The 120,131-nt window shown below is 43.3% G+C and overlaps 1 long non-coding RNA gene across 1 annotated transcript; it reads left to right on the top strand.

Annotated features, from left to right (window-relative positions):
* The first annotated feature begins 26,766 nt into the window (after positions 1–26,766).
* Positions 26,767–91,343, top strand: Gm31698. The gene is made up of 6 exons (XR_379356.3): positions 26,767–26,911; positions 28,180–28,348; positions 71,681–71,770; positions 73,802–73,870; positions 80,832–80,922; positions 90,913–91,343. It is a non-coding gene; the product is annotated as a predicted gene, 31698 (long non-coding RNA).
* Positions 91,344–120,131: the final 28,788 nt, after the last annotated feature.

Here is a 120,131-nt window from a genome sequence, read left to right as displayed (position 1 = left end):
ATGTATTTCCTTACTGCCATCAATAAATATTTATTTCTCTGAGGAGAGCACACCTGTAGGGGGAGTTTGTACTTCTTAAGCTCAGAAATAAATGGTAATAGGCTCAATGGGCTCCTGGGGAAGTCCTGACTTTATCCAGAATCTCTTTCTGTTCCTAGAGGGTCTCTGGGAATAGGAGACAGGAGGAGCTGGCAAATTACCACAGGCTCCCAGCTCTTCCAGGTGAGGCACTCAAGAATTGCTTAAGAAGGTGTCCTTTGTGCTGGCTGCTTGTCCTTCAGCTCCAAGATGTTACTCGTGGTCATAGTCCTGTTCTCATCCCTACAATATCCAAGGGTTCTCCATGGGGAGTATTGAGGGAGTTGGAGATGTGTGTGTGTTTATGTGTATGTGTGTACATGTGTATGTATATGTGTGTGTCTGTGTATGTATGTCTCTGTGTTTATGTCTCTGTATATATGTGTGTATACATGTGTCTGTGTGTGTTGTATATATGTGTATATGTTTGTATATATGTGTATGTATATGTATGTGTGTATATGCATGTGTATATGTGTGTTTGTGTGTGTGTGTGTATATTTCTTGCTCACTCACTCACTGAGAGTTTGGCAAGTCCAGGAGAGAGGCAGCTGATTATTTTTAGCCCCTTGTGCATAACAAAAGAATGCTAATGCTCGGTGTCTTTATGAAAGCTCTCGAGTTCATCAGCTTTGCAAAGAAGTGAAATTAAATCAAGATTTAATTGGGATATGCATGTTTTATTCATGCTACTAACCACAGGAGAAGCCAGCAAGCTGAAGGTAAAAAAGAGGGGAAAAAATCTTTTGAAAAGTTGTTTCTCTCTGATTAAATAGAGATAGTTTCCAACTTCAAAGGGAGCAGGCCTTTAATGTATTTTAAATGCTCAACTAGGCTTAGCCTGGCCAGCTCTGCTATGGCTGGGCAACATAAACCAAGGATGCCCTGTCCCTAATGTCATGTCCTAGGTTCTAAGACCAGGTCTGGCTCCTGATCCTAGCTTCTGTACTTCAATACAAAGCCTTGAAACAATGTTCTGGGATCTGAGGAGGAATGGGCACAGGCTGGAATACCTGTTGACACTCTGTGAATCTGAGTTCATCTCCTATCATAAGCTGAAGGAACAATAGCTCCAAGGAACAATGCCTCCCCTGGAAAGGGTCTCTTATGGAGTATCCAGCAAACTACATCCTGCCTGAGCTTCATGCTCCTGACATGTTAGGACAAGAAACCAAAGACCCAGATGACATGGGAAATAGAGAATGAGAAGCCAAGGTTACAGGAAAGGCTTAAGATACTCTGAGCGACCAAAAGAAGTAATATACTGGGAGACAGAGGAAGCCTAGGAGAGAAGATGGGAGAGTGTCTAGAATTTCTGCATATGTAAATTCCTGCAAGTGTTCCAGGCACAGGAGCCAGAGTCCAGCTGCTGGAGAAGGGATGTGAAGGAGGCTGTTTGGTTGGCCATGTCTGTGGTTATGGGAGAGCATGGAATAGTTATTGGAACAAGGGCACAGAGCTTTAGACTTGGGTTGAACATGGTATAAGTTTTGGAGGTTAAATAAAGATACAATTTGAAAGTGTGCTGGTTAGTTCAACTCGGCACACCACCCTGAACCACCTAGGGAGAGAGTCTTCATGAGGAAGTGTCTATCAAGTTTGCCTGTGGGCATGTCTGTAAGGGATTGTTTTGAATGTTAACTGATAGAGGAAGACAACCTCATGTAGGTAGCATCCTTCCTTAGGCTGGGGGTCTTGAACCTGCCTAGGGGAGGGGCAACCTGTCTGAAATCAAGCAAGCAAGCAAGCAAGCAAGCAAGCAAGCAAGCAAGCAAGCAAGCAAGCTAGCAGACCCACAGACACGTATTTCTCTTTTGTCTTGACTGTGGATGTGATGAGGCTGCCAGGGTTTCTGCCTTGACTTCCCTGGAATGGTGGACTGTATAACATGACATTGCCAATTGAATAAACTCTTTCTCTACTAAGTCGCTTTTGGTCAGAATATATTATCACAGCACCAGAAACAAAACTATAAAATGAGGAGAAGTGACTGTGGTTATAAATTTAGAATCCCTTAGAATTGGAAGAGATTGTCAACTATTTGGTTCAGAAATTGCTTGCCCACGGTACAGCCTTTCTTATGGCGATGGTGCACCCTGTTTACGCCCTGGCACTCTGTTCTGAGCCGTAGGGAAGACTTTAGTGCTTGAGCAAGTGAAAACCCCACACACTACCAGATTTGAGCGATCTGGATCCCTTTTTCTGTTATTCTTAAATAATTGAGACCTCAGAGGTATTCCTATGAGGCGAGTGGAACAGGAGCACATAGCTTTATAAACTCAGTTTCCAAGGGAGAGGGAGAAGACAGCCACCATCTAGGTTTAATTTACCAACTAGAATTTGGCAATTTTGGAGAGTTGGAATGATGTAGATCCAGAGCCGCAATTATTCTGAGATGTGCCAAAAAAAAAAAAAAAGAAAAAAAATCAAATCTGTTTTTCCTTCCCCATCCTCTGCTCCAGGAATGATGACTATGAGACAAATTATTTATTATTATATGCATTGGCCACAAGCTTTGGCTCATTCCCTGACTAGCTCGTAACATAATTAACCCACTCAGACTACTCTTTCTCTACCACTTAGTCTCCTCTCCTTCAGTCCTAGCCTGCTTCTTCCTTCAGGTGTCTTCAGCGTCTCACTTGAATCTCTCTCCCTCTCCCTCTCCCTCTCCCTCTCCCTCTCCCTCTCCCTCTCCCTCTCCCTCTCCCTCTCCCTCTCCCTCTCCCTCTCCCTCTCCCTCTCCCTCTCCCTCTCCCTCTCCCTCTCCCTCTCCCTCTCCCTCTCTCACCCTCCCCACCCCCCGCCCCCATCTGTGTGTGTGCTCGTGCATGCATGTCCTTTTATTCTCTCACTATTTCCCAGAATCCTCTCTCTTCCTGCTAGGGTCTCACCTTCTATTTCCTGCCTCAGCTTATTGGCCATCAGCTTTTTTATTGACAGACGATGCTTACAAGAGAGTCTCTCTACAGAGATGTGTCTAGTCCTCTAAAGCAACTATTTACTGCCCAAACTCTGTGTCTGACCTAACATTCTTTCACCAACCTAAAGCTAAGAATGTCATCAGATAGCATCTGAGACTTACAGCAGAGTTTCCTTGGCTTTATGGTAGCCTGCCTACCTGCTGTCCCTAGCAATGCTTGTACTGAATGCATTGATTTATGACTGACATTCGTTCTGTGGCTACATAAATTCATATAACCATTTGCAGCATGGGATATATGTGTCTTCAGATCAAGCCTGATTGTGTGTTTCCAGGCCATGGTCACTTAACATTTGGCTCAGTGGTTAAGAGCACTGGCTGTCTTCCAGAAGAGCTAAGTTCAAGTCCCAGCCCCCACATGGTATATCATAAATATATCCAATTATCCTATCACCATTTGTTGAAATGACTGTTCTCTCTTTATTCTTTCTTCCTTGAATTTTATTTGTACCTTTATGAACTCCCTCCCTACACTATTGTGTGTATATGTGTGTGTGTGGTGTGTGTTTGAGTATCTGTGTGTGTGAGAGTGTGTGTGGTATATGTGTGTGGTGTGTATGTGTGTTTGTGGTATGTGTGTGTGTACGTGTGTGTTTATATGTGAGTGTGTGTGTGTGGTGTATGTGGGGGATTAGTGTAATGTGTGTGTTCATGTGTATGTATGTGTGTGATCTGTGAGTGAGTGTTTGCATGTGGGGTGTGTGTGTGTGTATGAGTGTATGTGTGAGTGTGTGTGGTTTATGTAAGTGAGTGTATATGTGTTGTGTGTTTTTGTATGTGTGTGTTTGTGTATGTGTGGTGTGTAAGTGAGTGTGTATGTCTGTTTGAGTGTGTGTGTGTGTGTGTATGGTTTTAGAGTCCTTATTATTTCCTATTGGTCAAGCCAATCTAATGCTTATTCTATGTATTCTATGCGATATTTACAGTCAGCTTCTTTGTATCTACAACAAAAAGCCTTTGAGGTTTTAAAATATGGAATATGTTGAATCTACTTGAATATAATTTTAAACATTGGTCTTGGATAGTGCAGCACTCCAAATCTTACTGATTAGTTACATGTTCATAGATTCCAGTTACCTGCATAGATAAGCACACCGTGTGTAAATGAAGGTCATTGTAATTTTTCTGTAGGAACCCAGATGCTGTATCTCCTCTCCCTTTTCTTGCTTTATCCATCAGGCTAGAAAGCCTTCGATGGAAGAGTGAGATGTGCACATACAATCTCACTGGGGAAGCCTTTCACTATTATGAAAAAATACTTAAAGATGTCCTTTATCCACTGTTGGGGGCATCATACAAAGGTCCTTGTGCCCAGAAATCTCCAGAGAAAACAACAGTGTCAAGCACACAGGATTGTCTTTCCAGTAGGAAAGGTGAAAAACCTGTTCTTCCCTTCAGCAAACTGAGAACTCAAGGTAATTAACAGCCTGGTGGTCTGTGTATCTGGAGGACCAGCCACATCAAGTTTCTATAACCAGGACCAGAGGTGGCTAGTAATCTAAATGACCCGTACAGCCAGAGGCCCCCCCCAACCAGGACCAGAGGTGGATAATAACCCAAATGGTCTCTATGCTATTTGTATGACTGAGACCAGGCCAGACCCTTAGGCCCTTAAGCTAGCACAGGTAGCTATCTCTAGAACCCATCTTCTCAGAAGAAATGACATTTACCCTGAGTTGAGTTTCAATGTAATTATGCTTCCTTATGCAATGGGGATTGTATTACACCAGGAAACCTTTTTTCCAATTATACTGGGCTTAAATGCATTGGGAATAAACCACCTGTTATTAGACTCCCTGAAGTCTGATCCAGGTTGGCAAAGTCCCCCTGCACTGGGTTTTCATCTTACCTCTTTGAAGAGTTTGCATCCCTGCCTGGATACCTACAGGGACCCCCCTCAATCCACTTGAAGAATTTACTTTTAACTAACTGTTTTCTAAGAGTTTTTTTTTTTAAGTAGAAATAAAAATTACATTAGTGAAATGCTTCTTTTTGAACCTAGTTAAAGAAACAGATGGTTTTTATTTATATAACATTATTCAGTTTATTTATTTTTGTATATTTATTTACTATCATATATGCCATGTATGATAATAAATATACCATATATAATATTGCATATTATATAAAATAAACATGTTTTATACTATACATATATTAAAGTAAATATATAATATACAAAATATATTTTATATTTATTTAATATCATATATGTCAGCATGGATGAAGAGGTCAGAGCTCAACCTGCAGGAGTCAGTTCCCTCCACCACGTGGGTATTAGGAATTGAACTCAGGATATCAGACTTGGCAGCAAGTACCCTCACCAGCTAAGCCATCTTGCCAGCCATTTAAATTTTTTAATTATATTTTTAACAGATGGGTTTTCTGTTTTAGTTTGTTGATACAGTGAATTATCTTGATTCTTTTAAAAATATTAAATTAACTGCACTTATGAGATAAATCTTCTTTGGCTGGGGTAAATTATTGATTTGACTGCCTAACTGTTGTTGATAATTATGACTTGTATGCTTATGAAAGAAATCATTCTGTGGTTTTCATTTCTTGTGGTATTTTTGCCTTGTTTTTGTATCATCCTATTGTGCTTTCTAGGATGAGTTAGGAAGGATGCCTTCCTTCGCATTTCTCTGAACCTTTGGATAGAATCCATCTGCATCTCTGCCACTTTTTGCCAGAACACACACATGCAGACGTTAAGGCTGGAGTTTGCTTTGTTGGAAGAATCTTATTTACAAATTCAATTTATTTTGCAGATAAAAGGTTATTCAGGTTATTTCTTCTTGAGTAAGGTTTGAGTGTCTGTAACTTTTGAAAGAGATTGTTTTTTTTTTTTTTTGTCATCAAATTTATTGCCACAAACCTTTTACCAATAACCCCCTGTTGTCTTGTAATGTCTATACACTGTGCAGTGATGTCATGGGATGTGAAGTTTTTCATGTGCACATTGGTAACTTACATCTTCTATCATAAGTCTGATTTATCGGTTTAATTATTACTACCTGTTATATGAAATTAATAAGAATAACCATTATTAATTACTAGTGATAATTAATAAAAATATTAAGAATAAGTATCACCAGTTACATAGAAATGAAAGAAGATGTTGTTTCATTGATTTAAAAATATTTTGTATTTCATTGATTTTGACAGTCTTGATTTTTTTCCTTGTCTTCCACTTTCTCTTTCTGAAAGTTTCTTAAAATTGATACTGTGGTGATGGAGTTGAGAATTCTCTTCTTTTCTGACATGGGCATTTAGTGGTATTAATTTGCCTGTAGGTAATTCTGCAGCCCTGTATCTCAGTTTTATCTTAATTTAGCTCAGAATGTTTTGGCTTTCTTTTTTGTCTCTTCTTTGACTCACAGGCTATTAAGAAGTATGCTTTCTAGCGTCTTGATATTTTATAATTTCCTAAATATTTTTCTTTTTTTGATTTCAAATTTGCTTCCAGTTTATTCCAAGAACATACATGGCATAACTTTAATTCTTTAAAATCTTCCAAAGATGTGGTTTGAAAGATATATCCTATTTGATTTATGACTGACATTCATTCTGTGGCTACATAAATTCATATAACCATGAATTTATGTGTATGCTATGTGCATTTGGGAAAATTTTTTTTTCCTGTTGGATAGAATAACCTACTTACATCAGGCCAAATTTCTGGTTACTCTTAATCAAGTCTTCTGTATCATTTCTGATTTTCTGTTATTTGTTTTAGCAAGTGTTAAGAGGAGGCTATTGAAACATACAAGCATTCTTGTGGATATGGCTATTTCTCATTTCAATTCTATCCATCTTTGCCTCATGGATTTTTACATTCTATTATTGCGTGCATAAATATTTAGCATTGTTATATCCTATTGATAAATTGACCCCTTAATCTTTATGACATAAAGGTCTTTAACCATGGCAATTGTCTCTACTATGAAGTATGTTTTGTCTGGTACTGATATAAGCACTTTAATTTTCTTATGACTAGTTTTGGCACAATATAGTTCTTTATTATTTTTAAAGTAAAATTTGCTATTCATTCATAATGGAAAATGTTAAGGGGGATAGGAATAGAAACTCTTTTTTTTTTTGTTATGGTTTTTAATCTAATGAATCAAATAGGCCAAATTGTTCTCTTTTTTTCCTGGGTAACAATGTATTTATTTACTTATATGTACTGAGTACTAATCTTTTTTTCCCCCATTTTTTATTAGGTATTTAGCTCATTTACATTTCCAATGCTATACCAAAAGTCCCCCATACCCACCCCCCCCACTCCCCTACCCACCCATTCCCCATTTTTGGCCCTGGTGTTCCCCTGTACTGGGGCATATAAAGTTTGCAAGTTCAATGGATCTCTCTTTCAAGTGATGGCCTATTAGGCCATCTTTTGATACATATGCAGCTAGAGACAAGAGCTCTGGGGTACTGCTTAGTTCATATTGTTGTTCCACTTATAGGGTTGCAGTTCCCTTTAGTTCCTTGGGTGCTTTCTCTAGTTCCTCCATTGGGGGCCCTGTGGTCCATTCAATAGCTGACTGTGAGCATCCACTTCTGTGTTTGCTAGGCCCTGGCATAGTCTCACAAGAGACAGCTATATCTGGGTCCTTTCAGCAAAATCTTGCTAGTGTATGCAATGGTGTCAGCATTTGGAAGCTGATCATGGCATGGATCTCTGGATATGGCAATCACTAGATGATCCATCCTTTCGTCACACTTCCAAATTTTGTCTCTGTAACTCCTTCCATGGGTGTTTTGTTTCCTATTCTAAGAAGGGGCAAAGTGTCCACACTTTTTCTTCATTCTCTTGAGTTTAATGTGTTTAGCAAATTGTATCTTATATCTTGGGTATCCTAAGTTTCTGGGCTAATATCCACTTATCAGTGAGACACTGATAAGTGGATATTAGCCCAGAAACTCTTTCTTTAACACTATGAAGTGCATCTACCCAAATCTAGATTAACCATCATGTCCCACGTTCAAGCTCTGAGAGCTGTCCTTTTCTTTTATGGTGCTGGGAATCAAACCTAGAGCTGCATGTGTGCTGCAGAAGCGCTTTCCCACCAAGTTACACCCCAGCTCTTTGGGTGTGTGGTGGTTTAGGCTTTGTTTCATTACAGGGTCCCATGTGTTCCAGGCTGGATGCAAAATCAGTCTGTAGCCCAGGATGATCCCGAACTCCTGGTTCTCCTGTCTCTGCGTCTCGATCACAGACTGTACCATTGTCCATGGCCCAAAGCTTCCTTTGTAGCAGAAGGACTATGACTCAGAGTTGTACAGCTCACTGTCGTGTCATGTCACCACTATCCTGGAGATTTGGCCGACGCAGAAAGGACTCTTTCTTCTCATTCAAAAAAAAAAAAAATCAAACATGGGAAAAAATGTGATGACTTAAAAGTGATATATATCTGTATGTATGGAAAATTCAAAATGACTCTACAGATACATTTTTAAACTTAATAAGAGATTTTAAACAGGTTTGCTGGATAAGAAAAACAAATATAAAAAGTGTGAATATTTGTATCATCATATAAACATTTACTATAAAACTGTGATAAATCAGTATTATATTGGTGCAGGGATAATATCATAGAACACCTGTAATAGAATAGCGAGCCAAGCAATAGACTCTTGATACAATACAGAGGTGAGCCCCACAGAGCATTGGAGAAAAGGCAGACTTTTCAAAAACTGTGCCAAGACAATTTGATATCCATATGGGAAAAAAAGAAATTAGATTTCTGTCTCACATCATACAGCAGAATCAATTTCAGATGGATTAAAGACCTGATTGTGAAGTCAAAATTATATTGCTTTCTGGAATTTCAGTTCCAGAGCACGCTGGTGGAGATTCAGTTTCCACTGCTCCTGGTCTCTTAAATATAACTAAACACTCAATAGTTGTTAAAGAGATAGTGATGAGAAGACCCCGAAAGCTGAGAGGAAAGAGGCAAACTAGATAGAGACCTCAGGAATTGAGAAATGAGGATATGAAGGTGGATCAGATCTTCTTTTGTGTCATATGCTACCACACAGGGCACTGGAGAGCCTTTTCAAGAACAATCACACAATTAACAGCAAGGACAAAGGAGAGCCTTCATTCTAGCCAACAGATTAGGGGAAAGGGACCAACAACAGGGACCTAGTGGGAAAACGCAGTCCGTCTCTAGACTTGGGGATTATGGTAGTAATAATTACAGTCCTTAGCAGTGATGGTTACAATCCAGCCACACCAACTCCTGATCTATGACCTTCTGATGGAAAAAGATGAATTGCTTGTGATATTGTTGTGATTCTCATCATCACCATCACCATCACCATCACCATCACCATCAGCATCAGCATCAGCAGCCGCAAGAAAGCTCTAGGGAAGAACACTTCCCAGATGTATGGTTAACTTCTGGATATTTGCCAACAGGGCTCTAATTTAGTGGCTCACAGAAACACTTGAGCATTAATGTTTCTTCTCACAAGCTCACAATAGCAAGACACCACCCTAGATGTCCAACAATAGAGAAATGAATAAAGAAACTGTAGTTTACATACACTCTGGGGTTTTTCATCCATAAAGAAGTTATAGCATTTTTGTGAGAATGGGTGAAACTGGAGACAGTCATATGAACTAAATTAAGCCAGTTTCAGAAAAACAAATATCATTACTTTTTCATTTGTGCTGTCCATATTTTATAGAGGTTTTTAAAGTTGTATGAATATGATCTGGAAGTAGAAGCATAGCTACTTAGAGGAACAAAGGGGACTAAGGGAAAGGAGAGGTGGGACAGAGGAAGAAAGGGGACAAGGGAAAGGAGAGGTGGGACAGAGGAATAAAGGGGACAAGGGAAAGGAGAGATGGAACGGGGGGGGGGTGCACAGGGTTGAAGATGCTCAACATATAATATCTACTTATATAAGAAAGTTTAAAAAAAGCAGTCTCCCAAGAAACCACAGTAAAGATTGAAAAGAAAAGAAAGCCCCAGACCCTCCACTCTCTGCTTCATAAAACAGACTCAGATGGTCACCCATGGACTACATAAATCCCTTAGTTATTTAAGCTCCAACTGTGCTGCAGGGCCACTGCTGGGCTGTCCCATGCATCTGCAAGCAGAAACAATAGATCTTCTTCCACTCAACAGCTAAAAGAGTCCCAGGCCAAGTGTCTCTCCTCAACTCTTCACCAATGCTCTACACCACTGAGAGCTCCAGAGAGCACTGTACAAATGCACTGAAGTCCAGAATAGGTCAAATCACACTATGCAGGCTCAGAACACTCAAGTTCCATAGAATTAGAGACACAGAAGTAGGGCAGAGCTGACATGCTAACCTGAAAGAGGAGACTTCCTGCTCAAGTAGATGTAGGTGGAACCAAGAACTCTCCCAATACCCAAAAAGTCCAGCCCCACCCCAAAGACATAACCCTCCCTACTCAGACTCAGAAATTCACCATTGGAAAGAGAAAAAGATGCTTATGGTGAGAGGAACTAGATGCTGGAAATATCTGACTGGAATTTTAAAGTATCTCGTATGAAATGCTCCAATAATCAATTATAAATTCTCTTGAAATAATGAAAAGATAAAAAGCCTCAGAAAAGAGATAGAAGTTACAAAAAAGAACCAAGCAGAAATTATAGAGCTCAAAAATACAATAACTTAAATAATAATAATAAAAAATCTCGCTGGATAGAATTAACAGTACAGCAGAGACGGAGCTGCCTAGAATCCATGAGGTTGAAGAGAAATCAATGAAATGTATTCAGTCTGAACAACAGACAGAAAATAGACTGTGAAAATGAATAGTTCCCGAATTTATAGAACAAATATCTGGCATTCGCACTGGAGGCTTGGAATGGAGAACAGTTGAAAACTTTATAAATTAGCGAAAGACAGATCTATAGATCTGCAAACCAATGAGCCACAAATAGAATAAACTAAAAGAAATCCACACCAAGAGACGTAATTAAATGTCTGAAAACCAATGTAAAAGGGGGAAAAACTTAAAAAAAAAAAACACCCAGAGAGGAATAAAATATTCTCTATTTTTTTAAAATGAGTGACAGGTGATTTCTCATCTGAAATCACAAGCCTAAAATGAAAAACACTCTTCCCAGTTCTGAAAAGAATACAAGTGCCAACCCTGAATACTGGTGAAAGACATGGAAAATTTTTAAAAATCACTTTAGATATTATGGGAGCATTAAGACACTGTCATATAAAAGAAGACCAAAAGTTTGCTTGTCAGTGACCTGTCTGTAAGGAAGAAAGGAGACTCTCAAACATAAGAAAATAATAACGAAAGGCTTGGGTCTTCAGGAAAAATGATTATGATCGGTGAAAATGGAAGTGAACACAATATACCATCACCCATGTTGCCTCTAGCCATACTTTATGGATGGATCAATCACAAAACTTAGTATCACTTACTGTGGGACCCAGTGAACATAGTAAGTAAGAAGACTGTATTTTTAAAATCGAAGAGGGCTAACCAATTTACATTGACTTGAGACTTCTCTATGTGAACTAGACACCAGTAGATCATGGTATCTACTTATCTGTCTGTCTGTCATTTATTTATCTAACCCATCTATCCACCATCTCTAGAGTAATACCGACAGCAACCCCTACAAATTACCGATACAGATTGCTGCACCTAACACACTTAAAATGTTCAATTAACTCACGTGAGGGTAGAGGAATGGAAATAGAGGAGAGATAGAAACAGAGGGAACAGGTCAAAAACAAACAGCAGAATAGTAGGCCTAACCCTCAATGCATTAGTAATTGTGCTTTGTTCATTTTAAACTTCTCTCTCCCCCTCTCCTTCTCCTCCCACTACTCTCTCCGCATGTAGATGTGGGCACATGCATACTCTGGCACACGTGCAAGGAGGCCAGCCTTGGCTGTAGTTCCCAGGATTGACCTCAGCTCATTAAGCATGTGTGGCAAGTGCTTTAAAAACAACAACAACAACAACAACCACCTCACAATCAGAAAAACAAACAAACAAACCAGCACCAACAAACAAACCTGCTGAGCCATCTCTCTAGTTTTGTCTCAATAAATTGTTTTAAGTGTAAATGTCCTAAATATGCCAATTAAAAGACAGGTATTGGTAGAGTGAGCTAGGCATTATGTGAATAAGAGTTTAAAAACCTATGAGTTTAAAAACACAAACAAAACCCACAGCATAACTTAATGCTGCCCATATAAGCTTCAAAGTGCTGACATCAATTGTTGAAAATGCTGTCTTTCTTCCACTGGATGGTTTTAGCTCCCTTGTCGAAGATCAAGTGACCATAGGTGTGTGGGTTCATTTCTGGATCTTCAATTCTATTCCATTGGTCTACTTGTCTGTCTCTATACCAGTACCATGCAGTTTTTATCACAATTGCTCTGTAGTAAAGCTTTAGGTCTGGCATGGTGATTCCGCCAGAAGTTCTTTTATCCTTGAGAAGACTTTTTGCTATCCTAGGTTTTTTGTTATTCCAGACAAATTTGCAAATTGCTCCTTCCAATTCGTTGAAGAATTGAGTTGGAATTTTGATGGGGATTGCATTGAATCTGTAGATTGCTTTTGGCAAGATAGCCATTTTTACAATGTTGATCCTGCCAATCCATGAGCATGGGAGATCTTTCCATCTTCTGAGATCTTCTTTAATTTCTTTCTTCAGAGATTTGAAGTTTTTATCATACAGATCTTTCACCTCCTTAGTTAGAGTCACGCCAAGATATTTTATATTATTTGTGACTATTGAGAAGGGTGTTGTTTCCCTAATTTCTTTCTCAGCCTGTTTATTCTTTGTATAGAGAAAGGCCATTGACTTGTTTGAGTTTATTTTATATCCAGCTACTTCACCGAAGCTGTTTATCAGGTTTAGGAGTTCTCTGGTAGAATTTTTAGGGTCACTTATATATACTATCATATTGGTGCTGGCACAACTGGTTGTTATCGTGTAGAAGAATGCGAATCGATCCATACTTATCTCCTTGTACTAAGGTCAAATCTAAGTGGATCAAGGAACTTCACATAAAACCAGAGACACTGAAACTTATAGAGGAGAAAGTGGGGAAAAGCCTTGAAGATATGGGCACAGGGGAAAAATTCCTGAACAGAACAGCAATGGCTTGTGCTGTAAGATCGAGAATCGACAAATGGGACCTAATGAAACTCCAAAGTTTCTGCAAGGCAAAAGACACCGTCAATAAGACAAAAAGACCACCAACAGATTGGGAAAGGATCTTTACCTATCCTAAATCAGATAGGGGACTAATATCCAACATATATAAAGAACTCAAGAAGGTGGACTTCAGAAAATCAAATAACCCCATTAAAAAATGGGGCTCAGAACTGAACAAAGAATTCTCACCTGAGGAATACCGAATGGCAGAGAAGCACTTGAAAAAATGTTCAACATCCTTAATCATCAGGGAAATGCAAATCAAAACAACCCTGAGATTCCACCTCACACCAGTCAGAATGGCTAAGATCAAAAATTCAGGTCACAGCAGATGCTGGCGAGGATGTGGAGAAAGAGGAACACTCCTCCATTGTTGGTGGGAGTGCAGGCTTGTACAACCACTCTGGAAATCAGTCTGGCGGTTCCTCAGAAAACTGGACATAGTACTACCGGAGGATCCAGCAATACCTCTCCTGGGCATATATCCAGAAGATGCCCCAACAGGTAAGAAGGACACATGCTCCACTATGTTCATAGCAGCCTTATTTATAATATCCAGAAGCTGGAAAGAACCTAGATGCCCCTCAACAGAGGAATGGATACAGAAAATGTGGTACATCTACACAATGGAGTACTACTCAGCTATTAAAAAGAATGAATTTATGAAATTCCTAGCCAAATGGATGGACCTGGAGGGCATCATCCTGAGTGAGGTAACACATTCACAAAGAAACTCACACAATATGTATTCACTGATAAGTGGATATTAGCCCCAAACCTAGGATACCCAAGATATAAGATATAATTTGCTAAACACATGAAACTCAAGGAGAATGAAGACTGAAGTGTGGACACTATGCCCCTCCTTAGATTTGGGAACAAAACACCCATGGAAGGAGTTACAGAGACGGAGTTTGGAGCTGAGATGAAAGGATGGACCATGTAGAGACTGCCATAGCCAGGGATCCACCCCATAATCAGCATCCAAACGCTGACACCATTGCATACACTAGCAAGATTTTATTGAAAGGACGCAGATGTAGCTGTCTCTTGTGAGACTATGCCGGGGCCCAGCAAACACAGAAGTGGATGCTCACAGTCAGCTAATGGATGGATCATAGGGCTCCCAATGGAGGAGCTAGAGAAAGTAGCCAAGGAGCTAAAGGGATCTGCAACCCTATAGGTGGAACAACATTATGAGCTAACCTGTACCCCGGAGCTCTTGACTCTAGCTGCATATATATCAAAAGATGGCCTAGTCGGCCATCACTGGAAAGAGAGGCCCATTGGACTTGCAAACTTTATATGCCCCAGTACAGGGGAATACCAGGGCCAAAAAGGGGGAGTGGGTGGGCAGGGGAGTGGGGGTGGGTGGATATGGGGGACTTTTGGTATAGCATTGGAAATGTAAATGAGTTAAATACCTAATAAAAAATGGAAAAAAAAAAAAAAAAAAACAAAGTGCTGACATCACTTAGATGAAAGTCAAAGAGATTACCAAAGGTTATTGAGGCCACACTGTATATTCTCCAGCAGCAAGGGAGTCCACATAGGAATCAATAATGAAAAGATGATAATAAAATATTCAAACAGTAGGAAATTAAACAACACACTTAGAAATAATCCCTGCATCAAAGAAAAAATATAAATTAATTGGATTGGATGAAGAAGAAAAATGGAATATAATAAACATAAGTGTAGCATTTTAAAAGTGTGAATAGACTGGATAAATCCAATGTGAAATATACACATGCCTAGTCACATAAAACAGTATTCATATGCATGCTACAACATGGAAGAAACTTCAGGGTACTCTGCCAAGGAAACTACTCACAGAAGAAGACCTACCTCATCATTTCATGTGCATGAAGTACCCAGAACCTTCAAGTTTGTGGTGACATAGAGTAGACTGGTGGTTTCCAGGGGCTGGAAATGGGGGTATGGGTGTGGGGGGAGATGGGAAGATGGCATCATTGTGCTGATGGAGCCACAGCAGTGTGTGCTTGTGTATCTATGTGAGTGTGTATGTGTTTGTGTGTATGTACTCCACACCACAGAATCACACATTGTAAAATAGTTAAAAATGGCAAATTTTATATTACTCAAACAAAAATAAGAATATAAATTAGTAAGATCACATGTAAGGGAATGATAGAGAAAACCAATATATAAAAAGTAGATTCCTCAAAACAATAAACAAAATTGAAACTCAACCAAGAGTGACCAAGATAAAAACAAAACAAAACAAAACAAAAAAACCCAAAAACAAAAATCCAAAACACAGTACTGGGGCTGAGAGGATGGCCCAGTGATTAAGAGCTTGCACTTACTGTTTTTGTAGAGGATCTGAGTTCAGTTCCCAGCACGGACACTGGGCAGCACTCACACCATAACTTCAGTTTCATGGGATCCATTGACCTCTGGCTTCCATTGGTCCATTTATGAGCAGTATCAGTACAGGGAAACTCATGCAGGCACATCCACATAAAGAAAAATATAAAATACAGCTTTCAAAGTGTCACCAGCATTATGAACTGACAGTGAATCGATTCAGGATCCCCTATCCGTTCAAATATCAAAGTGGCCTGAGGAGATGGCTCATTCAGGGAAGTGCCTGTGGCGTGAACATGTGGCTTTGCATTGCTAGCACCCACATAAAGCTGTATGAGACCATGGGTTTGCTGTATGCATGTTTATACCCCAGCATGGGATGGGGGAAGAGACAGGTGGGTTCCTGGAGTTCCTTTATCAGCCAGCCTAGCCAAGTTCATGAGCTTTAGGGTCAGTAAGAGAACTTGTCTCAAAACATAAAGCCAAGAGTGTTTGAAGAAGGCACCAAGCACTGACCTCTGATCTCTGCACAGTCATGAATACACAAACAGATGTGCATAGTCCAAACACATGTGTACATACAACGCATGTGTACATACAAACAACACATGCGCACATACAAACGACACGTGTACATACAACACACACATAAATAAGTAAATGAATATTGCAAACAGCTTGACATTCAGAAAGTTAACAGCCTGGAAGAAAGAGACCAGTTTCTCAAAAATCAAATATTACCAAAATCAGCCAAGTTTAAAAAAAAAATAACACTACTAACCTGAATGGGAAATAAGAAAAAAACCGAACTAGTAATTTACATACTGTTCAAGAAGGAATTTCTAGTCCAGATGGTTTTTATTGGAGAACTTTATGAATATTAATAAAGATTAATACCAGTTTTACATAAAATCTTCCCAAAACTAAATGAGAAAGAACCATTTTCAACTGAATTTTACGAATGTGGTATTACTGTGACACCAGAGCCACATTAAGATTGCTCAAAAAATTATACATTGATATTCTGTGATAGCTCCTCAAACTACTCTTGAACAAAGACTGTCCATGAAATTCTAATAACTTAAATATGACAACATATAAAAAAGACATTTATTTTAGGTGTGGAACCCTAGTTGACACTTGAAAATCAATGGAACCCCCATATCAACAGGGTAGAGAGGCAACAGCATATAATTGGGTCAATTGGTGCAAACTTTTTTTTACAAAATTCAACATCATTTACAACACTTTTCAGTACACTCAGGATAGAAAGCCATGACCTCGGTGATGCAGAAAACATCAAAGAAGAATGTACCCTCAATGACAAGGAACATCTATGAGGGGACCATCTTCAGTGGCTGAGAACTTCTCTGAAAAGTCTACCCTTACAATTATAGTCACAGTCAAAAGACTGAATCTGTTCCTCTTCCCAGAACAGGGAACGATTTCCACTTTTTCCTTGTTAGGTAACAAAGTACTGAAAGTTCTAGCTGTGATAGACATAAAAGAGCTGAAATGAATTCAGGTCAGAAAAGAAGCCATGATTACAGATGCATAAAACTCCCAAGCAACCTAACAATGCTAATAAAAAAAGAAACGAAAACCCTCATAAAATCCCAAAACTAGTGGGTGTTTTTCAGTGTCACAGGATGTAAGCTTAACAAAAAGAATTTCATTTCTTCCTGCTGGCAATTAACAAGCAGAAACTATAACACAAAAGTAAATTCATTTCTAATAGCTCTAAAGCAAATGAAATACCTAGATCCAGTTCTCACAGAAGTTGTACATAGTGAAAGATAAAAATTACAAAATGTTGATGAAAAAAATCTTAAAGCTCTAAGGACTTTAAAAGGCATACCATATTCATGAACTAAATGACTCAACACGGTAAAAGCAACAGCTTTACTAACCTCATCTACAAGTTTAATAGAACTCCTGTCAAAACCTAAGCAAGAAGTTCTACATAAACACAGATAAGCTTACTTAAAATTATTCATGGAAAGGGAAAGATTTTAGAGTAGTCAAAATAATTTTGAAGAAAAACAGAATGAAGTAGGAAATAATCACTCTTCCAGTGTTAAGTGGTTTAATGGTTGGTGTTAATTGTCAACATGACAAAATCTAGGATCACCTTGGGGATGGGGCTTTGAGCAGGCCTGTAGGGTATTAGCTTATGTGAATTGATATAGGAAGAATATCCCACTGTGGGTGGCATCATTCCCTAGGCAGAGGATTCTGGACATAAGAGTGGAGAAAGAGAGCTCAGCATTAATGTGCATGCATGCATTGTCTTTTATTTTTCTGACTGCAGATGAAATATGACCAACTAGTTACTTCAAGGTCCTCATACCTGCCAGGAAGGACTGAAACTTGGAACTGTGAGTTAAAATAACCTCCTTTCCCTTTAAGTCTCCTTTGTCAGAGTTTTTATTACAGCAACAATTAAAGAAACTAAGATAAATGGCTATTTACTCAATGGATATAAGCAATGCTAATATGACTAGAGTATTTGAAAAATGAGAGATATAACATGAAATCAAGAACAGATCCTCATAGATACAACCAAAGAACAAAAGAAGTCCATACACAGAGGCAGTCTTTTCAATAAATGGTGCCAGACTGGCTATAGACATAAATTACATCTCTTCCTAGGCCATACACATTTTCAGTCAAAATGGGCCATGGGTCAAATTCTAGACAAAAGCATAAAAAAATACTTCTAGGTTTAAAGGAGTAAAATGAAAGAGTTCTTGGATTTGACACCATCATCATGATCCATAGAAGGAAAAATAATGAATTGGATTTTATTTAAATTGGAAACTTTTTACAAAATATTCTGTTCAGTAGACAGGAAGACACCACTTGAAAACCATGTGCCTAACAAAGGACTTGTATTTAGAACTCATGAAGAACTAGAGCAGGTTTACCCTGGAAACACGTTTAGGGCTGGCATGGTGGTGCGTGCCTTTCATTTTAGCATTTGGGAGGTAAAGGAAGCTCTGTGAGTTTGGGGCTAGCCTAGTCTACATAGTGAGTTCCAGGCTAGCCAAGGGGAGACTGTTGAGAAACTGTTGGCAGTTGATAGCTGCTGGGAGGGAAGTGAGTTTTGTCTAATTTAAGAATCCCACTGGCTGGTTGACAGTGCTCCAGTGCAAGGCCACATATCTTAGACTATGTGGGCAACACAAATCAACAGGTTTACAATCAACACATAAAGAAAGCCATGGGGAATGGGTAGGAAAAAGGGTATGGATCTCGGGGCGGGGGGTGGGGCGGTGAGAAAGGAGGAAAAAAATAAAATTAGAAAGCAGATAAAAGACATCAATAGAGATTTCATTACAGGTCATATGCAGATTATTGCTAAGCACTGAGGCTGAGCATTCTTAGCTGTCCCAGAGACACGTTAGAAACTACAAGGCGGTAACACTGCACAGCTCTCCTACTTAGATATCTACTGATGTGGCAAGCACTATTTCCAAAAGCAACTTGAGGAGGAAAGAGTTTCTTTCAGCTTCTATATCCTGAGCCACCATCAGCTGAAGGAAGCCAAGGCAGGAACTCAAAGAAGGAACTGGAGTCAGGAGCTGACGAAGAGACCACACCCATGATTTGTTCAGCCAAATATATATATATATACACACACACACACACACACACACACACACACACACACACACACACACATATATATATATATATATATATATATACACATATATATATAATATATAATATATTCCAATTAAGGATCTCCCTTTCCAGATGACCTTGGCTTGTATCAAGTTGACAAAAATAAATAAATGGATAGACAGACAGACAGACAGACAGACAGACAGACAGATAGATAGATAGATAGATAGATGAATAAATAGATAAATAAATAAAAAAACCTAACAAGCACTATGGTCATCAGAATGACTAAAAAGGTTTTTTAAAAAGTGATAACACTAAATGTTGGAAAGGATGTGAAAGAACTGGAAATTTATATAATTCTGGTGGGACTATCAGACACTCTGGAAAGTAACTTGGCATTTCTTGTAAAAAGTACAATAGACTTATTCACCTGAACCAACACATATGTGCTTACATACTCATCTTAAAGAAATGAACTTTTGTTTGTTTGTTTGACACAGGGTTTCTCTGTGTAGCCCTGGCTGTCCTAGAACTCACTTTGTAGACCAGACTGGCCTCAGACTCAGAAATCTGCCTGTTTCTGCCTCCCAAGTGCTGGAATTAAAGGTGTGTGCCACCACTGCCCAGCATGAACTTATTTTTGATACTAAAGTTTATGTGAGAAGATTCATAGCAGTTTTGTTTGTAATAGTTTCAAACTAGAAACAACTTTAATGCCACTCAAAGGCTGGAAGACTAAGTGAACTATTGTCCAGTCACAGCAAGGTTTACTGCTTAGCAACACAATGGAGGAAGGCAGCAACGAGGAAGTTACACTGAGCTAAAAGTCACTGCTGGAACAATGCATGCCATATGCTTCCATTCATGTAGCCTTGATAAAATATAGCCAGCATGGAGATGGAGGACAAATTAGTAGTTGTCTAGAGATAAAGGTTGGAGTAGGAGGCAGCTTTAATGGGGAGCACGACAGAGACCTGGGATGACGGTGCATGCTTATTGGTAGTGGTAGCTTCATGAAGTCCTATAGGAGACCAGACTGAATAAGGTTAGTTAAAGGAACGCTTGCATATGTGCCAATGCATGTGTATGAGAACACATAGAACTGGTAAAATCTGACACTGTTCTGCATTTTGTTGTGATGTCAACTTCTGATCCAATATTGTACCAATGTAACGTTATAACGGGGTAGCTTGGGTGAAGGATATAGGGGTACTTCCTTGCACATGTTTTCCCAGATGGGATCTCATAGAGCCCAGGCTCATCTCCAGCTTACTTTGTAGCTGGGGCGGACTTTGGACTTCTGATCCTCCTGACTCTACCTCCTGCTGGCATTACAGGCAGGCACTGTCATACCTGCCCTAGGTAGCACCAGGGATTGAGCCCAGGGTTGCCTGTGTGCTAGGCAGGCACTTTACTGCACCACATTCCTAGCCCCTCCTTGTATATTTTAGAAGTGTCTGTAATTGTAACATTGTCTTAAGCTTAAAACATTCTTCAAATATTGCTTTTAGACAATAAAATACATTATTCTGATGCTAAGGGAACAAAAAAACTTAAGATACAGAAAATGGTAGATATTAAAACATTTCTTCAGGCGTCAGTCCTACTCAAACTTCCTATAAGACTTAGGATTCATCCCCAACACTCATTTTGAAATTCAAGTGTGGCTTCTCTAGCACCTACATATATTATCTCCCCTTCCTTCACTCCTCTCTTCTATCAGTGCTCATTAAGTAAGGAAATGCTATTGAGCGCCTGTGTAGAAGCCCAGAGAGCTCCGAGGTAGTGGCTTAAGGTTCATTATAGTGAAAAAGATTTTTAAAAATGAGTAGTTATGTAACACGCAGTGTGACAGCAGCAGTTAGTTTGATGGTAAATATTAAAGGAAAAATAAGACATAAAGGAAGCATAAAGATGCTGGGGTGGAGTGCAGTGGTAAGGGGAACCCCTCATGACAAATCTGAGCAAAGGATTGAAGGAAGTCAAGAGTACGACATGAAGCTCTCAGAGAAGCAGCTATCAGAAAGGAGAGATGAGCAAGAGGAAGGCTGAATGGTAGGTATATGCTTGGCCTGTTCGAGACAGGCAAGGAGCCAATGTGTCTGAAATTAAGCAAAGGGGTTAATAATCAATGTGATCAATGGCCGTGAGGTCTCTGTGGTTCGTAAAGACTTGAGGACCATTGTTAAACTGTCTTTATACAACAATGGTCTCAAAGTGTTGATTTCTGGCTCTCAGCATCTCCATACCTTGGATGCAGATAGGTCATATATGTCATCAGGCCCTGCCTCTGGGTCACTTGGACATACTAAGTTTACAACATACTGCTTTAAATAGCATGGGGACCACCTGAAAACATCTTCCCATTAGTAGTGGAAAGCTCTACCTTCTGACCAACCAGAGCTCTACAGGGAGCAGCCCTGCTGAGGAGAAGTTGGAGAGGGAGTCGGTTTTCTTTAAGGGAGTATCTTCCTAGTAGATTGGCCGTGCTCTAGTGGGAGACCATACATCTCAGTCATGATGTCTCATCACAGTAACGGAAAAGCCACCAAGACAACACTCTCTATTCAACTTATCCTTTGATATTTTGTAGAGCAATATCACCATGGCTTTACTTAGTGAGAATGTATACCTAGTTCGGTACTTACCACCTATAATGTGTGACCACCTGCTGAGTTTCTGAAGAAGTTTAAAATACCTGTTTCTGGATTCCATCACCTCATGACCCATCAACTTTTTATACCCAGGGCCAGGTATGCCTGACTCCAAACGCCACTTTGAAATATTTTATTGAGCTTGGAAGATAGTTCAGTCATCAAGGTGCTTGCCTTGCAAGTGCAAACATCTGAATTTGATTCCAGAACCCATGTGAAAACGTTGGTTCTGGTGGTATGCAAATGTAATTCCAGTGCTAGGGGAACAGAAATAGGAAGCTCCCTGTGACTCATTTCCCAGGCAGCCAAGCCTTCATGGTGACTTCCAGGTCAGTAAGAGAACCTGTCTCAAAGAAAACGAAAACCACAAACAACCAAAATCAAACACACACACACACACACACACACACACACACACACACACACACACACACACTCGCACATGCACATGCACACGCACGCACACACACACACACACACACACACACACCAAACCCAAAAACCAAAAACCAAAACCAACCAACAAAAACCAAGGTGAATGGCAGCTGTGTATGAACACTGAGGCTGTCCATTGACCTCCACATTCCATTCTGTACACATTTTTATACACATACATGAAACTTCACCCACACAAGCATGTACACACTATGAACGTGGGTGCACACCCTTCAGTGTGAGCACACACGCACACAAACACAATTTTATCATTTATTATCTCCAGATTAGATGGTTCAGCTAGAATGACAGGTCTGTCACTTTGCAATGGTGATGTGTGGTTCTCTCAACTTCCTGTGGGGCTGAGTTTTGTGGGATCTGTACAGCCAGTGAATTTGTGAGCCTCTAGCTGCTTCATTTGTTAATGTTGACAGTGACAGGTGATGAGAGCGGAATGAATGTTTGTAAGAATTGCATGCATCTCCGTTTATTCGATTTGTTTGAAATTAATCTTAGAGTTTCTACAACATGGAATGCTAAACACATGTCACTTATTTTGAACTTAATCCAGCACATGGAAATATTTATAAGAATTAGAGCACTCCAGACTTGGTCACAAAGATAGACTATTGACACAATATGCCTATGCCTTCTGAAACCCATGTTCATCACGGACAAGTGGTTGCTGTTCTTTGAAGAGTTCAATGGCTAAAATCATTATTGTTGTGTCTGAAAAGAATGAGATTGTTAATTGTGTTTACAATAAAACTGTGAATAAATAAATAAAGAACATTAATATTTTATCCTAAGTGTTAGGATTTGCTGGGACAGCATCCATCACATTGTACCACATTGTAACCATGTGCTATTGATTGTCAATGGCTGCCTGTAGCTGTGGCTGAGGCTGAGGATAAATTCTGAGACAAAAGGGGTCATGCTTGGCAGGAGCTGCCTAGCACAGAAATGGGATTGGTAGGGAGTCTGGGTTCACTAATGTCTGAGTCTTCTATAGAAACAAGAGAGAATGAGCTTCATCAAGCTTTCCAGTAACCATTCAAATTTCCAAGACCAGTGGCTTTGCTTAGTTTCCATCTGAAGGTGCTAGCCTGTATCTCCTTGGGACTTTTCTCAGAGCTCCATTGCCTTCTGGTTGCCATTCCGTGTAGCATAATTCTCTGATTTTTGGTCCATAGCCTCATGACACGTTATATCCATGCTTCCCAGAGCATCTCCTTCTTCCAGGTTAGTCATGTTTCCTTATCCTACCTGGAAACGGTGATCATTTTTGTCTCTGAACATTTCCTTACATCTGGCACTCCAATTCAAACCATGCATGCTCCTCGCCTGTGTCTGTCTCTTCAGTCACTATCCCACTTTTAAGAGATTGTTCAGCCTTTTCTAGGCTACTGAGTCCTTTTGGGTTTCATTGACATTTCTCCTCAGACTTGCCTGTCCTTGATTTCCTACAAATCTGGGCTAGTTTCACATAAAGAGAAGCATATCGCTTCCCCACTGCAAACAAGACAAAACCCAAACCAGATGAGATGTAGAGAATTGAGCACTAATGGAAAAATCTCAGGGAGCTTGCTCCAGGCTGCCCTTCTAGAAAAATTTGTACAACCCCATGAACTAAAGTCTGGGAGGCAGAAGAAGTAGAGAGAGGAGGACTTGAGAGGGAAAAACACCCTAGACTACTTGGTTTTAGGGATATACCATTTTAGGTAAAGCCCAGGGAGAAAGGGACCCTTTCTCAAGAACTACCTTGTTTCTGCTGGATCACAGTTGAGGGAAAACATGGACGTCTTTTGTCTCTTGGCACACAAGAAGCCTAGCAAGTAGATCCTAGAGAGCACTGCATACCCTCATGGTTCGAGGTTGCGTTGGTCAACTGAACACAGCAGATGCCTAAAAGAGTGCCCTGTTTCTCTTCTAAGTCTTGCACAAGTGGCTTGACTATCTAAACCTAAACCTTAACACCCAGCCTAACACAGCTTGAGAAAAGTGGTATTTTTCATGTTCCTAAGCAGCCCGTGCCATGGGCAAACACACTCTACCATGTGCACGGTAGCCATCACATCTTGCCATATCTCAGGATATGTGCGTTCGTTCCTCCTAGTACCCTGTCAGACTCATTGACACCCTCTTTCTTTGCCCCCTGCTACAAGGGTCTCTAACCCTGTGGCATGTCATACAAGGTTTCGTCCTGTGCAAGTGTGGCATGGATGTGTAGACACTTGAAACAGTTTATTGGGGGAGGGGCCAGCCTGGCATTGCTTTTCTCATTTGTAAGCACTGAAGTACCCTCATCTGCTTTATAATGGGACTAACCCTTTGACTTTTTCGTTGTTAATGTCCTGGTTTGGAATATCCCTTTGCTTTCATCTGAAGTTTTTCCTGTATGAACCACCCCTTGTTTTTGTCCTATCAAAGCTTAGTTGCTTCTCCCCACGGTTTATCTTATAAATAAGATTTAGCTGGTGCATTTTAAAAGGTTGCAGGGTTTGGATTGGTTAAGAACGTTCTGTCATTACAGCCCCATTATTCTCTTGTTCTCAGTCACTAACTGGACCCTACTGAATCCCTTCCCATTTGAAGGAACTGTTCTCAGATTGGGCTTCCACATTCCTATTGGCATTTTGGGGATTCCCATACTCTTGGGGACCTCCTTTCTCATACATATGGTGGTTTGTGCCTATGTGTCTGGGTGTTAATTAAGATACCAGGGCTTCTACTTTTGTTGTGTTTCATGCAGCCTTGATTCTGACATACCAGTTGGCTACACCATTTTTGATAAAATGGGAATGTCATCTTCTGATGTGTAAAAATCATATGAATAGGGTGAGGGAGATGGCTCAGCAAGTAGAGGACTTGCTTTGCAAGTATAAAGATATGGGCTTGGTCCCCAAAGTTCCATAAAAAGCTCACTGTAATCGTTCACACTTGTGATCTCTGCATTCAGATGAGACAAGAAGATCCTTGGAGCTTTTTAGCCAATCAGCTTAACAGGAGGAATGGGTCCCAGACCAATGAGAGAGCTTGTCTCAAGACAAAGATGGATAGTGACAGAGGAATGACAGTGAAGCAATCAACTAGCCTTGACATGCACACACACACACACACACACACACACACACACACACACATGCATACACATATGCACACACTTCCAATACATGCACATGCCATAAAAAAACACACACACACACAGACACACAGACACACAGACACACAGACACACAGACACACACACACACACATCATATGAGTAAATAAGAAATCACTTATGACTTGGAATTTATCCCTACTCTTGTTAGGAAAAAGAATGTTGATAGAGTCTTAATGTCAGAACAGGTCCCCTCCAACAACAACCCAACACCCTCACTACACTGGCATTTTTGACTGTGCTTCACTCCTCCCAAGATCTCTAAATTAGACAAAATACAGCCTCTGGCCACCCACTGCCCTTTTGCTGAGGAAATAAATGTCACTTCAATTCTGTAGAGAAAAGAATAAGAGAATCTGCAGGTTGCAATGTACAGGCCACTTTCTGGACAGTGACATCAGTGATGCAAATGAGCTCTAAGCATCCTTCATTCTGTGCTACCTACTCCAGTCTTCTGTTCTGAGGAGGAGTGAGTCAGCCAACCTAGGGTTGTTCCTATGAGCTGTTTGCTTGGAAACAAGATGAAAGAAGCATAGGATGTAATACTAGAAGTCAGATTATAATGGGCACATCTGCAATAATCAAAAGAGGAGTCTGATGTTGGAAAGGGTGAGGGAAAGAAATGTTTCCACTGCAATAGATTCTTTGGCTTGGCCCAAATCCAGATCTAATCTCTTAAGTATATATATAAAAAAATTCTAATCACTAGGAAGGAAGGAAGAAAAGAAGAAAGGAAGAAAGGAGAAATGGAAGAATAGAAGCTTTCAGCCAAAGTAATTGTCATTCACAGACCCATAACCACATCCACTCTGTCCCAGAGGTAGACAGCCTGAGATCTTGCTATTCTGAACTTCCCCCAGAGGACATCTGGTGAGAATGTTTTACTGTTACATACGATCTACGTTGGAAGCTAGGTAGCACCCCAGTGCATCATATACAATCATGACGAAAATGAAAAGAAGATAGAAGAGAGATTCATGACTCCATAAAGAGAGAAATACAGAGATATCACAGCCACCCCCACAGACATCCCCAAGACATCCCCAATGGGTGACATGGCACCACAGTTGGTTTTTATGCAGATTCTTTCATTTTATGTTTCTTTTGGCTTTATGTAGCATATCAACCAGTTGGGTTCCTACCATGCCATGCCCCCCCCCCGCCAAGGCCAGGGGTGCCCACAGCTGCAGTTTCACTTCTGAGCTGTTGATGCTGCTGCCTAGGTATTCATGCACATTCACCACTGTGAATGATGTCAAGAGATTCCTTCAATTTATTCCCTTCTCTTCTCTCCTTTCACAGCAACAATCCTACCTCTCATCTAATACACTACAAAGTCACCTTTTGGTATCTTTGTCCAGTTATGAGAAGCCCCAGCCATCCGGGAAGCCATCGTTATGGTGCAGTGGAATGCTTGCTATATTTCCTCATGGAGATGCACCTCTGGTGACAGGTAGGAGAGAACAGTGGTTATGGATGTAGGTACTAAGCTTACACTGGGTGATTGTTGGGAATTACCACTTCTCTGAGCTCAGCAAAATATGGTCAGTGAAGTGCTTTCTAAAAATTGACTGTGTTTGCTGTTGTGGTGACTAAGTGAATTATTACATGTAATTCATCCAGAACCGCCTCTGACATCCCAGTGTTGGCTAAATATTAGCTATTAAAGTCAAGGGATAAATAAGCTGAATACAGTGACAAAGACAGGAGACCAAATACAACCAGGAGAGTCACCAGTTACAACTATGAGCCTTGAAGGGCCCCCTCAGTCCACCACATGTGTGCACACAAACCCACACACCACTTTCATGCCTTCATTTCTGAACCTGAAAATTATATCAGTGGGTGCAAGAACACCCTATATTTGTTGTTCACTCAACGCATACAGTATTCCCTACAAAATATACTCAAATCTCACAAGATTTACCTCACACCAGCACTGACTTTTACAAAGGTCATATCCATGTTCTGTAAGTTCATGAAGAATGATGGGTGCATGATGGGGCCAGTGAATCCTGTGGGTATTGGTCCACCCACTGTCTTACCTTCTGCAAAATGAATTATTTAATAGGAGATTATGTATGTGTTTTCAGGACAGTGCCAGAGGCATCTGTTTAGACCATGGATGACATGTGACAAAAAGATGTTAGAGAGGGAGAAAAATTCTAATCTAGAATATACTTGTGCCTACTGATGGCCAGGGAGCAGGAGGGGACACCATTGCCCCTGTGTAGAAGTCCTATGTAATCAGCCCTACCAGAGGCTAGGGGGTCACCTGAAAAGTGGAACTGCAGCAGAGACAGGTGTTAGCCACCACTCCTACAACTTGATGGGGAAAGGTTTTATTCTTTATTACTTGACTTCTGTGTTCCATTTCTAAATTACAGTTAGATTTTTTTTTCACTTATTTGAACATATGCCATATTCTGAATAATGGGATCTGGTCACTAATTTAGCTTTGGTTGTAGGAACTTTAAGTAATGTTATGGGTTTTTAACTGCTTAAACACACATTCACACACACACATGTACATGAACACATGCATATGAATACATATGAATATATATATATATATATATATATATATATATATATATATACTCATATGCACATGCACCAAAAATTTGCTGTGCAAAAAGAAAAGGAATTGATTGTCTCACATATCTGAACAGTAGAACTTGACCCAGGTATCCGACAGGGTTTTTGTTTTGCTTTGTCAAGGTGCTGACAGAATTTCCATCTTTGAGAGTGGCGGTACAGAGAACATAGCTTCTATGATGCATTGTCAGCTGACGGCTTAAAGTTCCCTCCTGTGTTTTCAAAGCCAGCAATTGCAGGCTGCATTGCTCTCACACTGTGAATCTTCCTGTCCACTCCCACCTTGTACCAGGTAAGAGTCTCCTCTTTTCAGGACACGTGTGTTCATACCAGGCTTGCCAAGATAATCTTCTCGTCTTAAGATCCATTCATTTCATCACGTGGATAAAGGAGCTTTTGACAAGTAACATAACATTCACAGGTCTAGGATTAGGATTGGGATTAAATAAATCTAGACATAAGAAGGCTGTGGGAACGCTCAAGGCAAGGGGAGTGGTAGGTATGGTGTTTCCTGATTTCTCAGTGGCTTTCAGGAAGATTCCACTGGTGAACAGAGTCCTTCATGATGTCCAGTGACTAGATGGGTTGTCACCAAACTGTGGGGATGAGGAATGACATTCAGTAAGACAGATTGGCCATGAAGTGGAAATAGAATTCTAGAGACACTTGTTGGCATGGATGGTGCTATGTTCACCTAGTGGTGGTTTGCAATGCAGTGTGCCTGGGCTCCTGTTTCCAGTTCACCAGCCAGTGGCTAACTCACTGCACTGGGTACAGCTCTGGAAGTCATTCTGTGTGTCGCAAGTAAGCCCTGTGTACATTGGAGAAGATTAATTCACAGCCCCAATTCTCAGCAATAGGAAACGTTCACTCTCACAGACCTCAGAGCCTGCTCCTTCCAACTGCCTAACCATTTCAGCTTAACCGTTAGCTGAAATCTTTAGCCCAGTCCATCATGCTTTGTGATACAGAGGGAAGAGAGGGGTAAGAGTAAAAGGAGAGTTATGACATCTCTGAGAAAGCCTTAAGGGTGTCTTTCACTTGCCCCACCAAGTGAGAAAAGCATCTGCTGGGTTGAGGCCTCCATACCCAATAGCAAGACTCTGCTGATTTGTTCTAATAATGAGACAAGAGAGGGGAACACTTACCATTGGCAACATACTCACTCAGCTCTCCTAACCCATTTGCATCTTCCAGGACTCATTTCTCCGTGGCAGTGGCTAAACCAAAGAAGAGAATAGCCCCAGGATGGGTATTGCAAGCCCTGCATTTTCCTAGGTGTTTGATGGTGGCGCTCATTTCCATGATATTCCTAGGCTGTAGCTTCTGTATTATTATGACAATGAAATCATAAATTGGTCCTGTCCTTCGTCACTATGTTCTCCCCATTTCTGTTGAAGGTTTTCATGAGAATACTTAATCTATTAATTAAGACACTGGCCTAGGGGCAGTAAGTGATAGGAATGAAAAATTTGTTTATCCATTCCTGCCATCAGAGTCCACATGAGTGCTCTATCATTCCAGTGGTCTGGGTATCCTGGATTTGGCATCACTTTAGCCCTTATGTCCAATATGCATTTATATTTAGTCATGGACCTTTGCCAGAAAGTGGATGCCAGAGGTCCCGTAGGTTCTTTTTAGAAGGAAAAATGTTCTCATGGTTTCATACATACATGTAATGTACTTTGGTCATACCTCTCCCATCCCCATTCAGCTCACCCCCTCATCCTTCGTAACAAGTCTCCATCTTATGCCTATTTTCATATCTTCTCTTGGTGGCCCACTGCATTTAATTGGGTTGCTTGCACAGCATAAATCGGGGTTCTTTACTCAGAGAAGAACAACGTCAGTGATTCCACCACTGAAGAATATGACTCCCCCTCCTCAGTGACTAGCAACCGAGGGAAAGATGGCTTAGGGCCCTTCCTTCATTTTCATTCAAAATGGAATGTGGATGGACCCAGCCTTGTTCAAATAGCCACTGCTGCTCTTTATGAGTTCATGGACACACCAGCCATGACACATGCAGAAAGCTGATTTTCACTTCTTTGCATTCTCTAGTTCTTGCACTCTCTCCTGTCTTCCATGCTGTTCTTCGAGCCTTGAGGGGGAAGACATAGATTTCCTGTTTAGGGCGTAGCACTCAGCAGTCCCTTATTTTCAGCTTGAGCAGCTGTGAGTCTCTGTGTTAACTGTTACCCACTACAGCTCTTCTAACCAAGGCTGAGAGAAGCACGAGTCTCTGCATATAAACATCATGTGCATCAAGCAAAATGACATACAGTCCCTCTCCCCTGATGACCTATGGAGATAACTTCAATTCTGATGGGTACTTGGGTACTTTGTGTGGGCTTTCTGCCAGTGTATGCATCTTTTCTTCATTAAGTTTCTGGGTTTGTACTTGGGTCCAGAAGTTGAATGTGGTACTATGATCTAGAACACTAGAACAGGGTGACACTGGAGGTCAGATTTCTGCTCATTCCCTCATGCGAGTCAAGTGAGACCTTCCTAGACACTGCAGGAAAAGTTATATTTACAGGGGCCCATGTGACGCAGCCTTTTCTCGAGCCCCCTTTAGTTAAACCATGCCAGATGACAAGCTCTGCTCAGTGGGATATGGGGGGGTGGATAATGTGTCATTTCTAGAATGAAACCTCAGTCTTCAAGTCACAGTATCATGGATATCCCCTAGAGAGTCTCTCAATCCAAGACAGACTGGGTGATAAGAAGTAAAGTTTCAAGTGAGAAGTCTCTGAGACCCAGGAATCATTTTATTAGCACAACGTGAAACAGATGTTCCTGACTAATTCAGTGAGTAAAAACATCCTTACAGCTAAGGGGCCTCAGGAGCTGTCTACTACCAACGCTGATGTCATGGGTCCAGCCACCTATCTGTCACTGTCAGATGTCTTTCCATAAGTGTAACCAAACTTGCTCTGCCTTGGCTACTTTATCTCCTTATTTTCCCCCAGCCTAGAATCCTCTAACCCATGACATCATTGTTTGTAGTTGATGGTTCCTGGGGTCCTTTGGCTGTAAAGATGGTTATTCACTGAATTAGTCAGGATAGGCTAGTTTATGTTATCTAATAAAATGATTCCCAAGTCTCAGACACTTCTCACTTAAAGGAGCTTGCTCATACTTTTTTTTAAAGTGGCAAGATCTAGCTGCAGTACCTTATAGCTACAGCTCTGGACCACACTGGGCATTCATCAAAGTGTTTTTCAAAGATGCTCCCACCTCCTATACCACTGTCTGCCTTGAGGGTTTCCTGAACGGAGATGTTTATGGCCTTTCCTCAGGGTCTTATGGAGTAGGTTAGTATGTAGCCAGAAGAGCTTGTTTGTACTGGGCAACAGTTAATGTGGACACTTGGAGCTTCTCAACAAGCTGAGAAGAGTGCTACACCCTAAACAGGAAATCTATGTCTCTCCCCTCAAGGCTCAAAGAACTGCATGGAAGACAGGAGAGAGAATGCAAGAATTAGAGAATGCAAAGAAGTGAAAATCTCTTTCTGCATGTGCCGTGGTGGGTGTGCCCATGAACTCATAAACAGCAGCAGTGGCTATTTGAATAAGACTGGGTTCATCTATATTCCATTTTGAATGAAAATGAAAGAGGGACCCATAGCTCATTTTCCCCTTGGTTAGTGGACACTGGGGAAGGGGAGTCATATTCTTTATTGGCAGAGTCACCAATAAGTTGTTCTTGCCTGAGTGAGGAACCTTCATCCATGCTGTGCAAGCAACCTAATTAAATGCAGTGGGCCACCAAGAAAAGATGCGAAAGTGAGACCTAACATGGGGTCTTGTTGTGAAGGATGAGGGGGTTAGATGGATGGGGATGTGAGAAACATAGTCAAAATGTGTGTGTGTGTGTGTGTATACACATACATACATACATATACATGTATATTTCATCTCCAATTAAAACTCCTGTATTTGCATTATACTGAAATGTTTTTGATATTATCGCTTTGTTTAGTGAGGACCAGAACTGAACACAGAACATCATATAGCCACTGAAGCTTCTGTAGATGTTAAGTATGCCTGAACTGGGACCTCAGGCAAGCCTGCCTCCATTGATAAGCTCATCCCAGACTAAAGCTATATTTTGGCTGACTGGTAGGGCCCTCTAAGTTACTTCTCACATATATTCCAGGGGCTTCTGCCTAAATATATTTAAAGTTTTGCAAACATTTTGTGATAATGTCCCCTCCTTTTATGAGTTGACTTTTTGTCTATTCCTTGGAGTGTAATGGGATCTAATTAAATTATGGGTTTCCAGAAAAGAAGGAACTGGGATAGAGGGTATGTGGGTAGGGAAATTGAGTTGTTATGTGGTACCCCCCCCCCCCCCTTAGACACTGATGCTGAAAGGTTGTTTCCAAGAGTATGAGTGGGTCAATGAAAGGTGCCTGGAAGTCCTGTTCTACAGCTAATCTAGGCTTTCATGTTCTTTTCATTCCTGAATGGAAGCCCACTGAAAAGACATCGCACATTGATTATTTTGACAGATGTCATGATTTGGCAATCTTCAGGAGAAGAGAATCTGGTAAATTTTGTTCTCAGTTATTTCAGTCCTAAAGATCAGCGATTATTTCAGAGTTCATAAAAAAAAAGTCTGAGCATCAGTTTATCAGTGTTCTTCCAAAAGTCCTCCATTCTAAGCTAAGCTACCTTACACGTCCACCTTAAAGCAGTAGCAGCAGCAGGGCTCTGAGCTTTGTTTCAATGAACACTTTAGCCCATTGGACAAAGGTAACAATCTGATCAACTACTTCATTACTGCTCTCCACAAAATAGAATTCTAAATTAGACTAATAATGGGGTGTGTGTTGACTCCTGCCTTGTCAAGTCTGTCAGATTTTCCATAACCCACCAGAATTCTGCTCATTTCTTAAGCTTACTGCATGCCATGAATGGCAATGAATGGCAAATATCTCCCTCTCCTCTCCTCTCCTCTCCTCTCCTCTCCTCTCCTCTCCTCTCCTCTCCTCTCCTCTCCTCTCCTCTCCTCTCCTCTCCTCTCCTCTCCTCTCCTCTCCTCTCCTCTCTTCTCCCCTCCTCTCTTCTCCCCTCCTCTCCCCTCTCCTCCCTTCCTCTTCCCCCTACCCCTCCTCTTCCCTCATCCCCTCCCCTCTTCTCCTCTCCTCTCCCCACCCCTCCTCTGCTCTCCACTCCACTCCTCTCCCCACCCCTCCTCTGCTCTCCATTCCTCTCCTCTTCCCTCATCGCCCCTCTTCCCCTCCTTCTTCTTCTCATCTCCTTCCATCCCTCTTCCCCTCCCTCTCTATCTCCTCCCTCATCTCTCTCTGCAGTTAAATGACCCCACGAGAATGAAACCATTATTTCCCACACTTGAAAACGTGAATTGATGCACACAGAAACTAGCTCATACTTCTTTAAGTGGCAAAGCTAGAGATCCAATCCCTGCCAATCTGGCTCCTGAGCCCATGTTTTCAAATACTGTGTTATACAACCTCTCACTCTGGAATAGAATCTCAGTCAATTGGTATGTTTTTGTTTGTTGCTCTCTTTGATAAAGTGAGTGTTGTGTCAGAATGCTGTTGGAGTGGCAGAAGCAGGCAGAAGCAGCCTTGGAGAACAAACAGGGGCTGAGGTCTCTGTAGTGGGCCAAGGAGAAGGAAGGCCAGTGAACTTTGTACAGGGTGTACTGTGTCTCATCACTTTATGGTGAGTTTCCTACCCCTCCATCCTCACACTGCCACTCAAATGTCAAGTTGCAAGCTGGGAGTGAGCCTCTGGTTTGCTGGGCCCATTCTCTTGCCTATACTGGGTGCCTGCCTTGGAAGACAGATGGAGGAGGGTTCAGCATTTTTGTTTCACTGCTTGGAGGGAAGTGAATTCCAGCTTCCTGCGAGAATAAATACAATGAAGCGGTGTTGTAAAATAGCTCACAAGAACCTATAAAAACCTAAAAGAACTATGACCCTAGAATCTCATTTGAGTCCACTAGGAAGGGAGTAAAAAATGAATATAATCCAGACTCCTCACCCTCTGTAGTTCCCCAGCACCACAACCTTGTCCCACCCCTGACGAGGGCTCCATGTAAATTCTAGGCTATCCATCTGGTGAACCTACATCTCATAATGCTTGTACACTTGAGACACACCCTATACTATTCTAAGCATATACTTATTTCTCACTCCCTTTTGTGGCCTTGGCTACCCACAGTCACAGCAGTCTTAGCCCACGGCTAAAACCACGGAACTCAGCCCATAGCTTTGAGATAAAATGTGATGTGTCCTAGTCAGTGACTGGCTCTTAAGAGATTCTGAGCTGTCGAAAAGGTCAAACTAGGCCAAGTGGCTATAATCCATGAACTCTCTTCCCGTCACCCTAGGAGTTACTATAAAAGCGGACATTAAGACAGAGTCACGTGAGCCTGGAGAACATAAAAACAAGAAAGCAGCCCAGGACCAGGACGCTCTGCGCATGTTTTTCCATGATTGCTTTAAACAGCTCACACCCAAGCCCTATGGATGCACACAGTCCTGGGCCAGCTGTCTTCAGAAGATGACCGAAATTTCACTTGTGAAAAATGGAGACAGACAAGTATAGACTCAAACTTTGCATTTTTGCTTATAATTTCTGGCGACGGCGTTTAAACTGGAATAGAAACCAGTCAGGGGTCAAACAAAAGAAAGGTAACGCCACCCCTGCATATTTCTAGAGTAAACTCCTCCAAACCCCACGTCTCTCTGTTCCACTCTCCAGCCCTTCCTTCCTCCCCCATCGCCTGGAAACTCTGTTTTCTCCAGCATACCCACTTGTCTCTCCTTTATCCACACACTGTGAAGGAGCCCGAATGCACATCTAGTAGACTGGTTTTACTGACCTACTGTAGGTATGAGGACTGAGTTAGTGATACCTGGACTAATGTAGTATATTGAATGGAGAAACTTTCCATTGATAATTATTACAGTAATTAAGCACATGAGGAAAACCCACCAGTAGGAAGTGAAGGTGTCACGTCAACTAGCAGAGCTGACCATGGATGAAATGGAGATGATACAATGAGTGGATCAGACTTATAAACACAGATGCAATCAGACCCTGGGGAGATGGTTTGGAGGTTAAAAGCATCTACTGTTTTCCCAGAAGATCCAAGTTCCATTCCCAGTTCCTGGCACCCAAGTTAGGTAGGTCAGAACTGCCTGCTACTGCAGCCCATGGGATCTAATTCTCTCTTCCGGTCTCTATGGGTATTTTATGAACATATGACATAAATTTACATAGGTACAGATCTACTCCAGTGTATGTTGCCCATATGAGTCCATATGTAGGGTTATCCACTGGAGCATGGACAACCTACAACTGGCTATATTTCCAAAGGAAAATGATTCTGCTAAGGGTTCAATCACAAGTGTCAGAATCTTGACTGACTTGGTCTCATGTGCCATAACCTCATGAGTGCAGTGGACATGTCACGTCTAGAAGACAGCATTTTGTAACACCTCTCCCTATCTTCTAGGTCTTTCTACTCTTCCTTTGGAATGGCCATTGAGCCTTGTTGTGGGTTCAATACAGATATCTCAGTTAGGGCTGAGCACTCACTGTTATTTGTTCTTGGTACCTTAACCAGTTTTAAGTCTCTGCAAAAACCTCTGCTCATTGCAGAACAAAAGTGTCTCTGAGAAGGTTTAAGAGTAGCCACGCAGCTATGGATGTACATATAGACATGTAAAAGGCAGTTTAACAACATGGCCATTTAGAGAGCAATAGCATCTTCTCTCCTAGGGTTTGTGGCCTCCTCAGCCATGGGGTTTCGATTAAGTTTGCAGTACCAGACATAAATTGGAACCTGTGGAGCAGGCTTCAAAACCAATCAGAAAGTGGTTGGGTACTCTGTAACAGCTGTGACACTATTGCACTAGTGGTTATATCTTGCCCAACAGGTTAATTATAACATTCAGCATCCAGTGCTGGATATGACCATTGATTTTTTTTTTCCTCCAGAAGTCTACGTAGCACTTCCTGGCTGAGAAAGCTAGATAGCAGGAACTTGGTCCTTTTCTTTCTTTTTTATTATTTGTGCTTGTTTTTAAGACAGGGTCTCACTATATAACTTGGGCAGCCTTAAACGGATGCACCGCTTGCCTCCCATTTCAGCCTCCTGAATACTGCAGTTACAGACACTCACGGTCACAGCTGACTTTTTTAACTTTTTATTTCTCTGATATGACTTATTTTTGCTCTTCTGTTTTCTAATCTATGTTCCATCTGTGGTCCGTTCTGTTTCTTCCCTAAATAAGAGCAAAAATATATTTTAAAAACCCATGCTTCCTAAGGAGGCCGACTTACATTCCTGCCATAAACATATATAAAATCTAGACGGAAGATTGTAAATTAGAGTGTGGGGGTGGGGGAGATGGCTAAGTGGGTAAAGCACTTGCTGGGCTTGTGTGACAATTGAGCTTAAATCCCCAGAACCTACGTGCGGTGTACGTGTCTGTAATCCCAGTGCCCCTATGCTGAAGGGAGAGGCAGGAACAGAGAGACCCCAGACGCTTGTATAGCTGGATAGTTGCTGGGGTGGAGCTGAGGTGAAGCTTGGGAACAGGTAGAATTTTTCTGCCTGTCAGTCTCTTGGTGCACATATCGGTTGGTTGGATAAGTTGGGTGGAAGCTTCACAGTATTAGCCGTATTTCTTAGTATAGTGTTTGATAAGCCCTCAAGCCCGGCTTTTCAGACATGGTTTTAATACATTCATTTGTTAATATATTGATAATCTAATAACTTTGCCAGTGGTTCCCTTTGTTTTATTCATGGACAAATAATTATTCATCTGTGACACATGGGTGGCACTGGACTGGTTCTGGACAAATGGTGTTGTCTATGGGCATAGTAAGGTGTTGTCTATGGGCATAGTAAGATACAGAGTCCTCCTGTATCTCATTTGAACTCAAAATGGAGCCAAGTGCTGTTTGTTAAATAAACTCACACATGGGTCATCCTGAAGGCCACTGATGCATGCAATATAGACTAATTTAGAGCAGGGCACAGACTTGTTTCAACTCTTTAAATATTTGCTTATGTTATAAATACTGGGAATAATTTTTTATCCAAATTAATAGTCATTCCAACAAAAAAGGGCATCTATAGTAACAAAATCCATGGGTTTTAAGAAGTGTTTTGAATTGTCTGCTAGCCTCATCATTTTTGTTATTTCTGAGCTATCCTGCTAACTAGATTGTTCTCCTGATTGTAGATTGTATTATCGGGATTCCGGGTGTTAGATTTTGATTGGATGCTAGACACTGTGATTGCCACGCTGCTGAATGCTGGTGTGTTATTATTGTCCTTGGAGAGTAGCAGCCAAACAATGTGTTGATCTGCTTGAGCCCTCTGAAGGCCCTTAAAAGATTTTGCATGTCTATGTCTACCATAGACTCTAATGCACGATATAGCAAGACGAGGCTCAACACTGGCTGTTCACAAACATCGCTCCATTCTAAACAGGAACAGAGTGAGTGTCTCCCAGCCCTCTGTGATTTCTAGAAGCTTTTTAAGCTTGCATTAACCTACTTGTCATTTTCCAGTCTCATTGAATTTCATGTGATATGTGTGCAATTAGTATTCAGCTAAGAAATAAAGAACACCCCTTAGTAGATTTTTGAATCTCTTCTTCGGCTTTATCTCTCCTCTCCCACATTATGACCTAGAAATCTGCTATGTTAGTCTCCTGGAAACCCAGTTTGTGTCATCCCAACTCTACAAAGACATCTTTATCTGTCCGAGTTTCTTTTCTTAGCTCATATGTCTGGAAGTTTCCTCCTGGTAGAAGCTTGAGCTAAGCAGAGTACGTGGCATGGTCATGGTATAAAAGTGTATGTCTGACCTTGATGTTCCAGAATGAGGGCATAATGGAACAGATGCTAAGTCTGAAAAAAATCACAAGGGGAAGCTTTTCTAAATCTAATAAAAAATATCACCTTATGAATTAAAAAAATCAGTAAAAGGATATGCATCACAGGAATGGTGAGTCGAGATGAAAGTGTTTCCATATCATAGAACTGCAACTAATATAAAATAAAAATGTAAACTAAAATTTTAAACTTTAAATTCAGTTTAGCAATACGAAGGATATTTCAATAAAACATAAAAATAGTAAGAATAAAACTTTAAAAAACCATCCACATCTCAGAACATACCACAGCACTGAAAATTAAGGACAAGGAAAACATCATAAGACATATGGGAAAGAATACATACCATCTTGAAGGAACACTAATATGGCTGCTGATATCTCAACGTATACTATAGAAGATGATGGAATGACTTGCAAGCAGTGCCAAGACAAATAACTATGACATTACTCAGATAACTATGGGGCATTTAATGAAATAGCCTACATCCTGAGACTCATGTAAATCTTATTGAGCATCCAAATATTTATCCTCTGCAAGTTGGAATACTCAGCCAGAATCAATAATGGGGAGAGAAACCTGTAAGAGCAGGGGATGTTTTAGAACTGGGCAATACAGTTGAAATCCCACTTAACTCGAAGAATCATATGGAAATTGGAAAATTTGCAACTTTCAGGCCATCATGCCTTCATAGGTGAATTCTAATAGCAGTTACAGAACAAATTGACCAAGATTACACAACATTTTCCAGAAACAAAGAATGAACAGTTTCCAACCTATTTCATGTATAATCTTTATATAAAAAAACTAGGAGGATTATTGTCAGGATGATCAAGAATAGATGGATATCTCTGAAAAACAGAGACAAACACCCAAAGAAAGAGCTAATGCAACCCAAAACTAGATGAAATGAAAATATATCCTGAGTAAGTAAACTGTATTTCAGGAATGCAAGGTTGGTTTAACAGTGCAAATTAATAAGTGTAATGAACCTTATTTCATGGAAAGTATTCAGGTGATTCTGTCAGTGCCAGAGGAATAAATTAATAGAATTCAGTGTTTGACCATTGCATAGACACATTCTCAACAAACTAGTGATAGGCTTACAAAAGAAGTTATCACCACGCTAAAATAATACTTTAAATTGAATCCTTTTCCCCGAAATAAGGAACAGGAGAATTGTACTCAAGCCCCAGCTTCCTGACAGTGAAGTTAGAGTCCTAGCTATTTCAATGGCCATAACTATTTCTGAATAGTCCTTTGGGTCAAAGAATAGGCAGTATATTATTAAACACCCAAAGAAGATTGACATTTATTAAAATTAAGACTTATTAAAAGAGAGCCACCTCACCAGCACCATGTCTCATAAGAATGTTAACAGTAAGCATAATCTTCATTGTAAATCGGCTTCAGTACTTTTTTCTGTCTTGAGAGTGGGTCTTCTGATCTCTTCAAGGGCAATTGATACATCATCCCTTTTTCCTGATGAGCATCAGCTGGGGACCAACAGCCAAACAGTTCCTTTTTTTTGTCAGCCTGGCTGCTTTGGACACCTCTTGATAGCCCTACAAACACTCCAGGAGCTCCACCGGACCACCACATCACTGTTCTTTTTCAGAAGGCCTTGCTTCAGTTACAGCCACTCCAGATAACCCATCTCCTTCTGGGAAGACATCTTTCTAAGGCGGGCTCCATGAACCCTAGCTGAGTCTGTTCATCTGCAACTGTTTTCTCAGGCCAAAGGGAGGGTGTTTTCTTTAATGAGTCAGCAGAAGGGCTGTAACTGGGGCAAGGTGAGGTCCTGATTTGTCCTTGTGATTGATGGAACTGTAATCTGTTAAGCTATTGATACAAATTACAATTCCTCCTTCGCATGTCACAGGCATGCCAGGCCCTTTTCTGGCTACATGGTTAGTCTACTTAGCTCACTCTAAAACTACTACATTTTTTAAAATTTGAGTGATAATGTCTGGAAGCCCCCAGGATTAGACTCGGTTTGTCAGGGCCCATGGCAAGTATTTCCACCCATTGAGCCATCTTGCCAGCTCCTCTTCTTGCTTTCTGAGTCACTCACCTATTCTATCCCCTTGTGCTGTTACACTGGCTACACTGATAGGCTTCTCCTAAATGGGCTTTTCTTGCCTGCTTATGATCTTTATTGTGGGTCAAGTAGGCCGAGCTGGCAACACAGGAGGAAATAGCAGTTACCACATCAGCAGCAGCATAACAGCAGCAAATACAGAGAATGTGCAGGAGTACAATCCCAGAGACAAGAGGTACCTGAAACCATGAAGGTCAGCAGGAGAGGGGAAGAGATGGTGGAAATCCAAGACTGGGGAAGGCTGTAAAGAGTTGAGGATGAGAGACTGTAGGCCCAGACCCCTGGAAGAGTTCTGGGAAGCTGTCATATGTTGAGGTCAAGGGTCCTGACATGTGTGGTCAAGGCACCTCCGGTTAAGAAATAAAGGTCTCTGGAGGGCTTGAGAGCATAGCATTGGCACAGAGTGCTGCTGCTTCTCATCACATGGATCGCCAGTCACTCAGAGCAAAGCCACTGGCAGTGAAGGCCCTGACCAATGAACCACCAACCCGAGTCTCAAGACCTCTAATAGTGGCATCATAAACCAGACCCAAATCCAGACCTGTCTGCCTCTGGGCTTTAGTCTCATCAAGCCTGCCAGCGCCCAAGGCAATATTCTTGGTCTAGTCATGATTTCTATCTGAAGGGAATCCTAGGCAGCTCATTGTCAGTAAGTGTTTACAGGAAAGCTCAGGGTGACTCAAGATGGAGGTAGCTTGCCAAATTCAGGGGGGGGGGGGGAAGCTAGCTGAGACAGCAGGGCCAGTTAGACAGACAGCAGGACTGTGCCAGGCCTTGGAGTGGGGTCATGGATATAGTAGGCTGGGACATCCCCAAAGGATAGAAACTGGCAGACTGTCGATACTGTCTTCCCTGAGGGGAAAGGACATGGCGACCATGCTCAGAAAGATGAGGCTCATCCACAGGGTATGGAGTCAGGGCCAGCCACAACCAAAGGTTCCGTGATAACAGTGATGTCATGGGAGCCCCAGAGTGCAGATGATGCTCTGAGAAATGGCCTCCAAAGGAAGAAGCTCCAGCTAACCGTACCAATAGCCTAAAGTAAGCCTAAAGTAAGCACTAGCCACTAGTGCTCGACAAGATTATGGTTTCTGCTATTAAACCAAATGGAAAATTGAAGTAACAGGTACACATGAGTCAGAAGAGAAAGAATCACTATTTATTTTGCATCATCTTGACCATGGCTATGGAATCTGGACCACGACTACAAATAATAAGTAATGATGAATTGATTCAACAAAAGAGTATACACTAGTCAATAGACTGAAATAGACGTGTAGGTGCTGTTACAGAATGATGTTGACAGCAACAACTCCTTTTGACAGAACGTGTTTCCATGCTCACTTTGGTTTTGCAGTCTTCCTTCCTCTGTTTTCCAAGCGCTAGGATTACGGAGCTCAACTACCTTAGCCAGATGGACATCAAGTTTTGGAGATGTCACAGAGTGGTGTCTAGATATCAATGACCATGAAACATGTATGCACATAAATAGACATAGATGGGTTTACAATGTGTACTTATACACACAGACATATGCACGCAGTTAAATGATTACATGGAATCTATGCTAGCATTGTGCTACATGATATATTTCTGCATTGCTAAAAGCATTCATATAGGGAAATATTCTTTCTTTCTTTCTTTCTTTCTTTCTTTCTCTTTCTTTCTTTCTTTCTTTCTTTCTTTCTTTCTTTCTTTCTTTCTTTCTTTCTTTCTTTCTTTCTTTCTTTCTTTTTTAAGGCAGTATCTCATGAAACTGCTCAGACTGGCCTTGAACTCACTCTATTCTGTAGCTCAATCTTGCCTTGAAGTTGTGATCCCTCTGCCTCAGCCTCCCTAAGTATCTGGGATTGCAATCCTGGCTTTGTGACTTTGTTTATTAGTGTAGATTTCTTTCCTATCAGATGACAGGGTAACAGAGCCTCTGAGTGAGCCCCCTTTGTGCTGAATGAGAATTTGAGCCAGTTTGGAGGGGAGAAAAAGGGAAAGAAAAGAGAATGGAGCTGACATAGAGAAATGATGAGCTTCAGGGATAATTCCAGAATGAGTGACTCTGACCCACTCCGCCCATTTCATAAGAAACAGCCACTCCCTCCAACAGTACTTAAACTTGTTTAGCCAGTAAGAAACGTGTGTAGCAGAGCAGGCAGTGAGTAAATAAAAATTGCTTTTCGAAGAGCGTGGCACTGGGAAGTGTTACTATACATTAGGGGTCTACAGGCAGACTTCCTCCTCTAACTGGCTCTCGGTGCTAAGGAGAGAGACCATCCGAGGACCACTCTCTCGCCATTTGGCAGAGTCCTCTTCCTGTCACACTGGTTCTACCACCCTCTTTGCCCCACGCCTGGGGCTGTTCCGTACTCAGCTCCAACTCTGCTCCAACAGAAAGAGCAGCTTTGGCTGAGGTTGGCTCCACGCAGGAGCAGAAACCACGGAACTCAGAGGGCAGAGGTGTGCCGGCGGTGTGCCCAGCGCAATTAGAGGCGGATTAAGACCGACACAGTGTGCGGCCCGGGCGTGATGTGTTTTTGCTGTCTTGTCTGGGATTAGTAGCAATATATCCGCTGGCATGATGGACACATCTGCTTTCGTTTATCCTGAGCCCTGTCAAGCTCACAGGCCTGGATTAAAGCAAAACCACGCTGAGTGAGCATTGCTAATTTAGCTACTTCCCTCTCTCCACTCTCTTTTTCTTTTCCATATTCAAATTTTAATATGAATGTGCAAGAGGCCATTTGCTTCCAGCATGATGACTTGGGAACAGAGCCTTTTGTTCGTTCTCTGTCCTGAGTGAGAATTTGGGTCAGTGTATCAGGCGTACATTTGGAGAGTACGGGGCAAAGAGAAGGGAGAGGAGATGGGTGTGTAGTAGATACAATGTGAACCTCCAGGGACAATTCTAGGCTGAGTGACTCTGGCCCACCTTCCAATTACACACGAAAGTGTCACTACCACTAACAGCCCACACACCTGACCACACTCCAAAGTCCGGTCTCCATCCAGTCCCAGAGGATCCTGCTTTCCTGTCTTCTATCCCCGGCTCAGAGGACAGGCTCCAGACCTCGTCAGGTCTGGCCGTGCTAAGCCAGTCACGTCTATTACAAAATGACTGCCTGTTGCTCGGGTGGGTTTGGCCTCTCTATTACGCACCCTCGAACCGTTGGTTTATTGCTTGGGTCTGGTTAACTAGGTTCTGGTTAGCTGTCAGAGTTCTGCCTCAACGCAGAGCCCAGCCATTCCGCTCTGCTGCTCTTTGAATCCCATCTCAGAGAGCCTGCTTTCTCTTGGTTATAAGGCAGAGCAGCCTGTTTATCAAAATCATGCCTTCAGGCAGGAGGAACTGGGCTCGGCAAGATCTGGGGAGCTCTGCTCTCCTCCTCCCTGTTCGTTCTTCCCTGTTGGGTTTTCTACTCAATTTGCTCTTTGAGCTGTCATGTATTTAATAATTTGCATCAGTTCGTTCTGTTTCTTACATGTCTCTCCATTTCCCATTTCTTCAAACATTTCAGGCCTGCAATGTCTGTGTTAACCCAGAACACTACTAAAGCGTATTTTGATTTTTTTTTTTTTTTGGAAACACTGTAGCTAGATAGACAACTAATAAGTAACTCTAGAGAGGATGGTTAGGGTGGCAGGTGAGGGGAATTAAGAGATGAACTTTTTTTTTTTCTCAGAATGGAGCCGCTCTGAAAAGTCCTCCTGACTTGCAGTGGGGAGGGTGGGGAGGGTGGTAGGGTTCAGGTGAAGGCCAGGGGTGAAGGAGACTGCAGAGTAGAGATCAGAGCACAATAGGTGACAGTGGACACCACAGGGCAGGAATGGGATGGACCTCCTTGTCAGGTTGACTTCTTTGGGTCCCCCAAATAACTGTGAATGGATCATCTTCCTTTCACTGTTTCTACGGCTTTGATTTTTACCAGCCTGCCTTCTCGTGTCTATCCAGGACTCAGGATCCGACAGTCAGCGCCATCTCTCTCCCTACACTCCGTCTCCAGCACAACAAAAGGAACTTGAAAAGGGCAAACTCAAATTCACCTTCAGAACCAGCAGAATCTGGTTAATGTGATTCCAGGCTTACCTCCCCCCTCTCCCCCCCCCAAAAGCCCCCTCCCACCCCACCCCACCCAGCCTTCCACCTACTTGCTGATGTCTCAAATTCTTTTAACAAGGGAAAAAGTCTTTCATGCCACAATTAGGGATAAAAGGCATAAAATGCAAACGCCTGGCTGAGCTCCAGTCGGAGAATAATCAATCAATCCTTGGAATATAAATTACTGATATCAGATTCCTTCCTGGTGTGATGGAGGGGGGAGGTGAAGGGAGCAGGCTGATACTGACACCTGCAATGGGTGTTTCCTAGGAGATGGGGACAAAGGAGGGCACAGTCTCTCTCAGGTGCAGAGCACCTTAAGGTGTGTGTGTGTGTGTGTGTGTGTGTGTGTGTGTGTGTGTGTGTGTGTGTGTGTTTGCTCTGTGCTGTAGCACGTACTCCAGGAGCCAAGCATTTGTGTTCAGCCTGTTGTATGTAGGGGGAAGCTGAGGCTCAGCAATGTCAAGTAACCGTTCCCAGGACTGGACGGTCTGACTACAAGCCTGGTGAGTGTTAAATAACAAGAGGAGCCACAGAGAAGAATTGAAGCCAGGAGGAGCAGTTTGAGAACTGTCACACGCTCTTGCTCGCTTGTTTACCTTGCGGTGGCAGAGGGTGGTGTGGAGTAATTTCAGTGCAGAAACTGGCAAGGCAGGCAGCCTGCCTCTCAGGTCTAAACGGATTTGAAAAAGAAAGAGAGGAGAAGAAAGGAAGTTGAGTGTTGACTTTAGGGGGTGGGGAGGGAGTTTCATTTTCTGTGAATTTGCTATTTGAACAACTCTCATATTTTTGTTAATTTTCCTCTGCTCACAAAGTCCCGCTGACCTTTTCTTCTCAATCTACTTGGTTGTCCAGGGCTTACACTGTTTCTAATGGGCTGTGGGTGCCTATGCTTTATAGTTCTTTAGAAACATTTTTTTTCCTGAAGCCCAACATTCACACAGAAAGATGTGCAAAATACTACACATGTAGAGCTTCATATATTACCATAAAAAAATACCCATGAAACCGTTACCTAGACTGGAAATCAAATATCCCTGGCACCTACAAGTCCCTTCTGTTCATCATTTCTGTCTCTGTCTCTGTCTCTGTCTGTCTCTGTCTGTCTGTCTGTCTGTCTCTCTCTCTCTCTCTCTCTCTCTCTCTCTCTCTCTCACACACACACACACACACACACACACACACACACATTCACATATGTATACTGTTCTAGTTTCATTTCTGTTGCTGTGATAAAACACTCTGACCAAAGTGGTTTATTTTGCTCACAATTCCAGGTCCCAGTCCATTATTGACAGGAACTCTGGGCAGCAGCTCGAATCAGCTGATCACACTATATCTGAAACCAAGAGCTGAGGGGAAAATAAATAAATGCGCCTCTGATGTCTATTTCTTTGCTTCCAGCTAGGTTTCTTTCTTTTTTTTCTTTTTCTTTTCCTTTTCCTTTTCCTTTCCTTTCCTTTTTTTAAATCCAGTTCAAAACCCCCTAATTTGAGAATGGTGCCACCCACAGTGGGCTATTCCTGTCAATTAGCTAAACTAAGACAGCTTTCCACAGACATACCTACAAGCCAACCCAATACAGATAACCCTAATGAGTCTCTCTTATCAAGTGAGTCTAGTCTACATTGTGTGACGTTAACAATTAAAGCTATCACAACTAATAAGGCTGATCATTTTCATAGTCACTGGCCACTGAAAATTTCCCTTTTCTCAAGTACCTTTCTCACTAATTTCTATTAAATTGAACCATCCATCTTTTATAGGTATGTAAGCGCTCTTTCAAAAGTTGAACAGAGCCCCCTGTCATTCCCACAGAATCTGATTAACTCTCTGATTATCTGATTCTCTTCCTTTCTTCTTAGTTATATCTTTGGTGAGTAGACATCCTTAATCTTTGGGTAGCCTAATTTATCAGCCTTTGTTTCTTTGAGGTCAGTGATTTTGTGTCCTTTTAAAGAATTCATCTCCCCCCCCCCCATGGCCATAGAACCAGCATATCACATTGCCTAATGGAAGCTTTATAGAACCACACATCATTTTCAGACATGAAAAAACATTTGAAATGGGTTTTAATACAAGGTGCTGTACCACAAAGGCAGACAGATGAAGGCTGTAACACCCTGTCCCCTCCCCTCGTCTGTGACACTTGCATTTAAATGTTCCAGGTCCACTTACAGGGAAGGCTTTCTGCTCCCTCTGACCCTCAGTGCTGTTGTTGGATCTGATGGCCGGGCTGCTCTCATGTGTACTGTCTTGCAGTTTAACGGCATGTTCTTCCATCTTTTGCTGTTCTTTAACAATATTTTACTTTCTTGACCCATTGAACATCTATAATAAATCTTCACAATAATGTTTTCAATTTCACAAGGAAAAAGCAAGGAAAATGCCCAGACAGATGGAGACCAGAGTGAATATGTAGCTGAGATTAAGCGTAGATTATTCACAGGAGTGTCAACAAACATGAAATACTGAGGAAGAATTTACATTTGCTGACACTGTTGAACATGACCATAACCTAAAAATAATTCATATTTGAACTCTGCCAACATTATACAAACATGCACTTGACTTGTTGTATATTATCCTTCTATCCAGCAACTTTGATAAATTTTTTTTTTTTAAATTCTGATCATCTTAAATATTCTCCTGGAATTTCTGTCAACAAAACAATAGCACATGCAAACACGGGCAGTTTTAGCTTTTTCTGTGTGTCCTCTTTCTTTTCTCTTCTTGTTGCCATGGCTCTACATCTTCTGTTCATGCATTTGAACAGAAGCCCATTCCTTGTTTATTTTCTTCCTCGAGGGATTAAAGGGGAATCTTTTAGTATTTTTCATTAAGTCCCAATGTTACTGTACTTTAAAAAATATTTATTATATTGTTTATGTGAATATATGTGCGTTTTATGCAGTGTTTGTGGTGGCCAGAAGAGAGCATCAGATTCCCTCAAGCCAGAGTTACAGGCAGTTGGGAGCCTCCCAACATGGGTGCTAGGAATCAAACTCAAGTCTTCTGTATGGGCAATGCATGCTCTGACTGCCGAGCCTTCTCTCCAGCCCTGTTTCTGCTTTAAAAAAAAAAAAAAACTTTTTCTCATAAAATAATCTCCTACCAGTAATTACTTAATTAATATTTTGACTTCTTTCTTAGGCAAGTCTATTTAACTTTTCTCTTTCTTGTGTCTATTTCCCTTGTTTAGTTATGTGGCCTTAGAACAATGCTTATTACATCTTCATTACATCAGTGTTATGAAGTTGGTTGTAACAGTTGTAATCACTCCAAATCTGTAGGGCCTATAGTGTTACATCTTTTTATTCCTGGTACTGTATACTTGCTCCTATGTAACATCACAGGTACTTTTTCAGGTCTTGGGGTTTAGTGACTATAAAAAGCACATATCTCTTTCTTGTCTATATCTATACTACTGTTCCTAATAATTATTTTCTGCTTCTTACCATGTAGACCCCACCTCCAGGTGGGAGGAACAGAAGGGTTGTCACCAAGTGTCACCTCTGACTGTATCAGCAATTTTTCTTGTTTTTATGTTAAAATGACAGGCCACAGCAGCTTTGGGTAGGGAAGGGTTAGTTTTAGCTCACAGTCCATCGTGAAGGAAAGACATGGGGGCTGGGGAGCCGGCAGGCAGGAGCATGTGGTGGCTGCTCTCATTGTGTGGACTGTCAGGAGACAGACTGAGCAAAGCTGGCGTTCATGCCTCCTTATATTTATTCTCCTGGGAACTCTAGCCCATGCAACAGTAATGCCCCTATTTAGGCTGGCTTCCTTCCCTTCAAACTTTCCTGCAAATACCCTCATGGACATATTTGTCTCCTAGATGCTTCTCAGTCCTCTGAAGTTGAAAAATAAAAACTACTATCACAATCACCAATCTCTTATTTCTCTACCATCAGCTTAGTTTGTTTTCAGGCTAATATTTATGAATAGTAACTTTTCAATTGAGGTGGAATATACATCTAACGTAACATAGAACTCAGTAAATCTTCAGAATGGCCAATGCAAACATAAATATTTAAAAATGAGGTAATGGCAGGTCCCCACCTGTCCTCTCATTCTCCCTTCTTGTTATGTCCCCACCCCATGAGAGCAACCATCATGTAGCTTTCAAATAGAATGGATTGGCTTTGTCTTCATAAGTCTCTGTCTTCCTCATGTAAAGCTATGTCTTTGAGAATTCTTCCCACTGTTGAATACAGTTGTGAAATTCTCGTTTTCATTGCTCTGTAGTATGACATTGTGTATTAATGTTATCATCTCTGTATTCTATTTCTGAAGGGGACTGAGTGATTTTAGATCATGTGATTGCAAATTGCTTACTGTGATCACTGCCCTAGGCCTATGTGTGCATTGATCCTGACCACACACTCAGGAGTGGCACTTCTGTCATAGTGTTGGCATTCATACGAAGCACAGTGTTTTTACACTAAAAGTCTCTTGTACTAAATTTTTACAAAAATGAATATACGAATTTAAACTACTTATCAGCCATGTATGGGAGCTGTTAAACAATTTTACAGTTTAAAGTTTTCTTACATGTGTATTGTATACACTGAACATATTCCCCCAAGATCCATATATGATTTTGTGAATATATAAAATATAGAAACCACAAATTTATTATAGAAAAGACTAGTAACCATACTTAATTAAAATCATTAACTCCAGTTGTGTTACTATTTCACAAAAAATGTATCTCCATTCTTCTTTCTGAATGAAAAAGCTCCAGTGTGTGTATGGCACACTTGTCCTTATCTAGTCCTCTGCTGTTGGACACCTGGATGGTTCCAGAACTTAACTATTATATAAAAAATGCTCAGTTAACACTGATACTCAAGTGTGGCTGCAGTGGGCTGACTTGAGAGTCCAGTGGGTGAAAATTCAATAGTGGTGTAGCTGGGTCACATTGTGGATAGATTTATTCATTTATTTATTTATTCATTTATTTATTTATTATTTAATTTATTTACATTTCAAGTGTTATCCTCTTATCCAGTTTCCCCCTTGCAGGAAACGCCCTATCCCATCTCTCCTCCCCCTGCTTCTATGAGGGTGTTCCTCCACCTACCCACCCACTCCCACCTCCCTACCTTCGATTTCCCTACACTGGGGCATCGAGCCTTCATAGGACCAAGGACCTCTCCTCCCATTGATGCCTGACAAGGCCATTCACTGCTACATATGCGGCTGGAGTCATGTGTACTCCTTGGTTGGTGGCTTAGTCCCTGGGAACTCTGGGGGATCTGGTTGATTGATATTGTTGTTCTTCCTATGGGGTTGCAAATCCCTTCAGCTCCTTCAGTCCTTTCTCTAACTCCTCCACTGGGGACCCCACACTCAGTGCAAAGATTGGCTGCGAGTATCTGACTCTATATTTGTAAGGCTCTGGCAGGGCCTCTCTGGAGACAGCTATATCAGGCTCCTTTCAGCACCAATCCTACATCTGATTGATGGCTAATATCCAATATATACAAAGAACTCAAGAAGTTAGACTCCAGAGAACCAAATAACCCTATTAAAAATGGGGAACAGAGCTAAACAGAGAATTCTCAACTGATGAAACTCTAAGGGCTGAGAAGCATCTAAAGAAATGCTAACATCCTTAGTCACAAGGGGAATGAAAATCAAAACAAACCTGAAATTCCACCTCACACCGGTCAGAATGGCTAAGATAAAAAACTCAGGTGACAGCAGATGCTGATAAGGGTGTGGAGAAAGAGAAACACTTCTTTATTGTTGGTGGGGTAGCAAGCTGGTACAACCACTCTGGAAATCAATCTGATTGTTCCTCAGAAAAGGACCCAGCTACACCACTCCTGGGCATATACCCAAAAGATTCTCCAACATATAACAAGGACACATACTCTGCTATGTTCATAGCAGCCTTATTTATAATAGCCAGAAGCTGGAAAGAACCCAGATGCCCCTCAGCAGAGGAATGGATACAGAAAATGTGGTACATTTACACAATGAAGTACTACTCAGCTATGAAAAATGATGAATTCATGAAATTTTTAGGCAAGTGGATGGAACTAGAAAATATCATTCTGAGTGAGGTAACCCAATCACAAAAGAACACACATGGTATGCACTCACTGATAAGTGGATATTAGCCCAAAAGCTGGAAATACCTAAGGGACAATAATTAATAGACCAATGAAGCTCAAGAAGAAGGAAGACCAAAGTGTGGATGCTTCAGTCCTTCTTAGAAAGGGGAACAAAATACTCATGGGAGCAAATATGGAGACAAAGTGTAGAGCAGAGACTGAAGGAAAGGCCATCCAGAGACTGTCTCATCTGGGGGTTCATCTCAGATATAGTCACCAAACTCTGACATTATTGTGGATGTATTTCTAATGATGAGAGTCTATACTGGTTTACACAGAGGCTGTACTAGTTTTCAGCATAAATTTGTTTATTTTCTACACTCATGCCAGCATTTGTTTTTAAATCATATTTTTTACATTTGAAATTAATTATCCTAGCAAAAGGATGCCTTTCTGTATAAATATAAAATTTGGGTTTCATATAATGTACTTTGACCATATGCATCCCTACTTTTTCCCCCCAACTCCTCCTAAATCCTTACCTCATCATTGCATCCCTCCCAACTTTTGTCTTTTTAAAATAACCCATCAAGTCCAACATGTTGGGCTTTTAATGGGCGCCATTTTGAGGGGGTAGATAGAATCTCAATGTAGATTTGCATTTTTCTGCTGGTAATTAAGATTGAACATTTTTCCTCCTATATTTTCTTATATATTTCCATTTATATTTATTTAATCTTTCATGAACTGTTATTCTCACTAGCCCATTTACTGACAACACAGTTTGTTTCCCTATTGTTTAGCTTTCTGAGTTCTCTGTATATACTGTAGCTATCAGATGTTTTTCATTTTCTATTTGGCTGCATATGTAGCGACCTCACAATTGTGATTTTACAGAACATTTTCTCTATGTTTACTGATAACTTGGACATTCTCTTCTGTGTTTATTCAGATCTTTTCCCTGTTTTATTCCATTGAGCTAATGTTCATTTTTGTTATTACAAAATAATGTGTTTTCATGATAGAAGACTTGAAAAACCTACAAGAGCATAACAACAAAATCTAAATTACCTATGGATCTATGTATAATGGACTGTTCTACTGGGGCCACTTCATATATTTTATATAGTAGTTAGAACTATAAGGCGTTACAAAGTAATGTTGTAACCATGTTTGTACAAAAAGATCACATGGGTCCTTGTTTTACTTATGGGCCTCCTAAACACACAAACACACAGAAAGATTCATTAGAAAGGAAAACCTCCCTTTCTTCCTTATTGGAGGGAAATTGGGTCTTAATCTTGGCTACCTATGGTGACTTTTATAAATGTACCTCTTTTCAATAAAAATTTGAAGTTATATAAGTGCTACAAAAAAATCTTACTGATCATTGGTCCTTCTTGGAGTCCTTCTAAGGTTGACCCTCTGTTGATTTTTCTACGTTCTCAAGAAGGTTCTTCTCAAGACAGATCATTCGTGCCAACGCGTTTCCTCTCTGATTAACGACATTCACTCCCTCCCACATTTCTGACCCAGATACCCAAGTCAACACTTAGTCCTGATTTTACACGGCTGAGCACTTACCACATTTAGAAACATTTCTTTCCGACTATCTACTATAGGTCTCATCTGTCTTCTGAACTATTTCCATCCCTCTCAGTTGGCTCTCCGGCCTCTGTTCCTTCTACAGTGTTCCTCCCACTCCAGTCTTGTCTGTCCTTCATAGCACAATAGCCTTTCTACAATGCACATCTAACCATGCCTTTTCCTTGATAGATTATCTGAGAGGCTCTCAAATTAGGTCTGACCCTTTGACAGAATGAGTTTGTATGTGTGGGAGTGTGTCTCCTCATCAGCCCCCTGTGTCCTCCAGCCTTATCTCTTACCTGCAGAACCACTGTCTTTTCTTGATCACCTTAGCTGTACAATAGGTCTCTCAAGTCTTTAGCACTTGCATTCTGAGTGTTTGGCATAAGCACTGTTATGTAAGTAGGAGTTTAATGACATTGCAGGGATGCCTACAAGAAGTAGTCCAAAGTGGAAAGGAAAGAGAAGTGATACTCTTTAAGACCTTGCCACACAACAGGAGCTTTGCCCATGTTGTTTCTTTAAACCTCCTGACAGTCTTTACTATTCCTGTGCTTGCCATAAGGAAACTCAGGCCCAGAAGCTTAACGATTAGCTTAGGCTCACACAGCTAAGACAGTCTGGAAATAGACCTGGCCATCGACCATCGTGCAAATGACCCATAGGTTATTCTAATAATGATAAGGACAGCAGCGGTTAGATTGATTGTAGTCATAGCTCTTGGCATTTGTCTTTAATGAAGGGTCTAGTTTCTCATTCATCATTATTCTCCCGATATAAAATTAGTGGAATTATCCACCAACTCTAACTGATTAAGAAGGGGACGCTTAAGGATTAAAGACTTGCCAAAGGTCACAGTCTAAGGTAGGCACACAGCTGGGACCCAAATCCAGGTCTTCTACCCTCAAGTCCAGCAGGCAGTGGTGGGGAGGACGTCGCCCCACAGGTAGGAGAGCTTCCAGATAAAACATCAGTTCAGTGATGCTGGCTATTCTGGCAAGAATCCTCTCCATTCCCCTTGTGAGTCCACAGGCACCATAGCAGCTTCCAGGAGGTAGAAATAAAAATGAGAGGATGAAGGTTTCCACTGTTTCTGGATGGTAGGGAATTCTGTGCATAAAAATAGTTTTCCTTATCAGGAAAAAAAATTCAAAAAGCAGAAGGAAAGAAGAGTCCAGTATATACAAACATTTTTTTTAAAAGCCCCAAGGAGGCCAGACCAATGTCATACAAAAGGCTCTGTTGGGCTACTGCCCACTGTGAGCTCCTGGTAACCCCCTGTAGGCGCTGCCCACCTGGCCTGCCTGGGGAATCTCCAGTCTCCAGGAAGGACCCTCATTATTCAAACAGTTCCAGAAGGTGCAGGAGGACAGCGGTGACTTTGGGAGAATCACAATCTTATCTCCAGGGTGAAAGGGACCATTTGTTGTTTATGTCCAGGGGAGCAGGAGGCACAAAGAGAGGAGAAGGGCGCCAGGAGCTCAGAGCTGATCTAAAATCCCTTGGAAGAAACAATGCCTACTCCCAGAATGAGCTGCAGCCCTTCTGCAGACAAAAGCTCGCACGGATGAAATTGGTCTTTTGTGGTTCTGGCAAGAAGGACGCCTGATAAAGCTAGCCTAGCCTGACCCTCTCCTCTCCTAGAAAAGGAGACTGGAACTTATCTGCAAGTGGAAAAAGTTTGATCATATGTCCAGAACTCCTATCTGATCTCCTTGTCCCTCAGACTTCCCACAGAGGCCACCATACTACTTCAGAGGCTCCAGGACATCCTGGTGACCTGCCTCTGAGTCCACTCTTAGGAGCCTGTGGCAGGCATCTTTTTTGTATCAACCTAGACCAAAAACTGCTGTTGACCCAGAGGGCTCTTTTTTTTTTTTTTTTTTTTTTTTTTTAACCAATTTTGAACTAGAACTAAAAATAAAAATGAACCAGTAACTTTGAAGTGGGCCCAAGCCTGACTCTTGCTTGAACTGGTTTGGGCCTTTCTCACCCTGCCAGCAAAAGCCCTCAAATTTCAAAGAGTGTCTGGCTGGACCAGAGCAAGATGCCAGAGAGCTGTTGCTTCTCCATCCAGATCGCCACATGTCCCTCCCATAGCCTGCTTTACCTCCTTTGTACTCCCTGGGGTCTGTGCTGGGGTCCAATATAAGCTGACTTTGCAGAGAGTTGCTTTTCTAGGCAGCCCTCAAATGCACATTTAAGAGGTATTGTGGTTGTAATGGGGTCCTGGAGACAACATCTCCAGAAAGTTTTATTTAGAATGTAGGCTGACTTGAGGAGGTCTGGACGGGAGAGCAATGGGAGCTAGGATCGGGTCACTGGAGCCTTCCCAAACCATCCCTCTGTGGTTGTTTCCACAAATATCAGGGGCAGGGAGGAAGGACCACACCTAAAGCAGGGCACATTTCATTCCACCCAAGTCTGGCAGAAGGAAACAGGCTCTTCTCAAACCTTCCTTTTCAAAGGGTTCAGGCTGCGGTAGTGTGAGGTGCCTGTGACTTCCAAGCTTAGGAGAAGGAAATCAAGTCATTTCTTTGAAGAGAACCTAGGCTGTGTCTCATTGGTGATTACAGAAGCCATTAGAGGGATGACAGCTGTGCATATGTAAGATGATGCCCAGGCCACATTAGTCAGTGTTTGTTAGAGATAATGGTATTATCTCATAACATTGCCCATAATAAGATTATCTTATAACATTACCCATAATATTATTATCTTATAACATTACTGATAATAATATTATCTCGATAATAGCATGCATCTTATTCTTTGAACTAACCAAGTGATTCCGTATATGAGACAAGACTTCTCAACTAGAGGTGAAATGTTGAATATACCTCCATATGTGAGAATGGATGTGTGTATGGGTGCCTATGTGTGTGTGCACATGTGTGCATGTGTGTATGTGTTAGTGAAAACACAAGTATGCATGCATATGTATTGGTGGAGTGTTCTGAGACAGGGTCTCCTTATATAGCCCAGACTGGCATGAAACCCTTAGCAATCCTCCTGTCTGTGTCATCCTCCAAGACTGCTAGGTTACCATGATCAGATTTGAAAATATTATTTAAAAGTAATTCTTATTGAGTAGCAAGAACAATGCAAGGGCTAATCAGTATAGACCTCTGCAGAGGCCTGTGGGGATGGAATGGTCTTGAGATTCTCTTTGGGCTGTGGAAGTTCCAGAAACAAGTTTGGACATGTACAGTGAGCTTGCTCTCATATTGAAAGATCATGACTTTCATCCAGCTCAAAGATGTATGTATGTGAGCACACTGTAGCTGTCTTCAGACACACCAGAAGAAGGAATCGGATCCCATTATAGATGGTTGTGAGCCACCATGTGGTTACTGGGAATTGAACTCAGGACCCCTGGAAGAGCAGTTGGTGCTCTTAACTCCAGCCCCTCACCCAGCTCTTAAAAACCTTTAAGGACCACTTAAGAAGTATGGTGTCAGGTTTTGATTTTGAAACTTTAAAAAAATCTAATCACTAATTAATCATTGAGGGAGGGAAGGAGGGAGGGAGGGAGGGAGAGAGAGAGAGAGAGAGAGAGAGAGAGAGAGAGAGAGAGAGAGAGAGAGAGAGAGAGATCACGTGCATGTAGCAACAGCAGAAATCAAAAGGAAGAGGGCATCAGATGCCCTGAAACTGGAGTTGCAGGGGTTTGTGAGCCACTTTGTGGACACTGGGAACACTGGCTCTTCTGCAATAGTAAGTGCTCTTCCCTGAGAGCCTCCATTCTATCCAGGGGTTCTGAACCCTCCATTCTAGCAGCTTCACTCCTTTCCCCCTGTGCCCCATGGGTTCTGCAGCAAGCAGAAGCTTCTATCATGCTATAAATGACTCTTTTAGACGTTGTCCCTTTATTTAGTAGTTTATAGTATCTTTCATGATTTATCGCATTTCATTCATTTGTTTGTATGTTTATGTGTGGATATGGGTGGGTGATCAGTGATTCGGGAGTCAGTTTTCACCTTTGATCATGTAGGTCCTGAGGATTGAACTCAGATCTTTGTGGCAAGCACCTTTCCCCACTTTGCCATCTTGCTGACCCTATATTCTCTTTGAAGACTGATTTTGTACCTTTTAAAAAAAGTTACATTTTATTTTACATATAATAATTAATTATATATTTATGTTATCCTTTCTTTGTGGTAACTCTTGAAATGTCTTCATTTAGCCATGTAAATATACAATGTATTGTTACCTGGAGTGTCTTAGCTGTGTAGTTGAATGACAGAATTATTCATGTCTGACTGTAACTTATACCCAGGGACTGATACCTGCTTTCCCACTCACCCTTGTCTCCATGGTAGCCATCTTTCTCTCCTGTACTCCTGGGCTCAACAATTTCCATACACTGAAAAGGGAAAATAAACCCATCCTTTCTACCACCGTAGTGAACATGAATTACAGACATAAACACAAGACCCCAAAACTCTAAAGCTACTAGGAGGTAGTAGGGATTCCATGACATTGGTCTGGGTAAGTTTTCTAGATATGATCACAAAAACATAGGCAGAAAGTAAAAACAAACTAATGGGACTGTAACATCACAGCTCCCACACAGGCAGGGTACGGTATCATATTCATAATCTTATCCATGGTTTCTAGAGTAAGCCCTAGTACTTAGTACATGCTTAATGAAATATTGTTGAACTAATAATGAAACAAATCCTTTGTAAGTAAAGAGAAACACTCTGTGTGTGTGTGTGTGTGTGTGTGTGTGTGTCTGTGTGTGTGTGTATGTGTGTAAGCTCGGGAGTAAGTTTTCTGGAAGGCAGAGGCAGCACTGTTGGGCACAGAGCCAAAGGAAGCCATGTTCTCGTGTCCTGGTGATCCTTCGATTTGGCTCTGAACCGGTACGTCTCCTGTACGCCTGTCCCTGCCAGCACCCCTGTGCATTCACTTTCTATGGCATCTATTAATGATAAAAGTCCCTGCGGTTTATAATTACCAGTTTGACAAGTTCAGGAGTTCTCTGTTAATTATTATAATTAGCTTTCCACTCAGTGAGGCATCAGGAGTTTAACAACAATATTAACAACGGGAGGACAGTGATCAAGAATTGACTACAAAGAATTGACTGGAAAGACTTCCTTCTGCTGTCAGGAAAACTTATTAATGATGGGGAAATCTGCACAGTGGTTCCCCTCTGTCTCCTTAACTCAACTGTTGGCTCTTCATTCCCCTTAGGAAGTGAGAAGCAACTTTCATGGCTAGTACTCAAAAACTGAAAGTTTAGAAACAATCAAGGAAGAAAGAAACCACTAACCTGATGGCTGTTTGTCCTCTTGAGCAGAAACCAAGTAGAGGCAGCAGCCAAGGAAAAAAGCATCTACTGAAGGAAGCTGCCAGCTCCAGCCCGGAGTGCAGGTACATAGCAGGGTACTAGGAGCAGGGAGACTGAGGCTCATGGGAGAAGGTGTCTCGCTTACTAAAATTGCCAAGCAGATTGGGACACTTTCCTGGTCATCTCTTAGTATGATTTGTTCCCATAGTCTACTCTCAGCATCTCTCATTCAGTTCCTACCACACTCAGACCTGCTGTGCTACTTCTCCTGAAAGACAGTCCTTCTGCCAGTGATCACACTCTACATCTCAATGACCACACCCTTCATCCCAATGACCCACACTTCATGCCAGTGAACCTATCCTTCTTTCCAGTGATCCCACCCTTCATTCTAATGGCCTAGCCTTAATACCAGCGATTCCACCCTTCATACCAATGACCCATTCTTCAGCCCAATTACCCCAACCTTCATCCTAATGATCCTATTCTTTGTCCAGTGATCTCACCCTTCATCTTAGTGACCCCCATCCTTTATACTAATAACCTCAGTCTTCATCCTAATAGCCCCACTGCAACCCCAGACTTCAACCCTATGATCCCACCCTTATCCAAAATGACTCTGGAGGCTCCTGGTTGCTTTGGTACAAAACACAGTCCAGAACCCTCATTTTGCCACTTGGGCATGAGTTTGCATCGTGGGCATGAGTTGTCTTCCTATTACTGATTGTAATCACTCACTGAGTCATTCAGGTGATACACTCGCGCCGTCTTCCAATTATTAGGTATTGATTCAAAGGATGCCACATCAGGAGTCCATAAGACCAAAACATTCTCTAGCATTATTTCTAATGACGGGCAAAGAAAATAAAACTCAAGAGATTAATAACAGTATCATCAAAGAGGATGAATTTTTGTGGCATAAAACTATAGACAAAGAGAAGCCTGGGTTCACCTTTCCAAGAGGTGACTTGAGGTATCTAAGTCCAGTACCCAAACATCTTTTCTCAGCGGGATCACTGAAAGAGAAAAAAAACTTGTGTTATCTTAGCACAGAGGTGAGACTCAAGGCCAAGCACTTAATTTTCTGGACTCCATTCTATTTGCATTTTGGCATCATTGTCTGAAGTGGATTTTTGGTGGGAACTCTGGAACTCATAAGGGGTACTCTGGGTCTCAGGGAAGGATACTCCATCTTTCAAATAACCCATGGGTAGTTACAGATACAGAGAGCAACACAACTTGGCAGGGTAAAGAAAGGTTTGAAGGCAAAAAGAGACTAACATTTACCTGGTGCCTGCAATGTACCAGGTGTCATGGTGGACTTGGAGACAGTACTAATCACATTATTCTAGATGGGGTGGCCTATCTGCTGCCTTCTGACCCCCTTCTCACCAAACTCTAATAGCCATTAAGGAGTAAATCTGTGAGGTCACAGGGAGTGGAGCAATAAACAGTAAAGCATGGGAACTATCAAGAGTTCTTTAGAGGATGGAGAGAAGATCAGAGTGTTCATGATGCAAGGGAATTAAATGGTGGAAAGTGAGAGACTGCAGGAGGCAAGAGGAGCAGACCCTGGAAGGCTTCAGGAGCTGAGAGTACTGGGACATTCAGTGGCTAGTTAGTTAGTTAGTTAGTTAGTTAGTTAGTTAGTCTTGGTGGTACACACCTTTAATCTCAGCACAGGGGCATTAGGATCTTTAAATTTGAGGCCAGCTTGGCTTACATATCAAATTCTAGGTCAGTCAAGGCTATAAATTGGGGCTACAATACAAAGACCAGTAGAAAATCTATTGATCTCTATCTTCTTTTCTATTCTGAATGATCAAATAGCTACACCTTTCCTAACCTGGGAGGAAGGTTTGTTTCTCTGGAGACTTTAAGTGAGGTAAGGCCTATATTCTGGGAGATCAGACTCGGGCAATGGTGAAGGTGAGGACATCCATTAGCAAAAAGACATCTTCATTCTTCATTTGGCAGTAGCCCTGCCAAAGGCTCTATGTTATGCTGTCTTGAAGTTTTCTCAACTCATTACTTTTGAATTCAGCTTCCCACGATTTTTAGGACATGGACAGAGAAAAGTCAGATCCATTGCCAAAATATAACACAGAATGTAGCCCAGTTCCCTATAGAATCCTTGTTCTCTTTTGAAGTGTTCTGAAGGCAGGCCTGTACTCTCCATATTTCTCTTGGCATTCTGGTCTTCTGAACTTCCATCAGAATGCCCATTAAGCTTTGATGGTCTTATCCTAGGCATCTCTAGCCTACAGGCCTGCAAATGCCCCCCCCCCCAAAATGAGTTACAAATGCCTACAAACTGTGTGGTCAGATAGTGACAACAACACGGACTCTACTACTAATGCTGATTTTCTGAATTAATTACTTTTCCTCTTGCTAGGACCAAATACCTGACAAAAAAAACAACTGAAGAAAAGAAGTTTTATTTTGTCTCATAGTTCAGAGTCACTCAGCCCACCAAGGCAAAGGCGGCATGGCAGAGAGAGTCTGAGGTCACAGGTCACATTGCATCCATGATCAGGAAGCATATACAAATGAATGCTGATGCTTACTGAAAGACCCCGAGACCCATAGGATGCTAGTGAGCACATTCAAATGGGATCTCCCCTCCTTAGTTAAACCTCTCTGGAAACAGCCTCAAAAATGTGAGCACAGGTGTGTCTCTTAAGTGACTCAAACTTCCTTATATTAACCATAGAGATGTACTATACCAAGCACTGGAAAACTCTACAGGGACTCACTCCTAGTTTTTGCTATGAGTAGAGAAGAAGCTTGTAGTCTGAAGATGTCACAGCATCATCCCCAGCAATATAGCTAATCATCCTGGGCCCCAGCTGGTGTGTCTGAGTCAGGCAGAGATCCAACTGCTTTATTCACTTTCTAGGGTCTCTATGGGAATCAAAATGCATCACTGTATGAAATAAAATCTCAGCCACTAAATAAGGGGGCATTCTAGTGCATTCTAGTGATGCTAAAATGGCAACTATTCAATCTTGGGGAACATCTCTCCTGAAGGACCTTCTATTTATCTCTCTCTCTCTCTCTCTCTCTCTCTCTCTCTCTCTCTCTCTCTCTCTCTCTCTCTGTCTCTGTCTCTCACCCACAGAGATGTTCAGGATAGAACCCTTCTTGACCACAAGCCACAAGCCACAAGCCTTCTCTTCTCTCTTTTCTCTTTTCTCTCTTCTCTCTTCTCTCTTCTCTCTTCTCTCTTCTCCTCTTCTCTCTTCTCCCTTCTCTCTTTTCTCTTTTCTCTCTTCTCTCTTCTCTCTTCTCTCTTCTCTCTTCTCCTCTTCTCTCTTCTCTCTTCTCCTCTTCTCTCTCCTCCTCTCCTCTCTCCTCTCTCCTCTCTCCTCTCTCCTCTCTCCTCTCTCCTCTCTCCTCTATCCTCTCTCCTCCTCTCTCCTCTCTCCTCTCTCCTCTCCTCTCCTCTCCTCTCCTCTCCTCTCCTCTTCTCTTCTCTTCTCTTCTCTTCTCTTCTCTTCTCTTCTCTTCTCTTCTCTTCTCTTCTCTTTTCCATTTTCTACCCATACCTAATCTATACCTCTTGCTCAGAAATGGCACACACAAAGAGGTCTTAAGACAAAGTGATTATAACTTCCTCAAAAGCCATGGTACCTGGCAGTACACACCAAGACAATAGGCTGAACAAATATTACACCAATATCACTATTTTGCACTGCCCACTTTGCTGGAGCTGAGTGGGTTGCCTTTTCAAACACTGCAAGAGTGAAGCAGTCAGTCTGGATTCAAGATGAACATCACACATCTTTCTTTCCTTTCCATCATCCTCTCTTCTTCCAATTTCCAGATATGTATGCAAAGTAATTCTCAAAAATGGAGGTACTCAGAAAACTGTCAACATAATAAACAAACTACAGTCATTGTATGTCTGTGTGGGTGACTTTGGTCTTTCTTTTTCTGTCTCCTGGACCCCATGTTATTCAAAATGTGGGTTGTACCCCAGACACACATAGGGGAGGTATGGCCTGGTTCACTGGATCAATGATGTGTACAGCTCTTGTTTCTTTCCCACCAACAATGAGCAGAAAAAGGTGGACAAGGCATGGGAGACTAAGGCCACCAGAAGGTGCAGAGTTGTTCCCTTTCTTAAGCAACACTCCAGCATCTGTGAGTGGACATAGATTAGACATGGGATGCCATTGGATAGCATGTTCCATCAGAACCTGAAAGTAGCCCATAGTATTGCCTACTGAAAAGGAAGAACACAGTGTGGAATGCTGTAAGTTAGGCTGGGTTCTCCAAATGAAGGAAAGATTGCCCCGAGAGAGGAATGTGCTCAAAGTATTCATTCAGTACTACCTGGGATTAGAACCCAGTGGTCCATAGTGCCTTTGGGAAGCAACAGTTGAGGGAATAATGATGGAGCTTTCCAGATGTCACAGAAAGACAGGACTAAGTTAGCACTGCCAGCTTGTCCCAAATCCTCACTTGTCCTGTTAGCCTCCATCTCCTGGGCCTTCTAAACTCCTCAGCTCATTCTCTGAGTTTCTATTCCATCCCTAGAGCAAATGGACTCCTAGGTCAAGAGCTTTACAACTTCCCTTGGAATGCCAATGTGTCTGACATGTCTGATATTGTATATACTAGTGTGATACCATACTATGTGCACACATGTCCTTGTGCCTTAAGCTGTTAATGTCACCTGGTACTCTCCATCTTGGCTACCACCTCTTTTCCCATTGCCTAAAGCAAAGACTTCAACATGTCTTTCTGATGAGTCTGTTCATATCAGGATGAAATGGGTTCGAGGTAGGATTTTTCTCATTGCTCCAGGCCCCATCTGATGGTGGTCACCAGGATCTGACATTTTCATTTTTCCTGTTGCGGGGAAGAAGGAGTTTTCTCTCGTCTCTGGAAGAGGGAGTGACAGGCAAGTCACAGCAGCCAGGGTTGGAAGACAGACTGTGGTTTCTCATCATTAGAAAAATTAAAGTATACAGACAGAAATGTGGTTTTGCTTCCTAACTGTATCCTGTCAACTAAATATTTCATTTAGGCCTAATGCCTGAGCCAAATGAGAATCCCGAGCAAAACTGCGCTATTAGAATACACTTAATTATTGATTCATCCAGGCAAAAAATAAAAAATAAAGAAACCGGGTGGTACTCTAATTCCTCTTATCAAGCAGCTCGAGTTTAATGTGCACTTGAACAGCTGCTATTATCCTGGGGAGCCCACTGTCTTCAGATGCAAAATGTACAACTTCACACCAGCCACATGGAGAAGACGGACTGAAGGCAATGGCAGAGACACATCCTCTTCCTCTAGCTCAGAGAAGGCTGAGCAGAAGGCCCCAGGCTGGTGACAAGAGTAGGGCAGGCCCCTCAGTCCTCCTTCTAACTTTCCTCCTGCTTATAGGAGGGAAAGAGCCTTCAAGCCTGTGATTGGTACATTGGAGTCAGGTCTGAAAATTGTGGATACTCGAAAAACATCACTCTTGTGCTCTTTTGCATATCTGCACTTGTTTTTTTTTTTTCCATTTCTTTAATATTTTTATTAGGTATTTTCCTCATTTACATTTTCAATGCTATCCCAAAAGTCCCCCATACCCCCTCACTCCCCTACCTCCCCACTCCCACTTTTTGGCCCTGGCGTTCCCCTGTACTGGGGCATATAAAGTTTGTATGTCCAATTGGCCTCTCTTTCCAGTGATGGCCGACTAGGCCATTTTTGATACATATGCAGCTAGAGTCAAGAGCTCCAGGGTACTAGAGCATTTGACTGCACTTGTTTTTTTAATAATAAAGATGATGACTGTGAGTGATATCATCGAGGCCTCTAGAGGTTCCCTTGGGCATCTACCTCTCACTCACACAGTTACTAAGCCTGTAAAGACCGAAGAGACATGGTGAGGGCCATGTAACATTAGTGGGACTTATAGAATTAAAACTTGAATCTCATCTCTAAATTATTTTGGGGTGGAAAGAAAGAGTATAGGAGTCCAGAGAAAGGGGAGGGTTGGCTTCCCCTACGTGTGTAGTAGAGAGATGTATAATTATATGATAGGTCTATAGCAAGACAACATTGGAATTCCAGTCTCGAAAGTGCCAGGAGCGGAATACCTCCCCATGAACTGTTGAGCAGGGGTGTTCCAGAGTTCTTCCTAACAATACAAGCTATTACGATTGCTCTTGATGATCCGTCCAGAACTTGATGCTAAGACTTATTGTTGAAGACAGCACACACGTTGGCCAGAAGACTTGGAGAAACATGCTGGTACTGACTGGGAATCTTCTTCCCTGCTGGCTAGATTTCAGAGTACTGGACATTGCACAATAACAGCCACCCTGGAAGATATGCTCATGAATGTACTAGTAGTATATTTGGGGGCAACCATCTGCTTTCTTATTGAATTTAAGGCCTATTATACACCTGGTGCTGTAAATCTGACCAAGAACCCATAGTAGCCTGTGAGTTCACAGTCCTGCTACTATTATTTTGCTAAATAATATCAAACTGCCCTCTAAACACATATCTCTGTATCCTAGATTAGCACAGCCCCCAGTCTTTGTGAGAGAAGTGCCTGTATGCTGTGGATGTTGGTTAATGGTAGAGACTCAGAACTGGTAAAGTGTAGAGATGTCTATGGAGTGTTCAGCCATCAGTAGAACATTTATATCACCCTCTCCCAGGGCTCAAGGAATACGCACACGAGAGAGACAGAAGAATGTTAAGAGTCAGAGGCTGGGAGTGACCAGCATGAAACCCTGCAATCATGAATTCACAGCAGATGGGGTTGTTTTCAGAATACCTGCACAAGAAAAAACCAGAAAGCATGGAGGGGGGCTATGGAAAGGGACATGCTCAGAGGTCCCCACCCCTAGATGAGGAGCTATTGACAATTGCTTGTTGTTCAGGACAGGATAGTCAGTTTTCTTTAGGGATGCGGTCCCTGGTAATTGGACCAAAATTCAGTGGGTAGCCTCATATCCAAGAGTATAAGGGCAGTATAAATTGGACTCAGTAGGATATACACATATACACACACAAACACATATACATATATAAAAACATATATGCATTTATATACAAAATGATATTAGGATAAGATAGGGGTAGGAGCAAAATATATTATGTTTATGTAAGAAATTCTCAAAGAATATTAAAGATTAAAATATTATATTCAAATGCATTCAAAATGTAATCTTATTGCACAAATATTTTGTTATCTGCATTTTATGATTTCCCCATTCACATGTTAGGTTCCATCGCTGTATTTAATCTATAATTCATGTGCCCTTCACTCTAATTAACAAGCTATTACTGCACTTATTTTGCCATTTGCTCTTCCTTTCAATCCACCTTTCCTTCCATTACTCATTCAGGCTTTTATTATCTGTCTATTTCCACCCACCCACCCAGTCATTGAGTTCCAAGAATGTGTAAGATTCTTAAAGGTAAAGTCCTCCAGTCAACATTTTAGATGAAGGACAATCTTTCTACTCCAAGGCAAGGCACTGCCTCTGGGTCACCTCCCAGAATCAAAATGTGGAATTTTATGACTAACACGTGCTCAGTGGGACATTATGACCAAAGCCAAGAAAGTTAAAAAAGTCATTAGAAGAGAGAGGAGACAGAATTAGCAAGTTGAAGGAGCCTTCATAGGCTATGGTGTCCCTCTTGTCCCTACCTCTCTGAAGGTGGGCCTGCTACTAAATCTTAAAAGTAATCTCCAAAAGTAATTTCTTTAATGGTCCCACAAATGATGCTGATTCATAGCTGTTGTATGTTCTTTCCTCTGACTCAATGTATCCCCTGCTAGAGGAAGAAAGGAGGCTTGTAAAACTCTTTGGTGAAGCTGTAAGCAAGACCACCCCAGCAGGACAATGCAGCTGATATCTAAGTATCCACTCTTATGTGAGTTATCCCTCACAGCATGCCCTCAAGTAACCCCAATAAAGCCATTGGCTCACTAAGCTAAATTCAGCCCAAATTGTCCTTTCCTTTCCTTTCCTCTCCTCTCCTCTCCTCTCCTCTCCTCTCCTCTCCTCTCCTCTCCTCTCCTCTCCTCTCCTCTCCTCTCCTCTCCTCTCCTCCCCTCCCCTCCCCTCCCCTCCCCTCCCCTCCCCTCCCCTCCCCTCCCCTCCCCTCCCCTCCCCTCCCCTCCCCTCCCCTCCCCTCCCCTCCCCTCCCCTCCCCTCTTCTCTTCTCTTCTCTTCTCTTCTCTTCTCTTCTCTTCTCTTCTCTTCTCTTCTCTTCTCTATCTGACTTGAATAGACATTTGCTTGCCTTTCCTCAGGTAGGTCATGCAATTGTTGTTCTGTCTCATGAGCCAGTCATGGCAGTTTGCTCAGAGCTGCAGAGATTCCACAGTAGGGATGGAATGGGTTGGTCATCCCATTTCTTCTGATCCTACAACTCCATCAGCCTGGATTCTAACTTTCTGCTGTTTAAACAAGTGTTTCTTAGCTCAAGGCCTGATGCAATTGCAAAGATTCACCTAGATATTTTTCTTTGTTTAAGAGTTCATGGCAATTACAGTCATGATCAGATAGCGTGGATGTGCAGAGAAAGGTTGTCATCAATCTGTCGTTGCTTATGCACTCCACCTTTGACTCTCCTAAGACTCAAAGCTCTGTATATTAGTTGCTTTTCTTCTTGCCATGTTAAAATAGCCAACAGAAGCAAGTTAACACAGTGTATTAGGACTCTCTAGAGGAACAGAACAGATAGACAGAATATCTGTTAAAAGAGGATTTATTTATTAGATTGGCTGGTACAATATGGTCAGAGGGGTTCCACAATATCTCATGCCAAAGAAGCTTAGAACCCAGTAACTAACTTCTTATTTAGTCCATGAGCCCGGGGCCTCAGCAGTTTCAGTTTGACACAAAGAATGGGAGGGTTTCTGGGAATCTGCTGGTCCTAAGTCAACATCGGAAGTTGGAAGCTATTTCTGATATCACCAAAGGAATCAGTTGCAGCAGCAACAGGGTAGATGAACTCAATGGTAAGAGTGAAAGTCAAGTCAGCCAGAAAGAAAAGCTTTCTCCTCTCATGTCCTTTATCTGGGCTGTTACAAGAAGACGTTACCATATTTAGGACGGGTTGCCTCATGTCTATTAAGAATCAAGATAACCCTCCACAAACACGCCCATGGGTCAAACTGATTTAGACAAGTCCTATTGAGACTCTCCTCAGGTGAGTCTAGGCTGTGTCTGGTTGACAATTAACCAGCCATCACCGGAAGTGAGGATTTATTTTGGTTCCTCATTGAAGAAAGGACACAGAAAATACCATGGAGGAGGGTGTGGCAGCTGCCACATAGCATCCCTGTCAGGAAGGAGGAAGAGAGGAGTGCTGTGTTCCACTTACCTGCTGCTTTTTGCTTCTTATCCACTCCAGAATCCCAACCCATGGGCTGGTGCTACCCACATTTAGGGTGGGCTCTCTATTCTCAGTGAAACCTCTCTGAAAATACCACCATAAAGGTGCCCAGAGGTGTGTTTCTTGGTGACCTCAATTCAGACACGTTGACAGTAGAGATTAACTATCACAAGCCCTCAGGGAGGGTTGGGCCCAGCCCAGAATAATATCCTATTTGCTGTGTCTTTTATGTATAGAAAGTTCTCCATCCAGCTAACCTGATGTCTGCTTGCTCTTTCCTCAGAAAAGTCACAAGGCAGTATGTGCTGACCAGTCCTTCTAAGACATGAAGCCAATGTCTAAAATCTCTCTAGTTTTGCTCTTCTTTTTTTCCTTCTAAGTGTAGGTTCTTTGCTTGCTCTGTCCTCCAAGGCATTTGTATTGTTCTTTCCTTTTTCTTCCATTATTCTTCAAGCACAGAGCCCAGACAGGACATGGTGTCTGAAGGGACACCAGCTGAACACATTATCCATGTCTGCTTTGAAGAGTGTTGTGGTTCTGTGAGCCCAAGAGGTCCTTTGGCCAGGTGCTGACAAGCTTTATCGAAAGGCCTGTAAACAAGGGATGGGGCCTGGGGGAAGCCACAGAGGCAGCATTCTGTCTTTCGGAAGAAATCGCATCCATCAGCTCTTTGGAAATCCCCACTTCCTGTCCCTTGCAGGGTCTGTGATCACTGGCTTTGCCTCGACGATCACCTTGGCTGTTCTGGGGAGCACTGTAGCTTCTTAGTGTGCTCATGTAAAAGGAAATGTCCACAGAGGCCTGAGGGATACACAAAGCAGCCAGCAGTTTGTGGTGTGAAAGAAAACAACATTGGCGAGTCAGAGGATGGAAAATAGGAAATCAATGGCATGTGAAGCCTGGGCAGAGCAATTAGGACCAGGGGACTGGATCTTGCCCATGGCTGGTTGCTTAGTAAGAATTATGGCCAGGATTGCTCCTTCTCCTGGAAGTTCCTGAGCCTCCTGTCATTTCCAGATCACAAGTCTAATGCGTGGAAGAAATGAAGGCTATAAGAGTGGTGCTGGTTAGATGATGTACACACGTAGGCTTGCATGCACGCGCACCCCCCCCCCCACACACACACAATGATTGCATACATTTTTGCCTCCTTGTGTCTAAGCCTTTTGTACTGTGATTTGTTTTCTTTCTCCCAACTTGAAGAGAAGTCTGTTTCTCAAGACAGATACTTATATCTGAACAGATACTTTAAAGCTCATTTTAGCCAACAAAATGCAACAAAACTAGTCATGAATCTGTTGCAAGTCTAGAACTTAAGAGCTTTCATGCTCTGCTCTCTCTCCAGGAGAAAGTGTTTCTGTGTGGAAATTCTGTTGTATGATGGGAAATATGTGGTCCCATTATTCTGTTACCACAGAATTTCCATAGCCAATCACAAGGTGTGGGTGTGAGGCATCCTGAAACAGTTAACCCACAGCCTATCTACTAGATGACTACAGTCACATTAGGGAAACCAAGGAAGTTGGCCATGCAGAAACTCTCAGCAGAGTTGTGAGTAATTTCAATACTTTTTGAAGTCATTGGGTTCCGAATAGTTCCCTGTGTGGCAGTAGTTAAATGAGACACAGAAAGAATGGGTGAAGGGAAGACATAATGTATGCTAGACACCAAGGATGTTAGGATTAATCTAGGCTTCTCTGTAATTTGAGTTTATCTCGTTTCTCCCTTCCCCAAATATATACCAAGCACATTATGTCTTACCGAGGCTTTGTCCAGTGTGAGCTCTTGTTCTGGCCTCCATGGCTTCCTCCTTCAGGGATGTTGTCTCATTCCTCCTCTCCCTTTGCCTGGTTAAGTCTTATTCTTTCATTCTGCTTAGCTGTCACTTCCCTTGTCTCATCTCTGTTCCACAGTTTTGTCTTTCTATTGCTTACTATGTTAGTTTTACAACCCTCATCATTAACATGGGTATCCTCAAAGCCACTTAGTGATTCTGATGAGAATTCAGGAATGAAATGAGGCTACTTACCACGGGTAGAGGTGTGTGTTTGGGTGTATATGTAAGTGTGGTGTGTGTGTGTGTGTGTGTGTGTGTGTGTGTATGGATGCATCTGAATGTACATATCTATATGTGTGCAACACTGGGTGAATTTGTCTGTGGGAGTGTATGTGTGTTTGAATGTGTCGAGGGACAGTTCCTACATAGATCCTACTCTCTTGCTATCTCCTTCTTTTCCTCAGCCATCTTCAGGCTGTGGCTTTCTTGAACAGCCCCTCCCCCTCCCGGCAACTGCAGGGTTATCTCTCAATGCCAAGTCTACTGTCAGCCCAATCTCAGCAGACAAGTGGAACAGAAGCCTGGTGTTTCTTTTTGTTCTTCTGTCCAAGAATTTCCACAAAACCACCATCAAAGGCCATTTGTGAAGTGTTTTTGCAAGGCAGAGGAGGAAAATATGACAGAGAACTTAATGTGAGCAGCAGCTTGGTGTTGGAAGTCCTTTGGATGCCCCAGCACTGTGACCCTCTCTGAGGTTTGTCTCTTCATGGTAATAGATTGTCTCTCCTTATCCTGATAAGCAGTTTTTTTCTTTCTTTCTTACCGTTGCTGCTTTCTACTGGACTCTTCCCACTGGGGCTACTTCACTGAACTAAAGCCTCATGTCTACAATGCAGAGCTACTCCTTGGTTTCCCATCCCTCTGGCAGGGCAGGCCTGATGTGTCCTTTCACCATACAGAGCACCATCCAAGTGTATCACTAAAGAGACTATAGCTCTCTGGTCCCTGGAGCTCTGCTGTTAGCTTCAGCCTGAGTAATTTCTTTTCTATCGACATATCAGTTTTGCCTATTTCCTGATTTATCCATTCCTTCCATAGAGCAACTTAAAAGCTGTTTCTACTTTGGAAACACAAATGTGCTCTTGGGCTGAGCAGAGACAAAGAACAGATACTCAGTGCATATTTACTTTCTAACTGATGCCAAAGTCAGTGCATGAAGGGGGCGGTATGGGCCCGTGGTAAAGCTGGAGTAAGGGCTGGACCTGGACTTACAAGGAAGGGCACACATTGATGAAGGAGTTTGAGATAATGTTAAGAGTAAAAAGAAAAAAAAAGAGTGGGCTGAAGGACTGTTACAGCGATGAGGAGAAAGCTCAGTTTGAAATTAGACAGTCAAAGGTCATAGCTGAATAGCCTACATGGAAGTAGGAAGTATAGGAAGGTGTGAAGATGGGACATTGTGACAGGCATGGGGATCGGAGGCCTTAGAGGATAATGGCATGAGGCCAGGGAGGGTTATTTCACACTTGGAATTGATTCAGCTACTTCAGAACTGTTCTCCTCAGTTGGACATGTATGTTTGCATGCAAACAGGTGCATGTGATGAGACAGGTGCCCGTGGACTGCCTGCATCAGAGGTTAGTATCAAGTGAGAGACTGATGGCGACTTCACCATGCAGAAGTTCCTCACTGAAGTACTTCAGGACTGAGTTCTGTAGCGAAACTGTTTCAGCTGCACATTTCACCTCTTAGCAGCTGTGAGAGTTTAGTATGAAAAAACTCCAGGGCCCATACTTCCCTCAATTCCTACACTAGGACAGAGTACCTAATGTATAAGGTTGCTAGGAGATTACATAAGATAAAATGCCCTGAGGTAGGTACTTAGAACTTAGTATCTGACATTCAGTAGATTAGATCACTTAACTGTGGCAATAATTAACAAATACTTTCCAGTGACCATGGTGTGTCCTATACTTTCCTAAACTAGATGCACACAAGAAATTGAGCTGTGCTTGCAGGTGCTTATGGGTAGAGACACCTTAATGTGATGTCCTATACATACTATCTGAGGTCAGGGAGTATCAAGCAGAAAGGGTTTATTCTAAATACTCCACAAAGGTTCTAAAAATGAACTCTTTCTACAGACTCCAAGCAGGGATAAGAAAATGAGAGTTCCATCTGGGAGAGTGAGTCAGCTATGGGGTACCCACACAAGGCCACATCTCAGGTTCTCCTATAAGATTTCCCCACTGCCCAAAACTCGATGAGGTCTGACCTTGCAAGATGGGATGAGCTCTCAGCCCAGAGCGGTATGACTGCAGCTGAGGACGGGCCCATTCATAACGCAGGCACCGACAAACCCTTTAGCGACATGGCTGAGGGCGGGCTATTACTTACAATGTAGTTAGTGTCGCTTAACCAGAATGGATAGGGTGAAGTATTTGAAAGAAGAGCCCTAAGTCTGATGGAGAGGAAAGTAAGTTACAGGAATGGTAGGCTTGTCTGGAGAAGCAGGGGACAGGGGCACAGGTTACGACTGAAGACAGGTCGTGGCTACTCAATTCAACTGTTCTCTCCTTTTGGTAAGTGTTGAAGATTAAAATGGCTAGGCAAGAATCAGATGGGGGATTAAATCAGTGTTCAGAGAAATCTAGACAGGGCCGCAATGAAAATAAGAATTCCAAGGGAGAAAGAGCAGCAGGGACCATGACAAACATGGCTGTGGGGAGGGGCACTAAAAACTCTACCGGAATCCAAAGACTTGATGCCCACACAGATGGTCTAGTTTTGCTACCTTAAGGGTCTACTCTGCAGTCATCAACGTTCAGAAAACTTTTCCTCAAAACTATCAAAGACACCCCTGGCTGACTGCGCTGACTCTCTTTGCAAATTGCCAACTTCTAGGTCTCACTGTGATTTCTTTCCCTTTATGGGGTCCCTTACTCATGAGGATTACCCCGAAAGATGTGGGTAGACACATTTGCTCACCCCTTCTCACCATACCTGCGTGCCCTTAGTCGATTCCTCAGGGTCCATCAATCTCGCTAAAGAGTAAGAAAATAGATCTGAGAGCTTCTCCTTAGAAACACTCAATGGCATGTATTTGAGAGGATGGCCCAGTGGGCCCCTGACTACCAGCCCCTAGCTCAAACCCTAGTTCTCTGGTAAAGTCTTTCATGAACTTTTACACCCATGTTGCTTTCTCCTGCCTAGTAGTGGAATAGAGTCACTTAGCTGAAGATTATATTGGCTTAAGGGAGACAGATGGGCTTGCGAAATCTGAAACTTCTGAGCCATGTGACCTTAACTCTCAAGTCTCTGATTCTTGCTTTAAAATTGACTGACCACAGTGCCAGTTTCACAGCGTGGTTGTGACTATTGGCACTTAGTTCTGTACACATTCAGCAAAGACGTTGCCCTTCATTCTTTCTCTGCTCCTTTCCCAGAATTATGAGTAAGATGAATAGTCTGTTGTGGGACTCATGAGATCGACCATCTCGTTCTAATATTACCACTAAATGACCAGCTGGCTTTCGGTGAGTCATTTCAACTTAACCTCTCAGATTTTTAACCTATGAAAGGTGGGACGGACATTTCCCAGAGTTATTGGATTAAAAGAGAAAATAGATGGGATTTTTTTTTTGAGATGCGGAGAGGTAAGATATTAAACCAGAGGGAGCTGGGAGATGTTATGTAGGGTCAGCCTTTTACCAGGACCTTGTCAAGATGGCATGGAACTTGCATGGTTGGAAAACAGAGCTCTAAAAACAGTGCTTTTTTATTTTTATTTTTTCTGGCAGACACAAAAAGGGGAGTTAAGGTTTATAGTGGAAACTGACTTAACAACTATCATAGAGTTAAATTTTATTGTGGAGTTCACGTGCCTTTGCTTGATACTGTTTTCCTGTGATACAGTCGTGACCCAGACAAAGGTGATGCCGTGCCATTGGGTACACAGGCTTGAGACTTAGAAAGATGATCGAGCCATCAAAGCAAATTGACTTTCTGAGACTTCCAACTGCTAATGATTCCTTCTCTTTAGATTAATACCAACATCTAGCCCCAAACACATATGTGCACACACATGCAAACACATGCCAGAGAAACACACACACACACACACACACACACACAGAGAGAGAGAGAGAGAGAGAGAGAGAGAGAGAGAGAGAGAGAGCCTTCATAGTTCCTGTTTTCCTCACCCACTCATCAATGATATACATGACATGTGGCAAGTAATGTGTTCTCCTTCACGTTCCTCATCCTTGGCGGCATATAGACAAGCAAAGTGCACCTAATTCCACAGTTATTCACTAGGTGTTGAAACAAATAAGCACTGCCCCATCTTTCTGTCGTCTCAATTCACATAGGGCACATAAGACCCAGCCTCTTTCAGTGTTGCCTCTATATTCTCACCTAGGAATGTAGAAAATTTCACATTTATCAGGTAGATGGGAAGAAAGGACATTATTAAGTTCCATGACTTGGAATTATTGCATACCACTGTCTCTCATATTTTGTTAACAACACTAATGGAATTGCTCTAAGAGAGACTAAGAATCTACAGCCCACTGTTGAACAGCTGTTGATGTCATCAGATCTGCAGCACAGAGGCTGGTTTGCTCTGTCAATTGAACGAATCCATTTCATGTAGTAAGAGTAACATTCATTGGAAGGTGACATGGGAAGTCCTTCTTTAGAAGAACTGCATCAGCATGTAGGGATGTCTTCCCAGCCTTTCTCACAAAGAGTTTATCTTTCTCCCCACATTGTGGATGCAACAGAAACTGAGAAGACAAGAATATCTGGGCCAGCAGAGTCTGAGAGCCAAGAATGAGCCAAGAAATGTTTTCATTCTGCTTTCTACGATACCCATGCAGGATAGAAACACCTGACCAGGGAAGAACTAGAGGATAAGAAATACTTGAAAGATGAGTAGAGAAGTAAATGAAGGAAAAGTGGGGTGTTCACAATAGTTCCTGCTCATGTGCAGCAGGAGAGACAAATATAGAAGAAGCTATCCTGTTTCCCTTTTCTTCTTTCCATATCTCTTCCTTTTCTATGACCTTGGACATATCTGTCTGTAGAACCCACTGTCTTTGAGTTATACATCTAGGTGGTGTTCAGAATATACCAGGAGTATGGGCTAAGCACTAGCTAACATCCTCAACTTGAAATAACAAAATCTGAGGAACAGCCACCAACAGACCATGTCCTACTTAAAGAGCACGAAGCCCGTTTTCTCCATGTCGACTGCCTCAACGAGCTAACTAGAAGAGTGCTCCGAAAACTATGTGGGTTTCTCATCTCCATGTTCTGACCACTCTGCTCTTCAGGCTCATTGTTATTTCAGATGTGGCCCTGGAAATGAGCACAATTATCCTGATGTGTATGGACAGTTGGGTGCACAATAGGTTGGGATTATTAACTCTCTTATTCAGGACACTACATTTCTATTAATGTTACATTAGCTTTGTTGAAAGTCATGTACCATGCTATTACATAATGAGCTTACAGTCAACTAATCCCCTATGGTTTTGTTTTACATGAATTTCTGGAAAATGAAGATTTCTCCCCATGCTGTATTTACACAATTAATTTTGGATGGGAGAGGTGGGACCTTCAGTGTACCTCAGGTAAATTTCATCTTGTGTATTCTGTCCCATCCTCTAGTCTGCCTTTTGAATCTAGATTTTTATCACCCAGAGTTATTAGCTGCCCGCCCAGCTGGGTGCCATCTGCAACTTTGATAAGCAAGCTTCTGTGTGATTTAGGCAGGCATTTGTGATGGTCAAGTTTCAACTGTTTTGCATAGACTATTGTTAAAATGAGATCGTATCCCTTTGCATATATTAGCCAATGAAAAGAAAATTAGTAGACCAGTCAATTTATGGATGAGCTACTGCCTACCCACAAGGTGACATGCAAAAAAGAAAAAATTCACCTTGCCTCTGTTTCACATTTCTCTCTCTCCTGAGAGGGACCGGGGAATGAAGACGATGCTTCTTGGTACTGATTAAATTTTTCCTCTTGTTTGAAGTCTAATAGATGTCTAATAGACATAGTAACCCTCAAATATCCAGTGCAAAATGCCTCTTTTCCCTTGAAATCCATTCTTCCTTTAGTCTGCTTCATTTCAGAACCCGACAATTGCATTCTTCCAGCTGCATGGTCCTGTAAGACCTTGGTGTCATTGTTGAGTCTTATTTTCCCTTCACACCCCAAATTCCAGTTATCAACAAATTGTTTTGCCTCAAGCATCAGAAAATATCCAAGACATAGTTCTGGATATAGTTCATCATTTCAATTGCCACCACCCCGAGCTGAGCTGCCACCATTATTGGCCTGTACTGGTGCTATAGCCTTTTCAGCTCTCCTGAGTCCCACCATTGGCCAACTACAGTCTGTCCTCCTCTGGGGTAGTATAAGTCATCTTTTAAGAAGCTAATCCAGATCACATCCCCCTTCTGCTTGAAACACCCCGATAGCTCTAAGTTCACTCAGAAGAAATAACGTATTACAGTGCAAGCCATATTGGGGAACAAGGTCCCTCAGTCCATAACCTCTCTTCTTCCTTGCTCACTGACATCAGGCATAGTTCTTGCTGGAAAAACTTTCTAGGAAAGACTTTCTGGTCATTCATTCTGCTGGCTGGCTCTCTTCCTGCTCAAATATATCTTACATTCCCTGACCAACCTTAGGGGATTTATTGACAATTTTGTTTCTTATGTTCCTGACCAAGCTTAGGAATCTCTTGACCATCCATACAGAGTATAGCATCCCTTTCCACATCCCAGTTGTTTCCTCTCCTTATTCTATTTTTTTTCTCCATACTATTATGTGTTGCTCAGCATATGTCAAAGCCTGGTTTATAGCATGTGTCTTCTTACTAGATACAAACAGGGGTTTCCTTTGCTCTTTACACATTCCTGCACTGAGAATATGCTACACATGTAGGTAGCTAGCTCCCTGTAAGTATCTGTGAAGTGATTAAGCCAATGGCTCTAAGTTAGCTTTCAGACTTCCAAATATCTCCCTGGTCTAAGTTTCTACAGCTATACTACGACCTAATATTTGTTCGGTAGAATTCAAACATATTTCTCTCAACACTAGGGAATCCTTCCTTCTAGTGAAGATATACTTATGCAGGAATCAAATAGATACATTCAATCAGAAAAGCTCCCCTTTTGATTATATTAATGAGTCATATTAAAGTGAGCTCTTCTGGCTAAAAAGAGAGCAGAGAAATTATTTGAACAGCCTCAGTTGCTATGCCTGCTCAAAGTCCTTCTCATTGAGGAAGTTTAAAAAAAAACACCATAAAACAAAAATGTATGTTAATCATTATGATGAGTGCAAGTTACCAGGATTCATTGTTAAGAATAACTGTGTATAATACATCATCATTTATGAGAGATTTTTTTTTCCAAAAGGGGAAGCAATTACCTTTTAAACCTTATGTGAGCTCTGCTTTCACTTCTTTCTGCCTTCTCTCTCCCAACGGTGATGTGGGGGATGGGTTAAAAGCTCACTGAAGGTCTTGTTTCAAGAAGATAGGAACATCTAGAGCAACCACAACATCTGGAGAAAAGGGAGCTGTAGATTTTAATGGAAGATGTACCTGGCATTTTTTTAAGTCATTTAACCCATTGCTAAAATAGAAGGACATCCAGTCTCCCGGATGAAACACAGGCTCAATTAGAAATTGCGCTGAAATTCGAAATTACAACCATTTCTCCCCCTAAACGACAGGATTACATGGCATCGCTGAGAAACTGACAGGTAATTTGAGAAACTAAGGTTCCTCGGACTCTGTAGTTAATGGAGAATTTAGCACCAATTCCTGTGTAATTTGCACTTCTGAGAAGCAGAATTATTATAAAGTCAGACATCTCCAGCACTTTCAACTCTTGGATCTGCCAGGCTTTAAGATGACCAGGAACGTAGAAGGAGTAGGGTCAGAGGTCACCATTTCAATATCTGAGGCTGCCCTGCTCCCCCAAACTGGCATTTGAACTGAAGAGTTGGAAATTGGAGGTGACATTCAGAAGTCTCTGAAAATTATAACCCCGACTTCCTCCTGGAGACGCTTATCTGAATCCTAGCTTACCCTTTGATGAGGTTACCGAAAAGGCCTTCTGCTCCATGCTCTTGAAAGATAACAGACAGCGCCAGTGAGGCCCCGGTGTGTCCCTTGGGGGACAACAGTAGCAGCTGTAACAAGTGGGGACACTAATTAAAGGGTCTGGGCAACTTTGTGAGGATGAGGGAGTCTGCCCCGGTGCCTCTTCTCTCTGGGCTTCTCACCAGAGAGACGGCCTGAGCCACAGGGCTCTTTAATAAGTGCTCCTCAATGCTGCTGCCCCAGGAAGCAACATTTGTGCTAGAAGGGGTCACTCCTAGAGACCATGGCTGCCCTGCTCCTCAACTGGCTGTTCCATTTGTCTTCTTGCCCAAAAGGGATGAGACAAAATGAGAAACAGACACCAAAGCCGCTGCTTCTTTCTCAGACATCAGTCGGGGCACCGCAGTCCCGCAGCAGGCTCTGTAGCCAGCGCTGTAGTCAGTACCACTGGCTCCTTTGACCTGCAATGGCAGGGGCTACTGAGCCCATGCTGGCCTCCTTCTGAAGTCCACCCTACTCAGGGGCCCACATCCTTTTTTTTTTTTTTTTTTTTTTTTTTTTTTGACTCTTCTGCTTCTGTTTACCTGGCTACTTAAATATACATAGATCCAGAACTTCCAGAAAAGGTCCACAAATCCAAGAATTGCCTCTCAAGCTCCTTGCCAGTGGCCCGGTGCGTGAAGGAGTCTGTCCTGTGAGCATGCTTTCTAACATTTGCCCTGAAAAGTAGGAGCCGCAGGGTCCACAGTCCTGCTTCCTCTGCCTCCTGCTGGCTGTGTGACATTAAACAAATTAGTTTGCTCCTGTAACCTTACCCTCTTTACCTGTCATGAGAAGAAAAAAATTAAAAATGACTAGCACAGCTGTAAAGGTCAAAAGGATTAATACTTTGGGTTATTGGTCAAAATTACAATTTCTTTCTTTATGTACATGGGATTCAGGCAAGACATGTTTGAATAGTACTGAGGCTATTAAAATAATAATAATTTAATAATAATAATTTTAAAAAGGGAACTAATGAGATGGCTCAAGGTGTAAAGCCACTTGCCATCAAGTCCAGTGACCAGAGTTTGATCCCCATGATCCCCATGATGGAAGGAAAGAACAGATCCTCACAAGGTGTGCTCTGATCTCTGCATTTTCTTTTCTTTTCTTTTCTTTTCTTTTCTTTTCTTTTCTTTTCTTTTCTTTTCTTTTCTTTTCTTTCTTTCTTTCTTTCTTTCTTTCTTTCTTTTTTTTTTTTTGAGACAGGGTTTCTCTATGTAGCCCTGGCTGTCCTGGAACTCACTTTGTAGACCAGGCTGGCCTTGAACTCAGAAATCTGCCTGCCTCTGCCTCCCAAGTGCTGGGATTAAAGGTGTGTGCCACTACACCCAGCCATCTCTGCATTTTCTTACAGGTGTGCATGTGGCATGAGCACAACACACACATACACACACACACACACACACACACACACACACACACACACACACACACACACACATACACGCACGCACGCACGCACGCATGCACGCACACACACACACACACACGCACACACACACAGGGCTGGGGGGAAAATCTAACTTATTAATGTTTGATGCATAAGCAGAGGACCTGAACTAGATCCCATCAACCATTGCAAAGCTGGAAATAAGGACATGCCTGGGAGGAGCCAGGCAGATCCTTGGAGCTCCCTGGCCAACCAGATTAGCTGAATTGGTGAGCCCAGGTTCCTGTGACAGACCTTTTCTCAAAAATTAAGGTGGGTGGCTCTGGAGGAATGACACTTGAGGCTTTCCACTGTTCTCTACATGTACCAGCACACATGTACATGAACATTCATACATATGTGCACTCATACCCATACCATACACCGCCCCCCCCCCCCGTGTGTGTGTGTGTGTGTGTTCTTGAAATTCATTTATTGTTCAACAGGTATGCAATGAATACTGTGTACAGAATATATTACCTTCAATAAATAAAAGTATGAGTCTAAACCATGACTCTTATCCTTCAGGCTTACACTGAAGTGAGTGTTAAGTGAGGTATAAGATTAGAAAGTGAAACAGAACACTTTTTAAATCCATGCAATAAGAGATCATTGCATAGCTTTTTGTCAATCCCATAACTGGGCGTCATCTGCTAGCTTCATGAGTTCTTCAAAGATGGAACTATAGGATTTTAATATGCCAGAGAAGCCACCAGAGTCCATTCTGCTCCTTATGAAATAAATCCACATGATGCATAACTGATTTCTCTATGTTAAAACAAGCAGTGGCTTTGTAAAGAAGTGAAAATATCTTCATTATCTGCATACAGAGTCTCTAGATGAAAGATGGTTTTAGGAACCTGACATCAAGGGTCCCCGGCCATTGGACAGCTGATGTGAGACCCTTAGAAGCAAACCTGAATCAAAGCCCTGGGTGTCAGGAAGCATCTACAGTAGATGAACTATCTGGAATGTGATCCTGGAGGGCTCCGCTGATAAGGACCGGAACCTTGAGAGACAGCAGGAGGGGGCGGGGCTTCTTCCTCCCAGTAATATTCTAAAGCAAAGACTTCTCAGAACCAAGAGCCCATGCCGAGCAGTAAACAGTCACCGGCTTTGCAAACAGTGTGTTCACTCACAGAGCGAAGAGTAATCTTCTTATGTGCACAGTGTGGAAAGGACAGCTGGTCCCAGGACGGTCTTTTCAGCCACAAGCACACACACAGAAAAAAAGTTATTGTATGACCACCGTTCTCTAAAATAAATGACAGATAACTACAAACCTGGATAGCTCACACACAGGTGCTCTAACTTCATAAAGGTCCTTGTAGAGTATAAAACTTTAATAACCCAGGTCTTAGGTACATTAGGAGAAGTCTGTAAGTGGTGGTTTAAAAAAGATGTGCTGGAGTTCATGGCGATTATTGCATTCGTCCACACTGCATACATTCTTATGTCTCTCTGTCTCTCTCTGTCTCTCTCTCTCTGTCTCTGTCTCTGTCTCTGTCTCTCTCTCTCTCTCTCTCTCTCTCTCTCTCTCTGCACATAGAGGCCCGAGGTTGACGCCATAAGTCTCCCTCTGTCATCCACTACCTTATTTTTGGAGACAGTGTCTTTTCATTGATATGGCTAGCGTGGCTGGCCAGAGAACTCCCCCACTGCCCAGGCACATGGCCCCACATTTGGTTTTTCTGTGAGTGCTGGGCATCCAAACCCAGGTCCCCAGACTTGTGCTCCAGAATTTTACCCACTCCTCAATTCCTACTTTAGAGTCTTTCTGAAGAGAACTATTCTTTTATTTCCTAAAATTCCTGCTAAAGTGTCTGGAGCTAGTTGCTAGCAGCAGTTAATTTTTCAGAGATGTCCCTAAGTATTTCTAAAATAGCAAGATAGGTAATGCAAGCCTCGTCATGTCACTGGGAAATAGCGGTAGACTGGATCGACTGTTTATCTCCCACTTGGTAGAAGCTTAGCTTCAGACACAAAAATGTTGCCTCTTCTGTCAATTGATATGGACTCCCTCACTTGGTGCCTAGAATGGTGTTTGCCATATAGTAGGCACCCGATAAATATGTATTATTTAGTGGGTGATTGAAAGGATAAGCTCGCTGTCTGCATGGATTGCTTTCAAGTTGCTGTTAACAAGTAATGCGGCCTCTGTACTAGTTGAACTGGAATACGTATTATCTATGCAAGGAAAGTTCATTCCTGTATTCATTTATTCTCCATTTACCTAGTTATTTATTCATTCATTCAAAACAAGCTATTTAGCATTGACTGTGTGCAAGTCACTGTGATGGGAGACATAAAGTTCCTTTATGGGAGACACAAAGACGGACAAGACACACTTTCCACCATCAGAGAAGTCATACATGTGTTTATGTTGTGGCAAGGGCGTAACCAAATAGAGCCATTGGATAAGGGCTGAGCTAGAAAGGCAGCTCCGAAGGTGCCTTAATTCTGAGATTACATGATACAGAGATCTGAGGATTGATGTAAGATAGTTTCTAGGCAACATAAAACCTAGTGCTATTGAGACTTAAATGTTAAATTTCTTTCCATGTTGAGTGTTTTATGGAGAATATGCAACTGAAGTGACTTTGGAAGCTAGCTGATCATTAGCCCTGGCTTCTGAGCAGTCTCAGTACAGGATCAACTGTCAAACAAGGCATGGCGTCCATAAACTAGGCAGATGAGCAGCTTAAGCTTCGGCTCAGATGGCCTTCATCTCAACTGGTCACCATCCTGAAGATCAGACCACCCTATGTGCCTTCTCTCTGCTCTACTGAATCTTATGGATCTGCTGCCCAGGCAGAGCATCAGTCACAGCCGGGATAAACTTGAGAAGGATGATAGAACTCAAAAATCACACAGAAACGAGCTTCAGGCAGAATAAGCCCTTCCATTAGATAAACCGTAGTTCCCCAAATATTTGTTCTTATACATTATCTTACCCGAAGGGACACCAAGTCTCTAAGTGCGATTCTCTTTTGCTTAGGCTAACACGTTGACCAGTGGGAGCTCTGCAGGCACCTTGGAGATACCAGGGATCCCTCCTCTGCATATCAAGAAATGCCGTATACATGAAGGTATGGAGAAAGTCCTCTCCCTGCCCCTGCCCAAGATTCTCTGGCATATCAGAACTGTGCTTGTCACTGATCACTAGAGTGGCATGACCCACTGGGCCTCACAGACCACCAAGCTGACAGCAGGGGGAAGGATGCTGCATCTTCATGCTTGTCAGGTCCATGAGTGTATTAAGGTATCACAAGGAAATGGTACTGGGGAGACTGGACCACAGCCAAGGCCAAAGTCATCAAATGAGGGCACAGGCTGGGTTGGTAGCTAGACTCTGCCTCAGTCTTCCAGAACAGGAAGCAGGCACAACCTTTGTATTCTGAGTGAGGCCAAGTCCAGTTGTTGTAGAGTCAGGATGTCTATGATGCCATTGACCTTTGAAGCTGCCATCTTGGGAAGGACCACTTCAGAGGACTTCAGAGGCTTTTCCTGCAGGCCTTTGTAATGGATTCAAAAGGCCTACATTCAATTTCCTCTTCAACCCTTCACAACACAGATGTTTGGGAAGGGTGATACAAAAGAACATTTATGAAAATACTTTGGGAATATGTATTGGAATATGTATTTAGGAATAATATTATGTATTAACATGAGTATTTTCCTTAGAACAGAAGGCTTTGGCAAAGCATCCATCACTAAACCCTGACTCTTCAAGGCCTCATGTCATATCCCAACCACTGGCAAAGACTGACAGTAGCTCAGGGAGGCACTGCTGAGATCAGCATTTTAATGTTTGCCGATTGTGTCTCATAACCCAAGCTCTGGACCTAGGAACCCTCTGTGCAAATGGCAAATAGACAGAATTTGGCTTTATAGTAGTATAATAATATCAACCTCCATAAACTATGCGCTTGTTCTGCACCAAACCCTCTGATAAGTTCCTCACCTCCATGTATTTATTTAATATGTTAAACAAGGTAGTGGCCAGTCATTCAATAAATATTTTTTAAAGCATGTACAATGTTCTAGACTCTAAAATTGCCACCAAAATATGGAAATTGAATAATATGTTTTCCCCTCGAAACAAATAACCAAACAAAAATACTTCATTGTTTTGCAGAGAAAAAAATTTTAAAACACAACATAGCATATTATGTTTGAAAAGTTGAGGGGATGGAAAACTTGGATTTCTCAGGCAGTGGGGAAGGATGGCCCAGCCTAGGAGCCAAGACTTGAAGGATGTTATTTGTGGCCAAAGTTAGACTTACCATCTGTGCAGCATAATAGAAAGTGCACCCCTCAAATTATCAGCGGGAAAATAAATATCACTCGGTATCATGTGGACTCAGTCAGTTGCTCCAGGGGCCAGATAATGACACGAAGATGATTGTGTGAAGTGAGATATTACAACGTATTTCATAAGCTGCAGTGATATTTTCCCAGCTCATGAAAAACAAGATAATGCCCATAAAAATAAGATATTATGGTAAAATCAGTATTAATTACTAGGAGCCAAAGTGCACTGCTTGAGGCTATAAAACTTTTAATATTGCAGAAGAAGACAGTTCAACGAATAGGTTAGCCACAATCGCTTAATCGCTTGGCAGCGCCCCAGCCTATCTTGGTGTGTATCAGAGCCAAGGCAACACAATGAGTCCCACACAAGCAACCCCTGGCTAATTTGGCTGAGAAGGCTGAGTGGGATGTTGCGAGGGGGCGTGGCTTGGAGCAGAAGCTGTCTTCTTTGCATTTGACTTTCTTACTGCTGAGATGCTGGGATCAGTTGAGAGGTACTGGCTTTGCCTTTGGCAGGGATTGGTATACACGGGCCATTGGTTCTTTAAGGTATAGCTTTTGTAGTTGGTATAGACGAACACCAAGGTCCTCGTGAAGGACGGAGATTTTTCTCCCTCTTTTTCTTCACACACACACACACACACACACACACACACACAATGGCACATGTGCAAACTCCAGCTCTGAGCTCCTACCTTATAAACAAACGTCAGATTCATCTAACTGGTTCAGTTTCCCTCTTTGAATCTTAGACCCGTTTGGTGCCAGGCTCTCATGTGCCATAAACACAATAGAAACATATGCCCCTGCAGCGATAAAACAGATCCGAAACGACATCCCTGCCGCCTGTTGGGTGGCAGCTGAAGTCAGACATCTTAATGTATAATATTATGGGAATTACCCACATTAAGATAAAATATCTGGATTTAAGTAACTGTCTTTTGCTCTGAATTAACTTGAAGACTGAACTCAGCAAACAAAGGCAGATGACTTGGGTGGGGCTCGGGAAGTTTCCTTCCCAGCCATTGCATCTCTGGTGGTGATGTCATGAAGGAGTTTCAATTGGATGTTTGCAGTTTTGCTATTTGGGGACAGGGAATCTGATTGAGTGCCTTTTTTCTAGATACCAAGGGAACCCAGGAGGCTGCCTATAGCCAAGATGTGTAGTTGTTTAGGAGAACAGTAGATGTTCAGTGCTGTGGGGATCTGTGTCATCCTCAAGGCTTAAGCATTCAGCAGAGAGGTCCCAGTACACAGGGAATGTTTTAAAAGTATTCTTTGAATGAGGAACATGGCGTCTGTTTACCTTATCCTTTCCTTTGGGCAATCATGTGTGTGTGTGTGTGGGGTAGGTGCGTGTGCAACCCATGCACCTGTACACACACACACACACACACACACACACACACACACACACACACACACGGATACCAGAGAAGGATGTTGGATATCATGTTCTATCTCCGTTCTGTCACTAACCTTGGAGCTCGCTTCAAAACTGGCAAGCCTCAGCAATCTTCTTGTCTCTGCCTCCTCAAAGAGTTATCCCAGCACTTGGGAGGCAGAGGCAGGCAGATTTCTGAGTTCAAGGCCAGCCTGGTCTACAGAGTGAGTTTCAGGATAGCCAGAGCTATACAGAGAAACCCTGTCTTGAAAAACAAAACAAAACAAACAAACAAACAAACAAACAAACGAGTTGGGATTATGAGATTGGTCAGTTACTACCAATCCTTTAGTGAATGCTGGAGATTTGAACTCAGATCCTCAAGCCTGCGTGGCAAGTGCTCATTGAGGCAACTCCTTATCCCTTTCTTAACCATTTTGTACCAGTACAAGCCTCTACTTCCCTCACCTGGTTGGAACCTGTACTGCAGTACCACCAGCATTAGTTATGTGGAGGCTACTTCTTTTAAAGGCAAGAACTAGTAGTGCCCACTGTGTTCTGAGTTGCTGAGAGTTCCCTTTGCAGGCCAGCATGCAGATCTGACTAGGTAGACTGAGATGTCTTTATTCACTGGTGCCAGGAGAGTCTCTGAGAGCCCTCTGCTGTGTAGGGAAGCATGCTGGAAATCCTGGGCTGCCACAGTGCCTTTGCTGCCCTGAGCTGTAGAGTAGACTTGGGGATCATCTCACTTATTGTGGATTTTGCTTTGTAACAAGTGGTTTGAGGCCCCTTTGTGACTTAGATTTACACGGGAAAGCCAGGTGAGTGCTTTCTATGACTTTACCCCTAGTGTTTAATCAGCCTCACGCATTCTACCAAACTCAGATGGCTCAGAAGAAAACAATACAAAACACCAACGTGGAGTTAAATTGTGGTGTCTCCAGAATGATCCAAACTAGATTTTCCTAGGATGGCCCAGTGCAGTGTGGTTTGAAGACAGAGCCTGACATTTCAGTCCTTTTAAAAGGTGCTCATTGGGTTTACAGAGAGCTTGGTATTTGTGAGGTAGTAGGGACTGGTGAGGGAGTGGATTGGAGAAAAGGAATAGAAGCTATTTCTGTCCTAGGGAGTTAGTGTGCAAACCATGGGCATGCACATGCCACTGTAGAATAAATTGTAAGTAAATGGCTCAGGCGTGAGACCAAAGAAGGAGAGAAGAGACAGATGGTGGATAGAGATTCCAGGAGTCATTGGAGACGAGCCAGTCATCGGGCAGGAGATGTGGGACACCTTAACATCAGGGCTGGGACAGTTGCCTATACTCATAAGAAACAAGTGGGAGACCCAAGAAAAGAATTTACCATAATGCATAGATCATAGGAACAATTTGTTGGCAAACTAAAGACTTTAGTGTGAAAGGCCAAGCTGAAAATGTTTTGGAAGTAAATAAAGGAAGATATCTTTGTGACTTGGAGTGAGGGAAAATTTCTGAAACAAAATACACAAGGCATTAATAATACATTAAAAACCTGATCATCTAACTACATCAAAATTAAGAATGTGTGTTCACCAAGTCATTGGCATAAAGGATGTGAAAAAGGCAGACCAAAGTTGGGCAGAAGCAGATCTGCAACACATAGGTACAATAAGCAGTGTCCAAAATACACAGAAGCGAGAAAAGCCAATAAGAAAAATGTGAGTGACATGGCAGTTGCAGATGGGGTGGAGGGAGAGATGGGAAAAGACATTCTGTGGTAAAGAGAGTGGGGATATGTAAATGGTCAAGATGTCATGGAAACTGGGCAGGTTGGGGACACCCAATAGGGAGAGGAGCTACAACACAGGCTCAGAAGCGTGTGACTCTATAGAAGGAAGTTAGATACAGAGACTAGCTAAAACACAAGCCTTTTGTTATCTCCTTCCAACATGGACCCAAATGGCCTCTAGCAAGTCACTGGGAGAAGGTAAGAGCATGAAATGATTAATTCATAGATATCACACAAAATCATGCCATTGAGTCTGACTCCAGCTTCCACATCTGGGGCACTTTTGCGTTAGGACTTCAACCCTCTAAGCACCACAGAGAGTGCGTATAAAATCTGCCTGGCAGGGCTGGGTTTGATTGGACTTGGCAGTCACCTCCATCTATCCAGCCCCTTCATCCTGTGACTCCTGCTGGGATCCCAGCCCCACGGGGTGACCTGTGATCGTCCCATGACAGCATAGTGGCTGACAAAGTGATCTCCCTCGGCTATAGCAGGCAACATCACTAGACACAAGCCTTTCTTCAAGAAAATTCTTCAAAGGGCCCCTTGCCTTGAAATGCTATGCGCTTCTTCTCTGGGCTCTTAAACAGAATAATTCATTAGTCAGTGAAGAACAATCAATATCACACTCCGACAATTTACACACTGACTCTGTTTACCCAGTGGACCCTCTCAGATAATATTATTTATGATCCTAAATAACTCCTTCGGCATTCAATAGAGCCAGGGTGCCCCAGAGACTAGGACACAACCAAATTATGAAGACATATGGTTTGCTCAGCCCTGAAAATGTCCAGACACATTTCACTGATGGGAGTCTCACATTGGTCCCTTCTCGGATCCTTTCTAAAACTTTCCTAATGGCTGCAGGAGGAAACTTCTCTCTCAAAGGAGACATTAAGGTACATCCAGGAAAGGGGGCTGCCAGGGCTTTTTTTTTTTTAACCATACCATGGTTATTTTAGGACTCTCCAAAGTTCAGGGCACTTGAAAGGGTTGTAGAAAGATTCTAGACTAATTAGCAATCAGGATGTTGATGGCTACAAACACATATGACTGGGTAGATGAGAAAAGGATGTGTGTGTGTGTGTGTGTGTGTGTGTGTGTGTGTGTGTGTGTGTGTGTGTGTGTAGGATTCATAGCATGGGGTGAGATTAGGTTTGAAGCAGAGGACCTGTACTGGGTGCACAGGAATTCAGGGTTATCTCGAAAGTCATTCCAAGACAGAAGGAGAGAGAAGGTGAGTCTATGAACTTAAAAACATATCTGTTAATTATTTGATTTGTTCCAATGAGCATGTATTATTTATGTAATTAAAGTACACAGAGAAGGCAAGGCATTCTCTTCCTCCTCTTCCTTTTGCTCCTCCCCCTCTTCCCCCTGATCTCCTTCCTCCTTCTTCTCCTTCCCCTATCCCTTCCCCTGCATCCAGACTAGAGAAGCCATGATAGCTTTTGATATCACTAACTGACCATGGGCTGGGACTGCCTCTCAGTGCATGCTCTGAGCCCATTTGGAAGAAGAGAATGGAGAGGCAAAGCGTCCGGGAGAGCAAAGAGCATAGCTGCAAAGTTTGGGGTGGAGAATGCTGAAATCCTGACTTTCTGTTTCTGGGAACTAATGGCCTTTCTTGACTGAGGAGAGCAGACTCCCAATAGAGAGGGCTGGCACAAAAAGGGGAGGAAAACTTGGCCCGAGGCCTCCTAGCTGTCTGCATCATGGTGTCCTGATCCCAGACTGGTAGAGGAGCTTCTGGGGCCAGGAGGAAGAGCCCAGACAGACACTTTGGGCTGTGACAGCTTTTCAAAAGCCTTGGGTATGTGCCAGCCTCTGGCAGTCACACTTGAAAGCTGCCCTTTCCACATACTCTTCACAAGGCCTGGAGCTCAATGACAGAGACATTGTCATCCCTGCTGGCTGGACAAGGCAATGAAGAGCTCCCGCAGGCACACCCTGACCTGGCACAGTAACTCTCAACTCCCTGGGACTCAGCCATCTCTCCACTAGCCTGATGGCACTCTTCCTTGTGAAACTGATGTGTCGTAGAGCCAGCAGTGGGTGGCTGGGCATAGGTCTGGCCCAAAGTGTCTGTGATACAGGCTTCAAGGCTTAGAAACACATCACAGAGTATAAGGAAGCTCCCCTTTTGTCTAACAGTTCTTTGGTTCAATTAGCAGCTGGATCCCTGCTTCACAGGAGTCTCATGGATATTCTGGCTGGTCGGCCAGTCTATCTATCTATCTATCTATCTATCTATCTATCTATCTATCTATCTATCCACCATCTATCTCTTCCTTTCTTCGTTCCTTCGTTCCTTCATTCCTTCCTTCCTTCTTTCCTTCCCTCTTCTTTCTCTCCCTCCCTTAATTCCTTCCTCTGTCCATCCCTCTTTCTGTCCCTCCCTCCTTCCCTTCCGTCCCTTTATCCTTTTTACCTTCTTTTCTAGACTTTTCCTTTTTCCCTCCCTCCCTGCTCTCAACCCTCTTATTACCCCCTTCTCCTACTTCCTTCTTCTCTCTTCTCTCTCTCTCTCTTCATTCTTTTCCATTCCCTTTTGCACTTTTATCTTAAAATGTCTACTGAATCATTCTCATATTACAAACTCGCAAACACTTGCCTAAAAGCCTCTCATAACCCACTGTCCAGAGACGAGAGTGTCTCACAATATGAGAGTGGCACAATCAAGGGCTGTGGGACTGGAAGCTGTTGTCTGACGGAGTTTCTGGCATGAGAGGAAACTGTAGGCTGATTTTCTCAGGTTTCCCACTGTTTATTCATAAGCTTTCTCAAGAAGAAAGTCCTGTGTCACTGAGTATGCCCATGGACAGACCCATGACTTAAAAGAAAAACAGTTGAATGAAGTGACACCTCGAGTCATATTTAGACTCAACTCTCACTTGGAACGGCCAGTCCTAGCCCACAGTCAAAGTTCACAGCTTCACACAAGTATAGCTCCTTCTCTTTTCCCAAGCCAGGTTCTCTACGTCTGGGTGGAAGCTAACAAGTCAGCTTCCATTTCCTAAAGTCCTATTATCAGCCTGTGGCTCTATGCACAGGGCCCACCCCAGAACACCTCACTCCTTCCATTTACAAAGTCCATACTCTAGACCATTGAGGCATGGTTTTGCAAAAGCAGATTCTCAGAGAGCAACTCGGGTACCACCTGCCCCTTCATCTCCTCCACACACCGAACTACCTTGCTTCTCTTGCTGTCACCATGATGGGTTTGCCAGACAGATTCCTCCGTCCCCTTCCAATATGGGAGTCAGACACTTGTAACCAAATGGTCCCACCCAAAGGCTTTACAGCACTGAGTGGTTCTCAACCTTCCTCACACTGAGACCCTTTAATACATTTCCTCATATTATGGTGACCCCCCCAACCATAAAATTATTCTGTTCCTACTTTATAACTGTAATTTTGCTATCATTATGAATCATAATGTAAGTATCTGATATGCAAGATATCTGATATGTGACCCCCAAAGCAGTCTATGACTCCCAACACTTCTCTAGAAGGTTTGAGCTGAGAGATAGTCATACCCAACTGTGTAGTTTAAATAGGAACGGCCCCATAGACTCATGTGTTTCAATGCTTGGTCCATAAGGAGTGGCACCATTAGGAGGCATGGTCTTGTTGGAGTAGGTGTGACCTTTTGGGAGGAACTATATCACTATGAAGGCAGGCTTTGAGGTCTCCTATGTTCAAGCTAGGCCTAGTGGGGCAGTCTCCTGCTGCCTTCAAACCAAGAGGTAGAACTCTCAGCTCCTCTAGCACAATATCTACCTGTATGCTACCATGCTTCTATTCATGATGATAATGGACTAAAACTCTGAAACTGTAAGCTAGCCCTGATTAAATGCTTTCCTTTACAAAAGTTATCATGATCATGGTGTCTTCTCCCAGCAATGAAACCCAACTAAGACACCACCCCTCTCTACTATGAGGTAGGACACATGGCACAGCTCTCTCCAAAGACTTTCTCTTCCCAGCCATGTCCTCAGCCTTCAACACACTTGTTCCTTCACACGCTTAAAGAGTGAGGACATTAAAGCTGCAAAGCCAGTTTCTGGATACTTCCTTGGTTATCTTTAGCAGCCAATATGCAGCCAGCTCAGACCCCAGGCCCTGGTTTTAGAAAGTAAAGAACAGGCAAGGATATTTCTGTCTGGGGGAGAGTAAGGGACATGAACATGTGGGGATGGATGCTGTCCGCGGGGTGAAAAGGAAGGTGTCCCAAAAGCATGACATGATGAGCTTCATTTACTGGCGTCAACAAGTCTAGGGTCTCATTCTCCTGGCTGCAATGAGACCGATGAACGTCTGGATAACTGCCATTGTCCTTGGCCCTAGGAACATTTTCCCTGGAACATTTGCATTGAGGATCATAGATTTTAGTTTTCTATATTTTATCGATGTGTAACAAGTTTTGAGGGTCTTGAATATGCTGTTTATTATTTGGGTTCTTCAGAATGTGAGCATACATGGGAATTGGATCGTCTCACTTCAGAGGCTCTAGGGAAGAACATGTACACCCCACTAGAAAACAGCTCAGAACATGGCCTCCAGGATCTCCCACTCTCCTCAGATGCTGAAATGCCTCTGTCCTGGATCTAGCATGGTGACAATACAGAGATGACCTCTGTTTCTTTGGATTTGAATTTAGCTTGGACAATTTGGACTTTGTCTAGACTTTAATTCATAAAGACTAAATACTTTGATTTTGGTCTTTAATCTCTTTGGGATTTTTAATCTCTAAATTCTTCCCTAGAAATTTGATAATGGGAAAGGTTTATATCCAAATTGGGGGCATCTTATTTTGGCATTTATTATTGAAGAGTCTCCATGCATTTTTTATTAGCTCTTTATGCATGTTATTATTGAAGTATCTTCATGCTGCTATTAAATCTCATTACAGAACCTCTGATGAGTTTATTGGGCCGTGTGGCTGGACATAAATTTGGACTGGAAATAGAATAGGCTCTGAACTTTCAGCCTTGGGCACAGCATATCTTTGAAGTTGATTTCATTAGTGTACTATTAGGGCCTATTTCACAGCCTTATGGGAGCAAAATCAACCATGCCTTATGGTGGTCCCAGGAAGATGCAGGTAGGATTAGGGATGTTGACATTGGTGAGATGTTGGGACTGTTAGCTCCTTTTTCACTTGGAGAAGATAATTATCCCTGGTTTGTGGGCACTAAAAGATAAACCTAATGACTTAAAGCACACACACACACACACACACACACACACACACCCCACACTGGGGAATGCTTACTCCTCCTGTGATGACTAATTTTCATTACCAACTTATGTAGCATCATCTAAGAGAGGTTCTTCTAGGAGTTTGTGGGAAGACATTTCCAGAGAGAACTAACTGAGGAGAGAAGGCTCATCCTGAACATAGTTGGTACCATGCCAGCAGCCTGGGTAACTACACCGAGTGAAGTGGGGAAAGGAGAGAGCCAGAGGTGTACCAGATTCTCCTTGCTGTCTGCTTCCTGGTCCATAGAGACATGAGTGAGTAACCTTAATCTCTCTCTCTCTCTCTCTCTCTCTCTCTCTCTCTCTCTCTCTCTCTCTCTCTCTCTTTCGGCATGTGGTACCTTCAGTCCCTGCAGGCAGCCATGTGACAAGATGAACACAACCCCTATCGTGGGAGCTCCAGGTTCTGTGGAGATCAAATCAGTTCCAGGGTAGGAACGCTGTTTGTTTCGGTCCGATAAGAGCCACGCCCTCCTGTTTAATCTTGAAGGGCATGTTTTGGGCTCCATCTCTCTGGTTCTCCGTTCATCCCAGAGATGTTGCTGGACTTTGGGAGGGAGAAAGCAGTGTTCCATGCGTGCCCCCTTAAGCCCTAGTAGCAATCCTTTTGGACCAGTGGCAAAGTGATTTCTCAGCTGTGAACTAACAGTTTTCTTTGGAATGAATTGTGCTCTTTCAATTTTCCACTTCAAAAGCACACACTTTAGCAGAAGTCACTTTATAGCAAATGAAGAGAGGAATTTCCCCTGGGGAGAGGGGTTTGATAGTTACAGGAGGGCATAGGGGCGGGCTTAGGAGCATCCATTCTCCCCAACTGGGAAGTCACCAGGGGGTCTTTCTGATATCTTCATCCTCACAGCCAATAAGGTTGGGTTTACAACATGCTAGTGATTGAGCAGTTCTCCCAGTGGCTGAACTATGCCCTAGTAGCCACAAGTTCAAGAACAAAAGCTAGGTTAGAGATGGCGGAGCATGCCTGCTCTGGGACAAAAAAGGAGGCCCTCCTAGTATCTTCGGTCCAAAGACTGACACAGCAGCAGAGCTGTGACGGTGATGATAGGATAGTATGCTTTACAGGGTGGGTGACTGAGACCACTCCTCACTAAACTCTCCCCAGGCTCCAGGGTGCTTCTTTCTTCCTCACCATCCTCACTATCGCCTGTCTACACTGCCCTCTCCCTCTTTAGCACCACTGTTCTATAAGGCACTTGTAGGTAGTAGGTAGTGGGTAAGAACATATCTTACCACACACCAGTGATATAGATACCGTTAGGAATACCTCCCACTTATGATGCAGAAAAGGAGACCAATGAAAACAGAGCTGATACAGGCTCCTTATTCTCTACTCTAGCATGCTTAGTGCCGGGGGTGCTCTGGATTTTAACTATGATTTTAAAGTTTGGAACAGTTGTATACACATCTAATAAAATGTCTTTGGGATAGGGCATGAGTCTAAACCCAAATTCTTTATGGTTCGTAGTCTTTCTCTATGCGCGGAGATAATTTCACACATCTGTGTATTATGCCCTTGAATGTTTTCCCCTCGTGCATGTGCTTTTTATTTGTACGGGAGCACATGTGTGTGCCAGTGGGTATGCACCTGTGCGCACATGTATGTAGACACCTGAAGTTTACATGAAGGGTCTTTCCTGAGGCAGGTTCTCTCAGATGAGTCCAGAGATGGCTGATGTGTTTAGTCTGGCTACCTCGCTGGCTCTGGTATCATAAGTGGACCACCATGCCCATCCAGCGTTTACATAAAATCTAAGAATCTGAGGTATGATCCTTACATCTTTGCAGCAGGCACCTTAACCACTGGACAATCTCCTGTGTACCACACCACGATTTTGACTGTGACTTATCACATGAGGTAAAGTATGGAATGTTCTCCTTGTTTTGTGCTGCCACTCACAGTCTTTTAGGCTTTCATACTTATATTTTGAAATTTATTTTCAAATTTCAGATTAGAGATGTTTTAATGGGCCAGAGGTGGAGGCAGAATTCTGATACATACCCTTGTGATTCCAAAATCTGTGCTCCCGGTGAGCACACTGCTTACCGCAGTCGCTCATCACTCTCTTCATGAATGCTTCCACTGAGAAGGTGCTCACTAGCCCCTGAATGTCCCACTGTGCTATTGGGCTGAGCACAGTTCTCTCTCACTGGGTCCGGGATTTTTCTGCTTGTAGCCACCCATGCAGCATCTTGACCCCTACGACGACACATTTGATGGAGGCAGGACCCAGTTAATGCTTTGCCACTGAGCCCTGCGGGATACTGGCAGGGTTGCCGTGTAAAAGGCTGACCCATGGAGCTGACATTCCAGGGCATACTGTGAGACTTAAAATGGGTGTGCTGGTATTCCACAGAGCCTTGCCTTCCTGTGGGGTGGACCCTGAGGGATAGCTGAATATCCTGGCATGCGTCCCTCCTCTTTCAACTCTCCCATACCTTCCCATGGCGGATATCTCCATGTTGAGTTTCTACTTCCTTCCCTGCTCTGGGATGTCTCCCTGAGCTGATGCTGTTTGCAATGTTTTCCACCTACCTCAGCCAACCTGCCAAGCGTTCTGGCTGGATGAGACTGTTCACACTTGGAAGGCTTGTTTACCTATCTCCCACTGAACAAATTTACAAAGTCAACATTTTGGGACATCTCGGAGATTAAAAAAACCATCACAACATAAAACTAACACAACTGCATGTCCTCTTCCATCCCCTTGTTTCTAACCAATAAATCAGAGGGTGGGATTAATGTAGATCTAAGTCCTTGGCACCTGTTCAGTTCTGACATGCTGTATCCACCGAGCTCCCAAGCCCAGTCTCTCTGTTAACTCTCAGTGTTCTAGGAAGCAATATCCAACTGAATCATCAACTATACCTGGCTTCAAATTCACAGTAGCTGTGTGTTAAGGTTGCTCCTTCACTTTTCTGAGGTTTGTTTATCACATGGAAAACTAATATCAGTGCTCTATTATTGAGGCAAACTCTTCAAAGACAAGCAATTTCCATCAATTCAGTCTGGACTATGGCATGAAGGGTCAGGAGTGGGACACGGCGGCTGGGCCACCGAAGAGGCCCCGGGATTTCTTGGCAGCCCTCAGGTCTTTCTGTGCATCTATGCTATATCTCAACTTAGCTAATTTTTCTTCTTTCTCCTTTTGGGATCCCGAGTACTGAACTTAAGGCTTTGTCTATTCATGCCCCACCAAGGAGACACCTCCCCAGCCTGAAAGCACAGTTCCACAGCAGAGATGCACCCCAAACCTCTGCCCAGTAACGGCCACCGCTCCCTAGCAAAGGCCCTGCCTCTGGGAGGTGGGGGGTACCATAGTGCTCTTTGTGTGTGGCTCACAGCAGACATCTGCAGCGTTGTCTCCTGTGTCTTCTCTTCCTCTGGGGATCACCTGCTCTGTCTAGAATGTTCCATGCACAGTTGTTATTTTGGATGCCTCTTCTTGGAATGTCTTCTCTTCAGCCTCCCCAGCCCCAGCACTTCCTACCAGCTATATTAGTTACTTCCACATCGCTGTAACCAAGCACCTAGCAGAAAGGGTTCAAAGGGGAAATGACTCGTCTTGACTCATTTTTTTCAGTGGGTTCCGTTTGTGGATAGTTGGCCCCATGAACTTGAGCAGAGCACTATGGGTAGAACGCCATGTAGCAGATGAGAGTTGTTCCCTTGATTGCAGATAAGTGTAAGTGGCATCCTAGAAGGGGGCACGATGAGATATAGCCCAGTACTCCCACAGTGAAGTTTTCTTCCAAGTAGAAAGGCCCCTCCTCCTGCTTGTCACCATTTCTCAATAATGCCACCATTGATTAGGTCAGAACCCTAACCCCATCCATTAGCAACCAAGCCCCTTACCCCAGTATTTAAGCCTGTGGGGGTTACCCCATTCAAGTCATACCACTGGGCGAACTCTGGTTCATCTACCAGGTTGTCTTCAGTTCTCCGTGGGACTCAGGCTGCCCACTCCTTCTCTACCTCTCTCCTTCTTCTTGGCTCCCAGGGCACACACAGCACAAGCCATTGCTGCATCACAACACCATCTAGCAATTGTCTGTTTGCATGGCAGCCTCCCTTGCCAATTTAAGCCAGGGACTGTGCGCATTCTTCCCTGTGTCCCCAGTGCTCGGCACAGTGCCAGACAGATAATACACAATTAATAAAGCCTTGTTGCCGAATTGTATGTGCAACTGTACCGGCCCTCCTGTTCCAACTCTCTCCTCCCATGGCATGTTCATGCTCTCTCTCTTGTCCTGTTCTTCTTTTTCCCTTTGTCCTCTCACTGTCCCCTCTGTCACCTAAATAATTTTTTTCTGCCCAGTAGCAAGGCTGGAGATGCCTCACTAAGTGAATGAAGTACCCATTAGCCATCAAGAGCTGCCACTGTTCTCCTAGGTGAGTAGTGTTTGGGGGAATGCTATGTACTCCTGCCCTTCCCACGTGGCTAACTCCAGGGCAGGCTGGGAAGGTGACAAAGTCAGCTCATCTAACTTGGTAGAGTCTAGCATGGAGCCAAGTTGCTCCCACCCCCCTCCTGCTCTGCTTGTTTCTTGTAGATAGTTCTGGGCTAACAAGTCAGTCTTCATAACAATGAGGCCTACCTGTTACCTGCTGTAACTCTGTCTGCCCTTCTCCCTGGTGGCAATAAGATTTGGGCTGGTGGAAGGATGCCTGTATCCCCTGACGCTCTCTACATACCATTCTTGGTGCACAGGCTATGAGAAGTTCCTGCCCAGGGGTCCTGTTGTCTGTTCTTGTATTGCTAGCCCTGCATCCTGCCTCAAGAGCATCCCTGAGAGAGGAACTGTGATGTGCACTGAAGAAGGCAGCAGGAGTGGGGAGAGCTGAGGACTTAGGCTCTAGGCAGGTGAAGAGATCTGCACTACATTGTTTCAGGAGCCCCAGGCTTATTTATAGTACAATGTCAGGCTAGGGGAGGAGACCATAACAAAGCCAACCCTCTGAGGGCCAGTCTAGGGTGGGCAGATTAAGGTGGGACCAGGGTCTGGGAGGGGAGAGGTCAATGTCACTTTGAACAGAGCAAAGGTGAAAACATACTCTGTGAGGACATGTCCATCCTCCTGCCTCCAAAGCCCTTCTTTTATACACAAAGTCTTCTGTCTCAATTAGGGATGGGATTTGTGGGGGCCTTGGTTGAACCATCCCCACTGGCCCTAATTATGGTCACAATTAGGGGAAATTTTCACTGCATATCTTTCCAAGGACTTGCATGCCAGTAACTCTGCTCACAGGCCTCTACTTCATCCAGAAGTTGAAGAAACGTAGCTGGAGGCATGACTGGGAAGACAGCATCTGCTGTTGGGTGAGGGGGTGCTCACATTTATTTGAATACCTACGAGGTTTCAGGCATTACATTGGGCGGCTTAGTTTATCCCCATGATAATCCAAGAAGACCTTCCCACATCCACTTTACTGAGGAGGAATGAAGAGCAGAGACAGACACCAGTTTGCAGCTAAGAAACAGTTGGTCACTGTCCCCACTGTGTCGTGTGATTTTCATACCTTTTGCAGGGTCACCCTGGATGACTAGGCCAGGTACTGAACAAAACAAGGTCCCTCCCTCTAGAGGTGCAGGCAAGATGGGAGGAGAAAGGCCTGAGCCCTCCTCTCCAAGGTCACAGGCTGACCCATTCTCATGTCCAAAACAAAACCCCAGCTTGGCTTAGCAGCAACTCCAGCAACCCCTGTCCTCTGAGGACTGAGGCCACTCTTAAGCCTGTCTCATAGTTTTAATCAGACCTTAGCAATGAGCCCTGCTGTCTGCCTCCCTGGGCCTTGGAGGCGAGCTCCCCTCCTGAAGCTTCTTCCTCTGTGCGCATCGTGCATCTGGTGCCTCTGAGAGGCTGGGTTTTGTGTTCCTTGGGTCCAGCCTCTGACTCTGTCTCAATCACTCTTCCCATTCGCAGCCTACGGGATGCCTTTAGCTGCTCTAAATATCTTGGGATTTGTAGCCATCTCTGGGTCCTCTCTGTTTGGGTGCTGGGAATCAAAACCAGGGCCTCATACATCCAGGCAAATGCTTTACCACTGAACCATATCCAAGCCCCAGAGTCCTTTTAGTAAGGACACGATGCCGCCCTAAGTATTGAAATGAATAGGTTTGGCATAAGAATTTGGGGGTTATGTAAACATTTAGACTGTAGCAAGTGCAGACACTTGTTATGTGATGCCATATTTATATTTTAAAAATCTTCAATTCTATGACTGTACTTTTTATAAATTTTATACATGTATACAATATGTCTTGATCACATCCAACCCCCACTTCTTGCCACCAGTCCCCTTAGATATTCCCCCAACAAACACATCTCCCTCTTAAATCCATCTCCGCTTTTCTGAAAAAGAAAAAAAATGTTCATTTCAGAAAATATGAAAAGTTTAGATTCAATAAAACAACATGACCGCCGATAACACGCCCCACACACTTTTTTTTTTCGTGGTGCTGGAGCTTGAACCATGGCCTTGTGTCACTGAGCTACATTTCCAGCCCCCAACCACATTTTAATCTAGTTCATATCACTCATATCAGTGCTCAGAAGTAAGTACTTGCAGGTTTGGTTTGGTGTATGCCTAAGTGCCCATAGCTATGCAGATAAATGCAAAAAAATGTTTGTTTGGTGGCACCTAGGATTGTGCCTAAAGCCTTAAGCATGCTAAGCAAGCATTCCAAGCCCTCCTCCCCTGCCTTTTCCATTTTTCTGTTGGCCTTCATCTTGAGACCCTCCTACACTGGTCTCCCGAGTAGCTAGAAGTACAGATGCATGCCAGTAGTCTCTGTGAAACTTTAATAAATGTATTTATTTCTTTGCATGTGCATGTGCGTGTGGTATGCGGATACACATTCGCATGTGTGGGTGCACATGTGTATACAGTGTGCATATGGGAGTGAAGGCCAGGGTTGACATTAGTGCCTTCCTCTATCCTTCTGCAATTTATAGATTAAGGCAGGGTCTCTCATTGGAGTTTAGATTTCAGTGACTCAGTCTAGCTAGACAGCTTGTTGTGGGCGATGTCCTGGCTCTGCCTCCCATGTGCTGGAGTGACAGGTGAACTACCACGCCTACTTGTCATTAAGAGACCCAACCCCTGGTACCCATGCTTTCAGAGCAAGCACTTTGCTCACTTAACCCTCTCTCCATCCCCACAGCAAAAATGTAAAAAAGCACAAAAAATGTGTTTCTTGTTTAAAACGTGATAAAAATACACACAAGAGAAAATGTATCACAAAGCCATTTTCAGGGCTGATTTCAGCAGTGCCATCCGAATTCGCACAGTTGTGGGAAAAATGTCCAGAGTGTTTTTATCTAAACGGACTGTACATCTGTATTCAAGGAAACAACAACTCCCTGTGTCGGCCTGTGACTAGTCGATCCTCAGGCACCAGAGCTGCGGAGTGATGTACGAAGTTAATGGAGAATACCTGGTGACCAGTAACTGGTCAGGTGATGGGACTTTGAAGAGAGAGAGCCTCATGAGTTCTGTGTCTGGATGTCCTTACCCAGAAAGCAGAGTGATGGCATTTGCTCTGTCCACTGGCTTGTTTTATGGCAAGTTGATTCAAGCCACAGCCATTTTTGAAAAGGGACATCAATTGAGAAAATGTTCCCACCAGATTGATCGGTAGGCAAGCCTGTGGTGCATTTTCTTGATCGAGGACTGATATGGGAGTGTACAGCTCACTGTAGGCAGTGCCATCCCTGGAATAGTGGTCCTGGGTGCTTTAAGAAAATGACAAGGAACAAGCAAGTAAGCATGGCCTTTACATTAGTTCCTATTTCCAGTTTCCTCCCTGACTTCTCTGAATGAAGGACTACAAGCTGTAAGCTGAAATAACCCTTCTCTTCCCCAACTTGCTTTGGTCATGGTATTTTATCATAAGCTAAGACATCCTGTTTAGCTCACACAATCAGCAGGATATGAAAAGCCCAGTGGTAGGTGCCCTGGCTCTCTACATGGGATGCTGTAACCCTGAGCTACATCCTGGGTTGACTCTTGCATCCAGATCAGATCCTCCTCTTACCCTTATGGCCAAGTTGGAGCTCAGTGCTGAAGAAGATCCAGCTCCTGAAAGATGTGAATCCAAGAGCCCAACCCCCAGCCTTCCTTTTTCACAGTGAGCTGTGGAATGAGGAGTTGGAGCCATACATCGCCTCTCTGTTGCTCTCTAAGTAGCTCTGGTGGGTAATTTGGGGTGTTTGCAGTTTGTGCCTTTGGGATTTGGAATGAAAAGCAGACAGACCATTCTTCAGATCAGATAGTTGCTCAGACTCCAGAGACCCTCATCTTACCTCCTTTCCATCCTTTAACCCTTCCATGGTGGGGGTGGGCTCCTGTTTCAGGGACATTGGGGAAGGACCCATGTGCCTATGCTGGAAAGACAGCAGAAGAAGAAAAGGAGGGCTCTTAAGATGCAGGGAAAGAAAGACGGGCAGAAAAACCAGGAGATTATAAGGGATTAAAAAGAGATGTTTACATACACACATGGTACCCAGGAGCTTGGTGCTGGAGGCTGCTCAGGGCTGGAGGTTGTTTGGTAGCAGATTCTTAGAGAAGCTGTGTGTTCTAGGAGCTAAAGAGGACAGTTTGTCTTTTGGCAGGGGCCATGGAAATCTAAGCAGCACTCTGTTCTGGGGTCTCTGTGTGTAGAACTGGAGCATCTGTGTGCCTTATAGCTTTGTCTAGTGACAGTTGCGTATCTAAAACTCTGTATGGGGTAGACATCAGGCAAGGACCCTCTGTGTATGTGGAACCTCATTTATCAGCCATGGGACATACATATACTATACATTCCCAAATTTGTGAATGTGCCTGACTAGAAGGCACACTGGTCCGAAGGAAACACAGACAGGCATGCCATATCACCCATCCTGACTTCATGCTGAAGCTGTGGTAATTGCATTCCACCTTAAACAGGTTTGTCATGGAGCAATAGATCGAGGTCACTCCCTTATTCCCTGTGGAACTGAATTTCTGACTGACACATGTTCAGGACACAGGGGCTCATCTGGTCTTTCACCCTTGGGCTCTTTGGGCTCTGAAAACATCCACATGAAATCTATGTGAGCAATCAAGACTCATGATTTATGAATCCCTTGTCTTTCTTTTTGAAAAAAAGCACTTCTAATGTTGTTTCCTGTGTACAAAAATGTCTCGGAGTGCCATCTCTCTTGTGGGACACATTCCTCTTGCATTTCTTCCTTCTCAACATTCAAGAAGTATGCAAGATGCCCCAATGAGAAGCCTGGATTTCACAATTCATGGCCTTCCCAGCTGTACTTACATGGTGAAGGAGAAGATGGGTCACAAGCCCAGAGTGGGACTGTCCCCCAAAGCCCTAAGCTCATAATCTCCAAATCCACATTCTTAGAGGGACTTTAAGGTCAGGAGGGGTCTTGTGTATTGGAGAAGATATGTTACCCTCAGGAACAGAGAAATTTTGCTCTGAAATCTATTTGAACTGTTTTTAAATCCTACCTGTGTGACAGGCTAGTCATTCTTGTTTGTCCTACCTGCAGAATGGGAAGGGTAACAACAGCTAACAGTTATGGATGGTAGTCAGATGACAGCTGCTTTAGGTAGTTCATACTTGATAGTTTAACTCTTACCTTTAATAATGTAGAAATATCATTCCCATTTGAGACATATGGAAACCAAGACTTGGAATACTAAATAATTTGTCACCTTGTACAAGGAAGGCAGGGTATGAGTCTGGCTGGTATGTCTGTGCTTAGCCGCCACACAAGTTCTCAACAAGATTGTATCATGGCCTGAGCCTTAGAAGCAACACTCTCTGGAGGCTGAAGACGTCTTTGGATTCTTCCCATCAAAAGGCAGGAGTTTGGAATGGCTCATTTGGTAAAGTGTTTCTCACTCAAGCATGAGGACCTGAGCTCTTGCCACATCATATTTAAAACAAAACAAGGTGTGGTGACCTTAGTGCCCGGAAGTGGAGATAGAAGCATCACTGGTGTTTGCTGGTCAGCTAGTCTAACTGAATTGTCCCTTTCTAAGTTCCCTGAGGTACCCTGTCTCAAGAAGATACAGTGAAGAGTGATTGGCAAAGATGTCCAATATCGACCTCTGGCCTCTATACACATGTGCACATACTGGTTCTCATGCGCATGCATATGCATGCGCGCGCGCGCACACACACACACACACACACACACACACACACACACACACACATGCGAAGATGCACACACAGAGAAGCCAAGTCTCCCCCTGTTGAAAATTCTTTACAGACTTGCCATGGCCTCAGAGCATTATTAGTATGCTGCCAATACCAATGCTCTGTGATTTCCATGGCTAGTTAGGGAAGGCTTCCTGCTGTTCTCTCCTGGGATGCTTGCTCTGGGAGGCTTCAGCTGCCTTGCAAAAATCTCTCCACCCTGATGCTTCCACACAGAGAGACCACAAGAAGAGAAGAGATGCCTCAAAGGCCTGGCTGTTTGTGTCTTCCCTATAGAGACTCAGAAGGACCAGAGTCCTGCAATGCCTTGCTCACAGCTAGGAGATTCCCAGTAAGAGCTGCTCCACTGACCTCAGGCAATACCCAGATGTCTGAGCATAATGGGTTCTGATTATCACGGAGAGCTGCTGTTTTCAGTAGTTGGTTATGCCACTGCAGATAATCACAGTATTTGTGACATCATAACAGAAATCAGTGCTTGAGAATAGCAATGTCAAGTCTTTGGCAGGGAAGACCACCTCCCCTTCCTGCTTCCTAACTTTCTACGTAGTCTTACTGAAACCTCTCAACTTGTCTCAAAGCAAAAGCCACTTATACCTAAGTTGAGCAGCCCCCTCAGGAAAATCATGACAACTAGGGGTGTAACCTCAGGCTATCCCATGATCCTCACAGCCCTTTCCAAAACAAAAGCGCTATACTTTGTGGTCAGAAGGCAGTGGAACAGCCGGAGAATGACGGATGCAAGCATCATTTCAGAAGAGCCTACAGGCTCTATGGTGGGAGCTTAGCTGCTGACCACTGGGGTCACACTGTGCTGTGTTGGCCTTAGACTTTGAATTATATATTAGTTTGGCTTGACTCTTCCATTCACTTTTTTTGGACACACGCGTTTAATTTTAACAGTGACCTCGTCCTACGGCTTTTCACGCAGGTAAACAAAGATGTCTCTTATTCAATTGTGGGTTTCATCAAGGAAACAGAAATTACTACACATCATTGCAGTATAATGATGGGGCCACATGTCTTCAAGCGAAGAGTAAGAGAGAAGTGAGCAGAGCAGAAGGGAAGGAAGGGAAGAATGGGGGAGGAAAGGAAAGGAAAGGGGCTGAAGGAAGAAAATCAAAAGAGAAAGAGGGAGGCAAAATAAGGCATGAGAAAAGACAGGTGACAGAAGAATAGGAGGAAGGAGAGGGAAAAGCTGGAGAAGAAATGTAAGCATGTAGCTTTGAGGAAGAAGCCAGTCCCCTCGTCATTGCCCTGCCCTTGGCTGAGTCCTGGACCAGGCAGACTGGAGGCTCTGGGACCCAGATCTGCCTGCCTTGCTTGGTGCCAACGCTGGCCTTGCACACACAGCTCTTGCCTGCAGCTCAACACCCTGAGCTCCTTAAATAGCTTTGAACCGCACTGAGTGGTGGATAAACATTTGTTTCACAGCTCACAAAGCAGAGCTGCTGGCTACCGGCAGGTTTGATGTAATGAGTTCCATTCTGGACCCCGGGGAACATTTAGAATGGGCTCTTCTTTGCCCAGGCTGCCAGTCAAACTGGTACCAGGGGGGAGGAAAAAAAAACATAACACATCCCTGTCCAGATACTAAATTCTCAGAAGCCAAACTCCTTCTTTCTCCCAAGGTGGACCTGGGCAGGGTGCCTCAGAAATCTCGAGTGTGTATGCCAAAGAGGGTGACAGGCTCACCTCCTTTTTCTGCATCTCAGAAAGTCTCCTGAGCAGCCCAGAACACCCATCTCTCTTCTCACAAGCTGGAGATGGCAGGATGCCCCTGCCTGTCTAGCCCATGTAGCCTGTGCCCCTGTGGAGCTTAAGACTTAACAAATGAAAGTGTGCAGGAACAGCCTGGCATGGCTACACTGGATTGGCATTGAAGTCCTTGTCCACTGCCACCATCCTGATGGGGACCCCAGAATCCTTGAGTTTGACCTGCTCCCTGTTATAACAAGCGAAGGAGGGAAGGAACCTCTGATTCCCTCGTTGTGTTCTCTCTGTTCTCCCCAATCTCCCCATTTCTGGAAGGAGCTGGAGACCAGTTGATATGATGACTAAATGGTAATTATGCTGTTGGCTTGTCAGCCTTTCTCCCGTAGATTTGAATAGCCCTGGTGTTTTGCATTGTACTAGAGCCTGCCAGACAGAACTCTGGGGCAGGTCACTACCAGGCCCCCTGCTCAGCTCACCTCCCACCCCTGTCAGCATTACTTCAGAATGCCATGAAAAAGACAATCAGAAGGAGAAAAATACACCTAGAGAGAGAGAGAGAGAGAGAGAGAGAGAGAGGGAGAGAGAGAGAGAGAGAGAGAGAGAGAGAGAGAGAGAGAGAGAGCAAGAGAGAGCTTTGTAGCCAAATTGGTTGTTGAGCTGGCTTCTTGTACCATTGCTCTCCTAGGGGGCCACTGGGGCTCCTCCTCAGCTGCCAGGCAGGAGTCATTCTGAAGGCCTGGACCCTTTTCTCTTAAAGTTCTTAGAGCTCAGAGAATTTTGTCAGTGAGTTCAGAGTCAGATTTGACTTTCCCCAACAAGCTAAGTAGGAGGAAGATCTTGGCTCAGATCTACACAGTTGAAATCTAGACTTACAGTGAGCATCCTTTGTAGCCCTCCCTTCATAATAATAGCTTGACAGGCTGAAAGAAAAGGGACCAAGGAGTCAACCAGAGTCTTGTCAATAAGGACTCTCACATTCTAGTTCTGTGCCTTGGACAGTAGTAATGAAGAGCCTTTAGCAAGAGTAAATCTCTACTTCAAAAAATGTACTTAAAACAAAACAGCATGTTACACACACACACACATACACACACTACACACACACACACACACACTCCTGTACCCCCTTTATTCCATTCCAGTTTATTAGGATAAGTAAAGTGAACACAAATCATCACTCACTATATACATATACATATACATATACATATACACATACACATACACATACACATACACATACACATACACATACACATACACATACACATACACATACACATACACATATACATATACATCATATACATATACATATACAACTATATACATACATATAACTATATACATATACATAACTATATACATATACATATCCTCACTCATATCAACCATTATATATATATGTATATGAATTATCCCATTACATACACACACACACACTCCTGTCCCCCTTTATTCCATTCCAGTTTATTAGGATAAGTAAAGTGAACACAAATCATCACTCACTATATACATAACTATATACATATATATATAACTATATACATATACATAACTATATACATATACATAACTATATACATATACATATACATACACATACACATACACATACACATACACATACACATACACATACACATACACATACACATACACATACACATACACATACACATACACATACATATACATATCCTCACTCATATCAACCATATATATATATATACACACACACACACACACATATATATATATGAATTATCCCATTACACACACACACACACACACACACACACACACACATGTATTCCCATCATGTATTGACTGCTATTTTATGAGAGCTGATGGCATAATCCTCTTTGTGGCTCTGTTCTCTGAGACATCCCAGTGGTAGTTTAAAATCAGCCAGGTCAGGTATTTACACTGAAGAAACTGGTGATATTACAGATTAGGCCCCTTTTTCTCCTTAAGAAGACGATTGCTGTCTCTACTCTGCCTGCCAGTCTCAGCTGTTTGGAATAGTACAGTCCCAGAGCGTGTCCTCAGGCTCCTCAAAGCCTCAAGCCAGCCGTTTGTGTGATCTGTTTGCCTCCCATTCACCCAAACACACCACTTACTTCTGACCAGGATTGTCAGACTCTCCTGGAGGCCCTATTAGAAAGCTGCAGCTCCTTGATCTATTCAACACCAAGAGGCAATTGTGAGGGAGTTGATTGTACTCCAAATCCAGGTATCAATTCAAAATGTTTTAGCCTCAGACAACCACATAGGATCAATCAGCGATGTAATCCTCTGCTAGTAGAACACAAAAACAAAGCCCCACCTTGCCTCTTAAACACGGTATCATTAGTCTTTGGATAAACTAAAAATTGATGCATAGAGCAAACAGCCGGAGCTGTGTCCCAGGGAATGGGAGCAGATGAGATAGCATTGCCTTATGGTGAATGACAGATCATTGCTTGTTCGGTTCTCTATGCAGTGGAACGCCATCAATCACATGGTGGACTAACTGGGTTCTAAGACAAATAGGATGCCATGAGCAGATGCTGTGGCTGGGCCTGCTGGCCTGGCCAGGGCTGTGTTTCTGCTTTTCCTGAGAGAGAGAGAGATGAGACCAACTGTCTTTCTGTATGGTCCTATCTTTCATTTCAGTTTATTAAGATGAGAAAGCTGAGCAACTCATCCTTCATAATGTCTTCAATGACTGTCTCATGTTATATCAAATTCCAACTGAATGGCGAGGGAAGGGCCAAGGTTCCAACCAGGAAGAAAAAGGGAGCAATCACCTCTCTTGGAATTTCATTTTGTTGCTGTGATAAAACATTCTGACTGAAAGCAACTTCAGGGAAGGGAGGGAGGGAGGGAGGGAGGGAGGGAGGGAGGGAGGTAGGGAGGGAGGGAGGGAGGGAGGAAGGGGTTTATTCTTACACTTCCAGGTCAAAATCCATCACTGAGGGAAGTCAGGAAAGTAACTCCCAGTTGGAACCTGGAAGCAGAAACCATGAAAGAATGCTACTTGCTGGCTTGCTGACTGGTTCATGCTTAGCAACCTTCCTTATATAACCCAAGACCACCTGCCTAGGGATGGTGCTGCCCACAGTGGGCTGGGCCTTGTTGTACCAACTAATAATTGAGGCAATCCATCCCCTAGGCATACCCAGAGATCTATCTGATCTAGGTAATTATTATGTCGATGCTTTCTTCTCAAATGACTCTATTCTATACTACAATTGATTGCCATAGATACCACAGCTATAACCCTTTGGCAGATGCCTTTGATAGGAAGGTATTCCATACATCTCCATCCCAACATGAACAGGACACCATCACAGATACTCAATATGTGCTGTCTGGATAACAGGAAGATGGGGCATGATAAAACAAGGAAGTAGGCTGCTGTAGAAGAAGAGGACCAGGGAGGGGAAGGTGTGCTTGTTAAACAAGCACAGAGACTGTGGTGCTGAGGTCAAAGCCACGAGATTGGGATGTGTGTTTCAACATGGAGGGTGCTGATACAGAGGCAAATGATGACTTCCATCCTTCTCATTTTTTTCTCAGGACCAGCCCTGACCCTTGTTGGGTTTTAAGAAAAACATGTTGAAAGCAATAAAACTCAAAGCCTATCTCTAGCCTAGTGGGAACATGAGGCAGGAAAGAAAGCTAGGTGCTCCTGATTTGCCACAGCTCATGAATAATCTCACAGGCCCTGTTTCTGGCCTTTTGCCATTCATGGGGCAGGGAACTGAGGAGCAATGGACTCTTTCTTACTGCTGATTTAATTAAGTGTGGCCAGTCAGTGACAGGCTGACTCGGCACTGAGCCAAAGTACCAGGAGAATCGGTCATGTCATTGACGGGCAAGTTCGGCCTTGTGTTTGACCAGATCAGCTTGTCGTTGAGGCTACCTCAGGGCCTATGGATAGCAATTGATGCTACTGTGGTGCTAGGAGACACTGATAATTTGGTTAAAACCCATCAAGAAAAGAATAGATTGCTTATCCTATTCAATTTGACAGTAGCTACAACATTAGTGGTAGCAAGCATTTGATATCATATGGTCCAAACAATGTTTGATGGCTGTTTTCTCTTCCATCTGGTTTCTGTTGACATGGTGCTGACACAGCTTAGGAGTGGTTTGGAGACAGGTGGACTTTCTGTTTAGTTCACCTTTGCCATCTGTAATGAAGAGAGGTATCTTCCTCATGACATCCCCCCACCCCCACCCCAGCTAAAGCCTACCCAACCTTCACCCAGACATCAGGAACAGCTGTCTCCTGCAGAAGGAGGCTGACTCCAGGTGGGCACTCAGCAGCAAAGGCAGGTGAGGTAATGAGTGACAAGGAGGGCCTTTTCCAGGAGGCAGAGGCCATCAGAGGGGTGAGTAGGTTAGCATATGCCGGGCCTTCCTTGGCTCCTGGCTGTTGCACATCCGTGCAGCTTGCCTCTCAGTGTGAGATCAGATTTGCATTTCCACCTAGTCCCATTTTTCTGCCTTTTCTTCTCCACTCATTGACTGTGCATAACACAGTATTTGATGCCAGAGAAGAGTCAGAGACAGGTGACTGTCACCTCTACCTTCAAGGACCCAGTCAACCTCGGTTTGGAGTGAGGTAAAGATACAAAGCAACCATAGTGCAAAACCAGAAAGGGACAGGAAGGGACATGAAGGGGGTGCGGTGAGGGGTTTGGAGGTCAGGAGGGGGTAGAAAAGGAAGGAGATGGGAGAGAGAGAGAGAGAGAGAGAGAGAGAGAGAGAGAGAGAGAGAGAGAGAGAGAGAGAGAGAGAGGGAGGAAGGAGGAGGAGGAAGAGGAGGGAGAGAGGGAGGGAGGTGAGGAGGGAGGGAGGGAGGGAGGGAGGGAGGGAGGGAGATAGAGAAAGAAGGAAGGAGGGCGAGAGAAAAAGAAGAAGGGAGAGGGGAGATATATGTGTGAGTTCCATAGAAGAAATAGTGGCATATGATGGCAGGCCTAGGAGACCAGGCAAGATCAGTATGACTACAATCCCAGGCCAGAGCAGCCACTGGAAATGATAAGCAGAAAGAAAGGAGGGGAGAGAAGTGAGCATGTGGAAAGGGTTGAAACAGCAGAAGATTCAACTGAGAGGACATAAAGGGAGAGGAGTCACTGAGAGGATGTCATCCTAGTTAAGTTTTCTTCGAGTGCTGAGACCTGCACATGGGATGGACCCCATTGCTCATGTCTCTCATTTCATCCGAATCACATTTTCTCTCTTAGTGTGGGTACGTACAATGTTCAGGAGAGGATTGAGTTGTAAGAGAGTTGAGCCTTTGCCTTCTTTTATGGAATTTGTTCAGAAGGCTACAGGTTCCAGTCACAGTCTTTTGAAAATCCGCTACTGTTTGAATGAACAGGCAGGATTGGAGGGTCAGTACGCCCTTGCTGGTCCTCCTGCTGCCTTCTGCTGTGGCTCTCTGAGTCTAGATACTATATCTGAGTACTCTGGCCAACTGAAGGTTAGGGATGAGAGATTCGGGGAAGTTAGCTGTGCATTCAGGAGGCCTGTAGGATATATGTGGCTCCTGGCAGTCCTCGGGTGCCCAGGGCCGGAGTCAGTACGGCAGGTGAGATAGAAATGTCATTGCTATCACCCCCTTGTGCTGCTATCAGATCAGAACAAGAGGGTATTGGATATCTGATTGAAGTTAGGCACCAATCCGGCCTTTTCGTGATGGTAGACGCCATTGAAGAATTTTTTTCTTAGCAGGTTAATAGAAGTAAAACTAATCTTTAGGAGGAATAGTCTGGCATGGGAATATACGGTTGTTGGAAAGAGGGCAAGATGGTCAGTAAAAACAATGGTACATAAAATCTGAGCTAGTCCATGAGAGGGCAGGTATGAGCTTGTCTTGAGGTAAATGTGGCGAGAAAGTGGTCTGCTGAGGGTAAGGTAAGCAGAATGTGGTACTGTGAAGACACACAAGATGGGAAAGGAAGAGTGTGAAGCCACTCCCGGCTTTGGGCTTCCATTCCAGGCTCCAGATAAGCAGACCATGGTTCTATAAAGACACAGGATGGTGGGAAATGAAGGGAGAAATGTCACTCTGGGTTTTGAGCTTTCATTCCTGGCTCTGCTCTGTTAGATTAAGGATGAGAATGAGGATGCTCTCAGTTGCCTTTACCTGCCCGGTTGCAGTGTGGCTCAAAGGAAGCAGTGGCCACAAACCCACTCGGTCTATTATCTGCACCTCACACAAGCGTTCTCTGTTCTTCTCTGCACAGTGTACTTTTGCGGTATATTAATCCACTCTAAACTCCCCAGCGGGTACATGCGCACCTCTTGCCACTGCCCCAATGCTCTGGATTCCCGAAAGACAAACATACACAGCCTTGTTTTTACCTAAACAGCTCAATGGTTGGGCCACTCCCTAACTCCTCATGGCTAACATACATTCACCTCTGATATTCCAGAGTTAACACTAAATCTATATTTCATCTTTGCTGCCCTGGACCCTGCTGTGCAGTCTTCCTGGGGCTGCTTTCCTCCTGTATCTACATTTTGGCTATCTCTCCCTCCTGCACTTTCTTGGCTTGGTCTGTCTCCTATGCCCCATCACAGTGTAATTCCCTCTTCCTCCTTCCTAGGTCCCTTCCCTGTCCTGCCTCTGTCTCTCTGTCCAACCATTGGCCGCCGGTAACAGTCAAAAACCAACTGGGGACAGACTTCCTTTAGTTGCACCTGCAGGACACTGTAACAGGTTTTTTGGTAACATAATCAGCACAAGAGCACAAGCCACTACAGTGTACCCCAGGGACTTCTCCCAAACCTAGGAAATGTCATCACCTGCCCCACAAGAGATGCTAGGATACAGGAGAGAATGCCTGGAAAGCTGTGGAGTAATGAGGAAGGAGGTTCTCAACGCATCTCCAGTCCTTAGGGCGGACATTTAGGAACACAACTGGAACATCTCATCAGGTCCAGGCAGCTACAATGCTGATCCTGAAGGGGCCTCTCACATCACTACTACCCACTCCCAATTTACTCACTCTGCTCCCTCCTCTTGCCTCCTGGGGTCATCCCCCTATACATAACCTATACCCCTCCCTTGCCACAAACTTTTGCTTTTGGAGAAATCCAAGATGGGCATACAGGTTGGGCTCCTCCCAAGCAATGTGGATGTGAGTCTGGATTCTAGAAAGAGATTGGAGGTTGACCTGGGTTTGGACACCAGCAGAATGGACAAGGTGATATAAATTAGTGAAGCAGAAGTGGTGGTATGGGGGAATGTGGAGGAAGAGGGGGATATGGGAGGAAGCCAGACCTTGGGGAATGCTATCTCTGCTGGACTAGAGGACAAACAGCAGATATGTAAACAGAAAATAAGGTCTAGATCAGGGTGATGGCTCTGGGAAAAGCAAAGAGTTTGTGAATGTAACCCTTGGAGATGGACGCTGCAGAAAGCCAGGGTGTCTGCAATGTGGAATTTCAGAAGTCCTTGGTGACCTCGAGAGGTGGTTTAAATAGTGGCAGCTGGTTGATAAGGATTAAGAGGGTGAGGAAGTGGGTCCAGAGCATAGGGTTTTGGGGGAGCAGCTAAATCCAGTTAGTAGGGTGTTTTGTGTATGTGTGCTTTGTTTTAACAATGAAAAGAATTCACATGGACTGAGTGGCTCTTCCTCAAATTAAACAGGAGAAAGGAAAGGGGATATTCTGGTCAAGTGAAGCATCAAGGTGGGGAGAAGGAGGGTTTTCCCAAGCAGAAGAGATGCATCCTGCATACAGGAAGTTAAGATTGTATCTAAGAAGGTGCTAAGTATGCAAGAAGAGAGAAATGAAGTGGGAGAAGCGCTCAGAGGAGTAGAGACCAATGGGTCACAGCAGTTTAGCTTTAGTAAAAGTGAGTCATTTATCATGCAACCCAGAAGAAAGAATGGAGGGGGGTCTCCCCAGCATTGGAACCATGAACATCATAACCATCAGCCTAGCTTTTTATGTGGGTGCTGGGGATTGAACTCATGCCTGCATGCTTTTGTCACCTGACTTAGCCATACTCCTCAGAGCCCTAAGCGGTTCGGTTCTTAAAGTTATTGTAGACCCCGTTCTTCTTGCAATAGCCAGCTTTGTCCTGCACGTAACCAAGCCTGGCATCGATGTGCCTTGTATTATTGCTGAATTATCAACCTACCTTCCTACCTGGATGTCTTCCTTTTACCCTGCCAAAGATGGGTTCCTCATAGTGTGCCCAGCTACAGGCTCCCATATTTCCTGGCCTTACTTCTAAGCATATGCAAAACACACTGTTTTGAAGTGCATCACAAGGGATTTGTTATCAATAATGAAGCTCCAAGTCTGGGAAGGTTTGACACATTTTAAAGTGTGTTGGTCTTAATTTGTCTCCTGCCTTTCTTTCATTTCCTTTTTTTGAGTGGGAGAACAAGGTCGGTGTTAACAGCTGTTACAGGAGGTCCTTACTGGTCTCTGTTACAGTGACAGGTGTGTTTTGCATATGTGACTTCCACTTCAGTGACTTGACTTGGGAGAGAGAGCAAGGCATGCATTTGCAGCATTCTTTCAGCAGCATAGAGTAGCTGGTCAGATCTTTAGCTTTCTCCTTGCTGGGATAAATATTAGCAGATCTGCCCAGTGACTGGACACTCAGAACTCTCCCGAAGCGCATTTTAATTGGCTGAGCGGATCTCTGAGGACCTGTCCCCATTAGTATGACAGTGATTCCTGAATGTTGCTCAAATATCACAAATGCAGTTGTGCCCAATCAACGCAGTCCAGGGACCTCCTAACCAACTCTGTCTCCATAGCCTCTGCTAGTCCTATCAACACAGTCCGGGGACCTCTGAACCATATCTTTCTCCATAGCCTTGGCTATTTCAAAGAGATCATTAACAAGGTGGAATTGCATGCCCCCAGTGTCAGTGGACAATATACATTGTTACTGTCTTTAATGGACTGTCCTGAGATGCTGAGATTTTCAAACTGCAGTGTTGGCAACTACTAGCACCCGGCAGAGTCATGCTGTCTGCAACAAGGCCTGACCTGCCAAAGCAGACCTGATTTTGAGCAGATGGATAAGGCTTGGAGAAGGGAAGAGAGGTGGGTGTGAGTTTAAGGGGTGAGGCTGTGGCAAGAAAAGGGAGACAGCCCTCCCGAGGAGGAGGTCTTTGTTATTGATTTAGCATGAGGGCTGAAAGTGGCAGGCAGGCAGGTGGCAGGGGCTGGCACGCAGGGAAGACAGGTGTATACAGTCCCGGACAGTGATTAGCCAGGGTGTTGCAGATGTGGCTGGGGGTGTCAGCTGTCAGTGATTAGCATGTGTGCTCCCAAAGGGTGCCAGATCAGATGGTGGCTTCAAAATCCAGATGTGAGAGGCAAGCAATCCCCCTTCTTTACCCTGCACCCCACTTTTGTCCTTGTTATTCTTTCAAACACAGGGTTTAACCTTTAACTTCCTCTAGGTAGAGGGCATGAATAATACAGCTCACACACATATCCCCTCCCCATCTCCAGCCTCAGCCAGTCTTTAAGACAATCATGTAGGCTGATGACCATCAGACACCAGCAGACACAGAACATGACACAGGTACAGATTCGTGAAACTATTCCATGTGACACATTCCTGTTAGCAGAGACTTTGGCTATCCTAGTTACTACCTTGTGTACTCTTCTAGATAGCCTACCTACCATTTTGTACATATTTTCATTTAAATATTATTTAAGTAACATAAACATAGCAGTGCAACTCCAACCTGAATGAAGAGGTAACAATTTCCCAAGACTCTAGAAACTTCCCTCAGTTTCCTTCTCCTCCCCAAATCCTACCTTCCTCTCTAGAAGTGACCCCTTGGCTCTACTCCTCACAGACTCTCCTTGAAGGTCTGGGAATTTTAGATGAACAGAACCATGTATGATTGATTTATTATGCCGTGGCTGACCCTTCTTGCCAATTATGTTTTTAAGTGACCGGTCGCAAGTTCTTTTTCATTGCTACATACTATCCCACGTACAACTAGTTTCTTAGGTGTTACTTCTCAACTTGGGTCACTGTGAGTATTGCTAGTTTACTGTAATGGGTCCTTAATGTGCAGACACATGTTTCTGCACATTTAGAAGAATTGCTGGACCCATAGGATCTGGGTGTGATCCCCTCTAGCAGGAGCTGTTTAGTGTAGAGGGTTTTGTAGAATCACTGTGTCACTTCAGGTCTGAAAGCATGGACTAGCCCATCTTGCCACTGTGGTCCAGGAGTTTACACAAGGGGAACCACCAACAGTGGCTGTGTGTCCCCAGCACTGTGCAGGGCAGAATTTCTGCTTGTTTCACATCATGTCTTTATCTTTACTCTCCCTTAAATCCTGGTGCCGCACAGGACCATTTCAAGGGACCATCTCAAGTCCTCCTTGAAGCAATGACCCCAGGATTCCTTCAGATAAACTTGTTGAGCGTTGTTCACTGACATCACTCTCATCTCTCTCTTTCTCTTTCTGCATCTGTATGTGTGTGTGTGTGTGTGTGTGTGTGTATGGTGTATGCCTGCATGTGTGCATGTGTGTGTGTGTGTGTGTGTGCTTGAGAGCATGCACACATGAGAAAGCAAGAGCATATGTGTAGTGTAACTGTGTGTGTAGAAGCCAGAGGTTAGCCTTAGATACTGTTCACTTTTATTGTTGTTGTTGTTTTTCTTATTGTTGTTATAGTAATGATGATGGTGGAGGAGGAGTCAGAGGAGTCGGAGAAGAAGAAGAAGAAGAAGAAGAAGAAGAAGAAGGAGGAGGAGGAGGAGGAGGAGGAGGAGGAGGAGGAGGAGGAGAGAGATGGAGAGGGAGAGGGAGAAGGAGAGGGGGAAGGGAGAAGGAGATGGAGAAGAAGAGGGAATGGGGGAGGGGAATGGGGAAGGGTAAAGGGGGAGGGGGAGGAGGAGGAGGGAGAAGATCAAAGCTTCTCACTGGCTTGGGATTTACTAATGTGGCTACGCTGGCTACCAGTGAGTTCCAGAGCTCTGCTTGTCTCTGTCTCCTCAGCCTTATGTTTACAAGACACACCTGTTCCTGGCTTTTTTTTTTTAAAGAAAAAAACAAAACAAAACAAAACCCCAAAAACAGGGGTTCTAGAGAAAACTTGTGTCTTCATGTTTTTAAGGAAGAATTTTACTGGTATATTGAAGAAGTTGCCTACTTCTTATCTCCTTTCTGCTATAGGTAATTTTCTATGTCACTCATGTGTGTCTACACACATGTGTACATACGTGTTCCTGTGCATGTGGAGGCTAAAAGTCTATCTCTAGTGTCATTCTTCAGGTAATCTATACCTTGCTTTTGGTGACAGGTTTCCTGACTGGTCTGAACCGACCAAATAGATTAGGCTAAGTGGTCAACCAGTTCCAGGGAGATCTCTCTCTCTCTCTCTCTCTCTCTCTCTCTCTCTCTCTCTCTCTGCCTACCCAGCCTATAACACTAAAAGCCTACATTATCACACTGTATTGCCGTTTTACAGAGGCACTGGGGATTGAACTGCTTGGGTCCTCATGCATCTGCCATTTAATGACTGAGCCATCTCCTCTGCTCCCAGTCCAATTTCTGGCTGTTATGGAAATCGGGCCAGTATTCTGGTTTGGGCTACATATACTCATTTGGTCCAGCTGGTTCTGGTTCCTCTGATAGAAAAAGAAAGATGATAAGAAGCAGAGCTTGACATGCAGGGAAGAGAAGCAAGTGAACTGGAAGACAGGCAAATCGATGAAATTGGCATTTTTCTTTATTAATGGGTCCAATTCGTCTTGGGTTAATGGCTAAGTTCAAAATTCCAAGGTGCCAGTGAGTTTCACTGTGTCCTGACCATCCTTCCATGATACAGTACATGAGCATATGTGAGTATATTTCTGAGTGTGTAAATTTACACACACATGTGTTGGGCTTGTCTATGAATGCATATGTGTGCATGTGTGTGGTTATGCATTTGTGTGCTTGTGTGCATGTGTGCTACTGTCTTATAGCATCTGTTTGTTTCCCAGTGCCCCATCCCAGCAGGAGGAGGGATGAAGCACTGACAAAGCTTGTGCCTTCAATGAGTCACTATGCTGCTTCTCCACCCCCACCTCCCTGCGTTATAAGCGTGAGGAACCCACAATACTGGGCAACTTGGGCTGCATCTGCAGAATTGGAAACAAATTGCAAAGTGAGTCACACCAGTTGAGAAAACAATTAAGTCATTGGGAAAAGAAAATCAGTATAACTGCTTATTTGGCTGATGGAGAGAAAGCCGTCTATTGTTTGGTTACATCTTTCACTTTCCAGCTGGTCGTCATGACATTGACCGGAGGCTAGGCTTGCCCACACAAATGCTTTTAGCAGTTTGACCTGGACTATGCCTACAAAGCTCGAAAACCATCTGGTGAGTTCCTCAGCACAGTCAATGGTTGGCCTCCATCAGTGATCTCACCACCCTTTCAATGTCCTATGGGGACCCCAAAGAAAATGGAATGGGCATTTTTGAGAGACATAAGGTTTCGGGGTGTCATTGCTCTTGTATTGTGTTTGGTGTGGGAATGCAGTAGCTTCAGGTTGTCCTAGGTCTTATCTGCTCCTGGGATGCTGTGGTGGTTTGAAGAGGAATGGCCCCATAGGTTCATACATTTAAATGTTTGGTCATTAGGGAGTGACATTACATGAGAAAGATTAGGAGGTGTGGCCTCTTGGAGGAAGTGTGTCACTGGGGATGGTCTTTGAGGTTTCAGATGCTCAAGCTAGGCCTAATGTCTCTCTCTTCCTGCTGCCTGAGGATCCAGATATAAAACTCTCAGCTCTTCCTCCTGCACCATGTCTGCTGCTTGCCACTATGTTTTCTGCCATGATGATCATGGACTAAACTTCTGAAACTGTAAGGCAGCCCCAATTAAATGCTTTCCTTAGAGTTTCCATGGCCATGGTGTCTCTTCATAGCAATAGAACAGTGACTAGCACAGACAGGAGTTAGATAAGTACAAAATGGTGAGATCTAGGGATAAACCCCAAAACCATGCTGCCTTGCTCATCCAAGATTATTGGGGAAATTATCCCACAGAAACAAACTTCTCCTCATCTCCTGAAAATCCTTAACCCAACTGTCAAAACTTAGAAGTGAGGAAATTGAAGCCCAGGGAAGTACAAGGGGAGGAAATGAACATTTCCTTGGTCCAGTTAAACTGTATTTGTCTGTCCCAGTGAGGATGCTCATGACCCAGTACAGTGGCTGCTCAGAGGAACAGGGCATGAAGTTTACCTGTAAGAGCCTAAGCTTCTCTTTACACCTTCCTGTGTACTTTCTTTGCATTCCAACAGCTCATTACTTCCTGAAGCTCCCACACACCCCTAACAACATCCGTGTCCAAAAGCAGGGCAACGGGTAGGATATGACGTTGGCTGGGGTGTATTTATGACCTGGAGTGTGCTCTAATTGTGCAGATAGTCCCATAAATGTTATTTTATTAAGTTGAGCCACAGTAAATCTGTCATCTCCATAAGTAACACTGCAGCGAGTCTGTAGGTAAGCTCAGAACACCGCCGTGAGCCATGCTGGGCTATTAGCTTCAGCTCCATGTTGTTATCTGTGCAGTTACAGCATCTTCAGGGTACAGCTCAGGCATGGGGTTTACAGGATTCCGTTGCATACAGATGCCTTCAGCATTTAGAAACATCCAAGACTGTTAGCAACAAAGAAGGCAAGAAGACCAGACACTCAAAATGTTTACTCCCTCTACTGTGTTTGGAAACAACTTGGGCTAAGGGAGCAAGCAAGAACGAGGAGTTGAGATTGCTGAGAACACATCTGTAATCCGAGCACTCAGGAGACTGAGGCAGGAAGACCCAGACCAACCTCGGCTGCACAGTAAGTTTGAGGCCATCCTAGGGTACGCCAGATCTTGTCTTTTTAAAAAAAAAATAACAAGAACAAACAAGAAAACCAACTTAACAAACCGAGTATGGAGTTCTATTTCCAGCCTCACTAAGAGCTTAGATTGTAAAACCACTTTGTGTTTCAGATCCCACTCTGACTAACTTTAAAATGGAGGCATGTCCACACTCCTCTGCACTGACTCCCAGAGGCTAATGAGGCAAGCCTGTACATTCATCAGATGCAGATAAGAGTGATCAAGTATATTCTAATGTGTGTGAGCGTGTGTGCGTGCTTGCAGGTGTGTGTGTGCATGTGTGTGTTCATGTGTATGTATGTGTGTATGTGCATGTGTGTATATAGTGTGTGTATGTGCACATGTGAGGGTGTGCAGTGCAGGTGCACATGCACATGTGTGTAGAGGCCAGAGATTGACAGAAAGTCTGTGCCTCTGTCACAACCAATCTTTTGCTTGGGTTTTGTTTTGAGACAGGGTTTCTCTGTGTAGCCCTGGCTGTCATGGAACTCGATCTGTAGACCAGGCTAGCCTCAAATGCAGAGACAGGACTGCCTCTGCCTCTCGAGTGCTGAGATTAAAAGTGTGCAACATCACAGTCCAGCCCACCTTATTTTGGGATTTTGGGGAATGAGGTCTCTCACTGAACTCATCAATTTGGGTAGACTGGCTGGCCAGCAAGCAAGCAACCTGACCACCTCTGCCTCTCCCACCCTACTCCCAACACTGGAGCTTCAGCTGTTTGCCACCAAACCTGTCTTTTGTTTTTGTTTTGATTTTTTTTTTTAAACTTGGGGCTAGGGATCTGAACTCAGGTTTTTATGTTTGCAGGGAAAGCAATTTACCACCTCCATTTCTCCAACTCCAATCAAATGTGTTTTCCCACATGGTCCATTCTATAAGGTGTAACAACTTGGCCCGGAAAGCAGCCAGAACCTACCATCTCCTCCTTATAAGGAGTTGAAGAAGACACTGAATCCATGTCTTACTATTGTGAACATCTTAGCGCTCAGGAGTCTATGAGGGCTTTTCCAGGCTGACTTAGCAATGCTGGCTTCGGTGCCATCAGACCCAGTCCTCATCACTGCACTTTCAAGTTGCCATTTTCAGGTCAGAACTAAGAGCCCTGGGAAGAGGCTGGCTTTGAAGAGCCACAATTGAGAAGCGTTTACTTCAGCTCCCAGGGTTGAATTGGTCCTTACTCGTTATAAGAAACCACATTCCATAGTTCCTAAGAAATGAAGCAAAGTTTTCTAAGATTTGATTTGTTGTGTGGTGGGGTCTCTGTCTCTCTCTCCATAGTATTTCCAGAGCATCCCTAGCTTCTTAAAAAATAGAGAGGTACAGAAGATGGCTCAGTGATGAAGAGCCCTTGTTCTTTCAGAAGATCCAGATTCAGATCCCAGCACCTTCATGATGGTTCATAATCACCCATTAAATCAGCTCTAGGGGACTTGCTGCCCTCTCCTACCCATGTCTATGAGCACTGGGCACACATAGTACACACACATACACGGAAGCAAAGCACTTACAAACGAATAAACTATAAAATTTAAAAATTAATAATACTGAGGGGAAAAAAGCAAGCAAACTGAATTTCAAAGAGGCTACAAGAGGCACAAGTGAGGGTTTACAGAGTCACGGGAAACACGTTCGAAGACAAATGCCTCAAACCAAGGTCATCAGACATTAAATTACAGACATGTCCCTGGTTTGTCCAAGACCGGTTACAGCATGTTTCCTTATAGCAATAAAAAACAAGAGACATCAACAAGCAATGATGCTAGACGGAATTGAGTAGCCTCTGGACGATGAAAGGGGAGATTAAGGAGCCCACTCTCCACCACCCAGGCAGTTACAGTAAACAGAAAGCTGGATACTCCACTACTCTTGCCACCAGTGGGAGAAAGTAACCTTTGGGCCAAAAGCCAATGGCTGTCACATGTCCTTGGCTGGCCATCTTTTGAGGTCTCTGGTGGTGGCCTTACGGTGACTAAATGGCCAGCTGAACACAGTACATTTTGCCTATGGATCTTTGCCTCCCTTGGCAGTCCCCATGGCTCCCTGTGCAGGCGCTACCATACATCACTGCCGCTCTGCAGGCGCACCACCCAGATAGCATCCGAACGATTGTAAACAGGATGATTCACAAACGGTGGCAGCAGCTAAAAGCAGTGCAGTTCATGACCTGGCGCACAACGCCAAGATTCTAAATGGGATGTCACAACAACAAAGCAGCTCGGAAGACACTAAAACACAATGGTGTCACTGGGACATTCACAGGGTGCTGTAACCTGTAACTGACAAGTGAGTCTGCCCATTGTCATCTCTCCCCGTGTGCAGCATCCTTGAGCATCCACAAACAGGGGTGCAAATGCTCTTCAGACACAGCCCTGGCTTCTCCCACAGGCCCTTGCAGCCAGCTAGGACAGAATGATTTCCAATATTCAGTCACTGAGAATTCCGACTATGATACACAGACCATGGAAGAGCTTCATGACAGCAGTGTCACCTCTGTTTTGATGGCATTTGACAGCTTGCAAAGTGTTTTCACATACACCACCACATTTACTCCCAGAGGGGTCGATAGTTTCTTCCCCGTGCTACCCATAATTCTGTGTGATAGAAAGAGTGTTGGAGTCAGACAGTCCTAAGTTCAAACCTCAACTCTAACCCACCAGTTGTACAACCACAAAAAAATTTGCTTCATTTCTCCGGGATTCCTCTTGTCTTATTTGTGATATATGGATTCATTTCTGTTTTTGATGTCTGGAAGTAAAAATTAAATAGTGCAGAAAGACCCATAGTACTGAGGCATACGCACAGAACGGCAGGTGCCGTTTGTTTCCATCGGTATACAAAGGAAGAAAATAAAGCTTAGGACATTAAGGGAGTTGCCCAAAGAAGCAGCCAGGAAGTGACAGAATTGAGACTTCATTTATTTCACAAACATTATTGAACACCTACTATACTGTACGTCAGTGCCCAAGGCTCAGGAAAGTGGATAAGATGTAAATCTAGCTATTGAGATAGTCACAGTGGAGTGCTGGAATCTGAAACGAAAATAATCAGTTTGAAGTTCAATGTGATCCGAGAGACAAAAAAGAATGCAGGGATTATGCTCTGTGGGTGTGCTCTGAAGGACCACAAGGGTGGAGTCTGAAGAACGGGAACCTTTAGAGGAGGCAGCAGGAGAGTTTTACCTAAAATAAGATCTCAACAGTTGTGTGAGGGTGAGGGAGGAGGGGAGCATCTTTGGCTAAAGAAGTAGCCTGTGCTTTCTAGAGAGTGTGTTGGATGTGATGTGGCTGCTGCAGCCCTGAGGGGCTCCAGGGACGCAGCAATGGAAGGATTGTCCTTCAGGTAGTCTGGAAGAGTGAAGCTCTAGAAGCGTCCTCATCTGAGTGAACCCTGTGATGATTCACAAGGGAGAGCTTGCAGTCTTGACTCTGCAGTAGCCATGTGGAAGGTTGACTAAAGGAGAAGATGCTGAAGGCAGGAGTTCAAGGAGAGATAGAGACTGGGATGAAGGCAGTGTGAGAGTGGGGCAATTCTGAATGACATCTGGAAGCAGAATGGACAGGGGTGGGGGTGGCAGTCAGGTTAGCTGTTGACATGTCGGGGGCAGAGAGGTTCAGAGTGCTGGGTTGGATGGCTGGGTGAGTAGAGGTGCCACTCCCTAACATAAGGAGGTGGGGTTGAGGGGGGGCAATATTAAATTAATTTGAGCTTGTTGATTCTGAGATACCTGGGGACAACCAGGGGA

The sequence above is a fragment of the Mus musculus genome, chromosome 9 (assembly GCF_000001635.26).
Source record: "Mus musculus strain C57BL/6J chromosome 9, GRCm38.p6 C57BL/6J".
In the NCBI taxonomy this organism is placed as follows: Eukaryota; Metazoa; Chordata; class Mammalia; order Rodentia; family Muridae; genus Mus; species Mus musculus.
This window is presented reverse-complemented; position numbering and strand designations above follow the sequence as displayed.